The following is a 144,179-nucleotide window of genomic DNA, read 5'->3' on the forward strand; positions in this document are numbered from 1 at the left end:
ATTACAATCGTTGACCAACAAACTTTTCTCCCCAACAGTTCGCAAGTTACGGGAAGCATTCCAATGATACATGGAAGGAATCATTCGCTCCAAAATATCGGAGTAGGTCTCCTAAAAGACCCTGCCTTAATGGGTACTTTTGCCCTACCGCCTCTGAGTAATCTGGCGGAAGTAGCCACAGTGGAATATGAAACCTTCTACATCTAATGGATTTAGACGCCGAGGACGGTTCTTATCTCGTGTCAACCTCGTTAAAAAATGAAACAAGGAATCATGAGGATAGTTCTTTTACTATGTCAACCTCATTAAAAAAATGAAACAAATCCCCTTTCCAAATTTCAAAGGGAAACCTTCATTCCAACCATCGAGTTGAATGCAATGAAGCTTGGGGGGCATGCACCTCGATTTGCGTTATCATGCCGGGGGCATGCAACCTTATCATCGAGCAGTTTTAGCATAAAGTTCATGCTCGTTAAAAAATAAACGCAAGATTCGAGCAGTTTTAGCATAAAGTTCATGCTCGTTAAAAAATAAACGCAAGATCCGAGCAGTTTTAACGCGGTCTTCATGCTCGTTAAAAAATAAATAAAAGCAGTGAGCAATGTTTCCCCCAGAGTTTAAGCTCATTTTTAAATAAAAAATGAACCTATTCCGGTAAATAACCTCTGTGATCGTAAATTTATCAGCCATAAAAACCTTGGTCGTGTTTGCACCTGCCACCTCCACCGTCATTTGGCCGATCGTTCACCTCCATATGATTGTTTACCTATTTTTAGGAACAGCTGCGAAGAGTGATTTCACCTAGCCATCCTTGTGACACTGCCGTGATTGGAAAATTCCAACCTGTACCTGGAATCTGCTGCTATCCCTGTTTATCACTCGTTCCTCAAAAGACGAGTCTTCTTTAAGCTCTTTTCAACTGACTCGTAAAATATGAAAAGTTTGCCGAGTTTTGGCCTTCCAGCTCGTTAAAAGGACCGGAAGAGCTATCCCTCCTCTAGATTTTAATCTTTTTGGACCTGAGGGATTATTGCACAAAAAGGTCGAGCGCTTGTTTTATTCGGCTCGTTAAAGTTATCGAAAACTCATCCCTTCTGTATTGTTTTATACTTTTTTGGACTTAAGGGATTAGATGACGAAAAAGGAATTTTGGAGTTAACTTTCTGTACCTTTTCAGACTCTCTAAAAATGAAAAGGACCGAGTTTTCCTTGTCGTTAGACTCGTTAAAATGATTAAATAGCGACAAACTTGTCTTTAGACGAGAACGAGTTTCCCTATCGCTAGGCTCATTAAAACATAGCGATGGGCTTGCCCGAAGGGCAGGTTATAGAACAAGCATATGTTATCCTCCTCAAGCTTGAAAAAAATAAAGAGGTACTGGTCAGAAATGACTAGGGAAAAATTGGGAGAACCTCAAAGCTTTAATGGTAGCAAGTCGCTCTTGAACATGACACTTTTCCTCCGTACCACATCGGGTTGGGTTGTTTCATTCACCGGTCTCATCACCATGGTCTCGCCAAACCATCCACATTTGGGGTAATGCTACCGATCCATCGCATCAGTGTCGTTATATGTTCAAGAGATGTCGTTCAGAAAGAGTCAACCGTGTCCCATCCACTGCCATACATTATCCTTCATCCATTCATGGCCGCCACCCTGAATCATATGTCACAGATTGTTTTCATCTCCATTAAAATCATTAGCTCCGTTTCGTGTCACTGATGTGGGATTCATTAAGGCCCTCCTGTGACGGATCGCTTCTTGTCGACTTCAGCTCATTATCCAAGAAGTTGATCTAGGAACACCCCCCTCAGTACTTTGAAGCTTGCATGCCTCAATGGCAAGTTTCTCACTTTTGGCGACAGGTATACATCAATGACCTTCGACCAGAAGATTTTGCGTGGTGTTCGACGCCAAGTCCTTTATTCACACCACGTGAATTGTACTGCAGTACCTTGAGGGTCATTATCATTATCGGTGATTCCTCTCGCGCTTGTTAACGGTGTACATCATTGACCGGGAATCAAGTGATGTCTTTCCATGTTCGACTTCAGCGCAATTCTCACATGGATCGACTTGTACTTAGAGTGAAGATCGAACGAGTTTGAAGACCCCGGATCTAGTTTCATCCATCCGAGCTGCAATATATATTCAGGAAATATAAAGACATTTGACATGTACATCATTGCAGTAGATGATCATCCTACTCAAAGGATGATAATTTCAGCAGAGAATTATCAGTCTACCATCAGACGATCGTCTATTCTATGTACCAAAATGAATTTATAAAGCTGAGCATGGGAATGCCCGCCTCAGCTAGATCATGAAAACAGAATGAATCATAATGTATTGTATTGTATTTTATTACAGGTCACCTCTCAGCGATTGAATGAACTTCGGATCCTCCTGATAAAGCATTTCACCCGATAAACGACCTCATACTTTAGGGGGCAACTGTTATAGACATTTTTGTGCCTTACAGCATGAAGCATGAAATGTCCATAATCTAAGGGATCCAAAGTCCCTAAACATGTTGTTCCTACCCCTAGAGGAACAAGGTCAGCAAACCACAACACTGAATAAAAGTTCTCCACCTGAAAACACTCAAAAACAAGGCAATTCTGGATCATGTCAACTGCTCCACTGAGCATCTGCGCTGAATGTCAACTACTCCACTGTCTACCTGCGTTGAATGTCAACTGCAAAGAAGGCTACCTGCACTGGGCGAGTTTGGACATGTGGCACAGTCATTCCTCAAGGTGTCAATGCCCAGGAAGCTTCCAAAATGACACTTGGATCAGGGAATTCGACTGGTGATGAGTAAGAGGGTCTAGATCTCCAAGTGGAAGAAAGAACCTCCAAGTGGACTCAAGAACTGAAGAATAACTGAAGTGAGAGAGGACACTAGTCAGCTCTCAAGCTGACTCATCCTTTCTCCAAAACCCTATATATAGATCTCTCTCATGAGGTCTAGGGAGGCTGGAATCTTGTGAATGTAAGGAAGTGCTGTTGGTTTGAGTTTAGAACTATTGGGTGATTTGCTTTGAAGGAGGTGAAGAGGAGATTTCTTTCTGCTGGGAAGGTGATGCTGGATTGGGCCTCTTATGGTTGTATCACTTCCTGAACTTTACTTCTTCCATTAATAAAGCATTTGAGGTTCTTCTATATGCATGTGTCTCAATGATGTATTGTTATACTTGTGTATTTGATTTATTCTAATCCTTGAATCAATTATGAATGTATGCTTCTTGTAGTTTCCCTCTCTTGCCATTTTGCAGGATCTTGGTGTAGCTGGGCCAGTGAAAGAACAAGGAGCTGGGAGCAAGCAGCAAGGAGAGAAGATTGGATCAACCATTAGCGAAAGACATCAGTTAGTGGATCTCTTTCTCCCCTATTTTACTTTCATAAAGAAGAAATCTTAGATAGCTTTGCTTCGATTGTTGCTGAGGTACTATCACCCTTAGAGTGGGATAGGGTCATTCCGTATTGGATACCTTTCCCAACAATAGTTGGTGGGTTCCATTTTCTCAACCTAAGATCAGCATAGGAAAGGGTGATGATTATTTCGTTTAAAATAAATTTTAGACGCTTTGACACAACTTGTTTTTTCAATTTTTAAGAGTCGAGAAAAAACAAAAGATGACTCTAGTCACCTTCGATTTTTAATGAGCCTGAAGTGAAAAGTGCTCAGATGGACCTTTTCCGTTAAGGAGTCTGAAAAGGAACGAAAGGGACTGCTCTGGAAATCTAGGTAGAGGGATTACCAAACCAATTGCAAAACTGCAGAATACCTTTTATGGTACGACAGTCAATCTTCCCGAATGCTATGTTCAGTGCATTGCGATCGATAGGGCAGTAGACACGGCTTCCTATGGATAAAGGATTAAGCCTATTGTGGTCTCCCAAAATATACTTGACGGTACGTGGGAGCACAAGTCCGTACTGACACTTATCGTCTCAAAGTCGAGGAATCACCCAACCATCAGTGAGAATAACAGTTACCAGGTTTTACGACGTCGGAATACGTCTCTAGCCTAGACTTCTAAATGTTGTGCGTTAGGTTCCAAAGCGTTGTTAGATTCATTGAATTTATTTTATAGTTGATCTCGTTTATGAAGTTTTCCTTTCAGGTTCACCACGAGATGTAGATGTGTAATTCCTAAAATGCAATCTAAGATGATAAACAGTCTTTTATCTTCTTTGTGCAATGAAAATCCTAGCTACTAAGGAAAGAGAGACAATATTCTTTCACAAAGAGCAAAGAGCACACTCTAAATGCACTTTCCTAAATCAAACAGTCTAAATGAAAATGCACATGCATGTATTTGTTTTCATATTTCTTAGTATGTGAATGGAGAAAAAAAAGCTAATGCACAAATCTGAATTACTTTTTCAAGCGACAACTAGCAACAAGTTTCTTTTCGGAATAAAAAATGGAGGCAATCACAACATTTTACGATTTAGAAATGAATACTTGCTTTCGACACTAGAAAAATCACAAATTCAGACCAAATACAATAGTAACAGGATAATCGACTATCTACAGCAAGCAAACTCTTTCCTATGACTGAAAACGACACTTGCGACGCTTTCAAATCAAAGGACGACAGTACGATTACGTTACTTTTGCAAAGGAGAACTGAAAATGACTCAACAAATACACAAAAACATTTACAGTTCTTTCGTACAAAGGAGGCGGAATAACAGCAAGGAAAAGGGGTTTCAAACAGAGATATACTGATCACAGGCAGCAAAATTCATGAATAGAACTGGAAAGAATGAATCACAGGAACCAAAACTGGACAATGCCTAGTCTGATCAGCGCACCTGTAACACAGGGAATTTGAAATGCAGCGCACCTACTACACTCGGGAAGTGCGCTGAATTTCAGATTCACAAAATAGTACCTGCGCTGGGCCAGAGACGAGACTTTGCTTGGGTTTCGGGCCACAGTTTGCAGTTCAGTTCATGGGTTTTGGCCATTCAAATGGTAATCAGTAATGCAACAATCAGGGGTATATCTAAGGAGGATCTAAGAGCTATCACAAGGGCAATCAGAGAGTTTGTAAATCAGTTGTTTAACTTATAAACAAATCCCGGAGATTGACTGAAGCAACATTTATCTATTTTGCATTTGCATAGCAAATGCAGTTTGAAAGCTACCTGGCTCGAGTTCAGGCTCCATATGTAAGTTTATAAAATAGACAACAAGGAAGATAAACAAACAAACTAATTCGTCCCCAGCGGAGTCGCCATTTTGTTACAGGGAAAAGTGTCTACACAGAACTGCTTATCCCATTAAGGTGTGATAGCTACCTTAGAAACAAACAAGGTAAATCTACTTTCATTTTTCCTTTATGAAGTATAGATGAGAGAAGAAGAAAGAAGACCAACCTCTGTCTTGCGCTAGTCTCCTAGTTCGATTCCTCTCTCTCTTGATAGTCTTTCACTACTTGTTCCCTTGCATGCCCAGCTTCACAGAGTACCTGTAAGATCACAGTAGCATAGCACTATATAAGAACATGGATCTATAATCATAAACAATCTGGGGTCAGATGTAAATTGACCATACAAATGCAGCAAACATAAATGACACAAGAGTATGGAGGAAAACTTGAATAGCTTTTATTGATAAACAAGAAAGAGCCAAGGGAGTTACAACCAGTTGCTCTAACCCAACATCATCCCCTCAGCAAGGAAGCCCCTCTTCACCTCATACAAAGCTTAGATCACCCAACAATCTGATGTTGTCTCAAGAAATCAACAACAATTCCTTACAATATGCAAAATTCCAGCCCCTGGATCTCTGGGATGAGGGATCCATATATAGATATCTGTAAGGGAGATGAGTCAGCTTGTGATTTGATTAGTGTCTTCCCTCTGATAGTTCTTGCTTCCACTTGGAGATTTATGATCTCTTACTCATCCTTGGTCGAATTCAGAGAGGCAAGTGTCACAGGAGAAGTTTCCATGCTTCTCCACCTTGCGGAATGACACTGCCATTTGTCACTTCTCGCCCATCGCACCCCATAGAATGGATTATTGAAATGCAACGCACCCACACAGTGTGTTTAGGTGAGATGCAACGCACTTTGCCTATGGAGCAGCTGAAATGATCCTGTTTTGACCAGCTCTGAGCAGTTTTTCATGGAGAACTTCTGGGAGAAGCTATAATCAGTTGACCTTGTTCCTTTAGGGGCTAGAACAACACTTTTAGGGACTTAGGAGCCCTTGGTTTATGGACATTTCATGCTTGGGGTTGTAGTGCCCAAAAATGTCTATAACAAGTATGACAGTGTGCACGGAACGACGCAGACATTTATCCTGACCCAGTGGTTGGTAAAGCTACAACATGCGAAGGCGTTGAAGGAATAGGTGGATTTCATGCAATAGAAAGAGGCAATACTTAAAGCACGCGTCCGGCCTTGGATTGACGAGGCCTTCTACATCAATGCCAATATAAAAGGAAAGCTCGTACAAATGAAGATGATGCATGCCTTAAGACAGGGATTTGCCCTTGAAAGTGACCATTCGGTAGAAAGAGTAGAGTAGATCCAGCAGACAACAGAGCAGTGCGTTGCAGACCTTCGTGCAACACAAGCACAGTTGGAGGGGCTCTGTGCCAAGATTGCCTCACCAGCAGAGTGACTCGGGACAAGTCACAATGATTGTGTTGGGGGCCTGTTGGGCATGGGATCCCCCACAATAGGTTTTGGGGATTAAAGTTCAAGTTTTGGTCAAAGATGGTGTAGAACTCCGCGAAGTATGGGCACGAAGCACGAATTTTATAATCAAGTCATAGGGTTTTCCACCCTAAGAATTGTAATTTAATATAAAGATGTGTCGGCCTACCCATGGTCCGCGGACCATGTGATTGTATAAATAGAGCAAGGCTCTAAGTGTATAGTGAAGCTTGGCGAATGATAGATAGGATAGCGAAGGCATGGTTAGAGCTTAGAGTGGAATTTGAAGTGTACAGGGTCGTAGTATAGGAAGAGGCTCTACAGCTGAGTGCGCAGAGGCCTAGTAGAGTCCACAACTGAGTGCGCGGACCCCTGCAGTTGAGTGCGCAGGGCGGAGTCGGGTCTGTACTTGGGATTGAAAGATAATAAAGAGAAGTTTATTCTGTGCATCTATTTTGGAATCTTTATGTTGATGTTATTCATTACTTTTACTCTGTTTATTTACTGCGCGCACTTGATGAATACTTGTATGAATGCTTATATGTGAATTTAATCTAAGTAATCAGCTAACAGAGACTAATTAAGGAAGACTTGGGTAAATAACATGGGTCGCGCTGCGGCTAGAACTGCGCGAAGACAGTATCATAGGGTGCGGGGTACCCGCAGGTACGCGTAGCGCAGTAAGTGCGAAGGTTGGACCGTGTACAAATCACCACATTCAGACATCCCCAGGGTGTGGAAACCTAGTTCTAGCATCCTCCCATACTACTTCAGGTGAGACCTCAGTCTGCACTCTGCGGACTGTTGTCGAAAGGGCCAACAGTACCGGGATTTGCTTAGCTAAATCACTTTCGAACCTAGGTCAGGCCCCACTAAGCCAACACCCCCCTGATAGGATTTTGGTTCTATTACTTGTCTTGTTTTGATGCTACGACTGTATCCTTGGTGTTCCACCTTGCATTCCAAAGTTGTGAAAACCCTTTTGGGAAAATTCCCGTTTACATACATAGCAAACATTTCATGTATTTCGATTATAAATTAAAAATACCTGAGAATTGGGACACAAATTCCAAATTTTGAGGAAGGAGATTGCTTGGAATTTGAAGGAAGCTTGATTGTTTCATGACAACCATTGAAGGCTGGTAGGTGTGTTATTAAATGGATTGGTTATTGCATTAATCCAGCTGAGGATGAAAAACAAGGAGCATGCTTACCTTGGATAAATTCACAAGGCATAAAGGACAAAATGTAAATGGAGAATGGGTTGCATTGGTAGTAAGGATAGTTGAAGTCAACCATGTAGGATAGAACCACATTAGCCAAGAATGAATGGAGGACATCAAGGTCTACCCACACAACCAAAAATGGTTACACCCACATAATGGAGGAGATCATTTTGCTTCACTCACGTAAATGAAGGGAACATTCATGAAGAAATAATTCTTATGTATGGAGGAGAGATTGTCTCTCATACTATAGAGAACAACATAGAACGTAGAGGAGAATTGTTGAGAAATAATAAGAAGAAATAGGAGGCAAAGCTATTAGGAAGAGGATGGCAGAAATATGATTGTGCTATAGAGAAGAGAAAGGATAGTGTGGGAGGAGGGAGAAGAAATCTCTATGTGGCTACCATAAGGCAACGAGGAGGGTAATCATTCGATTGAGCATTGGGAGGTGGTAAGCATATCTCTCAGGTGGGGACAGTAGTCTCTGGATTCCCTATAAGACTAGAGGGCAAAGATGGGTTTATCTAGATTACCTTGACAACTTGGTTGGAGTCTTGTTCCTTGGATTCATGGTGAGGAGAGTGTTCCTTAGCCCCCCTCTACTTGTTTTTGGTTTACAGTGGGTTATGGATTCCTGGGATTGGGAAGAACCATTGTGTTAAATAAATTTTGAGGGTGGAGGTGATAAGCCTCTAGATTCCATCATTTAGTTTGGGTGTAGGTAAGCCTTTGGGTTTCTCTACTTTAGCTTATAATTGTAGAGCCACAATTCTTATTTAAATAGTTGAAGGGTGTAGGTGGTGGACCTATAGATTCCCTTATGAGATATTGGTCATGAAGTAGTTGAAGGGTGGGGGTGGTGGACCTCTGGAATCCCTTGTGAGATATTGTCAAGAAGAAGCTAGTGGGTGGAGATGGATGGTCCTATGGAGTCCTTGTTTCAGTTGGCAGAATTGGTTAATCCCTTAAGCACTCATCCTCAAGCTTTGGAATCTGGCTTGGGGATCATTACAATAAGAAAGGCTTGGTTGCAGTGTGTCTATGGTTGGGTGGAGAGTGTGTTATCGTTATATGATTTTGAAGATAGGCAAGACAAAAGTCACAAAAGATACATCAAACCACTTTTGAGTCCAAGACCTAGCCTTCCTAGGCTCAGAGAGGGCTCTCCTTGTATGTTTATGATTTAACTTTAATTTCAGTGTTTTAATGTATTAGGCTAGATATAGAAATAAAGAGATTTGTAACTTGGTTGCTTGGTTGGGACAGGTCATTATAGAATATTTTCCATTGGGCTATGGAGTCAAAGCTGGGTCGTAACATCATTTTTCTAGAGCATTTGCAAGGCAAGCTAACTATCTTTACTGGATCTAAAAGTAGAGTGAGAAATGAAATGATAGAAAAGTGATATTAGTCAGGATTAAAAAGCAGTTAAGTATTTTTTAATCATACTTCAGAGGAAAACATTTAGATTGTAAACACAGATAGTAGTAAGGTGCTCCAACAGCATATCTTAAACTATAATTTCTGCTTTACAATAAGAATCAAAGATGCATGAATTGATAAACAGAGATACATTTAACATAGAAAGAAAGACATCACCAGGTCAAAACAGGTCAAGTATCTTGCAAACGGTCTTTTTATTGATGCTCCAGCTCGAAATTACAATGCTCCAAAGAAAAGATAGTTCAAAATAACTAGGGTCCAACCCCTAATACTCCCAATACATGGAGTATTTAAATAAAAACTACAATGATTTTCCTTGTACACTTGGCAATCTATTATTTATTACAATGAAAGGAAAAATGACTAATGTAACCACAAAGTGGCCACGCTGAGAAAACTGGGACAGGTGGTCCTCTTTTTCAGGGATGTTGTTGCTTGAAACATTAATTTGACTGTAGTGGTTCTGCTGATGTGGATGGTGCTGACTCAGGTCTATGTTGTCACTCTAGTCATCCTTGTCTCATTCCTCCTGATAGTCACATAGCTTACTCCATGCATCATCAACTAAAACTTTGATTTTAGTTTATCTTATGTATATTTCATCAGCCTCAGTGTACTTAGCAAATGTTGGCTTTACCAGAAATACATGCCTAAGTTCATGCTCAATGTAAATTAAAATGTTGATAGCTTCCAACAATTCCTTTCTTGTTATGTTGCCTTTGATGTTGGACAGATTTCCAGCATCTGTGGCTATGCCCTGGAGTCTCTTGGCATAATCTCCTCTGTCCATGAGTTTGTAATTTATAACAAACAGAGAGGGGAGACCTTTTTGATGTAAAGGTTTCATTCTTTTAAAGAATATATTGACTGTTAGCTCCAGAACTTGACATTTTTCTTCTAATTGCACATTTAGGCTCTTCTTGGTCAGCACCTTCTTGACTTGTAGTATAGTCTCTGTTCTATCTGCCACTCCCAAATCTTCTAGCTCATACTTGTTTCTTGCATTCAAAAACTTGATTATCCTGTTATTTGTTGCTGGCATGTCTCCCAACTCTACATTAGTAGCTGAAATGGCTTCTTTAGCCTTCTCCACTAATTCTTTCTGCTCAAAGATAATTTGGACACTAGGCCAAATTTCATTCATACCATCAATTATATTGTGCCAAATAATTTCCTTAACTCTCCCTAGAGTGTTTCCAATAGATGATTATTTCTTTGATTTCTGTAGTGCCTCAATTAATTCCTTTTCCCTTTGCATTTCCACCAAGTGATTGCTTTCAACTCTTTTGATTTGGTCTTGCAACACACTGACTTGGGTTTCTAGTATTTTTATCTCCTCAGTTTGCAGATTCATGCCTTCCATTGATCTAGCCAACTATTCTGTACTACTTCCTGCTCCTATGACTGTACTTGAGGGAGTAGTTATGGGAAGGGCTGTTATGGGAAGGGCCTCCATTGTTGTGCTGGTCATCTATGTTGACCTTTCTTTCTATTGCACCATATTCTCCATCTATGTTTCCATTTTTTTGATCTGGATAGACTGCTCCACTATTAATTTCATCATATCAGCCTTCAAGTTCTCTGTTTCCTCTATTTCCTTGGTCAGTGGGTCATGTGTAGCAGGCATCTTGAGTTGCCTCTTCAGGGCTGCAATATCTAACTCTTTTTTCTTTATTACTTCTTCAACTACTTTTATATCTGAGGGATCATACCCAATCTTCACTACTAAGTCTTCCAAAGACTTGATTTTATTGTCCTTTGACTGTGATGAAATCCTTTCCATATTCAACTTGGATTGAGCATTTGATAGTGCCACCTGCATTTTAAACAAATTCATAGAAGTGCTTGTTAGAGTAGATGAAATCATTTCCCCTATTTGTTTGTGCATTTCTAGCTGATCTATTGGATGGACATTTCTGGCATCAAACTCAAAAGAAGTTTGCTTGTAGTCTGCTGGAGTTTTAGGCTCTGCTGTCTGTGCCTCCAAAAATGCCATATGCATTTTTCCCTTTTCTGAATCAAAGGCAGAAAGAAGTCTGCCTTGTGCAGTTGCACTCTGCTTCCAAAACTGAGCATAGGTGTTCTTTTTCAGTATTTCATTTCTTATTTTGATCTCTCTGAATGTATCAAAGACTGTCTCTTCTTTTTCTTCAGTCACCTTTGAAGATGAGGACACTTGAAGTGACTGTTGTCTTTCTGAAATTGGAGTGGTAGGAAAAGATTGCCCTCCAACTGGGGATGAATCTGGAATATCAATTATGTTGATTGTTGTTTGCTGTGGTGATCCTTTGTCTATGTCCATGTGCTTTCTGGACTTTTTCCTGTATTTCAACTTGAATCCCCTTATAGAAGTATTAGTTTCTAGAGACTGATCTTCTTTGTTCCTTTTCCTTGTTATTCCCTACTCTTGTTCTTATGTTGTCTACTTTTCTTGATGGCTTGGAGTTTGTATGCTGGAAGAAGAGATCAATTGTTCCTTGGCCTCCTGCAATGTATCAAGCATCCACTCAATCTGGTTCATGTATTTTTCAATCTCAGGCCTTTGAGTGTGGATATAGGCTGTTGACTTGTTTTCTACCCTCTTTTTGGAAATGATACCCCATGGATCATAAGACCATGTGAAGCTGTGGGTAAAGTTCATTTCTTTCAATCTTTTATCTGCCTCCTCCCCTGCTGCTCTACTGTTACAAATGAAGGGACCAATCTGAGATTTGATCCTGAATTGGGACTTTTTCTTAGCTGATACAAAATGCAGTTCATCTGCATTAATCATTTGTCTAATGTATTCCAGTGCAAATATCCTCATGGGGAGGAACTTTGGCAGCTTGTATGGGGCCAACTCATAGCCATACACTCTTATTTCAGTGTAATTTTGGTACAAGTACCAATCACCTATTCTGGCTTGGTCTGACAGCTGCATAATTCTCCTTATTTCTTCATTGATCCTAGGTTCTACAATCCCACTGAGGAGGCTCATTGCTGGGTGAACAAACATCTCCACAAATGTCTTGTAGCTGAAATGTTTTGGTTCTTTCATCACCAATGTTGTCCAGAATATCACTGATTGGGGTTCACCTTCTTCATTCATTTTTCTCACTGAAAACTGAAACCTGTCTGCCTGAAAATACACAAACATATATACCAACATTGAGGAATAATGAAACACTTCATCTGTGAAGAAATTGACAAGCTGCTCATGGATGGCATCTGCTAAAAATTGGTTGAAGTTAAAAAGGATAGAGGGCTTGGATTTTGTTGAGAGGATAGACATGAAAGCTATGATAGCTTCATCCATCCATTGATCTGAATAATAGCCAAGTAAATAGGAAAGAACAGTGACAATGTGTCTAGTTCTGTCAGGGAAAATAGAGGAGGAATAAGGGGGATTCTTGCTTGGCAGAGGTGTGTTCTCAGTCATGAAAAGTTCTAATGTTCTGGATCTCTTAGAAAAATCAAGCTTTTGATACATTTCAGTGAGGACCTCATGAGAAAAGGGAGTAGTTCCTTCAATAATCGGGGCCTGCATCATCTACATGATGGACTTGGCATCAATTGTAAACAAAATATGTCCTGTTGGAGCCATCACTACCCTTTGATGTGGGTTGTAACATGAATGACATTCCCTGATCAGTTCTGGGAAACTGTTTGTTTTAGGAAAAATATAAAAGGGCAGATTAGTGTCCTAGAGGCCTATGTCATCAATTTTCTCTACAAATGTGTCATGCCACTAGCTATATATGTCAAACAAATCAAATTCTGATAGTGTTTCATGTATTTTAAAACCCCTGTCAGCCAATGGTAGGTGATATAAATCCAATGGTGGGTGTACCTTTGGATTAAAGACATCTTGTTCCTTCTTCTTCGGTGCCATGATTGTCTTCTCTGAAATTGATCTTTGTAAGCGGTCCTATTTTGAATTTGAAACAGAAAGGGGATGAGAAGAAAAGGGAATTCAGTGAGGGGGAATGAAAAATGGATTAATCAGAAGTGGGATTCAAGAATGGGAAATTGTGATTATTGCAGGAAAATAAGTTATCCTGCACAGTACTACTGTTCTTTATATGCACTGCACGCTCTTTGTGTATGGTTGAATAGGAAGATGCCTGCAAGTGAAGATAGCAATTAAAATTTGAAATTGCCAAGGATTGGTGGTTTTATGACCTTGGAATGATTCCATTGGGTTGGTTTGAATTTTCGTGGGCCCATTGACTAATGGTCCAAACCATTGATTTCTCAACGGTGGGAACAAAGGTGATTGGGCGGATGGGACGGGTTGGCACCGTGAGGTGGCGAAAGTATCCAACGGTCATATTAGTGAGCGGTTTGAGTAGTTGGTGTAAAGAGCTTTTCGAGGGGCCTTGGGAGCGGTAGGTGGTATGAGAGTGGGGGTGCAAACTTGTGAGGGAGCAACACGTAAGAGGGTGGAAACTGCTCATTTCAGACCCCCCCTGGGATTTACTTTCGGAGGGTGGGGGGGGGGGCTGGAAAGGGACGAGGGTATGGGGTAAGGTTTAGAGAAAGAATATTGGAAAGTAACATAAGACCTTTCCTTTTATTTTGACTTTTTTTCCCTACCTTAGGACAACATTAGAATATGTCTTTCAACCTTTATAAAAAGGTTTTTCTCATGTCTTTTCTCTTTCCTTGAATTTTCTTCAATCTACCTACCCTTATTCTCTAATCTAGCATTTTCTTTCTCATTTTCTTGTGCAGGGTGTACTTGGACTAGAAAACCCTTTCCTTTTAATCTCTTTTTATTTCTTCTAAATTCTAACCTACTATATCACTTATTTCTCCATTGGTCCAGATTAAATAGTTGAACCAATTTTATTTCTACCTAGCTACTAATTTTCCAAGATTAAATTGTTTGAAAGATTTTTATTTTCTATCCTATCAGCATAAATTGAAATTTGTTCAATCATGCTTAGACTGTATGATTTGAACAACAATTTGGGGTTTTATTTTTCTTCTTTTTGTTTTCTTTTGTTGTTTTTCTTCTTCTTTCATATACACTCCTTTCAATTTTTTATTTTTTGTTTTTTGTGAAATCAATTGAATATTGAAATCTATGAACAACTTGAAACCTACAAACTGTGAAATGCTCAATCACCTTGAGATCCTATAAATCATAGGACCCTAACAGTGGCTCCAGCTGGGGATGACACTTCTCAGCTTGAAGTGTCAAGAACACATGACGAGTAGCCTTGAGTTCTTCAAATCTGCATTGTCTTCAATCTGATATCTTTTTTGTCTAATGAACTAACCAACTAAAAATATAAAAACTATGATATTTACAATGGAATGAATGAATTTTTGTGCTCACGAAAAGTAATGTTTCAACTTCATGCCATTGGCAGGAACTCTTAACAATTATGTTCCATCTAACTCCTTGAGAAACAATGTATTATTTCCTCTAAAAGCAGAAATGATATATGGGCCTTTCCAAAGATTTTCAAATTTACCATGTTTCTCTTTATCTTCTCTTCTTGAGTCCCATTTTAACACTTTGTCTCCCATGTTGAAATCATCAGCTTTGGTTCTTTTCTCAAAACTCTTCTTTATATTTTCCTGGACAACTTGAGTTCTATTGTATACTTCTTCTCTAGATTGCTGCGATTGGATTGTGTGATATATCCTTCTTTAAATATCATTTGGTTCACTTTGTACCTCCTGAATGATCTTCATAACTGGCACTCCCATGGAAGAAGGGAAAACTGCATCTATTCCATAAACCAGTTGAAATGGGGACATGCCAATGGATTTCTTTGTAGTCAATCTATCAACCCATAATGCATAGATCAATTTGTTATGCCATGATTTCTTATTGTCCTCCAATATCTTCTTAATGATTTTTACCAAACTTTTGTTGGAGGATTTAGCCAACCCATTACCTTGAGGATAATAAGCTGTTGAATGACCCAAAGAAATATGGTACTTATGATAGAAATCGACCATCTTTTTTGATTTGAAAGCTGCAGCGTTATTAGTGATCAATTTCTTAGGACAACGAAATCTGGAAAGAATATTGGTTTCAAGGAATTTTATTATAACAAAATCAGTGGCAGCTCTTGAAGGAGTGACTTCTATCCGTTTGGTAAAGTAATCTGTGGCAGTTAGGATCCATTTGTGCTAGGCAGAGGATGAAGGATGAATTTCACCAATGAAATCCAATCCCCATTGTTGGAAAGGACTCTCAACAAACATTGGGTTTCAGGGGGAAAGGTAATAATTTTCTCTTCCCTTCAAAGATTTTGCACTTGTGGCAAGTAGTTACCATCTTATGGATGTCTAGGAATAATGTAGGCCAATAATAACTAGCTCTAAGGATTTTATTAGCAGTTGTTTTCCAATAAAGATGGCCTCCACAGTCACCTTCATGGAATTCCAACATAACATTGTCAGCATCATCCTTTAACAAACATCTGAGTAAGACACCTCCAACATCTTTCCAATATAATATACCATCAACAATACAAAATTTGACTGCTTTCAATTTAAGAAATCTGGCTTTTGTTTTGGATAATCCAGGAGAATAATTTAAATTGAAAAGAACATATAAAAGGTCTGCATACTAGGGAGAATTTAGATATGTCTAATCGATTGGTGGAGTCACTATTTCTTCAAGATCATCCAAATCAAACACCATTTTGACGTCTAATGCATTGAAATTTGATTCAGCCATCAATTTGGCTAATCCCCGTCCTTTAATCAACTTGGTGGGCTTGATTTCTATATCATATTCCAATATCACAGTTATCCATTTGCCTCTCTTCCCATTTGGTCCATTTTGAGTGAGAATATATTTGACCACTATATTAGGCACATAAGCAATGATATGAGAATGTTCCATTTGATTTCTGTGTCTTTCTTGAGCATATTTGCTATATTCCTGAGTAGTTCAACAATATTTGGTATGAATCTTCTTAAAAAATTGATCTTTCCAATAAAATATTGAAGTTCTTTCATGTTTCTGGGATGACTGATTTTCAGGATGCCTTCAATCCTGCTTGGGTTAATTCTAATTCCATATTTGGAGATGATATGCCCTAACAACTTTCCTTCTTCAATACCAAACAATGATTTCTTAGGATTGAGTGAAATACCAAACTTTCTGCATTTTTCAAATACTTTTCTCAGATGTGCTAAGTGTTCTTCATCAGTTTTTTAAAATACAGTGATGTCATCAAGGTAAATCACAATGAAATGTCAATCTCTTTTGAAAAAGCAATGTCCATTGCTCTCTGAAAAGTAGCACCTGCATTCATTAATCTAAAAGGAATTTTAACATACATGAAATTTCTCCAAGGAGTAGTAAAAGTAGTTTTGTGTTGATCATGAGGGTGCACCAAAACTTGATTGTAGCCTAAAAAACCATCTAGAAAAGAAATCCTACTAGAACCCACTATCCTTTGTAATATGTGATCCATCTTTGGTAAAGGATAGTTGTCCTTAAGGGAAACCTTGTTCAAATTCCTAAAGTCAATGCACAATCTTATCTCATCACTTTTCTTTCTTGTAGGCACAATATTGGATGCCCATTTAGAATATCTAATAGGAACTATGATCTTAGCCTCATACATTTTCTTGATTTCCTTTTCCACCAAAGGCATTAGGACAAGATTTATCCTGTGCAATTTCTGTTTGAATAGTTTTTTATCTTCTCTGATTGGAATTTTGTATTGTATAATGCTAGTATCATAGGATTTTAAATCCTCATAGCTCCAGGAAAATACATCTATGAATTCTTTGAATAGAGCTATATACTTTCTTTTAGCCATGAGAGGTAGTGATTTTGACAAATTTATAATTTTGGGGTTTTGCTCACTGCCTATGTTGCATTCCTCAATATTAGTTCCTGTTGGTTCCATTTTTTGCTTTCTAGCAACATCATTAAAGTCAAACAACTCTTCCAAAGGGGTAAGCCCTGTAGGCAAAACATTATCTTTGAGTTGTAGTATTTTGAATTCTTCTTTTTCTAGATCTTTATGTATTTCAGTTTTATGTACAGTCTTATTTACAAAAAAAAAATCATCAGAAACAGGAGGTTGCTCTGTATCCACATGTACTTCAGTTTGAAGGTCTAGTTCATTCTCCAGATCTATGCTACTATCCTCAAATTCATCCTTTGATTGCAAAAAAATCTTAATCTGTTTATCACTTCCAAAAACTTGCCAATATCTCATGTTATCAGGCACTGTAGGACGGTGTTTCACTTCAATTGTGTATTTTTTATTTGGATGAGGTAATTTGCAAGTGCTGGCTGAAAAAGCTAATCCATTTGCCAGGGCATTCTGGAGCCTGGGGATCATAGCAAGGTCATACTCTTCAAAGGTTTTAAGAAAATCAATCACAACATTCCGGTATTCTCTCAATCTAGGGTGTTTTACAGAATATTGTCCTTTGATTTGTTTGATGATGAGTTTAGAGTCTCCCTGGATAGAAATTCTTTTAGCACCTACTTTTTTAAGCAACTTCAAGCCTAATAATAATGCCTCATATTCTGCTATGTTGTTTGTACACAGAAAGTTCAGTTTATAAGAATAACCTTGAGCCTGATTAGTCATTGGATTATATAACCAGACTCCTGCTCCTGATCCTATTTTACCACATGAGCCATCAAAAGTCATATTCCAAAGAGGTTTTGTTTCAGGGTTTTGCTACTTAATGGGTATTTGTGTGTCCTGTTCTTCATCAAGTTCATTTTCTGCCTGCTTGACCTGTGTATCTATGTCTCCATCATTGTCATTATACAGTATGAAGGAATCAAGATCAGTATGGACTGAGTAGAGGGGGTAGTTGTCAGGATTTTCTTGACTACTCACCATATACTTCATTAAGGTTTCTCTATACAACCTTCTTGCTTGACCAAATACTGGTATTGTGGCATATGTCATATCCATTTGAAGTGTCCCTTGTAACTTAGCTCCCCAAGATCTTGATAATAACATACCATACTTAGGAGGGATATTTGCTACTACAATATCCATCACTAGACTTTTTGCTAGTCTCTGGGCTAGCGTGACACAAAGGTCTTTAATAAGACCTAGACATCTAACTTTGCTGGAATCAAATGAATATAGATCTTTGTATGGTCTAGTGATTTCAAGTCCAAGTTTTTGCATAACAATTTTTGGCATGAGATTATGTGATGCACCTAAATCTAACATAGCATTATGAAGGATCTTGTCATGAATATTAAGGCTGACATAAAATGGAGGAACACCCCCTTCTTGAGGTTTGCCATCAACTTCTGGCCCAAACAACAGTTCAGGCTGGTCATCATTCAAATTCACTGTATCAGTGTTTTCCCCTACATTGAGTGCTTTTAGAACCTGGGACCTATACACATTTTTGTTTACCAATTTAATAAGAGGAATAGATATCTTGAGTTTAGCAATTTCATTCTCAATGCTGAAGGGTGCTTGGTTTTTAAGCAAATTTGAGAAATTAGTCTTTTCAACTATGGTCTTTGTTATGAACTCTGTTTGTTTACCTATAGTAGGCGCTTCAGTTTGGACAACTTTTGTTGAGACATCAATGGTCTTCTTAGCAACACTTTTTGTATTCTTCCTTTCTTGATTGTTGTCATTTCTTTTAGAGATTTCTGTTGTTTTCTTAGGATCAGGCTCTAAAGTTTTCTTGGCAGAATTATTTGAATCCTTTTTGCTTAAGTTATCATTGTTTTTCTTGCTCCTGAGATTATATTTTTTGTGGAATTCTAAGATGGCATTCTCAAACCCATGTTTATAGTCATCAGATTCTTCAGATTCCAGTTCTGTTTGAGTTAATAAAAACAATTCTTGTTCCTCTTGTGTAAGAAAAACATAACTATCTTCATTGGTTCCCATTAAGTTAATATGATTTTCCTCAACTTTTTCAACTACACTCACACCTTCATCTGCATAATTTTCTTGAAACGGTGGCCTAATTTGTTGATCTGGGCCTCTGTGATCTCTTTGTTTGATTTGTGGAGTGTTTCTCCTAGGGTTTGGATTTCAGTTCTGTTGGACAGGTGGATTTTCCTTAGGAACATTCCTATCATTTATATTTATTCTTTCCATTATTCTTTCCATAGTCCTTACTAAGGAATCAATTTTGGCTTTTGCTGCTGAAGTTGAAGCTTCTTCCTTAAAAGTCAATTGTCTTTTAGTTCTCATCTTGGCTCTTTTAGCTTGTAAATTGGCCTCTACACTCACAACATCTCTTTGCATTGCTTATGGTGTTGGAGAATTTCTTTCCGTAAGCTGGTAAGACATATCTACATCAAAACCATCTGGGAAATTTATCAAGGCTAAATCCTGGGGTGGTTTAAGATTTACAGGTATTGCATTAGAGGTATTGTTGAATCTAGCACAATAATCCTGTACACTTTCACCTATCTCCCTTTTAATATTTTCATATTCTGATAGAATTTGTAAAGGGTTCTTCTTGACTTCCTATCTATTAAGGAACGTTTGGTGGAATGCAGGGAGATCATTTATACTATTTGCAGGCAAACACTTAAAACATTTTCTAACTTCTCCTCCCAAACTTTGAGCGAACATTCTGAGCTTAATACTTTCGTCATCTACCTCTTGTAGGTCAAAACAATCATTCATTTTATCTACATGCTGTTAAGTTGTTAAAGGACTTGTCCCATCAAATAGTATGATTTTGGACTGATAGTCTTGTCGCATATTAGCCAAGGGGGCTGGTAACACCAAAGGAGCATACCTGGCAGCCATGATTGGTGGTGGTGGTGGAGGACCACTTGAAGGAAGTTGAACAGTGGATGAAGTAAGTTGGACAATGGATGAAGTTGGACTAGTGCTAGGTGGGAATGAGATTAAAGGAATTTGAGTAACCTTATGTTGAAGAATGAAGGAAGGGGTGGGAATTATGGAGGCAGTAGGACTTGGTGACTGAATATATGCAGGTTGAGATGTGAAGGAGGAAGCTGCAAGGTTTAAAGCAGTTAATTCTACTGACTGTTGAAGGTAAGCATCATCAATTTCTGAGGTGAGATCTGTCACTAGATCTTGCAGTGTATCAAAATGTTGTAAGAGCTAAAGATCTGATTCAGTATGTGAGGAAAGTTCTCTTACTGGGCTTTTTGGGAAGATTGATGGATCAAAGATAATATGATATTTCCAATTCTCTGATTTAGTGCTGAATAATCCTTGTTCAGAGTGTAAATCAAATTGGATATCTTGGAAGGTAAGAAAGTTTTCAGGCAGTGAGTTAGCTCTATGAAGAAATCTACTGCTTGTCTCACTCTCAGTTCTAGGAGTTTTCCTTAAGATCTTTTCAGGATTGCCTACTATGGCAGGAGGATTGGGATTTGAATGGGATCTAGTAGAGATTCTTTTAGGAGCTAGTGTTCAGATCTAAACACAGGCCAACTGGATATAGTAAAATAGAAAAGGAACCAATCTTAGAAATAAACTTATCATACAAATCTATTTAGCTGGGTATTCTGAATTCAAATGAAACATAATTTTTTCAATGTTCCCCAGTATGGTCGCCACTATGTTATCGTTCTGTGATTTTGAAGATCGGCAAGACAAAAGTCACAAAAGATACATCAAACCACTTATGAGTCCAGGACCTAGCCTTCCTAGGCTCAGAGAGGGCTCTCTCTGTATATTTATGATTTAACTTTAATTTCAATGTTTTAATGTGTTAGGCTAGATATAAAAATAAAGAGATTTGTAACTTGGTTGCTTGGTTGTTTGTTTGTTTGGTTGGGGCAGGTCATTATAGAATATTTTCCATTGGGCTATGGAGTCAAAGTTGGGTGGTAACATCAATTTTCTAGAGCATTTGCAAGGCAAGCTAACTGTCTTTACTGGATCTAAAAGCAGAGTGAGAAATGAAATGATAGAAAAGTGATATCAATCAGGATTAAAAAGCAGTTAAGTATTTTTTAATCATACTTCAAAGGAAAACATTTATATTGTAAACACAGATAGTAGTAAGGTGCTCCAACATCATATCTTAAACTATACTTTCTGCTTTACAATAAGAATAAAAGATGCATGAATTGATAAACAAAGATACATTTAACATAAAAAGAAAGACATCACCAAGTCAAAATAGGTCAAGTATCTTGCAAATGGTCTTTTTATCGATGCTCCAACTCGAAATTACAATGCTCCATAGAAAATATAGTTCAAAATAACTAGGGTCCAACCCCTAATAATCGCAATACATGGAGTATTTAAACAAAAAATACAACGATTTGCCTTGTATACTTGGAAACCTATTATTTAGTACAATGAAAGGAAAAATGGCTAATGTAAGCACAAAGTGGCCACATTGAGAAAACTGGGACAGGTGGTCCTCTTTTTCAGGGATGTTGTTGCTTGAAACATTAATTTGACTGTAGTGGTTTTGTTGATGTGGCTGATGATGACTCAGGTTTGTGTTGTCACTCTAGTTGTCCTTGTCTCGTTCCTCCTGATAGTCACATAGATCACTCCATGCTTCATCATCTGGAACTTTGATTTTAGTTAATCTTCTATAGCCTCAGTATACTTAGCAAATGTTGGCTTTACTAGAAATACATGCTTAAGTTCATGTTCAATGTAAATTAAATTGCTGATAGCTTCCAGCAATGCCTTTCCTATTATGTTGCCTTTGATGTTGGACAAATTTGCAGCATCTGTGGCTATGCCCTAGAGTCTCTTGGCATAATCTCCTTTGTCCATGAGTTTTTCATTTATAAAAAGCAAAGAGGGGAGACCGTTATGATGAAAAAGGTTGCATTCTTTTAAAGAACCTATTGACTGTTAGCTCCAGATCTTGACATTTTTCTTCTAGCTACACATTTAGGCTCTTCTTGGTCAACACCTTCTTGACTTGTAGTATAGTCTTTATTCTATCTTCCACTCCCAACTCTTCCAGCTCATACTTGTTTCTTGCATTCAAAAACTTGATTATCTTGTTAGCTGTTGTTGGCATGTCTCCCAACTCTACATTAGTAGCTAAAATGGCTTCTTTAGCCTTCTCCACTAATTCTTTCTGCTCAAAGATAATTTGGACGCTAGGCCAAATTTCATTCATACCATCGATTATATTGTGCCAAATAATTTCCTTAACTCTCCCTAGAGTGTTTCCAATAGATGATTCTTTCTCTGATTTTTGTAGTGCCTCAATTAATGCCTTTTCCCTTTGCATTTCCACCAAGTGATTGCTTTCAACTCTTTTGATTTGGTCTTGCAGCACACTGACTTGGGTTTCTAGTCTTTTTATCTCCTCAGTTTGCAGATTCATGCCTTCCATTGATCTAGCCAACTATTCTGTACTGCTTCCTGCTCCTGTGACTGTACTTGAGGGAGTAGTTATGGGAAGGGCCTCCATTGTTGTGTTGGCCATCTGTGTTGCCTTTTCTTTCTCTTGCACCATCTTCTCCATCTTTATTTCCATTTGTTTTATCTAGATAGACTACTCCACTATTAATTTCATCATATCAGCCTTCAAGTTCTCTATTTCCTCTATTTCCTTGGTTAGTGGGTCATGTGTAGCAAGCATCTTGAGTTTCCTCTTCAGGGCTGCAATATCTAACTCTTTTTTCTTTATCACTTCTTCAACTACTTTTATGTATGAGGGATTATACCCAATATTCACTACTAAGTCTTCCAAAGAATTTATTTTATTGTCCTTTGACTGTGATGAAATCCTTTCCATCTTCAACTTGGATTGAGCATTTGATAGTGCCACCTGCATTTTAAACAAATTCATAGAAGTGCTTGTTAGAGTAGATGAAATCATTTCCCCTATTTGTTTGTGCATTTCTAGCTGATCTATTGGATGGACATTTCTGGCATCAAACTCAAAAGAAGTTTGTTGTAGTCTGCTGGAGTTTTAGGCTCTGTTGTCTGTGCCTCCAAAAATTCCATATGCATTTTTCCCTTTTCTGAATCAAAGGTAGAAAGAAGTCTGCCTTGTGCAGTTGCACTCTTCTTCCAAAACTAAGCATAGGTGTTCTTTTTCAGTATTTCATTTCTTATTTTGATCTCTCTGAATGTATCAAAGATTGTCTCTTCTTTTTCTTCAGTCACCTTTGAAGATGAGGACACTTGAAGTGACTACTGCCTTTCTGAAATTGGAGTGGTAGGAAAAGATTTCCCTCCAGCTGGGGATGAATCTGGAATATCAATTATGTTGATTGTTGTTTGCTGTGGTGATCTTTTGTCTATGTCCATGTGCTTTCTGGACTTTTTCCTGTATTTCAACTTGAATCCCCTTATAGAAGTATCAGTTTCTGGAGACTGATCTTCTTTGTTCCTTTTCCCTATTATTCCTTGCACTTGTTCTTTTGTTGTCTGCTTTTCCTACTATCTTGGAGTTTGTATGTTGGAAGAACAGATCACTTGTTCCTCGGCCTCTTGCAATGTATCAGGCATCCACGCAATCTGGTTCATGTATTTTTCAATCTCAGGCCTTTGAGTGTGGATATAGGCTATTGACTTATTTTCTACCCTCTTTTTGGAAATGATACCCCATGGATCATAAGACTATGTGAAGTTGTGGGTAAAGTTCATTTATTTCAATCTTTTATCTACCTCCTCCCTTGCTTCTCTAATGTTACAAATGAAGGGACCAATCTGAGATTTGATCCTAAATTGGGACTTTTTCTTAGCTGATAGAAAATGAAGTTCATTTGCATTAATCATTTGTCTAATGTATTCTAGTGCAAATATCCTCATGGGTAGGAACTTTGGCAGCATCTATGGGGCCAACTTACAGCCATACACTCTTATTTCAATGTAATTTTGGTACAAATACGAATCACATGTTCTGGCTTGGTCTAACAGCTGCATAATTCTCCTTATTTCTTCGCTGATCCTAGGCTATGTAGTCCCACTGAGGAGGTGTTGTTGGGAAAAGTATCCAATACGGAATGACCCTATCCCACTCTAAGGGTGATAGTACCTCAGCAACAATCGAAGCAAAGCTATCTAAGATTTCTTCTTTATGAAAGTAAAATAGGGGAGAAAGAGATCCACTAACCGATGTCTTTCACTAATGGTTGATCCAACCTCCTCTCCTTGCTGCTTGCTCCCAACTCCTTGCTCTTTCACTGGCCCAGCTACACCAAGATCCTGCAAAATGGCAAGAGAGGGAAACTACAAGAAGCATACATTCATAATTGATTCAAGGATTAGAATAAATCAAATACACAAGTATAACAATGCACCATTGAGACACATGCATATAAAAGAACCTCAAATGCTTTATTAATGGAAGAAGTAAAGTTCAAGAAGTGATACAACCATAAAAGGCCCAATCCAGCATCACCTCCCAGCAGAAAGAAATCTCCTCTTCACCTCCTTCAAAGCAAATCACCCAATAGTTATAAACTCAAACCAACAGCACTTCCTTACATTCACAAGATTCCAGCCTCCTTAGACCTCATGAGAGAGCTCTATATATAGGAGTTTTGGAGAAAGGATGAGTCAGCTTGAAGCTGGCATGAAGCTGACTAGTGTCCTCTCCCACTTGAGTTATTCTTCAGTTATTGAATCCACTTGGAGGTTCTTGCTTCCACTTGGAGATCTAGACCCTCTTACTCATCACCAGTCGAATTCCTTGATCCAAGTGTCATTTTGGAAGCTTCCTGGACATTGACACCTTGAGGAATGACTGTGCCACATGTCCCAACTCGCCCAACGCAGGTAGCCTTCTTTGCAGTTGACATTCAGCACAGGTAGACAGTGGAGTAGTTGACATTCAGCGCAGATGCTCAGTGGAGCAGTTGACATGATCCAAAATTAGCTTGTTTTTGCGTGTTTTCAGGTGGAGAACTGCTATTCAGTGCTGTGGTTTGCTGACCTTGTTCCTCTAGGGGTAGGAACAACATGTTTAGGGACTTTGGATCCCTTAGATTATGGACATTTCATGCTTCATGCTGTAAGGCACAAAAATGTCTATAACAGTTGCCCCCTAAAGTATGAGGTCATTTATCAGGTGAAATGCTTTATCAGGAGGATCCGAAGTTCATTCAATCGCTGAGAGGTGACCTGTAATAAAATACAATACAATACATTATTTTTCATTCTGCTTTCATGATCTAGCTGAGGCGGGCATTCCCATGCTCAGCTTTATAAATTCATTTTGGTACATAGAACAGACAATCGTCTGATGGTAGACTGATAATTCTCTACTGAAATTATCATCCTTTGAGTAGGATGATCATCTGCTGCAATGATGTACATATCAAATGTCTTTATATTTCCTGAATATATATCGCAGCCCGGATAGATGAAACTAGATCAGGGGTCTTCAAACTCGTTCGATCTTCACTCTAAGTACAAGTCGATCCATGTGAGAATTGCGCTGAAGTCGAACATGGAAAGACATCGCTTGATTACCGGTCAATGATGTAAACCGTTAACAAGCGCGAGAGGAATCACCGATAATGATAATGACCCTCAAGGTACTGCAGTACAATTCACGTGGTGTGAATATAGGACTTGGCGTCAAACACCACGCAAAATCTTCTGGTCGAAGGTCATTGATGTATACCTGACGCCGGAAGTGAGAAACTTGCCATTGAGGCATGCAAGCTTCAAAGTACTGAGGGGGGTGTTCCTAGATCAACTTCTTGGATAATGAGCTGAAGTCGACAAGAAGCGATCCGTCAAAGGAGGGCCTTAATGAATCCCACATCAGTGACACGGAACGGAGCTAATGATTTTAATGGAGGTGAAAACAATCTGTGACATATGATTTAGGGTGGCGATCATGGATGGATGAAGGATAATGTATGGCAGTGGATGGGACACGGTTGACTCTTTCTGAACAACATCTCTTGAACATATAACGACACTGATGCGATGGATCGGTAGCATTACCCCAACTGTGGATGGTTTGGCGAGACCATGGTGATGAGACCGGTGAATGAAACAACCCAACCCGATGTGGCACAGAGGAAAAGTGTCATGTTCAAGAGTGACTTGCTACCATTAAAGCTTTGAGGTTCTCCCAATTTTTCCCCAGTCATTTCTGACCAGTACCTCTTTATTTTTGTCAAGATTGAGGAGGATAACATATGCTTGTTCTATAACTTGCCCTTCGGGCAAGCCCATCGCTATGTTTTAACGAGCCTAGCGATAGGGAAACTCGTTCTCGTCTAAAGACAAGTTTGTTGCTATTTAATCATTTTAACGAGTCTAACGACAAGGAAAACTCGGTCCTTTTCATTTTTAGAGAGTCTGAAAAGGTACAGAAAGTTAACTCCAAAATTCCTTTTTCGTCATCTAATCCCTTAAGTCCGAAAAAGTATAAAACAATACAGAAGGGATGAGTTTTCGATAACTTTAACGAGCCGAATAAAACAAGCGCTCGACCTTTTTGTGCAATAATCCCTCAGGTCCAAAAAGATTAAAATCTAGAGGAGGGATAGCTCTTCCGGTCCTTTTAACGAGCTGGAAGGCCAAAACTCGGCAAACTTTTCATATTTTACGAGTCAGTTGAAAAGAGCTCAAAGAAGACTCGTCTTTTGAGGAACGAGTGATAAACAGGGATAGCAGCAGATTCCAGGTACAGGTTGGAATTTTCCAATCACGGCAGTGTCACAAGGATGGCTAGGTGAAATCACTCTTCGCAGTTGTTCCTCAAAATGGGTAAACAATCATATGGAGGTGAACGATCGGCCAAATGACGGTGGAGGTGGCAGGTGCAAACACGACCAAGGCTTTTATGGCTGATAAATTTACGATCACAGTGGTTATTTACCGGGATAGGTTCATTTTTTAACGAGCTTGAATGCGCCAAAACACTGCTCAATCTTATGTTTATTTTTTAACGAGCATGAACTATGTGCTAAAACTGCTCGGATCTCGCTTTTCTATTTTTTAACGAGCATAAATTCTGCGGTAAAACTGCTCGAATCTTATGTTTATTTTTTAACGAGCATGAACTATGTGCTAAAACTGCTCGATTTACCAGTCATAAGATAAGAAATGTCTCCTGTGAGATCTCTATTTTTTAAGGAGTTTCATCTCACTGAGCTTTACTCCATATCCTTTCTTTATGCAAGTTCGGAAACGACTAATCCAAAAAACAGATAAATAACCGCTCTTTGCTTGCACTCCAAAAGGTTTGCATGCCCCCAGGTATAAAATACAATTTCAAGGCTGCCCCTACTTATCCATCAAAACATTTGTTTTAAAGGGTGAGGCTTACCTCTTTCTGGTTACCCAAAGATTGTTTCGTTAGTAGTTTAAACAAAACACTTCCTTGGCAATGTCTACCGGAATAGACAAAGGTGGGTGAAAAATAGTTTATTTCACTCACATAACTTTGACAAAAGAATCTTGTTCCAGAACAACCCCTCTTCCTCTATGGACGGGGTACGGACTAGTCATATTCTCTCGCGGAAATTCTATCTTATACCCAAGGTTTTCTCTGCCCAAAGTAGACCAGGATGCATGCCCCCTGGGTTCCAGTCCCATCTTTCCGAATCACTCGCACTCATCGGGAAGGAGGACTGGGGGTGGAGACATTTCTTGATTGAATAGACCATTCAGGGTTGGTATGTGACTATGTGCGATGCGTGATCCCGGAAATGAAAGTTGGTCTACGAGCTTGACCATTCTTCCTTCGTGTGGAAAACACATTACTCTAAAGAGTGAGGAGACTATTGCTCCCATGCAATATATATAGTCTCGTCCAAGGAGTAGGTTATAATCCAAGGGTCCTTGAACGACCATCACGTTCATTTGAACGGCCTTCCCTTTCAATGTAATAGGCACATTGGGGAGGATCCCTAATGGTCGACTGGTTCCTTTATCGAAACCCGAGAGATTTCTTATCTCAGGCAAAAGCGCCGGGGAACCCAGTGCTTTCCAAGCAATAGAGGAAAGGATACTCACAGATGCCCCCTCATCAATGATAGTTATAGCCATTACCATTCTGTATATTTGGACCATGATTCTGAATGGTATATTGGCTGGTAACCGGGGTCTGCCTAGTTGGTTCCAATCAAAGGACACAACCAGGTTGCTTGGTGGTGGGACCGAATATACGGCCGGATATGACCCTGACGATGTTCCTTCCTGCGATAAAGGAATGGGCGCATTGCCCTGATGCTCATCAGAGTCTGTGTTGATGAAAAGAATCTGGATGGTTTCATCCTTATTCTCTTCGGTGAGGGTGTCATTTGAAGATGAATCTTCAGTGACGGTGTCATTTGACGATGAAACTTCTGAAGGAAGAACCGGGTCAACTGCCGTTTCGACCTTTGGACTTTCGTCCGGTCTGGATTCAGTAGGTTCATTTTCAATGACTGACGCTTCAGCTGACCACTTTAGCGGGCCAGCTGTATTCTCAACCAACGAAGGACTTGGCACGAGTTTTTTGTATCCAGGAGGAAGTCTCAACGGTGAAACCGAACGATCTTCCAAAACTCTCTTCGCTTCGTCTAAGAAGGGACAACGGTGGATGGCGTGATCGCCTTCACACAGTCTGCAGGGGGATCTTGCTCCCCCTCTTTGTCTTGAATCTTCACTTTCGCTGGTTGACGGTAAGCATTCAACATGGCTATCAGAGGTTGATGCTCCCGAATTGTGCAAACGAGGGGACCAGTCCCTTAGTATCCAGGGAATACAGGGACAGTCTCTATGGAAGTGGTCTCTTCTACATATGACACATGGCGATTTAGGCCCGGTCTGTGCTGTGTGTGGATTTTTGTCAGATGTCTTTTGCTTGCCCCCAGTCGCCTTAGGCTCCTTCTTCTTCTTCTCTCTCTTCTTCTTCTCCTTCTTCTCCATGGGAGCTTGGCTTTTGCCGGCTCTACCTTGCGAAGACAAGGGATTGGAGGAAGAGTTATAGGAAGTATAAGGCTGGTGGGTAGCTCTAGACTGATCTAACTGTTGACTCAACTGTTCAGGAACTATGGTGTTCTGAACTACATTGGTTGAGAATAGCCAAATTGGCAGGCCAATTGTCAGTCCTGGAAGTGACAATGTGGCCATGTGGGGCGCACCAACTTCTCCCCAAGAGGAGAAAGGACTAGGATTTCCATCATGAGGAATTCCTTGGTTGGGGCGTTCCATGCTCTCAACCTACAGATCAACGCAGGAATAGGAGGTGATTATGTTCCGTTTAAAATAAATTTTATAACGACGCTTTAGACACAACTTGCTTTTTCACTTTTTAAGAGTCGAGAAAAAGCTAAAGATGACTCTAGTCTCCTTCGATGTTTTAACGAGCCCGAAGTGACAAATGCTCGGATGGACTTTTTCAGTTATAGATTTTGAAAAAGGCCAAAAGAAACTGCTCTGGAGATCTAGGCAGAGGGTGTGCCAAACTTTTCGCAAAACCACAGAATACGTTTTACGGTACGAGTGGTCGATCTTCGTGAATGCTGTGTTCACTGCATTGCGATCAGTAGGGCGGCCGACACGGCTTCCTATGGATAAAGGCTTTGTTCCTATAGGGGTCTCCCAATATATATGCGACGGTACGTGGGAGCACAAGTCCATATTGATACTTATCGCTTCACCGTGGAGGAATCACCCAACCACTCAACGCTAAGATATCACGTTTAACGACGCCGGAACACGTCTCTAGCTTAGACCTCTATGTGTTTGCGTTATGTTTCAATGCATTGTTATGTAAATTCAATTCATTTTAAGTTGATCTTGTTTAGCAGTTTGCCTTTATGGATCACCACGAGATGTATAATACAACTTCCTAAATGCAGTCTAAGATGATAAGCAAGCTTTTCAATCTTTCAACTTTGAAAATCTTAACTACTGAGGGAAAAGAAAGACATCATCTTTTCACACAGATCATAGAGCACACACTAATGCACTTTTTCCTAAATCAACATGCAAACTTATCAAATGCAAAATGCACAATGCAGGTATTTCTTTTCTCTTTCTTAATGTTGATGTATTACAAAAAGAAAGCTGTTGTATAATTTTGAATTCAATTTCAAGTGAAAGCAAACAAGCTTTGTCCAAAATCAAAAGACACCTTAAGATTTACTTGTTTCAACACTAGAAATGTATAAATTCAAACCATATGATGAAAGCAAAAGCTCAATCAGCTATGAACAACAAACAAACTAACTCTTAAGATCAAAACAACACTTATCACAGGTCTAGAACTAAGAGGCCACAACAAGACTAGTTCAATTTTCGTTATGGGAAACTGCAAATGATATAAGAAATAAACAAAGAACAAATACAGTTTCTTTATACAATCGAGGCAGAATAGTGGCAAGGAAAGGTGGTTTTAGATAGGTACATTGATTGATAACAGGCTGCAAAAACAGGGATGAAAACAGGGCAACAAACAGCAGGGAACCCCAGTAGCACAAGGCAAAACTGGTTCAGCGCAGGTAGTACACTGGCAGTTTGACCTTCAGCGCAGGTAGCTCCTTCGGGACCTGCGATGAAATGCAGACTGCCTTCACAGTGCCTGCAATGAAGAGGTAAACTTTCATTTTTCTCAGTTTCCGGGTTACAGATTGCTCAAAAATTCACAGTTTTTGGCCAAATCAAAAGCTATCAATCAAGTACACACTAAAGGGTAATTAGGAGGATGAAAAGCTATCACTAAGAGCTGTTCAGAGTCCTTGTGGATCAGCTCTTCAAATCATAAACATGCCCAGAAACTGAGCTAGAGTAGCTGCCCTCTACTTTGCATTTGAAAGATTCAAAATGCAGTTCGATTCGGTACTCCCTGTGTTTAGGAAATGAATAGCAAAAACACAAACAACCAACAAGATACGATCCCCAGCGGAGTCGCCAATTTGTTGTTGGAAAAAGTATCCAATACGGAATGACCCTATCCCACTCTAAGGGTGATAGTACCTCAGCAACAATCGAAGCAAAGCTATCTAAGATTCTTCTTTATGAAAGTAAAATAGGGGAGAAAGAGATCCACTAACCGATGTCTTTCGCTAATGGTTGATCCAACCTCCTCTCCTTGCTGCTTGCTCTCAACTCCTTGCTCTTTCACTGGCCCAGCTACACCAAGATCCTGCAAAATGGCAAGAGAGGGAAACTACAAGAAGCATACATTCATAATTGATTCAAGGATTAGAATAAATCAAATACACAAGTATAACAATACACCATTGAGACACATGCATATAGAAGAACCTCAAATTCTTTATTAATGGAAGAAGTAAAGTTCAGGAAGTGATACAACCATAAAAGGCCCAATCCAGCATCACCTCCCAGCAGAAAGAAATCTCCTCTTCACCTCCTTCAAAGCAAATCACCCAATAGTTCTAAACTCAAACCAACAGCACTTCCTTACATTCACAAGATTCCAACCTCCTTAGACCTCATGAGAGAGCTCTATATATAGGAGTTTTGGAGAAAGGATGAGTCAGCTTGAAGCTGGCATGAAGCTGACTAGTGTCCTCTCCCACTTCAGTTATTCTTCAGTTCTTGAATCCACTTGGAGGTTCTTGCTTCCACTTGGAGATCTAGACCCTCTTACTCATCACCAGTCGAATTCCTTGATCCAAGTGTCATTTTGGAAGCTTCCTGGGCATTGACACCTTGAGGAATGACTGTGCCACATGTCCCAACTTGCCCAGCGTAGGTAGCCTTCTTTGCAGTTGACATTCAGCGCAGGTAGATAGTGGAGCAGTTGACATTCAGCGCAGATGCTCAGTGGAGCAGTTGACATGATCCAGAATTAGCTTGTTTTTGAGTGTTTTCAGGTGGAGAACTGCTATTCAGTGCTGTGGTTTGCTGACCTTGTTCCTCTAGGGGTAGGAACAACATGTTTAGGGACTTTGGATCCCTTAGATTATGGACATTTCATGCTTCATGCTGTAAGGCACAAAAATGTCTATAACAGGAGGCTCATTGCTGGGTGAACACACATCTCCACAAATGTCTTGTAGATAAATTATTTTGGTTCTTTCATCACCAATGTTGTCCAGAATATCACTGATTCGGGTTCACCTTCTTCATTCATTTTTCTCACTGAAAATTGAAACCTGTTTACCTGAAAATACACAAACATATATACCAACACCGAGGAATAATGAAACACTTCATTTGTGAAGAAATTGACAAGCTGTTCAGGGATGGCATCTGCTAAAAAATTGTTGAAGTTAAAAAGGACAGAGGGCTTGGATTTTGTTGAGAGGATAGACAGGAAAGCTATGGTAACTTCATCTAGCCATTGATCTGAATAATAGCCAAGTAAATAGGAAAGAATAGTGACAATGTGTCTAGTTATGTCAGGGAAAACAGAGGAGGAATAAGGGGGATTCTTGCTTGGCAAAGGTGTGTTCTCAGTAATGAAAAGTTATCATGTTTTGGCTCTCTTAGAAAATCAAGCTTTCGATACATTTTAGTGTGGACCTCAGGAGAAAAGGGAGTAGTTCCTTCAATAACCGGGGTCTGCATCATCTGCATGATGGACTTGGCATCAATAGTAAACAAGATATGTCCTCTTGGGGCCATCATTGCCCTTTTTGGTGGTTTGTAACATGAATGCCATTTCTTGATCAGTTCTGGTAAACTTTGTGTTTTAGGAAAAATATAAAAGGGCAGATTAGTGTCCCAGAGGCTTATGTCATCAATTTCCTCTACAAATTTGTCATGCCACCAGCTATATATGTCAAACAAATCAAATTCTAATAGTGTTTCATGTATTTTAAAATCTCAGTTAGCCAATGGTAGGTGATATAAATCCAATGGTGAGTGCACCATTAGATTAAAGAGTTCTTGTTCTGTCTTCTTCGGTGCCATGACTGTCTTCTTTGAAATTGATCTGTGTAAGTGGTCCTGTCTTGAATTTGAAACAGAAAGGGGATGAGAAGAAAAGGGAATTCCGTGAGGGGGAAAGGAAAAGGGATTAATCAGAAGTGGGATTCAAGAATGGGAAATTGTGATTATTGCAGGAAAATAAGTTATCCTGCACAATACTACTGTTCTTTATCTACACTGCGCACTCTCTGTGTATGGCTGAATAGGAAGACGCCTGCAAGTGAAGATAGCAATTAAAATTTGAAATTGGCGTGAACTGGTGGTTTTATGACTTTGGAATGATGCTGTTGGGTTGGTTTGAATTGGCACGGGCCCATTGGCTAATGGTCCAACCCATTGATTGCTCAACGACATGAACAAAGGTGATTGGGCGGATGTGATAGGTTGGCATCGTGAGGTGGTAAAAGTATCCAACGGTCATATTGTTGAGCAGTTTGAGTAGTTGGCATAAACAAATTTTTGAGGGGCCTGGACAGAGGTAGGTGGTATGAGGGGGGGGGGGTACGAACTCATGAGGGAGTGACATGTAAGAGGGTGGAAACTGCTCACTTCAGACCCCCCCCCCTAGAGATTAACTTCCGAAGGGTGAGGGTGGGCCAGAAAGGGACAAGGGTATGGTGTAAGGTTTGGAGAAATAATATTGGAAAGTAAGATAAGATCTTTCCTTTCCTTTTTTATTTTTTCTCCCTACCTTAGGACAACATTAGAATATGTCTTTCAACCTTTTTAAAAAAAAATTCACGTGTATTTTCTCTTCCCTTGAATTTTCTTCAATCTACCTACCCTTATTCTCTAATCTAGCATTTTATTTCTCATTTTCTTGTGTAGGGTATACTTGGACTAGCAAACCCTTTCCTTTTTACCTCTTTTTCTTTCTTCTAGATTCTAACCTAATCTATCACTTCTTTCTCCCTTGGTCTAGATTAAATAGTTGAACCAATTTTATTTCTGCCTAGCTACTGATTTTCCAAGATTAAATTGTTTGGCAGATCTTTATTTTCTTATCTATCAACAAAAATTGCAATTTGTTCAATCATGATTAGATTGTATGATTTGAACAACTTTTTGGGGTTTTCTTTTGTTCTTTTTATTCTTTTTTCATATACCCTCTTTTCATATATATATATATATATATCTAGATTGTGAAATCAATTGAATATTGAAATCTATGAACAACTTGAAACCTGTAAATTGTGAAATGCTCAATCACCTTGAGATCCTATAAATTATAGGACCCTAACAAAGTGGAAGTCCCAATCTTAGTTGTCGGGTTCAAAGTATCAAACACTACTCCTACTCCTAAACTAAATAGTGCATGGGCCTCTTCACGTAAAGTGATATTTCCAATGTAGCGATCGACGCATTGGTTGGCCCATGTTGGCGAAGGTGTGGTTTACGAGAAAGATAAGTGTGTAAACTACCAAACGAGAAAAATATATCAGTGAAGACCAAAATCCTTTGAGTTTAAAAATATCCATAGAAAAATAAAAATAAAAGTGCAAGACAAGAATTATGCAGATGTATCATGGTTATGCATCACACTGTGCGCAGATGACAAACATACACACTCTTCTGACTATGAAAAATGAGCAAACATGAGAAAGAAAGACAACTTACGTTTATCAAGAGTTCTTGTTGTGTATGATTCCTCCAGTGCATGAGCTATGGGATCGTATGATTCAAGTGGAGGTAGTGAATTCTGTGAACTAGATTGATCTTGAATGTGAACATGAGAGTGATGAGGAGCCTTTGGTGTTTCAACATATTTGTGATTTGAAGTGGAATTGACCTCAAGATAACGAGGGCCTAACATAACCATCAACTTGGGTTGAAGTGCCGCGACAACTTGTGGGGTTTCCACTTCATCAACATATAGATCATCGAAGATGGGTGGTTTAGAAAGATCAACAACGATTGAATAAACATCATGATCAAATTAAGGAGAAAAGAGATCACGACAACCACGATAAAATAATTCAAAAAATTCATCAGCACCCTCATGATCTGATTAATCATACAAAGGGGTTGATGAGAAACAAGAATGTTCACCCTCTATGTTTCTAGAAATGACAGATGAAATATTGAGTGGATTTGCAAACATAGATGTGTCCTCTCAACTATGAAATGATAGACTGACATCTGGTGTATTCTGTGAATGACCAGAAGTAGATGCATCTGGGAATGAATTTGTAGATCGAAAATTAACAATAGTAGAATCACCAAAGATGTCAGGGAAAAACAGATGATGTTCGGACAGAAGGAGGTCATCCTTCACCATGAGTTCTTCTTCAGATTCCCACACATACTCATCATAAATGATAACGCAGGTTGGCTGCTCAACACGAACTCCATTAACAACTTGATCCTCGTGAACAACAAGCGTGGAGTCTAGAACAGGAGAACACAATATAGTACAATCCAGAGGAGCAACAGAACATGGGGACGGAGGTTGAGGAAACAGGTCCACGTGACAACCAATGGTCTTGCAAGACAAATCTATGTAGAAATCAAGAGCAAGTGGGGTGGGGGGATGTGACGGTTCAATAGATATATGCACATCTTTTCCTACCTCAAACTGTGGGGCTAAAGCTATTTGATGAGATGAGGATGGATAGTCACTTGTGACAATAACCATGTCCACCTTGAATTTGAAAGCTCTAAGACCGAGGTACGTTGGGATCAGTTTGAATGATTCCAACACTTGTGGATTTTCAGATATATGAAGAAGGTATTGAAATCTTTCACGAAGAAATTTCCATTCAATTTCATCCTTTGGGAATTGAAATGCAAGATTACAAAAGCGATCCCAGAATTTCACTAAAAATTCATCAGGGGCTTTTTGTAATTCGAGAATTTTTTTGTTAAGTTCTTTACGGTTAAAGTGATGAAAAACATTGGCTAACTCTCTAACAAAATGACCAAATGAGTGAATATATTTTTCCAATAGTCTGACAAGCCATTGCAATGGGTGCCAAAAAAGTGTGAATGCAGACATGCAGATTACATAATCCTCATGGGTTTTTAGGTTGTCACATAGATTGGCAAAGACAAGATTATGCCTTTGCCAAGTTGTTGCACCTTCACCTTCATATGTGTTATGTGACAAGAGATTCCAGAACTCCTCTGAGATGTCAAAGTCATTTCCATAAGACATCCATCTCGGAGGATGAAGTGTAACATAAGTCATGATAAATGTGAGAAGATTCAAAACAAACTTTGAGGACTCAGCTTGTCATATGGCCCTCCTTCTAGCATCAGAAATGCTGACGGTGATGGAGCCGCCAACATGTCAGGGGATCTCCCTGATAAGAAGTCCCAACTAGACCTCAAACCGTTTGGAGTAGGAGTCCTAACAATGGGTAGTAAAGCTATGCCTTGACTATGATAGCACATAGAGGTAAGCAAGATATCCTTGTCGGAAGTAAGTGTGTGACCTTGCAGTGAGTCAACAAAGATGCATGGGGAGGTTCTAACACACGGAAGGGGAAAGAAGTGTGTCCCTTAGAAGCCTGTAATTGTATGCAATTTGAAAGGAACACACGAGCTGAAAGACATCACGAACTGGAAAGAAGAATAATTGACGATCCAAAGTGATGAGCTAAACCAACAATACACTTCAATTAGTTTCATACAATCACATATAGAATAGTCCATACATCAATGTGTAAGTTAAAACTACATAAATTGCTAAAGTAACCAGAATAATCAAACTAAAATAACAACAAATGCATAGAACGCGTTGGCTCTGTTATATTATAGAAAGTGAAAGTTCTATCCATACATACAACCATGATAGCCACTAGCCTCAATAGTGGAATTTTACAGTCAACACCTCCTGCTCCTCCAAAGAGACGTACTCGTTCTGCGCTGTGGTGAAGCCAAGGCTCGTCACAATACTCTCCAAGCCCTCTCTAAGAAATGCCTTGAAAAAGCTTAGCTCCCAAAATCCCTGTTCTATGAGTTATGAGGTTCTATTTATAGCAAAGGGTGGGGTGATCCTTAACATTCCCCTTTGTGACTCTTGGACTACTCTCATGATTCTTCAACTTCATTACATAAATCTTTATATTACATATGACTATTTTAATTCCACTAATGACACTTGGAATTTAACTTTACATCATGTTTACAAAAATGATACATTTTCCACATATACTCATGTGGGACAAAAATGGCTTGAGTCAGCCAGACAAGACCACACTAAGACTCGGATGGCTGTGGAAAGACCAAATCATTAACCTCCTCTCCATGATCCTCGGTGATGAACTGATGCTATGCTTCATAGTGCGTAATGGTGTCTGCGTACTCTTTGATGATGTCCTTATGGAAACGAACCCTTGCCTCCATTGCTTCTGGGTATACTAATTTGGAACCTCTGTCCAACTTGTCCTGTAACATGTGCAACTTAGTCTTGAGCAAGGTCGGATCGACGATGTACATATGAACGCTGTCTGTGCTGACATGTAGATCTGTGCTGGTGGCTATGAGCATCAATTACTCAAAGTACCAATTGACGAGGTGCCATACTTTCTTACCATGACATCCAAACTCCTGTACAACTATGCATACGAAGCCTTAACACTGGTGATGAGCGGCGGGAGTTCCTCATAGTTCAAAATCAGATTATAGATGCGTGCATTAGGGGATTTTTGAGGTCTAAAATGGGCCTCCTAAGAAAAATGTACAACCAAATTAAACTTTGTAAGCACCAATATGATTCAAGATGATGATGTGAACCATGGGGGATGATTCACATTTTTGGAGTAAAAAAGTACAAAGATTAAAAAATAATAAAATAATAAAACTACTTTTTCAATTCATATTTCAACTTATCTTCCTAAATTTTTACTCAAATTTCGAGTCAGAGTAATTATTGGATGCAAAATTTAATTCCTCATCCAAGGAGTGCCCATGTTGCACACTTTCGATGGACCCTACTACATGAAAAAATGTGATTGCAGTCACAATTTTCATGTATTTCTCATTTTTCATGTAGAAAGGTTCATCGAAAGTATGCAACATGGGTACTCCTTGGATGAGGAATCACATTATGCATCCAACGAGTGTTTCCGCTCGAAATTTGAGTAGACACAAACGAAGATAAGTTGAAAATACGAGTTGAAAAAATAGTTTTGTATTTTTTCCCTCTAAAATTTGATGATGTAATCTAATCTTATATTATTATTTCCACTATTATTTTATAAGTTCCTTAGGAGGCCCATTTTAGATCTCAAAAATCCCCTAATGCTTTTTCCAACTCTACCTGTGGCTTCATCATCTTAGGCAAGTGAAGTGGGGCTCCCTCGTACCTCATTATCCATGTCTATACGTGATCAACTGCGGCATGTGTATCTGTGAGTGTTCGAGCTATCTTGATGTAGCACTGTTGATGACCATGTAGATGGAAAAATTCCTTGTACATGGTGAAGAACCTATCATACAGTCTTTGTGTGACTGTCTCAAGAGTTGATACTTCAGTGAGTATTGCTTTATTCATCTCTGCTATCTAGGATCTTGTTGGCTATTCCTCTCTCTACCTGATTTCTTGCAAATCCTTAGCCATGTGCTCATTTTCTTCTATCAAGAAATTCACACTCGAGCTCATGGCTTTGGCATAAGACTTTGTAGCATCAACCAAGGCGACTAGATGTCTTCGTACATCTGATACAGTCACTCGATCTTCAAAGTGCACATGTGATGAATGCTCATATGGGGCATGTGCTCTACATGCTTGTACAAATCTGTGTTGTGCCTCATCAAAGTCTATGTTGTACATCTCTATTCCTAGATTATCCTCAACTAGAATGGTATCTCCTTGTTCACTTGGGACATTTTCTACTGTTGGAGCTAGTGAAGCTTGTGGAGTGACCTCGATTGCTTTTGGCATGAGGTCGGTGTCCTGATCCTGTTCTGTTGCTCCATCTCCATGTCCATCTCTTCACTATCAGGTTATCCTGTGGAGCAATTTACTATTCCTACGACTACTCACCCTATTCCTCATCTGCTGCTGGTTCAGAGTCTTCACCCTGTATCGGTGCAGTTTACACTGTCTGTGCACCTTGCACTTCCTCCCATTCTTGTTTCTGTTCATGTTCATGTTGTGCTTCCTTCTCTCTTCTGCGCAACTCTTGTTCTTCTTTGAGATTCTGTTGTAATTCTGCAACTTCCTCTCTACATCTTCCAGACTTTGCTTTTGTCTTTTTCTTTGCACTATCCTCATGTCGTGATGTCGCCTCTTTGCATCTATCTCTAAAGCTACTTTCTCCACCAGTGGGTCTTCCTTAAAATTGTAGCTTTGCTCCATCTATGTGCTTTCGGTAATCTTCCTATTGCCTTTGTCTTGCACAGGTTTGCTGCTTGGTGCTATTGTTGCTAATCCCTGTGGTGCTGTTGCCTTGAGTGTTGCTAGCCATTCTACTACCATGCTGACCGGTTCATTGAGCCCAAAGGAGTTATAACAATATCTCCATGGGTTTTCCTCTAGCCAATGACATGCCCCGTGGATCCAAGAATAGTACACTCTCACATAGTGGTCCCTACATAAACCATGTGGATCGTAGGGATTGAAACTCTTGGTTCCGAACTTAAACTTCTTCAGGTCTTCGACCTAGGCATTTTCTTATTTCAAACTCATGATCGCGTACAACCCATTTCACACAGGAAGTGTAGGCCATGGTGCCTTCTTCTTCCTATGCAATCCAACTGATAACCCTATCGAGATGTGGTATGCAACCTCTTGCATGACCAACTTGTTCGTGGAAAAAATCAGCAACACATGTAGAGCTTTCTCTGCGTAGTACATCCTGATGAAGTTGCATCGGGTGAGGCATACCAATCTACAATGTTCAACAATGCCTCCATTGTGGCCTGGGACATGCAGGGTAGATTTTGTTCAAAGATCATTGTGTATAAAGGGGCGATGAAAAGGTCAATTATTCTAGCCATTACTCCTCAGTAGTTGTAGTCTAAGATCAACTTGCAATATACGTTCACAACACTCTCTAAAGGTGTCCATGCCCAACTCATGCTAGGAAACTATTGACGGGCACAAATTGCATCAAGCAGGTAAGAAGACATGAAGAATCTTGCTTGCTAATCCTTGGGTGGACTTCGGGCATTGGATACATGCAATTTCAATTGGAGAGCCAACATGTCAGACCAGTTGAAAGGTTGGCCTTCACTTTCCAACTAATCCAACATAACGACCCAACTTTGTGGGAATGTATTTGTACTCCCTTGGCCATACAAGCTACATGCAAAGATGACCAAGAATTGGTAAGCCTTCATGAGTGTCTTTGTACTATATATCTGGTTAGGTGTCGTCTTGAACTTTGTTGGCTCCCTTACCCAACACTTTAAGATGTCTCTTGTATTCATACTGCTGTTAGGAGTGTAGAATGGTGCATCCATCCTACTCATCAAAAGTAGAAAATGATACATATGTTGATAATCTTCCATCCTGAAGAAGCAAGCTTTGCTCCACTGACATTGCTCAGTATTATCATATTAGGATCAGTTGGTGAGACAATCTAGTGGATCACATTTGTGCATGGGAACACGGGAAACCTACATGCAACCTTGTATAATCCTGACTTATGAATATTGACATAGACATGCTAATCCTCTAGATTCTCCTCAAAGCTACTTGAGAAAATAGTTTTGATATATTTCCATGTGATCTTGATGTCTTTATCAATGAACAAGTGTGTGTCTATGTACACGGGAAAGCTCATAGACCCTATTACAGGAATAAGTACCCTACGGCTTTGGGTTAGAACCCCAATAGAGCAAGAGCAAACTACAGTAAGAAACACTCATACAACTTAGGAAAAATTCTTAAATAAACAAACTATGTGAGAGCGACCATACCCGGATGTCCTTCGTTCAGGTAGATCCCGCAGGGTTCAGACCCTTTGCAACACCTGATGTTCTCCAAACCTGAAAATTATTCAATTTGAACATACATAGCAGTATATAGATGAAGCATTTAAATTAAACTAACTTTATGTCATATAAGAAAATAATTAGTTATACATCAAAATAACATTCATATATGAATTACAACAATATCTGATGCATAAACACAGTTAATCTCGGAAACAAGACAACACTTCTTTTTATTGTAGAAAGCTATAACTAACACGAAGAGAATTCACCTGAGTCTTCTTCTTCCGGATCCAAGGGGAACCGTCCTCTAGATCTGTCCATTCCCAGTCTTCAACAACCTCCTTCCATAACCAATACCATGATATCTCAAGCAAGAGGGAGAATATCAACAATCAAGGAAACAAGGGTTTCCTGAAACTTGGGGAAGTGCTTGAAGCACATGGATACTTCAGACTCAGTCAGGGATAATCTCAGTATAATAACTCTATCTCTTTTCTTCCTTAAGGCCTTCCCATAGAAGTCTATTTATACTCCTCCCAATTAGTTTTTTAGTTGGGAAACAGTTGGGCTACGGGCAGTAGGAGGTAATCAACAGGTTAAAATCTTGAACTCCACTCATAATTAAGGAAATTTATTTTTTAAAGTGTTTTAACACATATACGCGGGTTGGGTATTGACTAACCGCGTGTACACACTTTTATCTCAGGGAAAAGTAGTGTACAGAGAATAAAATACTGTTTTTAAAATATTTGGACCAAGTCTGGAAGGAGGGGTTGCCCTAGGCCATAAACCAGGCATCAAAAATACCAAGGGTGGTAAATGGTGCTATAATAGATGCCCCCTAATATATGAGGTCAGAAGGGGTACGTGATGGCCAAAATGTATTAAGTATATGGAAATAATCCTACCGAGACTGAGAAGGACTTCACCAGAATTCAGCTTGCCAAACCATCAAAAAGAGATCAGAAAGAAATTGCTGTCTGAGGTGGGCATACCCATGCTCAGAGAAAGTAAAGCATGTCCGCATATCAAGTACAAGCGGATCCACTATGTATACAAGTATAAAGAACTGAAAGTAAATAATGGATCATCTGATCGTGATCGAAAAAGTACATGTCTGAATATCACATATAAGAAGATGATCAATGAAGCTGAAAGATGAAGTTGATCATTGATGTCAAAAACTGATCCCAATAGTACCAAATGAACGTGATGGAATAAAATGATACTACATCGCAACTTGGATGCTAGCATATAAGATGTCGCATTGAAAAACTACAACATATACGGTGGATGGTGTCAACTAGCAGTAACAGGAGCAACTGACAAGTGAACCAAAACATGCTGATGCAACCCGAGGTCTTCACCAACCACCGTGGTACATTTCAACACAATGGGAATAAATGATCTGAGGTCAACCATGTGAGAAATAGTTTGATTACCGGTCATTGATGTATACCATTAACAAACGCAAGACTACTCATCGATAATGATAATGAGAGTCAAGGTACCCAGTACAATCTAAAAAGTGCGAATGAATGAGCTGAAGCCGAACACCTGGAAGAATCTATCAATCAGGGGACAATGATGGTTTCCCACTGTCGATAGCGAAGGAATTTGCCACTGATGACTGAAAACCCCAAGGTAGTGCCAAATGGACTCTAGATCTTTGTCCTAGAGCAATGAGCCGTAGTCGATAGGAAAAGATCCACTAGAAGGAAGGCATTAAGGCATCCTTCATCAATCTAGCGTGAGTGTAACCTGTAGGCCAGTAATGTGGAAGGAATCGGAAGAAAAGGATGTAGTAACCCAACCGAAGCACATTTCCAGTGTACACAAGATGTAGCTAGCACATGATAGAAACCCTCTGAACCAACCAATAATGAAAGCTGACACAAAGGCGAGGAATCCACCAATAGGGTCAAATGGAAACCAAGGCACTGCATGAATCCCAATGTGCGATAATGAAAGCTGATGTTGGGTCCCTATAATACTAGTGATTACCCCATTACTATTGTAGTTATACCCCTTATTAATATTGTTGTGCCCCTATTGCCCCCATATTGTTATTACTATGCCCCATAGAATCCCTCTATTGTTATTTTTGTGGCTTTATATTATTATGGTTAGATCGACTGGGTTATATTCTGACTCCTTAGACTCCTATATATAGAAAGGAGGTTTTGTCATTTGAATCATCCAAGAATTGTTCATTTATGTAATGTAAAGGAGGTTTCCCCCTCGAAGAGGCTGAATTCTAAGGCGTTGATCTATCTTTTCTATCTTTTCTTGAGCTGGTTTCATAACATTTGGTATCAGAGCTTTGGATTCTAGGGTTTCGCTACTCCAAATAGGTCATTGTGGCATTTTCGCTATAACTTTTTTTTCTGCGATGTTTTATAAGCTGAAAGAAAAGCCCATTTGAGAAGACATTGCGCAGAACCTTGGGTCTGAACTTCAGAGCTTTTCACGCTATATTTGCAGAGATATGATCTGAGGAAGTTGGTCTTTTTGCAGATTCTTGAATTGCATTCCAAACAGGTGACCTGGGGAAAATCGTCATAACTTTCTCTCTGATCATTGGATTGAAATTTCGTAACAGTGACTCGTGGCACGTCGTACAAGTTTGCTCTACTGAACTAGTCTATAATCAGGTCACTGTGGGAGATTTCACATAACTCTTCCTCGGAGAATCCAAATTGGATCAGACTGGTGGAATTGGAAAGAGGACATAGAGGGCTACCACAGGTTGCAATTTTAGAACTAGATGATCTAAAAATACAGAGATACATCAGATGCAATATCAAGCTCCTACAAAGTGAAAAAGAGGTGTGTAGATTCTTTTAAATTTTTTGCTTAAGAGTGGTTTGAAAATTTATTTTGAAGGAATTCAAAGGGCTAGTAGAGCATTATTATCAATAATTGATGCCTCGAGGAAAGAAAATGCAAACACCTAGTAAGGAACCAGAAAGCTCTAGCATGACTCATGAAGAAGAAGAAGAAATGCTATATGATATATCAAAATTACAAGAACAAGTGCAACAAGTGTCGCTTGCACAAAAAGCAACAGAATCTAAGATGGATGGTTTAAGGAAAGATGTAGAAGCTAAGATGGATGGTTTAAAGAAAGGTATAGAAGCTAAGATGGATTGTTTAAAGAAAGGCGTAGGAGCTAAGAAGGATGGCATGGAAGCTAAGGTGAATGGCATGGACGCTAAAATTGATGGCATGGATGATAAGATGGAAGAATTAAAGATAAATATGAATAAGTTGCTACAAGAAATGGTCACTAATGGTGAAAGGGTACTAAAGGAAACTCATGATGAGAACAAAAGAAATGTTAATCATGATTCCATAGACTCTAATGTTGGATCGAAGACTCACCATATTCCAAAAATCGATATGAGGAGTTTGATGGCAAGGATCCCACCACATGGATAATACAGATGGAGCAATTCTTTGATCTCAATAATGTGCAAAACACACAAAAGGTACGTATGGCAACTTTATATTTGGAACCAAATCAGTTTGTATGGTATCAACCACTTTTCTCTCGTAAACAATTTATCACTTGGGCAATTTTTACGGAAGAATTGATAGCACATTATGAGGATACAAAACGCAACACTTTTTTTAGCCAATCGATAAGTCTCAAACAAAAGGGTTCAATAATGGAGCACATTGAGGAGTTCCAAAAATTGAACATAAGGGTAAAAGATATTCCAAAGGAGCATAGGATTGATGTGTACATAGGGTCTTTAAAGGATAATATCCAACATGATGTTCGCCTTTGGGAACCTGATTCATTAGAGGAGGCATTCAGGTTAGCAAGAAAAATGGAAAGCAAAATTATGGCAACCAGGAAACATACCACTCACAACTATAAATACGGAAGTGTTGTTGCCCCTAGTCTTCCACAACCTATAAGGTTGACACCACAACAATTGGAAGAAAAAAGAGCAAAAGGGTTTTGTTACAGTTGTGATAGCAAATACAGTAAAGGTCATAAGTGTGTTGAGAAGAAATTATTCTACATAGATTGTGAAGAGGAAGAAGAAAAGGAGCAAGAAAGGTAAAAAGAAGAGGATATACACCAGGAACAAAGCCTAGATGAGGAACAAATAAATCTGACCATATCTTGTAATGCATTGGCGGGAATTACCACTCCTCAAACCATCAAGATAGAAAGACAAATCAAGAAGAAAAAGGTAATAGTGTTGATTGATTCAGGAAGCACCCACAATTTTATTCATTGTAAGGTAGGAAAATAATTGAATTGCTTCCTATATCCAGCACCAGAGTGTCAAGTGATGATTGCAAATGGAGGAATAATAAATTTCTCTGGAAAGTGCCATAATATCAAGCTATCCATGGGAGAATATGTATTGACTAGCCCAATGCTTTCCATTCCAATGGGAGGTGCTGATGTTGTACTAGGAGTCCAATGGCTACAATCCTTGGGTACAATAGCTTTTAATTTTCAAGAACTTTTCATCATATTATCTACGGAAGGAAAGGAAGTTGAATTAAGGGGTATTGCAGGGAAACCAGGAAAGATAATCAGCTCTAATGGTATGACAAAGCTTCTAAAAAAGGAGCAAAGAGGTGTAATTGCACAATTATGTTCGCTAGATGTTTCCACATCGGAATCATCTATTTCTCCAGATCTCTAAAAAGTCCTGGACAATCATTCCAAGGTATTTGAGACTCCCAAAGGTCTCCCACCTATGCGTGATCATGATCATGCTATTCATCTGATTCCAGGAAGTGTTCCTCCAAACATCAGGCCGTACAGATATCCCTATGTCCGAAAGAGTGAAATTGAACGTATGGTTGCAGAAATGCTAGAGGCTAGTATAATTCAACCGAGTCAAAGTTCTTTCTCTGCTCCAGTAGTATTGGTGCATAAGAAGGATGGATCATGGCACATGTGTCCGGATTGAAGGGAGCTCAACAAGCTCACTATTAAAGATAAGTTCCCCATTCCTGTCATTGATGAATTACTGGATGAATTGCATGGATCAATTTACTTCACCAAGTTGGATCTTCGTTCAGGGTATCATCAAATCAGAATGAAGACTGAAGACATTCCGAAAACAACATTTAGAACTCATGAGGGTCATTATGAATTTTTGGTCATGCCTTTTGGCCTTACCAATGCACCTTCAACATTTCAAGGTTTGATGAATTCAATTTTGAAACCATTCCTTAGAAAATTTGTGTTAGTATTTTTTGATGATATACTAATCTACAGCAAGTCTTGGAAGGATCATGTTGAACATGTTGACAGGGTGCTACAACTATTGGAGGAGAAACAATTATATGCAAAAAGATCCAAATGTTTCTTTGGAGTCCAGGAGGTGGAATATCTAGGTCATATTGTATCTCATGAAGGAGTTAAGGTAGACCCTAGCAAAATTAAATCCATTAAGGAATGGAAAATCCCCACATCCATAAAGCCTCTGCGAGGATTTCTCGGGTTGACAGGGTATTATCGCAAGTTTGTTAAGAATTATGGGAGAATAGCAGCACCTCTAACAACATTATTGAAGAAAGATGCATTTTCATGGACTCCGGAAGCAGCAAAGGCCTTTGAACATCTTAAAGAGGCAATGTGCCAAGCACCAGTCTTAGCTACACCGGACTTCCCAAAAACCTTTATTGTGGAATGTGATGCTTCAGGAAATGGAATTGGTGCTGTTCTAATGCAAGATGAAAGACCCATTGCTTTTGAAAGTCGTCCAATCAAGGGAAAGTTTTTAAGCAAAGCTATTTATGAGAAGGAAATGTTGGCAATACTCCATGCACTTAAGGAATGGTGACCCTACCTAATGGGAAGACACTTCAAGGTAAAAATGGATCATGATAGCCTTAAATACTTTTTAGAACAAAGATTATACTCTGAAGAGCAACAAAAGTGGGTCACAAAGATGTTGGGTTATGACTTTGAAATCATCTACAAAAAAGCGAAGCAAAATGTGGTGGCAAATGCACTCTCAAGAAAGGATGAGGATGTGGAAGCATTGTTGTGCGCCATTTCTATTATCCAACCAGATTGGATAAACGAAGCAAGGGAGGAATGGAAGAATGACGAAGAAGTGTGGGCACTTATTCGAAAGTTACAACAAGATTCCAGTACGTCAGATACGTTTAGCTGGCAAAATGATTCGTTATGGTACAAAGATCGCTTATACCTCTGTAAGAATTCCCAGCTAAAACAAAAGATTCTTATGGAATTGCACACTTCTCCCTTAGGAGGGCACTCAGGATTTTTAAAAACTTACCACAGGGTTAAGAAGGAATTTTTTTGGGATGGCCTTAAATCAGATATTCAAAAGTTTGTGGCGGAATGTTTGGTTTGCCAACAAAATAAAGTTGAAACAATTAAGACACCGGGTCTATTACAACCTTTATCCATTCCAAGCCAACATTGGGAGGAGGTTTCAATGGATTTTATCACAGGTTTACCCAAGTCTGAGGAAAGAGTGTCATCATGGTGGTAGTTGACAGACTTACCAAGTATGCACACTTTTGTGCATTATCACATCCATTTAAAGCCAATACAGTTTCTACTGCATTTATGGAAACAATTCAAAAGCTACATGGAAACCCAAAGATTATTGTAAGTGACAGAGATCCCATTTTCACTGGAAATTTTTGGACAGAATTATTTTCTTGTCTTGGTACTCAGTTAGCTCATAGCTCATCTTATCATCCTCAATCTGATGGGCAAACTGAGATAGTAAACAAATGTTTGGAAGGATATCTTCGTTGCTTTGTATCTGATAAACAGACACAATGGGTCAAATGGTTGCCTTTGGCTGAATGATGGTATAAAACTTCCTTCCATACAGCAACAAAAATGACCCCATTTATGGCACTTTATGGGTATCAACCACCATCCATCACATCATATTTAAGAGAGAATTCTAAGGTTCAGGCAGTGGAACATCACATCGAACATCAACAACAAGTCCTCCAACTCTTAAAGGATAACCTTGTGTTGGCACAGAATAGAATGAAACAACAGGCAGATCAACATCGCAGTGAAAGAAGTTTTGATGTAGGTGATTGGGTATTCCTACGGCTACAACCATATAAGAAAATGTCCCTCAAGCAAGCTAAGAAGGATAATAAATTATCACCAAAGTATTATGGTTCGTACAAGGTGTTGCAAAAGATTGGTACTATGGCATACAAATTGGAGCTTCCTACAACTTCTCGATTGCACCCAGTTTTCCATGTTTCATGTTTAAAGAAGGTTATAGGCGACAAGCTCCCAGTTCAAACAATATTGCCAGAAATTGACGAGGAAGGAAAAATTATATTGGAACCGGAAGCAGTCATAGAAACTAGAACTTGACAACTACGAAATCGATCAATTTCGGAGTATCTTATCAAGTGGAAGAACTTATCCGCTGAAGATTCCACATGGGAGGATGATAATTTTATGTCGAAGTATCCAGAACTACTCAAGCGTTGAGGACAACACTTTTTTGAAGGAGAGGGGCATGTTGGGTCCCTATAATACTAGTGATTACCCCATTACTATTGTAGTTATACCCCTTACTAATATTGTTGTGCCCCTATTGCGCCCATATTGTTATTACTATGCCCCATAGAATCCCTCTATTGTTATTTTTGTGGCTTTATATTATTATGGTTAGGTCGACTGGGTTATATTGTGACTCCTTAGACTCCTATATATAGAAAGGAGGTTTTGTCATTTGAATCATCCAAGAATTGTTCATTTATGTAATGTAAAGGAGGTTTCCCCCTCGAAGAGGCTAAATTCTAAGGCGTTGATCTATCTTTTCTATCTTTTCTTGAGCTGGTTTCATAACAGCTGATGTCAAACACAAGGGAAACCACTTAGTCAAAGACCCATGATACTGATCGATGCTGAGCAAAAGGTGACCTATCAATAATGAAAATAGGGCCAGGGTGCGGCTCTAGGCCTGCCCTTAGAGCAATATGTCGATGTTGATAAGGAAAAGACCCACCAGCAAGAAGTTAATGGGGACCTTCTCAAACCGGCACGAGAAAAGGACCAATATAACTGATGTGATGAAAAACACGACATTGACAACTAGGGATGGCCGACTGAAAAATAGGTTAAGGGACACCATAGAGAGGTCGAATTAGGCTTACTTCCCTTGAACAAAAAGCATGACTCAATGATGACTATATGGCAGGATATGATAACTCTGTATAAGTTCATCATGCAGAAGGCATGAGCGAACTCTCCATATTATTGGAAGAGGTAACCAATTAGAGGAGAACTGACTCAATAACAAGGTTAAGGCGTACCTAAGTTAAACTAAATCCCGCCCAAAATGAAGGAGAGACTTCCTTTTGAGTACTTTGTTCAAGGGCGACATGACTGACTTTAGCTGCCAAAAATATATGGAAATTTTGTCCTGTTCCTACTCTTTTTGGAATATATATATTTTTTTGTATTTTTCTTTAAGCTGGGAAAAGAATAAAAGAATGCTATAGTATAGTGGAAAGAACGAGTGTCAGAGAAACATATGATCTAGTTCTTGGGATGGGAACAATCCTATGATCAATGCAGGGAGACAAAACTGGTCAAGGACACTCAAAGGATGTTCCTTCCATGGGTCAAAGGATGTGTCAAGTAGCAAAAGATAAGTGATTGCATGGTTGATTTTGCAGAAGACATGGTCAAATAAGTGGCTTAAACACGAGTCCAAGTGAAGTTGGCTCAAGGCCAAAAGGTGCAAATAGTCAAAATGCAATGCAATAGTACAACTCAAAATAAAGGAACCTCTAGGGAATAAGGCCAGAAATAAGCGTAGAAGCAAGGAGAATGTGTCTTCAATGCGCAAGTCATGGGGGGACTAAAGAGGACTACCGAGCCTACTTAGTATAATAGTATGGGCAACCAATGTCAGTGAGGTTCTAACTAAGATTCCCATGTAAAGGATGGCTCTACCATCGTACCATGATGTAAAAATTGGTGGGTGAACATGGTTTGCTAACCAAGACACGATGGGGTCGACCCTATGGCTAATGTATTGCTGAACGGAGGCTAGTATGCAAGATGCAAAGGGAAAAATGGTTTTCCCTAACCTATATGCTAGTCGGTAAACGATACCTGCCATGATAGGTCATTGGTCACGGGACCTAAAAATCATGTCGAAGAAGTCTCCAAAATATCCTGAAAAATAACCCATTCTCGACAATCCAAGCCCACAAGTCAAAAAATTCATGAGACAAAAAATCAAATTTTGAAAAAATATTTTTCAATTTCAAAGCTATATAATGACTTTTCGACTCATAATTTTTTAATTTCTGTTTGGAGAAAAGAGCTGTGGATCAAAAAGGAGCAAACTTGCCTCTGAAGAATTGGACCATTCAAATCGCATCAAAGTTATCAGGTAATTCTTAAATCATGCTTGCAATGTTTTGTGATAGTTTTTAGAAGTTTTCATTAATATTTGACCGTGGGAATTCATGCCAAAAAATCCAACTCTATGTACACATGGGTTGGATGTGATCAACCTGCGTATACGATGGCCCTACACGCGACTGTGTGTAAAGGGAACCCCCATGTACGCGAGTTGAATATTAAACACAAAATCTAACGGTTGAAACTCAATTTTTTTATTTTATTTTCTTTTCTTTTTTCGGGATGACCATCACATGGAGAGAGAGAGCATAACACAATTGAAAATGAGGTAATGAATGACCAAAATGCACTAGATTCACTGAGAGGGTGCGGCTTATTGGAATTATTCAAAATGCCGAACATGAAAGCCAACACACGCCTGCTCGAATTGCTGATTCACTACTGGAGTGTAGAGGATGATGCCTTCATGACAGATCAGATGCCTCTACGGATTGAGGTTGAAGGCATCTACTTTATTATAGGCCTCTGCTAAAGAGGGGAGGTTGTGCATTCGATTGGCAGGACAAGAAGTAGTCTTTCAATAGAATACTATGTACATATATATTATCCTGGGCACCCAGAAAAGATTGGAAGTCAAATTCCAATAAAAAAAGTGGATAATTTATCTTTGAGGATTCTGCTATTTACCATTACGAGGGTGAATGGATCAGCTTCACTGCATCAGGCTTCACGAGTGTCCATGAGCCTGGCAGTGGAATGCCTTACCACGGTTTTCGACTGGTGCACACCTCTCTTGACCAACATGAAGAGCTAGCTGACCTCTATTCAGAAGGGTCAGACAAAGAACTTTGGATATGGGACTATCTTATGCTCCTTCTTCAAGAAGGTACCTGGGCTACGTCCCAAAGTATCTGTCTCCATCAGCAGCCCGCGAGATCCTCGGATGGGTAGATGGGCTAACTTGATGAAACACCTTGGAGGTGGGGACGTGCCTAGGACGAATTTAGATGATGAGTTTTTCACTTGGTGGGACCAACATATCATCGTAGTCGATGACTATCCATATGCTGGTATGGATTTCCGAGGAGATCCAGACTTGGTGTTGCCACCAAACGCAGCATGGGGAGACATAGGTAACAATTTTTAAGTTTTTGTAAATTTTTAATATTTTTTTTCTTTTTTAAATATGAAATGAATTTAGAAATATTTTTGACGGGACAAAATACTGACAAAATGACCATGTTCCAGATGTGGTTCTAGTGAGACCAGATGGATTTCCGAGACACAAGCGCTCGTGGAAGAGGTGCCGAAGAGGCAACAACTGAGACAAAGAGAGTCCTATATGCAGTTCAGAGAAACTTGGTGAGATTGACTCACTAGGTACCGATGATAGCCATAGAGGATCTACCTGAGGAGATGCAGCGCTGCGTGGTAGGGGTACCACGGGACTGGGTCCGCATACTTCGGCGTGTAGCCAATTCAGTGGTTAACTTTTTAGCCGCTCATCCTGAGCCGGGTCGATAGATAGGCTGGGCATGATTATGGGCATTTCGTCCCAATTTTGTATATTATTTTTTAAACACTTTATCTATACACAGGAAATTTTACGATATATATACAGATCCAAATTTTGATGTTTGTTTAATTTGATGAATGATTGATATGCCAATCTAATGCTTGATTAGCAATAGAGTCTGCTAATGAATTCTCATATCGTAGAATGTGAACATGTGTAATATAAACAAATGATCGTTGCAACACTCTCACTCTAAAAAATTGGTGATATAAATAAGGATCATGAACCTGATAAATGTTATTTAATTGTGACACTACCAGCTATGAGTCAAGATAAACTACCAATGAATCAATCCCATAAGAAATCACTTCGGATGGTAAATTAATAATGACAGTATATTTGGCAATGTTATTTGAAGCAGGGCCACTACATACTCCCCTCGACACCATCAACTGGCTAGATGGATAATAAATCACCCAAGCTATGGAAGCACGATTCTGAGTGTGCCGACTAGCACCATTGGAAAATCTAAAATATATTAGATCATCCATCAACACTTGCCAAAGCAGATAAAAAAATGTCCATATCACAAAAATTCTCGACAAATATGTGCAAAAATATAATATATACAAACAATCAATTGCTTGGCTGGAACCTAGGAGAAATACTTCTTAAGGCAGAGCCCGTTTCGAGGCTCCGCAAGCTTGTTCCCTTCAAAATCAACTAATTCATAAGCCCATTTTCTCAAAACTTGTTTTACTATAAAGGGACCATACCACATAGACTTGAATTTGCCTGCCCCCAAGGCATCTTTATCTTTTTCTTATGGGCCTTGTTTATTATGGTGTCATCTCAACGCTGCTCATCGAGATGTTCCAAATGAACGAGGCGTTCTTTGAGACTAGACGTCTTTGGAAGAAGTTCTACAACTAGCTTAAGGGATCGAATTTCACATTCGATAGGAAAAATAGATTCTAGCCCGTAAACTAATTGAAAAGGAGTAAAACCGGTGGTAGTCTTCATCAAGGTTCGGTATGCCCAGAGAGCTGGGTACAACATGATGTGCCAATTGGAGCGATTTTTGTCAATTATCCTTTGCAGGATAGTCTTGAGGGACTTATTCATAGCTTCGACTTGCCCATTGGCCTGAGGATAATAGGGAGATGAATGCTCCTACCGGAATCCCAACTTGAGACCCAATTCGGTCATCAGTTGATTCTGGAAGTGACTTCCATGGTCAGCGACAATCTCTCGGGATACCAAAACGTGAAATAATTTGATTGAAGAGAAACAAGGCTGTTGTTTCACTATCATTTTTGTAAGTAGGCATGGCCTCAGCCCACTTCGTAAAGTAGTCTACGACCACTATGATATACTTGTGATTCACCACCGAAGGCAGATTACAAGTAGTAAAGTCAATGCCCCACTTCGTAAATGGACCAACAATGATAACATGAAAAAGTGGAGCTGGATGCACGCGCATTTTCCAAGTATATATTTGACAAGAGTGGCAACGTTTGATTGCTTCAATACAACCTTTGAAAATTGAAGGCCAACAATAGCGGGCACGCAAAATTTTCTGGGTTGTTGCAAGACCTGATAGATGACTGCCACAAGCTCCACTGTGGCAATCATTGAGTACAGATTCTGCTTCCTCCAAAGTTAAGCAATGCCTAAGGATTGAATCAACCCCTCTACGATATAATGTATCACCAATGATAACATAGTTTTTGGCAAGGTGACATAACTTTCGACGCTCATCCTTGGAGGAAGCAGGCAGGAACTTCGAAGTCTGGAGATATATGATGATATCTCCATACCAGGGATCTTGTGAAGAAATGAGGAATAAATGTTCATCGGGGAAATTTTCCTCATAAACAATGTCTTCCTCAAAAGGCAGCTCAGAAATTAATTCCACAAAAACCAATGACTTCTTAGACTTGGTTGACAAGAACCTGAGATCAAATTCTTGCAAAATAATAATCCATCGATTGTATTTGCCCCAAATCACTCGCCTATTGAGGAAAAACTAAAAAGGATTGATAGCTGCTAAGACGAATGTTTTGCGTAGAAGAATATAATGATGAAGCCACTAGATAGCATGGATAACTGCCAAGGCCAATTTCTCGATAGGAGAATAGCGTAGTTCAGGACCTACTAAGCCTCGACTCAAGTAGTAGATTACATGCTCAGTGAGAGCATCATCCTCCTGAACTAGAACCATACCTATGGTTGATTCTACCACCGCGAGATACAAAAGGAAGTCTCTACCATAATCTGGTGGACTCAACAATGAGGCATAGATTAATGCCTGCTTCGAGGCATCAAAATATCGTTATGCAATTTTTTCCCATAAAAATGGAACTCCTTTCTTAAGCAAACGCATAAATATTTTGGTGATCTCAGCGTAATTTGCTATAAATATTCTCAAGAAATTTTCCTTTCCTTGGAGACTTTGAAGTTGATGGATGGAAGACAGGGGAGGCAACTGAATTATTGCCTCAACCTTGAAAGGATCTACTTGAATCCCTTCAGTCGATACAATGAACCCTAACAACCGACCAGATGTGATCATAAAAACACACTTATTTGGATTCAACCGGATTTAAATAAAATCGACATATCTCAAAAACTAACCGAAGGTGGCTGGGATGATCGATTCTCTTTCGAGAACGAGCAGCTAAATCATCCAAGTATGCTTTGATGACATGTTTGATGTCGTGGAAAGCATAAAACATGGCCTGCTAAAACGTAGCTCCAACATTTTTAAGACCAAAAGGTATCTTTTTGTATGCAAACGTGCCCAGGGACAAATAAAAGATGTCTTATGCTGGTCCAATAGACAAATAGAAATTTGATTATAACCAAAGAATCAGTCCAAGAATGAAAAAAATTCATTACCCGCACATTCATCAAATATTTGATCAATAAAAGGTGTGGGGTAATTGTCCTTTGGACAATCTTTATTCAAATCCCTAAAGTCGATGCATACTCAGATCATTCCTTGCTTTTTATCTAACGGGACTGGATTGGAAACCCACTCCGTTAGAGGAACGGGGTATATGAAACCCACCTTAAGCAGCTTTTCAACTTCAGCTTTAATAGCTGTTGCTTTTCGAGGATTGATCGGTCAAAGCTTCTAACGAATAGGCTTGGTGTTTTCGTATGTCTTGATCTCATGCTAGACTATAGATGGATCAATGCCAGGCATTTCCTCATAAGACCAAGCGAACACATCTCGAAACTCTTTAAAGAGGTCGGTGTAAATTTTAATCTCTTCAGGGGAACAATCGGCTCCGATGAAGACATTTTCTATAATGTCAGGATTCCTAGAGATGTTTATAGGTATAGTTTTTGAGATAATCGACATATTACCTTCGGCAAATGATTGTGTTGGAGCCAAAGGGTTTGAAACTGTACAAACATCACTAGTAAGCAGATTGGAGAACCTAGATTTGACTTCATGCAATGGAGGAATAAATATGAACGATGATGTAAATCTTCCCATGGTCAATCTACACCCATCATTTCTTCTAAAATTGCTTCCTTAGATGGTAAAACTGTATCTAAGCAATCCAGAGCAAAAGTAGAGTCAAGGGTCCAAGCTGGAGCCACATCATGATCTAACTCATCCTCTGAAAAAGGAGTGGGATGGTTTTTTGTAGAGTTAATGATAGATTGATGGCTAAGTTCTACCGCAAACATGGGAAATGCCATTTGACCAACCTACCCTCCATCTAATGTGGTCGTAGATGAAGGTAAGGTCCAAGGGTCTGAAAATAATGAGTTCGAAAGAACTCTTTCCGTGAAGGCTCCTTGGAGGATGAAATTGCATTGATTCTAGCTGTAGGAGGGGGAAGGTCAAATATACTCATTAAGGAAGAGTACATCCCAACTCTTAAATTCTCAATAGGTTGACAGGGATTATCCACCAATGGAATGGTAGAATCTGAAGTTTCACGGGAGTCACTTGGAGAATAATCTAATTGATCAATTTTAACAATTCTCCCCTCATGGGGAAAACAGAGGATGTAGAATAAAGATGAAACTATGGCATCCATCTTGTATATCCAATTCATTCCTACGAGGAGGTTGTAATCCAGGTTGGCAACAACGATTTCTACTTCAATATTAACGACCTTTCCTCCAACACATATAGGAAAGGTCGGGATAATTCTGTGTGGCCTATGAGAATGTCCATCAAATGCTGTTAAGAGAGTTGGTGAAGGAACAATTGAAGGTGATCCAATGGCCTTCCAACATGACATAGACATTACGCATGTGGAAGCTCCTTCATCTATAACTGTCCAAAAAATATTGGTTTTTCGGTAAGTGGACTTTATTTGGAAAGCCATATGGCGAGGAAGTCTCTTTTTGAAATTCAGCATATCAAAAGTGAGCACTAAAGAATTCTTTGGATCCAATGCCTCGATTGCAGAAAGCAAAGCACTTCTCTGAGTAGGGCACGACTGGATTACCTCCAATGTAGACATAACACAAGGACTTTGAGCCAGATCTTCTACAATCGAGTAGTTCTGGGCTGCCTAGCATTAGGGTTAATAGTTGAGCACTTTGCGGAACCTTTCGGTATCCGAGGTATAGACTCAACAGAGGGTCGCTCAATATGAAGTGGGTTTATGGTTTCGGGAACAGATTTAGCCTTAGATGTTTCCGTTTCACCATAATTGCGTGCTCGTGTGGTGACGTCGACATGAGAGTTCATCATATAAACATTTGAGGAATTTTCCCCTTCTTGGTTGCCCCCTGTGGAGGTACCAACGTTCGAGTTCGTGCTAGCAAGTAATTGCTACCCTTGGGAAAAGGGTTAGTCAGGATAGCTTGGGAGCTAGAGGACCCTTGCTATATTAACAAGCGGTGAGCATCTTGAATCTTAGGGTAGAGCTGAGTCAAATGATCTCCATTGCATAATTTGCATGGAAATTTAACCTTTTTCTTGGACTCTTTTCTACCCTCACTGACACCATTGCCGGGTTTGTTCGCATTACCCTTCCCTTCCTAGTTCTTCTTCTTACCTCATCCCTTCTTCTTCCCATCGGATTGTTGATTTCCTTTGGGGGTTAGAAGCCTGGATGAAATTTATAGAGGTAGGTTGGGAAGGCGAAAGTGTAGACGGTGCTGCCTGATTAGAAGAAGCAGTTTGTAAGTTTGTAGATACAATTGCTGGAATTGGTTCAAAAAGTTCATTGTATTTGAATCAATTGATCCAAATATACCATCGGCCTGAGGGCTCGGCTTCGATTTGGCTAAATCAACCTTAGATCTAGGATCGTCAAGTAGGATTTTCTGAAGAGTCCCAGACTGAGAATATATTATTTCTAATTGCTGGGCTCGAAAAATAGTTTGCACTTCTGAATAAACACCAGAAAGAGAAACATCCTTTGAGATCTCAGGTTGTAATGATTTGAGAAACCATTCGAGACAGAACTTTAGTGGAATTTCGACTTTGATAAGCCTTTTTCTCTGTCTCCATTCCTGGATATGATCCGAAATGTGAGTTGTCGTGTCTTGATGAAAGTTGGCCAGAAGCTTGGTTTCGGCTTCATAGCAGATAGGCAACTAAAAATGGTTCAAGAAAATATTAGCCAAATCAGCGAAAGAAGTATAGGTGCCCCCTGGCAACTCTATATACCATTTGGCCACATTCCCAGTTAGGGTGCGCTAAAATAACCTCAACCTGATCGAATCATCTATCAGGGAGTTGGATGAGCACCATAAGTGAAATGTTGTCACATGGTCTCCCGGGTCTTCACCACTCTTCCCTTCGAACATTGGAATGTCTGATGGAAGTTTAGTTGGGACTAGAGGCCAAGTCAGATTGTACCTCGTTCGGGTAGATCCCGTAGGATTTAGACCCTTTGAAACTCCTGATGTTCTCCAAACCTGAAGATTATTCAATTCGAACATACATAGCAGTATATAGATGAAGCATTTAAATGAAATTAACTTTATATCATATAAGCAAATGACTAGTTATACATCAAAATAACATTCATATATGAATTACAACAGTGTCTGATGCATAAACATAGGTAAGCTTGGAAACAAGACAATGCTTATTTTTATTGTAGAAAGCTATAACTAACACGGAGAGCATTCACCTGAGTCTTCTTCTTCCGGCTCCAAGTGGAACCATCCTCCAGATCAGTCCAGTCCCAGTCTTCAACAACCTCCTTCCATAACCAATACAATGATATCTCAAGTAAGAGGGAGAATATAAACAATCAAGGAAACAAGGGTTTCCTAAAACTTGGGGAAGTGCTTGAAGCATAGGGATAATTCAGACTCAGTCAGGGATAATCTCAGTATAATAACTCTATCTCTTCTCTTCCTTAAGGCCTTCCCATAGAAGTCTATATATACTCCTCCCAATTAGTTTTTTAGTTGGGAAACAGTTGGGCCACGGGAAATAGGAGGTAATCAATAGGTAAAAACCGTGAATTCCACCCATAATTAAGGAAATTTAATTTTTTAAAGTGTTTTAACACATATACATGGGTTGGGTATTGACTAACCCGCGTGTACACACCTTTATCTCAAGGCAAAGTTGCGCACATGGAATAAAACATTGTTTTTAAAATATTTGGACCAAGTCTGGAAGGAGGGGTTGCCCTAGGCCATAAACCAGGCATCACAAATACCAAGGGTGGTAAATGGTTCTATAACAAACCCTTGCTCAACCACATCCATAGTACTACTTTTAATTGTGTCTTTTGATCCATCTCTCTTGGAGGCCAGAATACTTGTACTGCTAAGAAGCTGCTCAAAACCTGTGGTACCTGGAGACAGAGAAGACACTCACGACAAGACAATGTCAGCTAAAAAACATCAAGCAACTTGAGAATCAATCATGCAACAAACTGGTGACTGCTGGGAAAGATTGCGCAACATTGACTCCGGGAAGCTGGGAGACTGTCGGCTGGAACTGCGCATTGCGCAGTCTCAGTTGCCAGTGAGGTTGACTGCTAACTATAACTGTGCAATGCGTAGTCCAGTGAGGCTGACTTCTGACTGAAAATGCGTAATGCGCAAAACAGTTAGGCTAGGTTGCTAGCTATAATTGTGCATTACGTAGTTCCAGTGGGAAGGAATGGGCATTGACTCCCAGGATTGCATAGAGCACAACTGGGAGCTAGTGTGGGCAACCTATGTGCAATTCGTGGAGGCAATGCAGAGCCTTGGCTGCTAGGAATGCACAGAGCATGCTGGGAGAGACAAGATCTGGGCCAAGACAGCCCGGATCTACCCAATGGAAACATGAAAACATGAAGGACTAAGTGTGTGTGCAAAGCTAGTGCAAATATGACTGAATAGACATGCATGCAATTCAGGTAGGTGTAGGTTAGATGAAAAAACCAAGAAGCTCATGAAGATAGCCGCTGCAACGACAACCGTCATTAGAAACAATGCTATGCATGTGACACTAAGGAAAGGTAATGCAAAACTTGAAAAACACTTCTACAAGCTAAAATACATTGAAACACCAGGGGTCTTTCAATAAAACAAAGGAAACAACACTCATACAAGGTGAAAAATAAAAAGTGACATAAAAGGTGACAAAAGGCATGAAAAGCAAAACTTACCCGAAAAAGTTGCACCGAATATGTCGAAGGTTCCTAGATGCCTCGGGAATGCCAGAGCTCCAAGATCAAATGTGAAGAATGAGATCTAAGGCATCGTTTAAATAGATTTTGCAAAATTAGGGTTTATGATGCGCATGCCACAAATCTAGGAAAAAGCAACACTTAGCGGGGAGTTACTCAAAACGTCTTTGCATGTAACTCCTGCTGCTAAAAATAAATCCCTAAAATCTAGGGACACTTTTTCACTTTTTTCTTTTTGCTTTTTTTCGAGAAAATCTTCCTAACATGAAAGGAAGGATTGTGCAGTTCTGGAGGGAACTGGGCAACCTACCGGCACATGCGATGAACAACCACTACGGGAAAATTTTTGCGTTGTTTCTGGCTGAGTGGCCTTGGTTGGCTGGAAAACTCTGGAAATTTTCTAGAGCAGTGATGTTGGTCTGCTCTGCACATTTATGGAGAGCAGCGAAGCTGCTGGGCTGCTCTGCAAAATTCCTAAGGGGAAGACAAATTGCCTTCCAAGTTTGCGCAGTTTTTCTGACAGCCGGTTGATCGGATGTGAACCAAGGGCTAGATGTGCTTGTGGTTGACCGGTTAGACAAGTGAGTGAATACAAGTTGTTAAATGATAGATGAAAAAAAATAAACACAAGTACATGATCAATGTAGGATATCTGTGATTATTTCAAGGGAGGCTCCAAAACGTGTCGAATTTTGTAGAATTTTTCCTACAAATCATCTAGCTTTGATACCATGTAGAACTTTTTCTACAAATCAACCAGTTCTGATACCATGTAGAAATTTCCCACCTGTAGATCAACCTGGTAATGCAATGTACCAAAGAAAAACACATGATCTACTTCTACAAACAATTTAGCGGAAGCTTAATTAACCATGAGCAACATCAATAAGAACACATATAACTGATATGGAGAAATCAATCACACATAACACAGAAGAATTTACCCAGGGAAAGAACCTGCCTAAAACCCATATTTGTATTATCATACAAGTGGAAATATAGTCTGGATTACACAAATCCTTGGCTCGGAAGCTATCCAACTCTCAGTACAATCCCTCTGCTCCTCATAGACAGTCAAAGGCTTCCCACAAACCTTCTCCTCCGCCCTCCAAGCCTCCTATTTCCTTGTGTAGTTTCCTTGTGGTCTAGTGCTGCCACCTGTGTGAATTGGCCTCTGTTGGGTGTGGAGCATGATTATTTAGAGGTCTTTGTTTCAGCTGGATGTATACGCCAGGAAGTTTGTACGCCCCTCCACGCGGGGGGCTGCGGGGGGGACTTGTCCCCCCCGTGGGGGTTTGGGGGGGACTTGTTCCCCCCGTGGGTATTCGGGGGGGCCAATCCCCCTGACTAGGGGGTCTGGGGGCCAGCGCCCCCAAAGCTAAAAACAAATGTAAAATTGCCTTGTAAAAGTATAGTAATTTCTAGTCAATTTGGGTTGTTCATTAGGTGGATGATTTGACGGTAGAACTTATGTTTAGTTTAGGGATTTTTTCCCTAGAAGGCAACCCCTCTCTTTGTATGAGGGCATTGTATTGAGGCTGTGTAATAGATGTGTATTCTCCGAGTGAGAAACAGAGAGGTGAGATTGTGAGAGAAAACAGAGGATATTATAACGGATCTGCTGTAGGTTGTGTCTCTTCATTTTGCTGGATAATAAAAAGGAAGGACTGGCTGTTCGGGGTGGACGTAGCCCAAACTGGGTGAACCACGTATATCTCTGTCTCTCTAGTTTTATGCTTTTTTTTGTTTATATTTCTGCTATATTCTATGTGTTCCATTGCTCTGTAATATATAATTTTCTAACAACTGGTATCAGAGCCGAAGGTCTATTTGGTTGACAAACTTGTAGGAGAGAAGGGTTCCTGGTTCGAGTGCGAGCAATGGCAGAAGATGGTAAGTTTAGGGTCGAGAAATTTAAGGACCAAAACTTCTCACTGTGGAAGATGCAGATGGAAGATTATCTGTATCAGAAAGATTTGTACCTACCATTGAGCGAAGAAACAAAGAATTCAACGGCTATGACAGATGAAGAAAGGAACCTTCTCGATAGAAAGGCACTCGGAACAATATGGTTGTTCCTCGCAGTGTCTGTTGCCTTCAACATTTCGAAGGAAACAACGACAGAGGGTTTGATTCAGGCATTGGTGAAACTATATGAAAAACCCTCGGCCTCAAACAAGGTATTTCTTATGAAACAGTTCTTTAATATGAAGATGTTGGAAGGTGGATTTGTTGCAGACCATTTAAATTATTTTAATACAGTTACAAGTTAGTTAAGTTCTGTAGGGGTAAACTTTGAAGATGAAGTTAGAGCTTTGTTATTCTTGTGCTCATTGCTAGAAAGTTGGAATGGTTTAGTAATGGCCATTAGTAACTCTGTTTCTAGATCCAGTACTTTAAAGTTTGATGATGTTGTCGGTGCTATCCTTAGCGAGGAAATGTGACAGAAAAGATTTGGTGATACATCGGGTAATGCTTTGAGTGTAGAGTCTAGGGGAAGAAAAATGGAAAGAGGAAAGAGCTCAAAATATCACAGTAAATCAAGGAAAGATATATCCAAGTCAAAATCGGGGATAATGTGCTGGAAATGCGGAAAGAAAGGACACCTAAAGAAAGACTGTAGATCTTGGAAAGGAAAAGAAGGAGATGCACAACAAGAAAACAATCATGAAGCAAATGTGACAGGTGAGGTGTTACAAGATGCTTTGATTCTTTCTTTCAAAAATATTACTGATTCCTGGGTGGTAGATTCAGGGGCCTCATTCCACACCACACCTGATAAGAAATATTTTCATGACTATGTTCAAGGAGATTTTGGACAAGTCTGTTTGGGTGATGATAAACCCTGTAAAATTGTTGGAATGGGTAAGGTTCTTGTAAAATAGCAGAATGGAAACCAATGGCTACTAAAGGAGGTAAGGCATGTTCCAGATCTAAAGAAAAATTTGATTTCAACAGGGCAGTTAGGCGGTGCAGGTTGTGTGACAACTTTCACAGATAAAGCTTGGAAGGTCACCAAAGGAGCACTGGTAATAGAAAAAGTTGAAAAGGTTGGTACATTGTATTTATGCAATGGTATTTCTAACTCTGTTAATGCACTAACTTCCAAAGGGGCAGATTCAACATTATGGCATCATAGGCTCGGACACGAGTGAGAAGGGGATGAAGATTCTTCACTCAAGGAATTTGTTGCTGGGTTTGAAGAATGTTGATTTGAACTTCTGTGAGAATTGAATTTATGGAAAACAGAAGAGAATCAGATTTCTTAGAGTTGGGAAAGAAAAGAAGAGCGAAAAATTAGAGCTTATGCATACAGAGGTATGGGGACTTGCTCAGGTATCATCTCTCGCTGGCTCTCATTAATATGTTACTTTTATTGATGATGCAACTAGAAAAACTTGGATTTACTGTATTAAGAATAAATCTGATGTATTTGATACTTTCAAGAAATGAAAAGCTTTGGTTGAGATTGAGACAAGAAAGAAATTGAAGTGTCTCATATCAGACATTGGAGGTGAATATTGCAGCAAAGAGTTTGATAGGTACTATTCAGAGCATGGAATTCATAGAGAGAAGGCAGTTCCAAGAACACCACAACAAAATGGTGTGTCAAAAAGGATGAATAGAACAATCATGGAGCATGCAAGGTGCATGAGATTGCATGTAGGATTGCCTTTACAATTTTGGGTAGATGCTGTAGATACTGTTGTTTGCCTAATAAACAGAGGGCCTTCAAGTTCCTTGGATGGTGGTGTTCCAGAGGAAGCATGGACAGGTAAAAAGATAAACTACTCTTTTTTAAAGCCTTTTGGTTGTGAGGCCTTTGTCCATATTAATAAAGAAAATAGAACAAAGCTTGAGGAAAAATCAAAGAAATGTACCTTTATTGGATATGGTGTTAATGATTTTGGTTATCGCTTATATGCTTATGAAAATCACAAAATCGTTAGGAGAAGAGATGTAATATTCAATGAAAATGTCTTGTATAAGAATCAGTTGTAGGAAAAGAAACAGGAAAAAGAAAACAAGGAACACACAGTTCTTGATGAGATCACTGAAAAAGTAAATGTGACTGAAAATAATAATAATAAACAACCACAACAACAACAACCACCACAACAGCAACAGGCACCCCAAACACCTGAAAGTGGTGTTAGAAGATCTACCAGGATAAGTACAACCCTAAACGAAACTCTCCTTCATTATATTATTTATTGTTGACTGATTCTGGTGAAGTCGAATGTTATGAAGAAGCAATGCAGGTTGAAATTAGGAAGAAGTGGGAGCTGGCCATGGAAGAAGAGATGGACTCCTTAATGCATAACCAGACTTGGGACTTAGTCAGGTTGCCTGCAGGTAAAACTGCATTGCAGAATAAATGGGTTTACAGGCTAAAGGAAGAAGATGGAGGAGAACAGAGGTACAAAGCTAGACTTGTGGTGAAGAGGTTTGCACAGAAGAAAGGTATTGATTTTGATGAAATATTTTCTCCTGTTGTTAAAATGACTTCAATCATAACTATTTTAAGTCTAGTAGTAGTTGAATATTTGCATCTTGAGAAGTTAGATGTAAAGATAGCCTTTCTCCATGGGGATTTGGAGGAAGAGATATATATGCAGCAGCCACAAGGATATGAGGTGAAAGAGAAGGAGCAACTAGTGTGCAGGTTGAAGAAGAGTTTGTATGGCTTAAAACAGGCTACAAGGTAGTGGTATCTAAAATTTGACAATTTTATGTCTGAACAAGGTTATACTAAATGTCACTCTGATCATTGTGTTTATCTGAAAAAGAAAAATGATGGCAGCTATATTATATTGTTATTGTATGTAGATGACATGCTTGTTGCAGGGTCTAACATGCAGGAAATAAATGTGCTCAAAAGAAAATTGGAAAATTCATTTGCAATGAAGGATTTGGGAGCTGTAAAACAAATCCTTTGTATGAGAATAACTAGAGACAAGAAAAATCACAAATTGACATTGTCTCATAATGAGTACATACAAAAGGTGTTGAAAAGATTTAATATGCACAATGCAAAACCAGTTAGTACACCTTTTGCTAGCTATTTCAAACTTAGTAAGGAAATGTGCCCAAAGACCCAAGAAGACATGGATTATATGTCTAAAGTTCCATAGGCATCAACAGTTGGAAGCTTAATGTATGTAATGGTCTGCACAAGGCCTGATATTGCACATGCAATGAGAGTTGTAAGTAGGTACATGAACAATCTAGGAAAGGAACATTGGATGGCAGTGAAATGGATTCTCAGATATTTGAAAGGTACCACAAATCAAGCATTATGCTTTGGTGGTTCAAACATTTCTCTACAGGGATATGTTGATGCAGATATGGCAGGTGACAGAGATAACAGGAAAAGCACTACAGGATATGTATTTACTGTAGGTGGAACAACTGTCAGTTGGGTTTCAAAAATCCAAAGTGTTGTTGCACTTTCAACAACTGAAGTAGAGTATGTTGCTGCTATAGAGGCTAGTAAAGAAATGATTTGGTTACAAAGGTTTATGGGTGAATTGGGTAAGAAGCATGATATGGGCACATTATACAGTGATAGCCAAAGTGCCATTCATCTTGCAAAGAACTCAACATTTAATTCCAGGACTAAACACATACAGCTCAAGTACCATTTCATACGATCAGTGTTGGAAGATGGAGAGTTGAAGCTGGAAAATATACACACTAGAGAGAATCCTGCAGATATGCTAACAAAAGTTGTAACTAGGGAGAAACTGAGAATATGCTCAGTTTCAATTAGTCTTCAAGGATGACGATGAAGATGAGAAACAGCCAGGTCCAAAGAGGAGTCATTTTCCAACAAATGAAGCAACAGTGGAGTTGTAAGGGCAGAAGTGTCCTCAGACCGATAATTTTATTAATTAGAAAAAAATAATTACATAATTTGATTTTGCAAGAGTTTACACCCGAACATCCAAACACTCTTGCAATTAGCTATTTATAAGCTCAATGTCCTAACTACCTCTAATTATGGATCACTTATTAAATAACAAGTGTCCATTTACAATAAATGCTATTCAAACCATCTAGCTAACAAATCTCCTAAAGTAGAGCTTAAGATATGACCTTTTGGAGAGCCATATCTTGTTACAACAATACACTAATTCTAAATGTCTTCATTAAATAATTAAACATTCTAGAATAATAATTATTAATTTAATATCTTAAATTAATAATTATTTTATTCCAATTTTGTAACCTATGATAATATTGTATTTTTGGATCATCTAACATTCCCCCCTATGATCCAAAGATACACTACAACAAATACCAAGTTCATCCTTGAACACAGTAAATTTTATTGTACCAAGTGGTTTTGTGAAAATGTCGGAGATCTGATCTTCAGAAGGACAATAAACTGGCTTGAGGACATCTTTGGCAATGAGAGATCTGATATGATGATACTTGGTGTCCACATGCTTTGTCTTTGAATGAAAAATTGGGTTCTTAGAAAGTTTGATGGCTGATTGGTTGTCAATGAATAATGATGTAGCTTCTGCCTGAGAAATGCCCAAGTCCTGCAAAATTCTGCTTAACCAAACAATTTCACATGATGCTTCCCATGCTGAAATGTACTCTGCTTCTGCTGAAGAAGTGGCCACTGTAGCTTGCTTCTTACAACTAAAAGATACTGCTGCTGACCCCATGTTCATTAAATAACCTAATGTTGATGCTCGATCATCAATACTTCCAGCAAAGTCGACATCAGAATATCGACCAAGTACAAAATTTTTAGTCTTTGTGTAAAGAAGACCAAAATCTTTTGTTCCTTGGATATATCGAAGAACTCTTTTGGCTGCATTCCATTGGCTGTATCGTGGTTCCTGCATAAAACGTGAAAGAATACTGACTACATAAGATAGATCAGGACGAGTATTTGTCAAATAAATCAAGCTGCCAATCAATTGTCTGTAAGTTGTACTATCCACCTTCCCCCCCTTCGAATTTTGAAAGTTTCAAGTTTTGCTCCATGGGGGTGAGAATAGGCTTGCAATCCTGCATGCCAAATCGCTGAAGAACCTCTGTGGCATACTTACTCTGAGAAATGAAAATATGATGTGGACGTTGGAAGACTTGAACTCCAAGATAGTAGTGAAGTAATCCCAAATCTGTCATCTTAAAACCTGCATGTAACTCCTTTTCCACCTGTGCAATATGATCATCATGGTTTCCAGTAATAGTCAAATCATCTACATACATAACAATAATTACCATATATTTTCCCTGTTGTCGCACATACAAAGTATCATCAGATTCACTTCATTGAAAACCAACTTTCTTAAGGTATTCATCCATCTTTGCATACCAAGCTCAGGGAGCCTGTTTTAATCCATATAAAGCCTTGATCAATTTGCAGACTTTATGTTCTTGTCCTTCAATTTCAAAACCTGGCGGTTGGGTCATATACACTTCCTCTGGTAAATCCTTGTTGATAAAAGCACTTTTCACATCCATTTGATGAACTTTCCATCCTTTCTGAGCTGCCAATGCAAGTGTTAATTGGATGGTGTTCCATTTAGCTATAGGAGCAAAAGTTTCCTCATAATCAATGCCTTCCTACTACGCAAAACCTTTTGTGACAAGTCGTGCTTTATACTTTTCAAGTTCTCCCTTTTGGTTGTACTTAATTCTGTAAACCCATTTGCATCCTATGGGTTTAACATTTGATGGACAATCAACAAGTTTCCAAGTGTTGTTAACAATTACTACTTGATATTCTTCAACCATAGCCTGTTGCCATTCTTTATGTTTTACTAATTCTTTGTATGTGGAAGGTTCAGTAAAATCATTTGCTATGAAGGCAAAATTGTCTTCACTTCTATGTGCCCTTCTGGTGCCTGTTTTATTCTGCTCACCAGGCTTTACATCTTTCAAAAGTTGAACTACCCATTTTGGTAGTTGGTGCTCACTTGTTTGTGCTTCTGTAAAATCTCCATCATTGTAAAGAGGATTAATATAAATTGATGTTCTTCATTCAGGGGAAGAGTCTAGAGAATCACTGTCAGAAGAACTGTTGCTGCTTAGAGATGTGGATGAACTGCTAGAAGACCCAGATGATGTTGTTGATGTAGATGCACTGGATGAATCATCTTCAGAGGAAGGAAAATCAAGTTCATACCAATTTGGTGAAGTTGGTTGACTTTGCATTTTTCCATTTCTTTTACTTCGCTTAGTTTCTAACTTGTGAAGAAGATTTTTGATTTCTTGAGCGCTCTTACTCTCAGTTTCATCAAAAATGACATCCCTGCTCACAATGAATTTTCCATTGGTCAAAAGACGATACCCTTTCTTCTCATCAGAATAGCCAATCATTGTGCATTTTAAACTTCTTGAGTCAAGCTTAGTTCGTTTTTCTTTTGGAACTAAGGCATAACATACTGATCCAAAAACTCTAAGATGTTTAACTCGAGGTTTGAAACCAAACCAAGCTTCATAAGGTGTGATTCCATCTAAAGAAGTAGTTGGAGATATGTTTCTTAAGTAGACAACTGTATGTATTTCTTCTACCCAATATGTTGGACTTAACCTCTTGAAAGTTAACATGGATCTCGCCATTCCTAACAAGGTGCGATTCATTCTTTCGACTACTTCATTTTGCTGTGGAGTGTAAACATTAGTAAGATGTCATATTATGCCATTTTCACTGCAATAAGTTTTTAATTCATTTGAAGTGAATTCTCCCCCATTATTCTTCTTAAGAGTACCTATCTTTTCTTTGACTTCATTTTCAATAAGTTGGCGAAAAATTTTAAACTTCTCAAATTCTTCTGACTTGTTCTTCAAAAAGTAAACCCAAGTCATTCTACTGAAATCATCAATGAATAGTAAGAAATATTTGCAACCACCAAATGAAGTTTGTAGTGGTCCACAAACATCACTGTGAACTAGTTGTAGCCGCCTGTTTGCATGCCATGAACTTGTTGGAAAACTTTCTCGACTTTGTTTGCCATAAATGCAAGCTTCACATTTTGCATTTTCCCTTTTGAAAGTGGGAAGTCCTTTAACCATTCCTTGTTTCTGCAATTGAGAAAGACTCTCAAAATATAAATTTCCATACCTTACATGCCATGGTCTTATAGGTGAAATACCTGTAGTCAATGCCCCTGCAAAATCAGAATGCCTTGGAATAACTGTCCCTTTCATCCGTAACAATTTTCCATCTTCATAACCTGTCATGAAAGTTTCCATGTTCTATTTGACAGAATTAATCTTGACTAAACCATCTTCCATAATCATCTGATGTCCTGCTTGTCAAATCGTGACTAAAGAGAGCCATTTTTTCTTAAAAGTTGGTACATACCATATATTGGAAATCATTTTTTCTCCAATGCCAAGGAGAAAAACTTTAACTGCTCCTTTTCCATAAGGAGTATGTTTTGTATCATCGGCAATAAAAATGGAGTTAAGTTGGCAATCTTGAAAATTCCAAAAAAATCACGTTGACAAGTCATGTGCTGAGTTGCCCCGGAATCCAAGATCCAGGCATCTTCATAATCACTTCTAAGATGGGATGAAAGTTGTGATGCTGGTGAGGAAGTAAAAACATACTTTGAGTTATCATCATCTTGATCATTTGCAAATTGAGCTGAGTGTTGCTGAAACTTGGAAATTTTACTAAGAGATGTTCGACAATCTTCAACATAATGGCCAACTTTGTTACATCTTTGACACACAATTTGACTTAAGTCTCTTCCTCTTCCTGAAGATTGTCCTCTTCCTTTGCTTTGACTTCTATGTTGAGATTGTCCTCTACCTTGATTATTATTTCCTTGTCCTTGAAAATTGCCTCTTCCTTGGTTGTTTCCTCTACCTTGAAAATTAATTCTTCCTGAACTTTTGCCTCTATTAAAGTTGTTTCCTTTGCTTTGGCTTCGACCTCGACTTTGTGCTACTTGATTCTGATTGCCTCTGCCTCTGCCTCGAGAACTATCTGTTGATGATTTACTAGTGTTGGCCTCTGTGAGAAAAACATCTTCACCAACTTTCTTCTTCTTCCCAAAGGTTTTATCATGTTGAGTCAACATTTCACAGAGCTCATCCAACTTTAGTTTCTCTAATTTCCCAGTTAATTGTAGAGTCTCCAAAAAATGCGTGTAGGAAGAAGGAAGTCCAACAATTACAATTGTTACCACAAAACTATCATCTATTGCTGGAAAACCAACATTAATCATTTCCTGCCTAATACTCTTAAGTCTTGAGATATATTCAAGAACATCACCTCCTTCAGTGAATTTTTGTTGCAACAATTTTAATTGTAGATCAACTTTCTTTGATTCAGGCTAAGTATCAAAGAGGGATTTAAAAGATTTCAATGAAGACCATGCATTTGTAGAATTTTCTATATGGACATACATTTCATCATTCACAGAAGATTTAATAAGAGGTAAGGCTTTGGCATTCTTAACTTCCCATTTTTCTAGTGCAGCGACATCTATGGGTTTATTTGGCTTAATATCTCCATCACATATACCCTGCCATAATTCATTGTAAATGAGAGTGCTTTCGATGAGACAATGCCATGTTTTATAAGATTTTGTGCCTTCAAGTTTTTTGGAATCATAAAACAAATTAATCAACTTAGACACTGTAGCGTTGAAGCTTCGCACCAAGAATTAGAATAGAAATGACAAGATGGACAACACAACACACCATGCAAAAAAACATGATCTATTGGGTCTTGGCCTTGACCATCGTATAGTCGTTGAAGCAGGAGAAAAATGACCGAGCTTTGCACTTGGCTATAGTCAATTTCTCAAAAATTACAAGGTAACTTTGAAAATTTGACTTTTACAATGATGCTCTTGCAAAAACTGGTAAAAAAATATGTTACCCCCCTCAAAGTAAAATTACTTTGAGTTACAATGCCACATTTATCTCTCCAAAAACAAATTACAAATAAAATCTCCTTATTACTCCAAAAAAATTTACTGCCCTAAACATTTACAAATAACCCCTCACACCTTATTTCTCAAAAAATATTATTTTACAAATAATAGAAAAATCCTTATCTCTCCAAATTACAAATTACAAACTATATATAACAAAAACCTTATCTCTCCAAATTACAACCTATAAAATCCTTATTTCTCCACATTACAAACTATAAGAAAAACTTTATGATTCACCTTATTTCCCCATTACAAAAAAACCTTATCCATTAACATTACTCTCTTTTCTTTTAAAAACTCCCATTCAAAAAAAGGTGAATTTTACGTGAACTTTAAAAATTTGAATAAATCTACTTTTAAAGCATACATCATGCTTTTAAAAAAACACATCCTTTGACCATTTAAACTAACTCACGGTGCATGCTTTTAGAAATCCACACTGGTTTGCTCACGCTGGCTCTTTGCAGTAAATTATGAATGCTCACGTTTTTGTCAAAAATCCTTGGGACGCTTGGGGTTTTGAAAGGCCTTAAAGTTGTTGTTGTTGCTTAAACTTCTCCATGCTGATCAGGTCACAAAATTCTTTCTCTCCTGCTGATCTACCCCAATTCGCAGCATACTATCCCGTCCTGATGAAAAACTCTTCTGCGAACTACACCAAAAAGAAAAGCATGGTTTTGAAAATCAGAAGTGGTCAGTATATATTTGCATAACAACGATTCTCCATCTTTTGGGAATAATCCAATTGGCCAATTTCAACGACAATTTTTACATTACGCGGGGCAATGAAAACATCAGATTTTCAGAGGGTGCATCTCATCTTTACCAACAACTCAAGTGTTGGATTTGGGTCGAAACACAATTGTTTGTTTGGCAGCATCAACTAGAATAATAATTATTAATTTAATATCTTAAATTAATAATTATTTTATTCCAATAACCTATGATAATATTGTATTTTTGGATCATCTAACAAGTTGCTACAATCAATGTCCAACTGGGAGATTGTTGGGTGTGGAGCATGATTATTTAGAGGTCTTTGTTTTAGTCGGATGTATACCCTAGGAAGTTTGTGCACCCCTCCACGCGGGGGGCGGGGGTTCGCGGGGGGCGGGGGGTGATCCTCCCCCCGGCTGGGGGGTCCGAGCGCCAGCGGTCCCCCGATGGGGTTTTTGGGGGCAGTGCCCCCAAAGCTAAAAACATATGTAAAATTGCCTCGTAAAAGTATAGTAATTTCTAGTTAATCTGGGCCGTTCATTAGGTGGATCATCTGACGGTAGAAATTATGTTTAGTTTAGGGCTTTTTGCCCTAGAAGGGAAACCCTCTCTTTGTATGAGGACATTGTATTGAGGCTGTGTAATAGATGTGTATTCTCTGAGCGAGAAATAGAGAGGCGAGACTATGAGAGAAAACAAAGGATATTACAACGGATCTGCTGTAGGTTGTGTCTCTTCATTTTGCTGGATAATAAAAAGGAAGGACTGGCTGTTCGGGGTGGACGTAGCCCAAACTAGGTGAACCACATATATCCGTGCCTCTCTGGTTTTATGCATTTTCTGTGTTTATATTTATGCTATATTCTATGTGTTCCATTGCTCTGTAATATATAATTTTCTAACAACCTCTTCACACACTCACTAACCTTTGATCTAACTGCACAAACTTGAAGGAGATAAATCCTCATCATGGATGAGCTTCCTTTATAGGAAAAATATTCATCCAACTGATAGTACACTGTCCCTTCTCTGATCTCAACTGGGTCTCTGTCTGAACTGCCATGCATCAGTTATCGATGAGAGAATACTCAATTATCTGAAAATAACAGTTGTCACATGCATGTAAGCATTAACAAACTGTATCTCATTAATTTAACAACTTTTTAAATTAATCTAACTGAACTTGACTAAGTTAAACTAAGTCAACTGATCCTCTCAATATAGAACCCATCCTTAATTCCTCAATTAGTGGAGCAAATCAAGGACATATTCCCCAATCAGTGGAGAAATTATTGCATGTTCTCACAAAGACTTCAAGTTTGATTTTCCTTAACTAATTAACTCAAACTGAATTAATTAATTAATATTCAAACTGCTAGTAAGACCAAATTCAAAATTTACTTCCTATTTTAGACTAGGGACTGTCTAAAAATAGGAATCCACACTGCACTGCTAAAAATAGAACTTCTATTTTTAGCACTTCCATTTTTCATTCCCTGTTGCCCAATCCAGCAATGATGCCCAAACTGCTATTTTTAGCAATTTCTTGTTGCCAATTTTCAACACTCCCTCTCAACAAGAAAGGCTTCCTCTCGAACCCGATCCTATCCCTCTGGAATGTTCTGCGTACAACAAATCTACCAAGTGTGGTTGCTCCATCAACTCTCAAAACAAAAAAACTCCCAACTGACCTCTCTATTGGGCTAGAAACATACTCTGATGCTGAAGCTCTACCTGCTGCTGACAAGTGATCCCTATCTGACCTTTATGCTACTGCAACATCTTCATGCATCTCGCACCGTTGCACCCTTCTTTGTGCTACCTTGCATTATGCAACACACTTGTGCCTCTCACATTGCTGCAGCTTGCATGCTCTGCGCTGTCCTGGGATTCCCTGCACTGTAGCTCTCTTTGCTGCTCCATCCGCATCTGTCTCTACCCAATTAATCAGTTCTGCTACTCCTCATCGAGGTTCTTGTATAAAATTCGAATCAAAGAGGTTGGGTACCTCAAGGATCCTGCCTCTCCTCCTTGGGACGATCACTCTATATCGCCCCACCTCCTACCTGGAGGTATGGATGCATGTGATCCTTCTGCCCACCTGGCTCGAAGTTTCCCCCCAGTGGAGGTCTCTGCATGAGTAGTTGTCTCTACTCAGTCTCCACTCAGCTTCCCCTGTTGTGGTTGCTCCACAAACTCCTGAAGCTGCTGCACCAATCGTGGCTCCTCCACAATTGTCTGAGACTTCTTCTGGCTCTGCATGTTGAGAGGTAATTTACTCTCCCTCTCAACCACTAAGTATCTAACCTTTTCCTTTATCCTCAAGGCTTGCATGCATCTTGTACCTCAAGTGCATATAGATTCTTGGCTAGCACACCAATCTATTTCCACTTTCCTGCCGTCACAAAATTTTCTAGAAAAAGAGCTGATTTTAAATCAGCGATATCTCCCTCATTCGAACTCCAATTCAGCCGATTTTTTCTTCGAATTTGGGTATTTTTCTGCAAGGAATCCAAATCTTCTATTTATTTCTAAAAATTTTGTACAAAACTTTTCATATCTGCTCTGCAAACTCTCGACCCAAAACTCAAAACTTTAAAATCTCCTCTCAGTATATCGTTCTCTCCTTGATCACCTGTGCTCTGATACCATGTATAATTTTTCCTAACAATCAGCTAGCTTTGATACTATGTAGAACTTTTTCTACAAATCAGCTAGCTCTGATACCATGTATAAATTTCCCACTTGTAGATCAACCTGGTAATGCAATGTACTAAAGCAAAACACTTGATCTACTTCTACAAACAATTTAGCGGAAGCTTAATCAACCATGAGCAACATCAAGCATGAACACATATAACTGACAAGAAGGAATCAATCACACATAACACAGAAGAATTTACCCAGGGAAAGCACCTGCCTAAAACCCCATCTCTGTATTATCATACAAGTGGAAATATAGTTCGGATTACACAAAGTCTTAGCTCAAAATCTATCCAGCTCTCAGTACAATCCCTCCACTACTCATAGATAGTCAAAGGCTTCTCAAAGACCTTCTCCTCTACCCTCCAAGCTTCCTATTTCATTGTGTAGTTTCCTTGGGGTCTAGTGCTGCCACCTATGTGAATTGGCCTCTTCACACACTCACTAACCTCTGATCTAACTGCACAAACTTGAAGGAGATAAATCCTCATCATGGGGGAGCTTCCTTTATAGGAAAATATTCATCCAACTGATAGTACACTGTCCCTTCTTTGATCTCAAATGGGTCTATGTCTGAACTGCCATGCATCAACTATCCATGAGAGAATACTCAATTATCTGAAAATAACAGTTGTCACATGTATGCAAGCATTAACAAACTGTATCTCATTAATTTAATAACTTGTTAAATTAATCTAACTGAACTTGACTAAGTTAAACTAAATCAACTGATCCTCTCAATATAGAACTCATACTTAATTCCTCAATTAGTGGAGCAAATCAAGGATACATTCCCCAATTAGTGGAGAAATTATTGCATGTTCTCACAAATACTTCAAGTTTGATTTTCCTTAACTAATTAACTCAAAATTAATTAATTAATTTATATTCAAACTGTTGGTAAGACCAAATTCGAATTTTAATTCCTATTTTAGACTAGGGACTGTCTAAAAATAGGAATCCACACTGCATTGCTAAAAATAGTACTTCTATTTTTAGCACTTCCATTTTTCATTCCCTGTTGCCCAATTTAGCACTGATGCCCAAAATGCTATTTTTAGTAGTGCAATTTTTAGCACTTCTATTTTTAGCAATTTCTTGTTGTCAATTTTCAACAAAACGAAGTGAAGGCAAAATTTTGGAGGGAATGTTGTAGCCGCTACAACAGAAATCCAATGAAGGTTTTCAAAAGAATCATCATCTATGAAACATTTGATTGTTTCTTGTGTTGATAATTCAAATGTTCTAGTTCCCTTTAAATAATTAATTAATAACCCTTCTTACAAAAAAGATCTTGGAGAAGCATTACTTAAGGAGTATCCAATTCCATGTATAGATGAAGGAGAGGACATCCCCATTATTTTATAGACATCAATTAGTCGAAATGGATCACATCTGTCACATCATCCTTTCTACATTTTGTTGATAGTCACTGATTGGATTTTAGATAATTGTATGTTAGATTCAGGAGTGTCGACAAATATCACGATCTTCAAATTTATGAAGAGGATGGGGTTAAGAATATCCTAGGACATACATAAGTATATTTGTGTTATATTCTCGTGAAGTATCGGTTATTGGGTTGATCGAGGATTTGCAAGTTCACCTTTCAACATTCTTAAATAAATGGATTTATTCATAATTCATGCTCCTCCCACTTGGGCATGTTCCTTTCCAAAAAATGGGCTTCACAATTAGGTGGGAGTATACAATTGGATTTAACTTATGCCACCATTCACATCGATAAAAGTGAGTACATGACACTTCATAGGGAAGTTTTTTGAAAAGAACACGTTGAATATCCAAGGAAGAAGATAACATTCTCTATTGAAGATGTTAATGATGATGGATTTGGTTCTTTCACTATCATGGCCATTTGTGAGCCACGTCAAGAAGACATCGACGACATATGGACTATGAGATTTGATAGTTACTCATCAAAGATAGTTAATGGTGCAGGTATTTTTTTTCCCTTGGAAAAAAGTCATAATTTCCATTAATAATAAGAAATTACATTTTGTAGATGCCATAGCATATGCATATTGTGGCTGATAGCCTGTCAGACGAGTGATACAAAAATGGTACAAAAAACATGGTCTCCTCGCAGGGAGCACTGTAAAACATCCCAAAAAATAGTGATTGTCTCTTCACAGAGAGAATGATAACTATAAACATCCAAAAATGGTAACTGTCTCTTCACAGAGAGATCGATAATCTGTACTATATGTTCAAGTGTATCATAAAAAGAAAGCAGACATAAATATATACAAATGTTCAAAAACTATGATGGGCTTATAGCCCCTGATGTGCATGCAGATCGATGAAGGGTCTATGATAATGCTGGTAGAAAACTCCATCGATTTCTTCCTGAATTAACCAATCATCATCCTGCCTGAGCGCTGCCTCCTTGGATAGGAAGTTTACCCTTGAGTTGCGCTCCCTGTAAATGTGGTGACGACAAATGAATCAAAATATGATATAAGTTTGTGAGCCTCAACCAAAATGTGCCTCAATGAATATGCAAAGCAATGTGATGTTTTATTTAACCAATTGCATACTATTTTGTAGTCCCCAAAAAGTTGAAGATGACAACAATGTTTCTCTAGTGCAATTTGTATGAGATATTTTGCAACACATAGTTCAGCAAAGTTATTAGTGTCCCTCCCCAATATCATTTGGATTTTGAAGCAGTGAGATTCATTGATATATAAAATCCCCCCCCACATCCCCCTCCCTGAGCAGATCCATCAAAGTATGCCCATGGGATGGATTTATCAATGGTTTCAGGTTGTATAATTCTAGGGGGAGGGTTAGAGTCTTCTTCAGGAAGGAGGTCAAAGTCAGCAATGACCCTGGTCATTATGGAAGGCCAATGAGGGGCCTTAAGGTTGAATATTGATTGATTTCTAGCAATCCAAATAGTCCAGCACATAATTAATGGCATGTTCCTGTCCTTGCCACTGTGTCCACTACACCAATTGTTCCAAGCTTCAGTAATGTTCCTGCCCTGCCATGATTTGAGAGAAGGGTAGTGAGCTGTGATGAGATTCCATTGTTCAGTAGTGATAGGGCATTCAAGAAAAATATGCTCAGTACTCTCATCATCCCTTCTGCAGAGGTGGCACCAAAAAGGTCCATAATATGATCTCTTCATCAAGTTGAGTCTGGTCGGGATCTTGTTGAACAATATAGTCCACATGAGCATGCGTGACCTAGGAGCTGCCTTAAGTTTCCAGAGAGCTTTCCATGAGTGCTCAATTTGCTGTGGTTTAACAGGTTCCATTAGCTTCAAATATCCATCCTTAGGCGAATATTTCCCATGTTTAGCGAAGGCCCATATAATCTCGTCCTCACCATCAGTAATCCGAATATGGGCTTGTGTAAGAGCATCTGTGTAATCTTGCCATTCCTGATGCCACTGAGCGGGGAGATTAATCTCAAGGGCAGTTTTCCAATCTTGTCTGAATAATGTAGTGTTGTTATGATCTACAATATGGATGATATGAGAAATTCCCTGACTGTATAGATATCGTATCAGATCTACAGATAGTCTATGAGCATTTTCACATCCAATCCAAGGATCTGATCCAATATGAACTGCATTACCATCTTGAATTCTCCAAGTTAAACACCACCTTCTAAATAATAGAAATGTTGTTGTTGTTCCTTTGATTCTGCCGGACCCAGTCCATGATATTAGCAAGGCTGATATATTTTGCATAGGCTACCTTGGTCCATAGACTGTGAGATGAAATGAGCTGCCAGCCCAGCTTTGTTGCCAGGGCTCTGGAAAAAATGTCCAATCTCTTTATACCCCAACCTCCTCAATGCTTAGGTCTTGCAATGGTATCCCATTTAACCCATGCAAATAGTCTCCCCTGCTGATTGCCTTTCCACAAAAATCTGCAACATATGTTTTGCAGTCTAGCTAGTATTCCCCTGGGAATCCATGCCAAGGTCATCCAGTACACTGGTGTTGCTTCCAGGACAGCTTTGATAAGGACAAGCCTTCCTGCTCTTGAGAGGTACCGATGGTACCAGATATTAAGACGTTTTTCAACCTTTGAGATTAGCCAGATCCAATCTGCAATTTTGTATCCTTGAGGTTTCAGCCTGTATCCAAGATATCTCAATCCATCTTCTATATTATGGAGAGTAAATGGAAAACGTCTTGTAGCAAATTGGATTTCATGCTGAGAGCATCCGGGAGCAGTCAAAGTAGATTTGCTGACATTGATAGCCATACCTGTAGCCTGCTGAAAAAGGCCAAAGGCATTCTAAAGTGCAGATATATCTCCTATGCCCCCATTCAAGAATATAAGGACATCATCCACAAAAAGAAGGTGAGTGAGGGTGCAATTATCTGTGATTTTGATGCCAACAATACGACCCCTTCTGTGTTCAACACTTATGATTCTGCTTAGACCTTCCATGATGAGAAGGAACAGTAGAGGGGATAGAGGGCACCCCTGCCTAAGACCTCTCTCCGCAAGGAAAAAGGGAGTAGTAGCACCATTAAGAAGTACACTGAATGTGACATTAGTAATGCAGCACATAATCCATTTAATATAAATAAAGGGAAATCCCAGATGTGTTAAAAGCATTCTAATGTATAGCCAATTTACCCTGTCAAAAGCCTTTGATAAGTCGACCTTTAAAATCATGCCTTTCAGTTTTCTCAACTGAACCGAGTGAAGTAGTTCTTGGGCTATACCAATGGCTTCATGAATCTATCTATGTTGGAGAAATGCAAACTTCTCAGGGGATATATGAGCCGAAAGGACAGGTTTGAGTCTATTGGCAATGATCTTGGCGATGATCTTATATAAACAATTGCATAATGATATAGGGAAAAAGTCATTGAAAGATGAGGGATTGTCTGATTTTGGGATGAGAGCTATAAATGTTGATTTAATAGCCAAGGACATCCTACCATTCCTTTTGCATTCCTCCACCACTTTAAGTAGATCATTACCCAGGATGTCAAAAAATGCAATATAAAATTCGATGGTCCAACCATCCAGACCCGGACTCTTATCCTTCTTGAACCATTTAATAGTGGCCTCAAGTTCCCCCTTTGTCACTTCCTTAGTGAGCTCATCAGCTTCCTCCTGTTCAACAAAACATGGGAAAAGCTCTGCTATACGCATAACTTCCAGTATATTGTCTCCCAGGGGGGCCTTGTATATATCTTTAAAATGAGAAGTGGCTAAGTTAGCCAAGTCTCTGGAGGTGTTAACAATGAGTCCTTGTTCATTCTGAAGCTCCCAAATAGTATTGATGGCCTTTCAACCATTGGCAAACTTGTGATAAAACTTGGTATTGTCATCTCCTTCTTTTAACCAAATCGCCCTACTTCTAAGTCTCCAACTTTCCTCTCTGTCTTTCAAAATTTGAGTTCTTTGCTTGATGAGGGAGGAGATATGATCTTTTTGTTCCTGAGAGGTATATGTGCCATCAGTGTTTGCTTCAAGGTGTGTGATGGCTTGCTCCGCATCTCTCAGTATGTTGTCTTCTTGCTTCCTTTTCTTGTGCGCCCATGCTTTGGAAATGCCCTTTAAATCCTTAAGTTTGCAAACAAAGCCATCAACAGTGTCCTCATCATCCCTAATCGGATGAGTTTGCCAATATTCAGTCACCAGCTGTATATATGAGGGATCTCGAAGCCATGAGGAGTTGAATTTGAATGGAGCTCTGATTCTGTGTATACTATCATCCAGCTCTAGATATATTGGTCGGTGATCTGATATTCCTCCTGAGCCAACCCATTGTCTGATACGGGGGTGTTTAGAGAGAAATTCTTCCTTGATGAGGAATCGATCCAATCTCCTGGCCAGACTGTGTTCACCAATGCGATTGTTTTTCCAAGTATACTGAATCTTAGCTGATGGGATGTCAATCCAGTGATGATCCTCCAACAAGTTTGTGATAACATCAGTTAATCCATCCACTTGTGCCAGGTGTCCCCATGATTCCATGAAACCCAAAGAGAAATTAAGGTCTCCTCCAAGAATGATGTTATCAACCTGCATGAATGAGGTACTGAATAACTGTCTCCAAAATACAACCCTCTCTTGACAAGGACCATATACGTTGATTACTCTAATTTCAGTCTCTAGGGTTGCAGAGTATATGTCTACCCCTAAAAAACCACCACCACCCCAGATACTCCTTAAATCAATAGTCCGGTTCTGAAAACCAATTGCAATACCTCTAGATCGCCCAGATGCATCCAAAGCATGGAATGTCCAACCCGGCATCCATGATTCTAGCAAAGGTGTGATCGTACTAAACATACTTAGGGTTTCTTGTAAGAAAATGATGTCAACAGAAACAGATGAAAAGAGTCGTCTCAGAGCTAGTTTTTTGGCAGGGCTAGCTAACCCTCGACAATTAAAGGAAAAGATCTTCATGGAGGGGGAGGGGAGAGGGAATTCCTTGCTCTAAGAACCCTATCAATGGTTTTCTGTTTCCCAAGGGCCACCTCCTCCCCGACCTGAAATTTAGCTCTGGTAAGAGATGAGGGGCAACCCTTGGTAGGCTTATGAGGAGCAGGAGAAGCCTCAATGTCCAAGCCAACTGCATCCAGCCCTCTATCTTTGGCTTTGGAGCACAGAGGGTATCTTGAGGAGGAGGATACAGATGGGGAAGGTGGAGGATGAATGGGGAGCGGATAAGTGGAGGGATGATAGGAGGTGTAAGTCAGAGGTGGCAGAGGCAGGGTGCAGGACAGATAGGAAGACAGAGCCTATCCTGTAGGATGAAGGATCAAATGATCCATCAAGGCAGAGATGGAAGACAAGGGGGAGTGTGCAGGGGGAACCAATGCATGATTATATAAATGAGATGAATGAGATGCAACATTACAAGATACAGGTGAGTGAGAAAAATTGGACATACCCGATGAGAAAACTTCACCTTGGGCTGCCCTGGATCGCGTCATTGGAGGAGAGGAAGGCTGGATAGGAGCCTTTCCACGCTTTTTCTTCACACCATCAGCAAATGCCTCAACTGTATCACCAGAGGTCTTTAACTGTTCCTCTGTATGATCCACTACAACAGGCTATTGAGGCTGATCAACTGGGGGTTCCATATCCATTTCCTGAGCAATCTTTTTGTCCTTTCGATTGAGTGGACAATCCCTGAAGAGATGTCCAACCTTATGGCATCTTCTACATCGATATGGAATACCTTCATAATCTAACAGCTGTTTGCGTGAGGAAGATCTCCACTGAATCGTGATATGCTCCTGCAGTCCACCTCTGGTATCCAAATGAACTAATATCCTCGTGAATGCCATCATGCCCATAGTCTGAAAGGATTTATCATACTCCATGTAGGTACCTAGCGAGTTTCCAATCCTTCTGAAAATGTCCTCAGACCAATACTGTAAAGGCAGTCCAGGTAGCCTAATCCATATAGGGCCAACACCAATTTGCTTTGTCTCTGGGTCAAATAGTGGCGTCCAATGCTTTAATAACACAGGGGCATGTTCAAAGTGCCAATAGGAGGAAAGGACCCAGTTCGTATGATCTGCTCTAGCAAATCTCAGCGCGAACCATCCCCTCACAAATGTTTGAACAAATGGAATGTCTACCAGGTGATGACCCCAAATCTCTGATGCCTAAGTCTTCAAACGAGCTGCCGAGTAGTTTCGGCCTCTGATTCTGCCGACCAAAACCCTATCAGCGTAGTCCATAGTATCACCCCACTGTATGTCCTCCTCAAGTTTTAGTATCACGTCATCAGCCTTAGTCTTGAAGCATTTATGCTTCTTTAGGGGTCTAGGCGCAGAGGTATGTGGATGCTTAGAAACCCTTTTCTAAATCCGGGTCCTTGGTCGAAGGGTTAGGGTTTGTAGGAATTGTAGGGATGGCATCCGAGAGCGGTGGTACAGTGGTAAAACAACCCGAGGGGGGAGTAGAAATGGAGGAGGGATTAGGGTCGATGTGCGGGGGCTCAGCAGAGGGTACGACAGCGGATTGTTCGGCCAGGTGAGATGGCGGGTCCGAATTAGGGGCTTCCAATTCCGGGGAAGGGTTTATACAACCTGTAATAAACCCTAATGAAGTCGGGGACGGTGGAGGCAATGAGAAGGCCGGCCAAGAGGGAGGCTCGTCCGGTAGAACAATAGCAGAATTGGAAGGTCCAGAGAACTGAGGGAAAACATCAAAGTTGCCAGTAAAACCTGCACTGTAATTTAACATACCTTCAGAGGTGGCATACGTGGACTGCCAGATGGAACCCTCCTCCAACGGTTCATTCGAGTAATCCACAACATCAAGGTCCATAACGACAATTGCACCGAGAAATGTAACTACCTCGAAAAAGCTGGCTGATGGGATACGACACCAACAGATGTGTAACGGAAACGGAAACACAGTGAAAATGACGGGGAGTAGTAAGCTAGCACAGAGGTAAATGGTAATAGGTAAACGCTCAGGTAAGTCACAGGTATTAGTGGAGGAACCCACAAGCATAAGACGAGCGAGGTGAAGACCAAAACGCTCAAGCGTAAAATGTAAAATAAGAATTTTTAGGAGCTAGGTGAATGTCGAGGTAACCTAGGGTAGCTCCAGGATAGGTCACGGTCTGCAGCAGTACCCGTACCGCTAGCAGAAATCCTTGAACTTTTTCCGTCGTTGTCACTCCATCACCATGGTGTAGGTATTGTATTCACGTTGCCAACTTATATTCATTTTGTTTAGAATTTGATGCCACTAACAATATCATGGAATATGAAGCTTTATTAATTTGTTTTAAGTTTGACTAAAGAAAAGAGTATCAAGTTATTAAAGATTATTAATGACATTGACCTCATTATATGTCAAGTCAAAGGGAAGTTTGTCTATAAGAATGATGGGTTTAATATATATATATCTATATATATATATATATATATATATATATATATATATATATATATATATATATATATATATATATATATATATATATATATATATATATATATATATATATATATATATATATATATATATATATATATATATATATATATATAGACAAGTTGTGGTTGATGCTATCGAAGGGTTTCATGCTTTGTCCATAAAAGCAGTGTTAAGGGAAAGTAGTCAAAAAACATATTCTTTAGTTGTTAAAGAGCGAGTCCATACATGCTGGTAGAATTTTTAAAATTTTGTGGAAAAAACCTGTGAACTGTTGAGAAACCAATGTTATTGTTGCATCCACGAAGCAACCATGTGATAAATTGGAAGATAGGTAGTCAGAAGTGATATGTAGGCCTTCCATTCCAGATAATTATATACATTGGAAGGTATTCCAAGATGATGAACAAATCTTTGATTCATGAGTAATATCCAAGAATGGATAGAAAAATCCTAGTTGGTCTTGCTCCATTGAAAGACCTATTAAAGAGTAATTACTCATATAAAGTGAAGAAGAAAAACACCAAGCCAAAATAATTTGATGAAGTTAATATTGGATCATCTGAAATACAAAAGTCATAAAGGTTGGTAAAACTACGATTGAAGAAGAAAGAAAGGCCATCAAAGAATTGGTATAAGATTTTGGAGATTTTTTTATATGGCCTTATCATGGCTTGAAGGCTTACCACGAAGATGTGATCCAACATGTTATAAATTTAAAGGAAGGAAGTAAGTCTTTTCATTAAAAGATAAGGAAAATCAACCCCAAGTTGTTGCCACTAGTACAAAGGGAATTGAAAAGTTATTCAACGTAGTAGTATTGTTCTTGTGAGATATTCCACATGGCTATCCAACTTGATGGTGGTAAGAAAGAAGTTAGGTGAGTTTAGGTTATGTGTCTACTTTAGAAATTTTAACATGTCACCTATTAAGGATAATTACCCTCTCCCAAATATGGAACTTTTTTTGCAAAGAATCATTGAGGTTGAAATGATGTCATTCCTTGATGGATTCTCTAGTTACAACCAAGTTATAGTAAAAAGTAATGATAAGCACAAGACATATTTTGTTACACCTTGGGATACTTATGAGTATAAAAGAATGCCCTTTGAATTAATTAATGTAGGTGCTACATTCCAAAGAACAATGTATTATACTTTCTGAGACACAACGATGAAATTATTGAAATTTATTAGAGATGATTTGACAGTGTACTCCAAACAAATGGAAATTCACATATCTCATATTAAAAGGTTTTTGAGATATGTAGTCAATATCATATCTCACTCAACCTAATGAAGACAAATTTGCGGGCCACCAAGGGAAAGTTGCTTGATCACATTGTTTCAAAATAAGGTGTAAGGGTGGATCTTGAGAGAATAAAATGGATTAAAACAATTGCTCCACCAAGGCACCAGAAATATATCCAATAATTCTTTGGGAAGATTATTTTTATTAGGTGGTTCATTCTCAACTTTGTAGAAATTACCAAACCATTGATCAGATTACTAAAGAAAGAATCCCCTTTTACATGGAATGAAGATTCCAAATCAACATTCAACAACATCAAAGAAGCTAAAATAAGGTTATCGATGTTGGTAAGTCTTGAATATTCTAGATATTTCATTCTATTTTATTTTGATTCTAATGAAATTATTGCAAGTATCCTTCTCCAAAAGAATGAACAAGCTTAAGAACAACCTATAAACTTCCCGAGCAAGATGTTTATAGACTCAAAACTTAATTATGTTATTATGGAAAAACAAGTGTATGCCTTGGTCAAATCACTTAAGAATTTGAAAACATATATTGGATACAATAAAGTGTTTTTCTATGTTCCACATTGAAGAATCAATAATATTTTCTCTCAGTAGGATTGTTTGGGAACCCAAGGCAAGTGGGTATCAAAGATACAAAAGTATGATTTGGAAATCAAACCCACTAAGCTCATAAAGGGCCATGGGTTAGCTCAACTTATGACAGAAGGAAATGAAGAAGAATTGGGCATGAGGAATAATGATTATGCCTTAGTATGTGCCACTACCAATGAATTAGAAGGACGTGATTGGTGCAACGACATCATCTTCTATGTCAAGAACCTTACATCACCATGACATATTCCTCTAAATAAGAAAAGGTCACTGAGATTGAGGGCAGTAAAGTATTGTTTGATTGAGTAGGGACTTGGTTAGAAGAATCCCAATGGATTGGTCCTTAAATGTGTAAGATCAAATGAAGTCGCCAATATGACAAAAGAAATGCATCACAAATTGTGGAGAGGATATTATTTGGCAAATAACACCATGCACAAAATTCTTAGAGTAGGTTATTATTGGCCTACAATATTTACAAATGTGCATAAGTTTGTGAAAGAGTTTCACCCATGTCATTTTTCATTGGAAACAATAAGTGAGCAACATTCCCTCTTCAACTAGTTGTAGTGGAATCTCCTTACCAACAATGGGGCCTGAACTTCACTAGGGAATTCAAGAATAAATAAGTAATGATTATCGATGGATATTAACTGCTACAATTATTTCACTAGGTGGGTAGAAGTGATCCCCACAGAAAGAAATTGCTTCATTAGTGATGGATTTCCTAGAAGAAAAGATATTCACAAGATTTGGGGTGCCGAGTAAGATTACTACTGACAAAGTAAGAGAATTTATCTTAGCATCAACATACTACATTCTCTTTTGATTATGGCATTGTTTAATATCATTCTTCCATCTATTATTCACAAGGTAATGGGTCAGCAGAGTCGAGAAACAAGAATTTCATGAGAATCATCAAAAGGATATTCGGTAATAATAAGAAGATTTGGGATAGGACTATTAAATATGGTCTATGGGCTAATAAAATTACAAACAAAGACTCCACTAGTAAAAGCCCATTTGAGCTAGTATATGGAATGGATGTGTTAGGTCCCTATACTACTAGTTAACCCCTTATTGTTATTACTGCAACTCCCTTATTATATTTTTGTGCCCATGTAGTCCCCATATTGTTATTATTGTGCCCCATATAAGCCCACTGTTGTTATTGTTGTGCCCTTACATTATTATTGTTATGTCGGCTCTGATTACATTATGCCCCTTAGACTCCTATATATAGAAAGGAGGCCTTGTCATTTGTATAATCTAAGAATTGTTCATTTATGTAATATAAAGGAGGTTGCCCCCTCGAAGAGGCTGATTTCTAAGGTGTTGATATATCTTTTCTATATTTTTGTGAGCTGGTTTCATAACATTTGGTATCAAAGCTTTGGATTCTAGGCTTTTGCTACTCCAAACAAGTCTCCGTGGAATTTTCGCTATAACATTTTTTCTGTGACGTTTCAGAAGATAAAAAAAACCGCTTGAGATGAAATCATTCTGAACCTCAGGTCCGAATTTCAAATCTTTTTTCACTATATTTTCGGAGATATGATCTGAGGACGTTAGGGTTTTTTCAAGCTCCAAAATTCAATCTCAAACAGGTCATCGTGGAATTTTTGCTATAATTTGTTTTCTATGAAGACTTAAACTCTGAAATTAAAACCCATTTGAGCCGAAATCATGGTGAAGCTCAGGCCTGCATTTTAGATCTTGTTACGCTATATTTTTGGAAAAACAGTCCAAGAAACTTAGGGTTTCTGCAGGCTCTCGAATTACATCCCAAACATGTGACCTTGGGAAAATCATCATAACTTTCTCTCTGACCATCAGATTGAAATTTCGTAAGAAGTTACAAAAAGAAGATGGACTATAGTTTTTTTTATATTGGTTTTAGGTCCTAAGGTCGAAACAGTAACACACAACACTTCATACAAGTTCGCTCTACTGAAAAAGTATATAAGAAGGTCATCTTGGGAGATGGAGCATAACTATTTCTTGGAGAATCCAATTTTGATCAAACTGGTGGCATTGGAAATAGGACGCATAGGGCTATTGCAGGTAGTAATTTCAAACCTTGGAGATTAGAAATTACATAGTTACAGTCGTTTCAAGATCGAGCTCTTACAATCAAGAAAAGATGATATGAGGAAGTTTGATGGCAAGGATCCAGTAAATTGGATACTATAGATGGAACAATATTTTGATCTACATGATGTACAACTGTTACAAAAGGTACATATTGCATCTTTATCCGAAGGTTGGTTCTGTAGAGAGTAAGCGATGTAAAGAGCTAAGTAGAGAGGGAGAAATATAGTTGTTAGCTAGGGGGAGAGAGTAAGTCGAAAGAGAGAGTGAGGTTTTTCAAGATTTCGATGTCGGTTTGGTGGTCGAGCGTTCATTGCCTCACCCTCCTATTATAGAATTTTTAGGATAGAATCAAATCAATTTTTATGGTATAAAGGGTTTTTTTCTCGTAAACCACTTGTCACTTGGTCAATTTTCACAAAGGAAATGATAACACATTATGAGGATACAAAGAGTAACACCTTCCTTAGCCAATTGATAAATTGCAAACAAAAGGATTCAATGGAAGAGCACATTGAGGACTTCCAAAAATTGAATATAAGGGTAAATGATATTCTATAGAAGCAAAGTATTGATGTCTTCATAGAGACTTTAAAGGATAACATTCAACATGAGGTTCGTATTTGGCAACCGGATTCATTGGAGAAGGTATTCAGGATGGCAAGAAAAATTGAAAGCGAAATTATGGAAACAAGGAATACTACCACTCACAACTACAAATATGGAAGTGTTTTTGTTCCTAGCCTTCCACAACCTACAAGGTTTACATGACAACAATTGGAAGAAAAGAGAGAAAAAGGACTTTGTTATAGTTGTGATAGAAAATACACTAAAGTTCATAAGTGTGCTGAGAAGAAATTATATTACATAGATTGTGAAGAGGAGGAAGAAAAGGATCAAGAAACATCAAAAGAAGAGGATATACACTAGGAACCAACCCCGGAGAAAGAAGAATTGAATCTGACCATATCTTGCAAAGCATTGACAAGAATTACCACTCCTCAACCTCTCAATATAGAAGGACATATCAAGAAGAAAAAGGTTCAAGAAGTGAAAGATCACATCGAGCATCAAAAAATGAATATGACCATATATTGTAATGCATTGGTAGGAATTACCACTCCTCAAACTATCAAGATAGAAGGACATATCAAGAAGAAAAAGGTAATAGTGTTGATTGATTCGGGTAGTACCCATAATTTTATTCATTGTAAGATAGCGAAGGAATTGAATTGCTTCCTATATCCAACACCAAAGTGTCAAGTGATGGTTGCAAATGGAAGAACCATAAATTTCTCTGGAAAGTGCCATAATATCAAGCTATCCATAGGAGAATATGTTTTGAATAGTCCAATGCTTTCCATTCCAATGGGTGGTGCTGATGTTGTACTAGGAGTCCAATGGCTACAATCTTTGGGTACAATAACTTTTAATTTTCAAGAACACTTCTTGATTTTTTTATTTTTATTTATTTTATATTTTTATATATTTATATTTTTTTATTTTTCATAAGGAAAGGAAGTTAAATTAAGGGGTATTGCAGGGAAAAGGAAAGATAATCAGCTCTAACGTCATGACAAAGCTTCTAAAGGAAGAAAAACATGGCGTAATTTCCCAATTATGTTCGCTAGAGGTTCCCACGTCGAAATCATCTATGTCTCCAGATCTCCAAAAATTCTTGGACAATCATTCCAAGGTATTTGAGATTCCCAAAGGCCTCCCACCTATTTGTGATCATGATCATGCTATTCATTTTCCAAGAGTGTTCCTCCAAACATCAGGCTTTACATATATCCCTTTGCACAAAAGAATGAAATTGAAGGTATGGTTGCAGAAATGTTAGAGGCTGGTATATTTCAACCTAGTCAAAGTTCTTTCTCTGCTCCAGCAGTATTGGTGCACAAGAAGGATGGATCATGGTGCATGTGTTTGGGTTATAGAGAGATCAACAAACTCACTATTAAATATAAATATCCCATTCCTCTCATTGATGAATTATTGGGTGAATTGTAAGGAGAAATTTACTTCAGCAAGTTGGAACTTCGTGCAAGATATCATCAAAGCAGAATGAAGACTGACGACGTTCTCAAAACAACATTTAGAACTCATGAGGGTCATTATGAATTTTTGGTCATGAATTTTGGCCTTACCAATGCACCTTCTACATTCCAAGGTTTGCTGAATTCCATTTTCAAACCCTTCCTTAGAAAATTTGTGTTAGTATTTTTTGATGATATACTAATCTACAACAAGTCTTGGAAGGATCATGTTCTTCAACATGTTGATAGAGTCCTTAGACTATTGGACGAGAAATAATTATATGCAAAAACTTCCAAATGTTTCTTTGGGGTACAAGAGGTGGAATACTTGGGTCATATTGTACCTCATGAAGGTGTTAAGGTAGACCCTCAAAAAAAAGAAGTTCTCCAACTCTTAAAGGATAACCTCACTTTGACACATAATCGAATGAAATTGCAGGAAGATCAACATCGCAACGAAAGAAGTTTTGATATAGGTGACTCAGTATTTTTACGAATACAACCATACAAACAAATGTCCCTCAAGCAAGCTAAGAAGGATAATAAAGTATTACCAAAGTACTATGGTCCTTATAAGGTGCTGCAAAATATTGCTACTATGGAATACAAATTGGACCTTCCTGCATCTTCTCGAGTGCTCCTAGTTTTCCATGTTTCATGCTTAAAGAAGGTTATAGGTGACAAGTTCCCAGTGCAAACGATATTGTAAGAACTTGATGAGGAAAGAAAAATCATATTGGAACTTGAAGCAGTTGTTAGGGTCCTATAATAATAGGATTCATAATTTTGAATTGGCTACATTATGGTTAGTCTTGTAATATTGTACATACTTTTGCTTTCTGCAAAACGTTTTCCCATATTAAAAATAAAAAAAGGAAAGAGGGTAAGTCCTAAAAGAATAATCAAAGGACTGAAAGAAAGAAAAAGATAAAAAATGTATAAGATATGAATCCCACAAAAAGAGATCAAAATAGATTCTGAAAGTGTGCAAATTCAAATGCCACTCCTTTTTACTTTACTTTGAAAAATAATATTGTGTGCAGCTTGTCAAAAATGCCACAAATCCATGATGGTCAAAGTAGTTTAAACTTGATTCATTCATGCTTTAAATTTCATGTTAATAGATAGAGAATAAAGATCTAGCCAAACAGTTTAATCTTGGCAGATCAATAGTTAGGTAGATAATAATAATGAGCTCATCAGTTTAATCTGAGCCATTGGAAGTTATAAGGTTAGAATTAGATAGTTTGTTTATATAAGAAAAAAAGAAATTAAGGGTCAACAAGCTCAAATGCACCCAATGAATGAAGAGAAAATGCTAGGGTAAATAAAGAGTAGGTAGAAGAAGTTTTGGAAATGCACAAGGTTGCTAGCTCAAATGCACCTTCATCATACTTGATCCTATGTTTTATGTGCAGGAGGAATTATTAAAGGCAAAGGTCAATTCACTAAAGCTTATTCACTAATTTCCCCTCATTTCACTAAACCCCTTTATTAATTTCCCTTCATTTTCCCCTTCATTATTTTTCATTTTCAAAAGAGGTATTTTCCCTTGTAAAAATATCCCCTCCCCTTCATTCCACTTTCCCCCTTATTTCATTCCATTTCCCCTTCCCAAAACCCCTTTCCCTAGTGTGAAACCCATTCCCATCACAAATAATACCCCCCCCCTCTTTATTAATTTCCCTTTTTCCCTTAAAAACCCACTAAAACCCCTTTATCCTAAGTTTGAAAGGTTAAATGTGTTGGGCCCCATTAAAAACCCTCCCCGATACCCTTTAAACTTAACCCCTATGTTATTTTCTAACCCATAGTCTTGCTATATATATTTAACCCCACATTTTTATAATTCCCTGATACCCTATTAACCCATCTCATATATTAGAATCCCCTAATTACTTTCTAATTAATTACATTTCATTGTAATTAAACCCGACCCCACTCCCCAACACCGCCCTCGCAACTCCGCCACATGGTAGCCCTCTAATCTCCCACCTCCAGATATGACGGCCCATATCCTTATCGTGCGCTCCCATCATTTGACACTTAAAATCACAAAAGCACGCGGGATTCGCGGTTTTGGTCGATCACTGTTTCGCTATGTGGTAGCACCACGTTGTATCGCGTGCTCTCGAAAAATAACACCCTCCACCCAAAAGTGGTGCGATATGGCATAAAACCGCCTCCCCGTGTAAAAGCAAACCGCCCACTGTTCATTCGTTAATCCTGCGCCAAAATTTAATCATTGTTAGTTAAAAGCCGAAAAAGACCCCTTTTCACTCTTTTCACTGATTTTTCATTGCAAATGCCTTTGTCAACCAATTCCAACACCCAGAAACCTTGTTCAACCATTTTCAACCCATTTAAAACTTGAAGACCTTGCAAACTCCAAATTGAAGCAGCACACAGACAATTCAAGCTTCAGAAACCTCTACTGCTACCATACAACCTTGATTCCACACCAAATCTCCATTTTCCAAGTATTCTTGAAAGAACTATAATGATCCTCTGTTTAAAGCTCTATACAGTAATTAATGAAAGGTTTATTGATTAAATTAATTAAAAGACACTGCCAAACTAGAATAAACCCAGTGTGCATCCAAAGGCCCTTTTTCTAGAGATTATATTCACCCTTCCTATTGTTCCAGAGCCCCTAAGCTTACTCCTAAGCCACAGAAAGAATAATTCAATAGAATAAACCAAATTATGTCTTCCCAAAGCATTATGAGTGAAAACCCCTTGCAAACCCTCACCTGGACATTGACCACCTCCCATTGGCAGACAAAGATTTCCAAATTAAAGGCACATCTACCTCTAGCCACATATTAAAGCTCCATTGCTAGAGTAAAGATAAATTCCTGAACCAGAATGATGACATTCATATATGGGAATCAAATTTTCCCAAATACTTGTTCCCACAGGTATACTTGTTCCTAGAAATCATCCACTTCTGCCAAGCTTGCTATATCCCAAGTCAAAGAGCCATAGTCTCTCCTGACCAACATATTTTATTTACAATCACTGTTGAGTCCATAAATCAAATGCTGCAAATCCAGCCAAGCCCAAATGAGACCCCATTTTCCATTGAAGCCTTACTTGAAATTTACATAGTGTTGGACCTTACCAAGAGGGCTCAAATCTTTTAGAATTTCATCCTAGAAGAGTCTCATACTCCTATAGACAATCCTTCATACTCTACCACAATTTTGTCTGAAAAAGCCAGAAAAATTATAACAATGATGTCTTGTATCCTTGGGTATACTACCGATGAATTTGTAGATGAACCTGTACTTAATTTCCTTTCTATTTTTTTCCCAAGCAAGCCTCCAGCAACAGTCTTCAATTTTACCCAGTTCTGGGCAGACATAATCCATGATTAATTGATTAGGTTTATAAATGAAAGAGTATTTAAATACTCTTTAGTGTTGTTCCACATGTTTTTATATTTTCTGTCAGATATGTTTCCAGTCAATATCTAGAATTTGGATACTAAGGGACATCCTTGATTAGTCATCTTTTGGACACCCTTAATCCAAAAGTATTTCACCATTTTCAGTTACAAAGAGTTCATTGATTCCTTTGTGCATCTAGTTGTAAATATGCTAACCAGTAGCAATCAACCCATGATCAATGATGAGATAAAAAGAGTTCAACAACTATCTAAGAACAGTAGAGCAGGAGACTTGTATCTATACCAGGACCACACAGAAATCTGGATATATGGATGCCAAATCACTCCCTACAAGCTGCCTAAATATCTCCCCATGAGAATATTTGCATTAGAATATTTTAGGTAGATCATAAACTCAGATGATGTCAATTTTCTGTTAGCTAGGAAGAAAACACAGTTTAAGATAAAAAACCAGCTGGGCCCTTTTATTTGTAATAATATGGAAGTTGGACAAGAAAAAGATAAAATTTTACAGCAAATGGAGTTCAGCAACAGTTTTATGTGGCAGTATGACCCTAATGGAGTCATAAACAAGTTAATAATCAAGTTCAAATTAAGCCATTTTATGCATGCGTCTAGGCCAGACATTGAAAGATATGCCAAAAAGTCAGAGTGATTGGAAAATACCTTAATAGATGTGGAAAATACCTTATTAGATGTGGAAAAGCAGATACATACTAGTTCGTTTTTGCAGGTTCCAAACCTACAGGAATAGATGGGTATTAGTCCCATTCTACATACTCCATCCATGCAGGACAGAAATGTGAAAAGAACCAGGGAAGAAGGTTCCAACTCTAAAATGGATACTACATATGATAGGTATGAAGTCAGTTACAGGAAGAAGCCCAAGCCTAATCCTGAAACCGAGCAAGAAGACACCATTGAGACAGTTGAAATCATTGATACTAACACAATGGTTGAAAAGAGTAAAGCTCCAACAGTTTCAGAAGAAACTCATCAACCTTCCACCTCAAGTACTCAAATTATTGAAAAACAACTTAGTATTGAAGTCTCTTGATCCAGCAAGCTAGTGGATAAAGAGAAATATATAAAAGAGAAGTATAACGAAATCAAGTTGAGAAATGAGGCATTGAAGGTTGAAACATATCCCCAATACTTCAAACAGACTCCTAGCAATAAAAAGAGGTTGATGTCGGCTTTTGAAATTAAAATTGGTAAAATGCAAATGACCTTTTTGCAGCCTACATTCTAGCAGCCTAAAACATCAACAGATTATAGGAAGATAGACTTTGAAGTTTTGGCGAGGGATGTTCACCCTATTGATCAAATTGAATTTAATAAGAAAGCAGGTGAAATGATTTACTTGACAATGACTAACAAAGTGATAACTGTGCAGAAACTTCAAAGTTCTATGGATAACATCACAACACAGTTTAAGCTAGAAAAGGCATCCTCACAGGCCAAGGATAAAAAAAATCAAGTCACTGGAGGACTTGGTGATTGATATTGGATATAATCCAAATGACATCCAGGCAGTAGAAAAGCACATAAAGAAGAAAAATGAAGACATTACTTCTTTGAAGAAACAACTAAAGTTGCCTCCTTTTGAACATCCATAGACCAAGGAGGTCCAGAGAGCCAAACCCAACAGGATGAAATGATGGATCTCATTCTTCAACTCAATGTCAATTGAAAGAAATGGAGAATGAATTGGAAAATTTAATCCAACTGAAACAGGCCAAATTGAGACAGCTACTACTACTACTATCCATACAGTCACTACAATAGTTCCTTCAACTTTGGCAACTTCATTGGCCCTAGCAGCTCCACTAACTACAACATTGCCCCTTTGTTATAGCTCCAAATATCACCCTTGGTATTTGTGATGCTTGGTTTATGGCCTAGGGAAACCCCTCCTTCCAGACTTGGTCCAAATATTTTAAAAACAATGTTTTACTCCCTGTACGCTACTTTTCCCTGTGATAAAAGCGTGTACATGTGGGTTAGTCAATACCCAACCTATGTATATGTGTTAAAACACATAAAAAAATTAAATTTCCTTGACTATGGATGGAGTTCATGGGTTTTACCTGTTCATTACCTCCTAGGGCCTGTGGCCCAATTGTTTCCCAACTAAAAAACTAATTGGGAGAAGTATAAATAGACTTCTATGGGAAGGCCTTAAGGAGGAGAAGAGATGGATTTATTATACTGAGATTATCCCCTGACTGAGTCTGAAGTATCCCTGTGCTTCAAGCACTTCCCCAAGTTTCAGGAAACCCTTGTTTCCTTGAGTGTTGATATTCTCCCACTTGATTGAGATATAATGGTATTGGTTATGGAAGGAGGCTATTGAAGGCTGGGACTGGACAGACATGGAGGACGGTTCCACTTGGAGCCGGAAGAAGAAGACTCAGGTGAATTCTCTCCATGTTTATTATAGTTTTCTATAATAAAAAGAAACGCTATCTTTTTCCTTTGATTGACCTTGTTTATGCATCAGATGTTGTTGTAACTCTCGTAAGAATGTCATTTGGATGTATAACTAATCATCTTACTTATATGATATAAAGTTGACTTCATTAAAATGATTTATCTATATGCTACTATGTACGTTCGGATTGGTTGATTTGCAGATTCGAAGATCATTAGGAGTTGTAGAGGGTCTGAACCCTGCTAGAACTACCCAAATGAAGGACATCCAAGTATGTTCACCCTTACATAGTTTGTTTATTTAAGCATGTTGCTTGAGTTGTATGTGTGTTTCTTGCTGTAGATTACTCTTGCTCTATTGGGGTTCTAACCCAAAGCCCTAGGGTACTTATTCCCGTAACAGAATTGGCATCTCTGTTGGGGATAACAATCTTGTTATTCCTAGTTTGGGTTGTTCAGTGTCAATCAGGGCTCAGTTCTTCGTTTACTTGTTGTGATAGTATTTCCTGCTCCTATAGGAACACAAACCTTAAGTCTGATCTTTTTTACCAGGCCTTGTTTTTTATTTTTCTTGCGAAAATTAGTATACATACCTTTGTCTGTTTACAGTAGCGTACACATGCTTGTTTCTGTGAAGTGAAACCGCGTATACAAGAGTTTATTTTGTCTGAGTGGGCAGTTTCTGTCTTTAGAATTTAATTATTCAGTGAGCTTACTGTTTTGAATTCTCTTATGTTTTGAGAAGTTTTGGCCTAGGTTTTGTTTTGGGTGAGTTTTATGATTTGTGTTTCAACACACAAGACTTCTTATAGATGTTCTTGATTGTTCTGGTCTTCCAGAACAACATATTTTTTTCAATCTTTGTGTCAAACTTGATTATTGGTCTACTCGCTTTGCTTTCTATCATTTCGTGGCCTTACACCTTTTCTAGATTTTTGAAAGTTTCTTTTTGATGAATTTCAAAGTTTTTCTTTCCTGACTTCTTGGTCAGTTTCTCAAAGCTCTCATGCTGCTTTTGGATCGTTTAGTGCAAGTGAAGCCCTTTTTGTTCAAGTTTTCATTCGTGTTGAATTGGTAACTTACAAAGTTTCCTTGTGCTTTGCTTTCGGTCTTTGAGTCTTTGGTGGCATTTTGAGTGATTTTAAAAAGTTGTTTTCATTCTTTCTTGAAAAAGAAAAGTCCTTAAAAAACATTATTTTTTGTTTCTTTTGCCGAGTTTTATTTTGGTTTCTTTGGGTTTTTGAAAGTGAATTGTGATTTTTCTAGATTTTCCATTCTTATTTGGAGGAAATTTTGTATTTGAAACTTGCATTCTTTCCAAACACTTAAGTTGGCTTATTAAAAGTTATAAACAATTGATTTCATCTCTTTTTAGAGTAATCTAGAATCTTTCATTATCATGTACACCTTTCATTAGGGTAGTTTGGCATTATTAAAGCATCAATAGTTTTTTAGTTTTTGTGAGTGTGAAGTTTTCTATAAGAAAAGAAAAGGAAAAATAACTTTTTTTTTGCTTTATAGAAGTTTCTTAGAACCCAAGTAGAAATTGCTTTTTGTCCAAGAACAAACAATTGTATTTCTATAAGTTAGTTTTTCATTAGTTTCTTTTGCACCATACAAATACCATCGGTTTCATTTCCATATTGTCCCTTTGAATTAAAACAACAACCACTTAAAATCAAGCGCTTAATAAAATAAACTAGAACTTTTTGTATTGCCATCAGAATGCACCAACAAGTGTTAGGTTTATTTAGGGCCTTGGATTAGGGGAGAGGAGAGTAAACTCTCCAAGGCCACTCTTAATTGTAAAACATAGAAGTTTGACTAAAGAGTGAAATCCAATAGCATTAGGGAGACCGGGAAAGCTCCGTGACTGGGAATTAAGCAAGAGGGTTCATGAAGATAAGGACGAGAGATACCCCCTCTCTTACTTGTCAGATCTTACCTCACGACTGTTCCACCTGGCTTCTGATACGAGTTGGTGTCTTTAGTTGCCTATCCTAGGGATCCACAAAGGTGGCTACAAAGGGGAATCCCGTGGCACCTAAGGTTAATGTTGCTCACGTTTAGTAGTACTTCTGCAGGGCACCCTTGTGAAACTTGGGGGCTTACATCGGCAAAGGCTATTGTCTGGAGGTTAGCGTAACTACCTTTGATACCTTCGCTAGTAGACCTGGGGCATAATTACCCTAGTCTATTTTTGGAAGGCCCTTATTATTAGCATTCTTGTATTTTTGTGTTCGGTCCTAATCACCTAGAGCAGAAATACTTGGAAGTTGTTTGATTCCTGATCTCTTTAGGGACATTTTTAGTGTGTGCTTTGTGCTCCCAGTTAGCCTATATTTTAATTTTCTTGAGTCTTTAAGTAGATCTTATAAAAAGAATTCAAAGTTGCTGACCGACCATCTCGACGGTTTCAGAGACTTTATGGGATTTCACCTACGAGTCTAGAGCCTTCTCCTAGAAGGCGTAGGAGCGATTCTACCAGTGGTTTTCAACCAGTGGCAGCAGGCGCATCGGAGATTGATCCTCTGCTTGGGGGCATTAGTTCACAAGATAGACCTGGTACTACCACAAAGTTAGAGAGGAACACACTAGTTCTTTCTCGAGTACTCTTCCAGTCAGAAGATAGTATTGAAGTAGAAGAGCTTTCAGAGTCGGTTGCAGCTCTGAATTCTCCTCTCCCTCCTGATCATCCAGATGTATTGCTATATGTTGGAACTCTGAATCACAGGCCTTCAAGCCCAGGTCCACACACATCTATCCCTTCGATGACCACTTTTGTAAGCATGGCATCCACTACGAGTGTTGCGAGCATGCAGACTTCCATATCTGTGCAAGGGGGAGGAAATATTCCCATCCCTTCTAACACTCCCAACACATCCTTATTTGGGTCTACTTCCATTTTGTCAACGAGTGGAAGTTCTCAAGCTAATGCATCCAGTTTTGGATTTTTCCCTTTTTAGATGCCCTCTCAAGGTATTCCTTTAGTTTCGTTGAATATACCATCAACCGCCTCAACATCTATTATGAGTGGATTGTCTTCTTTTCAGGGTTTCCCATTTGGAAGTGGTCTTATACCACATTCCAATCTGACAGTAGGGTCTATGCCTTTTCTTTTCACAAGTCAAGGTAGTAACCCCTTTAAGAGTTGGAAAAACCCTGCGGTTAGTGGGATAGGGGCTGGGAATTAGTTTTTCGGCCAACAAGGGAATGTGCCGTATTCCTCAGTTAATTCATTTCAAAGTTTTCCACCCTTAGCTAACACTTGGAACCCTTACCAGGGGCTGTCAGCTCCTAACAATACTTCGTTAGGGGGAAAATTTACTGTTACAGAGGATTTTCAGTTGGAGTTGGTCAAACTTTGAATTTTACTGGACCACAAGGGTCACCTTTTGGTCCAATAGGTTCTACCAGTTACTTCGGGAAACCTGGTGCTTTTCAAAATCTAGGTCATTCTTTTCAGTCTTTTGGGAACCCCACCCAATCTGTGTGGAAACCCTAACATCCTCCACGACTTCCTTTTCTGGCCATGCTTAATCTGCCAAAATTAACTAAGTTGACAAATGATCCAATTAGATACAATCTGTCTTGGCCTCCGGTCCCAACCAAACTTCCATCAGATATTCCAAAATTCGAAGGGAAGAATGGTGAAGACCTAGGCGACCATGTAACCATGTTCCATTTATGGTGCTCATCCAACTCCCTGATCGATGATTCGACCAGGTTGAGGTTATTTCAGTGCACCTTAACAGGGAATGCGGCTAAGTGGTAGATAGAGTTACCAGGGGGCACCTTTAATTATTTCGCTAATTTGGCTAACATTTTCGTAAACCATTTTCAGTTGCTTGTCCGTTATGAAGCTAGAATTGAGCTTCTGGCCAATTTTCATCAGGACATAGCTACTCACATTTCGGATCATATCTAGGAATGGAGACAGAGAAAAAGGCTTATCAAAGCTGAAATTCCACCAGAATTCCATCTTGAATGGTTTCTAAAATCATTACAACCCGAGATCTCCAAGGATGTTTCTCTTTCTGGTGTTTATTCGGAAGAGCAAGCTATCTTTCGTGCCCAGCAGTTAGAACTGATATATTCTCAGTCTGGGACTCTTCAGAAAATCTTACCTAATGCTCCTATATCCATGATTGATGTAGCCAAATAGAAGCCAAGCCCTCACGTTGATGGTATAGTTGGATTAGTTGATGCAAATACGGTGAACCTTTTGAACCAATTGTGGCAATTGTCTCTACAAACTGCTTCTTCTAACCAGGCTGCACCATCTACTCCTTCGCCTTCCCAACCTTCTTCCATAAACACCATTCAGGCCTCTGACTCCAAAGGAAATCAAAAATCTGATGGGAAGAAGAAGGGACGAAGTAAAATAAGAATCAGGAAGGAAAGGGTAATGCAAACAAACCCGACAACGGTGCTAGTGAGGGTAGAAAAGAGTCTAAGAAAAAGGTTAAATTTCCATGCAAGTTATGCAGTGGAGATCATTTGACTCATCTTTGCCCGAAAATTGAAGATGCTCAGTGCTTGTTAGTGCAACGAGGGTCTTCTAGCTCCCATGCTGTCTTAACTAACTATAGAGCTATAAAAAGGGTCTCTTTCACCTCTAATTACCTCACATTAATATTTCAATCCAGGAGCATTTTGTTATTTCAAAGTGTCTCAGTCTGAGGCTATCATTTGTCAGAGTAATGCTAGTAGTACAATGTTCAGAAATGCAAGAGTAAACAGATGCTTGTCTACAACTTAACTACTTCAAAAGAGGAAATCACACATTCGAAAGACTAAGAAACTTTATCAGTCAAGGGTTCAGTAGCGGTAACCCATCCCTTTGGAAACTGATGGAAAAGGAAATCAGAGAACAGATCATGAATTTGGGAGCCAGACAGTAAATTCCAAGGCTCACTACAGCCTTAGATTGTCTCTCACACCAAAATAACAAATGCTTGTAAATGGAACGACAGATAAGAAAATGGAACAACGAATAAGAAATCGAACAACAAGTTTGCAATGGAACAACAAATCCGAAATGGAACAACAATTCTTAAATGGAACAACAACTAAGAGGTAGAACATCAACTAAGTCTCACAAGCAGTAACAAACTTAATCTATCAAATCAAATGCATTAATCATAATCGAACAACAATCTTTCACTCTTAAGGCAGATCGAACAACACACCCTAATGGAACCACACTGATTACTGATAAGTTATGGAACAATGCTTGAAAACCATATATATACACAACACTCTTAAATAGTAATCTGATCTAAGCATCAATCTCAGTTAGAAGGAATACGACTGCGTTTCAAAATAGAACAACATTTTTCATCAATTTAACAATCGTGAAGAACATAACTCCAAAGATGAATTCCGTGACATAAATGTATAGCAAAAAAGCTCTGAAATGGAATGGTAACAGTATTCTATCAAGACCAGTGATATTAGATCAACTCTGAAGAGAAAAATCATATGATGTTGAGTCAATACAATAGTTCTATCTGTGGAAACCTTAATGAATTAAACATAACAGAGCATGTGAGGTAAACTTATAAAACACATCAGATTGCCAATTAACGACGATAAGCAAACCACACAGAAGGCAAACGTAATAATACAGGAGCAAGTGTCCTCTAGGGTCGAGTCCTTAGCCTCTAGGGGTACACTGCTTGAGGTTAATCCAGACTCAGAGATGAAGTAATCACCAAGTTTGTATTAATGCATGAAGCGAAATTACAATAAACCAGTTCTTATCGAGACTCGATGATCAAAGTTTTGATCTTAACAGAAATTACATAAAAACATAATCATGTCTAACTCTCTCTTGAGCTAACAGTGCTGTCCCTTTTATGAGGGTGACGGCGGAGATGTCTAAGTACAAAAATAGATAAAACAACGATCCCTCAGGATCAAGGATCTTGAGGGATTCAATGAATCGTTAATCATTTATTTTCTCTCCTGCGTCGAGCTGGTATCTCCACCTCCTTTTCTGGGCCGATTCGCTTTAATTTTCTTTGCCTTGTTTGCATTCGGTCTCCCGTCAAAGGGACAATGTTATCTCGTCCTTGTCCTTTCCTTTGGAATGATAACTTCTCACTCCTTCCTGCATGAGGAAATGACAATTGTCAACATTTTAGTCTTGCATATTAATCTGACATGTTTTGTTCTAATTCTTTATCATTTTCCAAGTTCATGATGCAAAAAGGTTTGCAAGTTCTGCTAAAAAGATACTGAAATGATCATCAAAAAAATAAATCGTTTAGTACTCCACACTAACCCTTTCCCCCAAGGGAAGTAGTTACTTGCTGGCACGAACTCAAACCCTGGTACCTTTGCAGGGAGCAACAACGACGGGGACAATTCCTTAAATGTTTTCATGATGAGTTCTCTTGTCAATGTGGCTATGCGAGCATGTGATTATGGTGAAGCAGAAACATCTAAGGATAAATTTGTTCCCGGAACTATGGACCCACTTCATATTGAGCGACCCTCTGTCGAGTCTATACCTCGGATACCGAAAGGTTCCACCAGGCACGCGACTATTAACCCTAATGCTAGGGCAACCTAGAACCACTCGATTGTGGAAGATCTTGCTCAAAGCCCTTGCGCTATGTCTACTTTAGAGGTACTCCAGTCATGTCCTACTCAACGAAGTGCTTTTCTTTCAGCGATCGGGGTAATAGATCCAAAAAATTATTTAGTGCTCATTTTTTTATGCTCAATGTCAAAAAGAGACTTCCTCACCATATGGCTTTTCAAATAAATTCTACTTACCAGAAAACTAATATTTTTTGAACAATTATAGATGCGGGAGCTTCCACATGCGTTATGTCTATGTCATGTTGGAAGGCCATTGGATCACCTTTAGCTGTTCCTTCACCCACTCTCTTGACAACGTTTGAAGGAAATTCTCATAGGCCACATGGGATTATCCTGTCCTTTCCTATATGTGTTAGAGGAAAGGTCGTTAATATCGAAGTAGAAATCATTGATGCCAACCTGGATTACAATCTCCTCTTAGGAAGGAATTGGATTTATGAAATGGATGCCATAGTGTCATCTTTATTCCGCATCCTCTATTTTCCTCATGAGGGGAGAATTGTTAAAGTTGATCAATTGGATTATCCTCCAGGTGACCCTCACACAACTTTGGATTCTACGGTTCCATTGGTCGATAAACCCCGTCAACCTATTGAGAATTTAGGAGTTGGGATGTACTCTTCATTGATGGGTATATTTGATCTTCCCACTCTTATAGATAGAATCAATGGCATTTCGTCCTCCAAGGAGTCTTCACGAGAAGAGCTCTTTTGAACTCATTATTTTTTAGACCCTTGGACCTTACCTTCACCTACAACCACATTAGATGAAGGGAAGTATAGCGAAATGGCATTCCCTATGTTTGCAGTAGAGCTTAGATATCAATCGATCATTAACTCTGCAGACAACCATCCTTCTCCTTTATCAGAGGAGGAGTTAGATGGTGATGTGGCTCTAGCTTGGACGCTTGACTCTACTTCTGCTATGGATTGCTTAGATACGGTTTACCATCTGAGGAAGAAATTTTAGAAGCAATGTTGGGTGTAGATCGACCATGGGAAGATTTACATCATCGTTCATATTTTCTTCTTCCATTGCAGGAAGTCAAATCTAGGTTCTCCAATCTGCTTACTAGCGATGTTTGTACGATTTCAAACCCTTTGGCTCCAACACACATAGTGCCAAAAGTAATATGTCGGTTATTTAAAAAACCATCAATAAACATCTCTAGGAAACCTAACGTGATAGAAAATGTCTTCATCGGAGCTGATTGTTCCCCTGAAGAGATTCAAATTTACACCAACCTCTTTAAAGAGTTTCGGGATGTATTCGCTTGGTCTTATGAGGAAATGCTTGGTATTGATCCATCCATCGTTCAACATGAGATCAAGACGTATGAAAATGCCAAGCCGATTCATTAGAAGCTTCAGCTGGTGAATCATAGGAAAGCAACAACTATTCAAGTTGAAGTAGAAAAGCTGCTCAAGGTGGGTTTCATATACCTCGTTCCTCTAACGGAGTGGGTTTCTAATCTAGTCCCAGTTGATAAAAAACAAGGAATGATCCGAGTGTGCATTGACTTTAGGGATTTGAACAAAGCTTGTTTGAAAGATAATTACCCCACACCATTTATCGATTAGATAGTTGATGAATGTGTGGGTAATGAAATTTTCTCGTTCATGGATGGATTATTTGGTTATAATCAAATATCTATCCGTCCAGAAGACCAACATAAGACAACTTTCATTTGTCCCTGGGGTACCTTTGCATACAAAAAGATGCCTTTTGGTCTTAAAAATGCTGGAGCTACGTTTCAGCAGGCCATGTCTTACGCTTTCCACGACATCAAGCATGTCATCAAAGCATACTTGGATGATTTAGCTGCTCGTTCTCGAAAGAGAATCAATCATCCCAGTCACCTTCGGTTAGTTTTTGAGAGATGTCGATTTTAAAAGATCCGGTTGAATCCGAATAAGTGTGTTTTTGTGGTTACATCTAGTCGGTTGTTAAGGTTCATTGTATCAACTAAAGAAATTCGAGTTGATCCCTTCAAGGTTGAGGCAATAATTTAGTTTCGTCCCCCATCTTCCATCTGACAACTTCAAAGTCTCCAAGGAAAGGCAAATTTCTTGAGACGGTTTATAGCAAACTATGCTGAGATAACTAAAGGATTTATGCGTTTGCTGAAGAAAGGAGTTCCATTTTTATGGGATGAATTTGTGCAATGATCTTTTGATGCCTTGAAGCAGGCGTTAATCTCTGCCCCACTTTTGAGTCCACTGGATTATGGTAGAGATTTCCTTTTATATCTTGCAGTGACAGAATCAACCATAGGTATGGTTCTGGTTCAGGAAGATGATGCTCTCACGGAGCATGTGATTTACTACTTGAGTCAAGGCTTGGTAGGCCCTGAACTACGCTATTATCCAGTTGAGAAATTGGCCTTGGCAGCTCTTCATGCTATCCAACAACTTTGTCATTATATTCTGCCATGCAAAACATTCGTCTTAGCAGCGGTCAATCCTTTCCAATTTTTCCTCAGTAGGCGAGTGATTGTGGGCAAATACAATTGATGGATTGTTATTTTACAAGAATTCAATCTCGAGTTCTTGTTAGCCAAGTCTAAGAAGTCATTGATTTTTGTGGAATTAATTTCCGAGCTACCTTGTGAAGAAGATATTATTTATGAGGAAAGTTTCCTAGATGAACATATATTGCTCATTTCTTCGCAAGATCCCTGGTATGGAGATATCATCATCTATCTCTAGACTTCGAAGTTCCCTCCTACTTCCTCCAAGGATGAATGTAAAAAAATATGTCACCTTGCTAAGAACTATGTTATCGTTGGTGATACATTATATCGCCGAGGGATTGATTCAATCCTTAGGCGTTGTTTAACTTTGGAAGAAGCAGAGTCTGTACTCAATGATTGCTACAGTGAGCTTGTGGTGTTCATCTATTAGGCTTGTAACAACCCAGGAAATCTTGGGTGCTGGCTACTTTTGGCCTTCAATTTTCAAAGATTGTATTAAGGCGGTCAAACGTTGCCACCCTTGTCAAGTCTATACTCGGAAGATGTGCGCGCATCCAACTCTTCTTTTCCCTATTATCACTATCGATCCTTTTACAAAGTGGGGCATTGAATTTACCACTTGTAATCCACCTTCAGCGGTGAATCACAAGTATATTATAGTGGTCGTGGACTACTTTACGAAGTGGGCTAAGGCCATGCCGACTTATAAAAACGATAGTGAAACAACAACATTGTTCCTCTTCAATCAGATTATTTCACATTTCAGTATCTTGAGAGAGATTGTCACTGAACATGGCAGTCATTTCTAGAATCAACTAATGACCGAGTTGGCTCTTAACTTGGGCTTCCAGCAGGAGCATTCATCTCCATGTTATCCTTAGGCCAATGGGCAAGTTGAAGCTGTGAATAAGTCCCTCAAGACGATCCTGCAAAGGACAATCGATAGAAATCGCTCCAATTGGCACACCATGTTGTACGCGGTTTTCTGGGCATACTGAACCTTGGTAAAGATTGCCATTAGTTTTACACCTTTTTAGTTAGTTTACGGGCTGGAATCTATTTTTCATATTGAATGCAAAATTGCATCCCTTAAGCTAGCTGTTGAGCTTCTTCCAGAGACCTCTAGTCTCGAAGAGTGCCTTGTATATTTTGAACGTCTCGATGAGAAGCGTCGAGATGTTTCCATAATAAATGAGGCCCGTAAGAAAAGGGTTAAAACATAGTATGATAAAGCTATCCGTCCTCGTGTCTTTTCTGAAGGTGACATTGCCTTGGTCTATGACCAAGATAAAGATGCTTTGGGGGCAGGCAAATTCAAGTCTATGTGGTATGGTCCCTTTATAGTAAAATGAGTTTTAGAAAAAGGGGCTTATGAATTAGTCGATTTTGAAGGGAACAAGTTAGCGGAGCCCTGAAATGGGCTCTACCTCAAGAAGTATTTTGCTTAGGTTATGGCCAAGTAATGCCTTCTTTGTATATTTTGTATTTTTGTACATATTTTGTTGGGAATTTTTGTGATATCGACATTTTTTTCATCTACTTTGGCAGGTGTTGATGGATGACTTGGTCTATTTTGGATTCGCTGATGGTGCTAGTCGGCACACTTGGAATCTCGCTTCCACAGCTTGGGTGATTTATTATCCATCTGGTCTGTTGATGGTGTTAAGGGGAGTATGTATTGGTTATGCTTCAAATAATATTGCCGAATATACTGCCATTATTAATTTACTATCCAAAGCTATTTCTTATGGAATTGATTCGTTGGTAGTGTATCTTGACTCACAACTGGTAGTGTCACAATTAAATAACATTTATCAGGTTTGGGATCCTTATTTATATCGCCAATTTTTGAGAGTGAGGGTGTTGGAACGATAATTTGTTTATATTACTTATTTTCACATTCCACATTCTGAAAATTCATTAGCAGATTCTATTGCTAATCAAGCATTAGATTGGCATATCAATCATTCATCAAGTTAAAAACAAACATAAAAAAATTGGAACTGTATATATATATATATATATATATATATATATATATATATATATATATATATCATAAAACTGCCCGTGTGTACATAAAGTGTTCAAAAATAATATACAAAATTGGACTAAATTCCCATAATCATGTCCAGTCTATCTATTGACCCAGCTTAGGATGAGCGGCTAAGAAGGTAACTACTGCATTGGCCACACACCGAAGTATGCGGACCTAGTCCTGTGGTACTCCTACCACATGGTGCTGCATCTCCTCAGGTAGGTCCTCTATGGCTACCATTGGTACCTGGTGAGTCAATCTCACCAAGTTTCTTTGGACTGCATATAAGACCCTCTCTGTCTCAGCAGCCGCCTCTTCGGCACCTCTTCTGCGACGCCTGTGCCGTGGGAATCCATCTGGTCTTACCGGACCCACATCTAGAACATGATCTTTATGTTAGTATTTTAATCCCATAAAAATATTTCTAAGTTCATTTTCATATTTAAAAAACATAAAAAAATCTTAAAAATTGATAAAAACTTAAAAAATTGTTACCTATGTCTCCCCACGCTGCGTTTGGTGGCAGCACCAAGTCTGGATCTCCTCGGAAATCCATACCAGCGTAGGGGTAGTCATCAACTGTGATGATTTGTTGTTCCCACCAGGCGAAGAACTCATCATCAAAAGTAGTCCTCGGCACGTCCTCGCCTCCAAGGCGTTTCATCAAATCGACCCACCTACCCATCGGAGGATCTCGGGGGCTACTGATAGAGACAGATACCTTGGGACATAGCCCAAGCACCTTCTCAAAGAAGAAGGAGCATAAAATAGTCCCATATCCGAAATTTTTGGTCTGACCTTTCTGAATAGAGGACAACTAGCTCTTCATATTGGTAAGAAGAGATGTACACCAGTCAAAAATAGTGGTGAGGCACTCCACTGCCAAGCTCATGGAAACTTGTGAAACTTGGTGCAATGAAGCTGATCTGTTTATCCTCGCTATTGTAAATAATAGAATCCTCAGGGATAAGCTCTTCACATGTTTTATTGGAATCTGACTTCAAATTTTTTCCAGATGCCCACGACAGTATATGTGTACGTAGACTTCTACTGAAAGACTACCTCATGTCTGGCCCATCAAATGCACAACTTCTCCTCTCCGATAGAGACCAGTGATAAAGTAAATATCCTCCACCTCTATCCATAAAGGCATCTGATCAATCATAAATGCATCATCCTCGACACTCCAATAGTGGATTAGCATTTCAAGCAGATGAGTGTTGGCTTTCATGTTGGGCATTTTGAAAAATTTCAACAAGCCACATCCCCTCAATGCATCTAATTCCTATTGATCATTCATAACTTCATTATCAATTGTGGTATGTTCCCTCTCTCTCCATGTGATTTTCATCCTGAAAAAAATTGAGTTTCAATCGTTAGATTTTTGTATTTAAATTTCAAACCGCGTATATGCGGGTTAGTTTTACACGTAGTTGCGTGTAAGGCCGTCGTATATGTAGGTTGATAACATCAACCTGCATGTACGCCGAGTTGAAATTTTTAACATAAATTCCTACAGTTAAACCTTAAATAAAAATTTCTAAAAACAATCACAAAGTAATACAAGCTTGAATTGAGGGTTACCTGATGATTTTGGTACAATTTGAATTGTCCAATTCTCTTGGGGGCAAGTTTGCTCTTTTTTCTCCACATCTTTTTCTCTCAATGCAAATGACAAAAATGGTGAGAAAAAAGTCATTTTATAGCTTTGAAATTGTCAAAAAAATTTCAAAACTTGATTTTTTGTCTCATGAAATTTTTGACTTGTGGGCTTGAATTGTCGAGAATGAGTTATTGTTTCAGGATATTTTGGATGCTTCTTCAAGATTTCATATCGGTTCTGTTATCACTAAACAAATTTCAAAGAGAAGGGGTAAGGTTAGGAAGAATTGGTCTTGGTCACTTTCGTGTTCCTTTCATGCATAAGAAGCACTTGGCAAGCTCAGGGTCAACATAAATTTGAGTTCTCCATTTCAATTCAAGCAAGGCAGTTGGCACTCAAGAAGAAGAATGTAGCTTTGAGGAAGTCAAAAAGGAAATTGATGTCTACCGACCTTGAGATTGCCCAATTCAAGGAAAGGGCAAGGAAACATGCAATTGAAAAGGCAAATTGACGATCTAAAGACACAACTAAGCCAACATGAAGGACATTCTTAACTAAGAAAAATCACATAGCAAGTATGGTTAAGTCCTAAATTTTGATAGATTTCCTTTTGAAGTTTACTTTAAAAGAATGGTGTCTATGTTTTCAGTTTTGGACAACTTCATGGCAGATGGAAAAGCCATTACAAGGAAAAGAAAGATCAAAAGAGTTAAATTTTTGGCTTCAAACTGTGTTTTTAAAATTACATAGCAGTTTCGTAGCGCGCTACGAAACTGCTGTAAATGATGCCTAATGCACAACAGTTTCGTAGCACGCTACGAAACTGCTGTGGTTGCATATTATGTTTTGGTAGACCAATTTTGGGATACAAAAGGAAATATTTTTGAAGAGGAATGTCTGAAAGGGGAGCATTTACAAGGTGTAAGTATCCAGCAAAGGCAAATCAAGTGAAGGAAGGATATCTATGAACTCTTAGCTATATAAGAGGTCATCATTTCATAGCTAGTATTTTTCATGAGACATCAGGCAGCATTAAAGGGTTTTTGTCTTTACATGTATATATGGACAAGGTATGAAGTGTATGTAAAACATGATAATCCATGCAATTTTATGAAAAACAATAGGGATAATTTATTTCGAAGATCCTTGGGGAGACCAAAAGCAAAAAGGGAGGAACTTTGTCTCCTTGTTTTTACCAGTCAACTTCTAGAAGAGTTTCTGAGCAGTTAAAAACTCATCTCTAAAACATTAAAGAGGTTTTCATTCCTAAGGTACTAAAGTAAAAAAAAATCTTCCACTTTCTTCAAATCCATTATGATCTGGGAGAAATGAAGGACCAAACTTGCGCTACGAAACTGTTGTAGGTGCAATTTTTCACAAGCATATTTCTCTGTTTTACACCTATTTTTCAAAGACACATTATGGGCGGTAGGAAATGTGTTTTAAAAAAAAAGAGAGGTTTTTTTTCATTACGGATTTTTTCACAAAAGCCTCCTTCATTTTTTCCAAATACATTTTTTATGAGAAGATATGATCTCTGTCCAAAGACGTATTTTTCAGCCAGAACAGAGCAAGGAACAGTCTCCTAGTTTCTAGGAAAAGTAAAAGGATGAGTCATCAAGGGCTAGCTTGTTATAGAAATTTTTGGGCACTTCAACCACAAGATTAAATGTCCATAAACCAAGGGATCCTAAGTCCCTAAAGGTGTTTTTCCAACCCTAAAAGAACAAGGTCAACTGATTACAGCATCTCCCAGAAGTTCTCCATGAAAAACTACTCAGAACTGGTCAAAACTGGACCATTTCACCTGCTCCATAGGCAAAGTGCGTTGCATCCCACCTAAATAGATACAATAGGTGCATTGAATTTCAAAAAGCCCTTCTATGGGGTGTGATGGGCGAGAAGGGACAAATGGCAAGGCCAATCCGCAAGGTGGAGAAGCATGGAATCTTCCAGAAACTTCTCCTGTGACTCTTGCCTCTCTGAATTCGACTAGGGATGAGTAAGAGACCATCAATATCCAAGTGGAAACAAGAACTATCAGAGGGAAGACACTAATCAAATCTCAAGCTGACTCACCTCCCTTGTAGACATCTATATATGGATCCCTCATCCCAAAGATCCAGAGGCTGGAATTTTGTATGTTGTAAGGAAGTGTTGCTGGTTTCTTTGTGCAACATCATAATGTTGGGTGATCTAAGCTTTTCATGAGGTGAAGAAGGGATTCTTGCTGAGAGGATGATGCTGGGTCAGAATAATTGGTTGTAATTCTCTTGGCTTTTTCTTGATTATCAATAAAGCTATTCAAGTTTTCCTCCATACACTTGTGTGACTGATGTTTTATGCATTTGTGTGGTTAATATACATCTGATCCTATATTGCTTATGATAATAGATCTATGTTATTGTATATTGTTATGCTTCTTTGATTCTACAGGTACTCTGTGAAGCTGGGTACATAAGAAAGCAAGTAGCAAAGGACTATTAGAAGAGAGAGGAATCGAGCAAGGAACCAAGCACAAGACAGAGGTTGGTCTCCTTTATTCTTCTCTCTTCTATATCTCATAAAGGAAAATGAAAGTAGTTTTAGTTTGTTTGTTTCTAAGGTAGCTACCAGCCTTAGTGGGATTAGCAGCTCTGCATAGACAGTATTCCCGGTAACAAAATGGCGACTCCGCTGGGGAGCGAGTAGATTGTTTGTTCATCTACATTTTTTTACTTTATAAACTTACAGACGGAGCCTGAAGTCAAGCCAGCTAGCCTTCGAATTGCATTTTCTATGCAAGTTCAAAGTAGATCAACGCTGCTTCAGTCAATCTCTGGGTTTTGTTTATGAATTAAAAAATTGATTTACAAAGTCTGTAATTGCCCTTGTGGTGGCTTTAGTAACCTCCTTAGATCTACCCCTGTGATTGATTTACTGATTGCCACTTGCTTGGCCTAAATCCCTGAACTGAACTGCAAACTGTGACCTGAAACCCAATCAAAGTCTCATCCTTGGTGTAGCACACTATCTGTTCTGTGAACTTCAAATGCAGTGCACTTCCCGAGTGTAGAAGGTGCGTTGCATTTCAGTTTCACTGTGTTACAAGTGCGTTGATCAAACGAGGCCTTGTTCCTAAACTTTGGTTTCTGTATTCACTCTTTTCAGATCTATTCAGGAGTTTTGCTGCCCATAGTCAGTACACCTTTGTTTGAAACCCCTTTCCTTGCTGTTATCGCACCTCCATTGTGCAAAGAACTGTAAATGTTTTTATGTATTTTGTGAGTCATTTTCAGCTCTCCTTTACAAAGAGGTAGCGTAATTGTACTGTCGTTTCTTGATTTGAAAGTGTCGCAAGTGTCGTTTTTAGTCATAGAAGAGAATTTGATTGTTCTTGATAGTCGATTACACTGTTACTCTTGTATTTGATCTGAATTAGTAGTTTTTCCAGTGTCGAAAGCAAGTTTTCAATTCCAAATCGCAAAGTGTTGTCATTGTCCTCATTTTGTTTTGAAAAGAAACTTGTTAGTAATTGTCGCTTTGAAAAATAATTCAGATTTGCACTTAGCTTTCTTTTTATCATTTACACATTAAGAAGGCTGAAAACAAATACATGCATGTGCATTTGCATTTAGACTATTTGTTGGTTTGATTTAGGACAATGCATATAATGTGTGCTCTTTGCTCTTTTTTGAAAGAACACCATCTCTCTTTCCTTAGTAGCTAGGATTTTCATTTGTGAAAAGAAGATTAAACGACTATTTATCATCTTAGATTGCATTTTAGGAATTGTACATTTACATCACGTGGTGAACCTGAAAGGCAAATTTCTTAAGCAAGATCAACTATAAAATAAATTTAATGAATCTAAAAATGCTTTGGAACCTAACGCACAACATCTAGAAGTCTAGGCTAGAGACGTATTCTGGCGTCGTAAAGCCTGGTAACTGTTGTTTTCACTGTTGGTTGGGTGATTCCTCCACTTTGAGATGATAAGTGCCAGTACGGACTTGTGCTCCCATGTACCATTGAGTATATTTTGGGAGACCACAATAGGCTTTATCCTTTATCCATAGGAAGTCGTGTCTGCCGCCCTATCGATCGCAATGCACTGAACACAGCATTCGGGAAGATTGACTGCCTTACCGTAAAAAGTATTCTACAGTTTTACGATTGGTTTGGTAATCCCTCTGTCTAGATTTCCAGAGCAGTCCCTTTCGTTCCTTTTCAAACTCCTTAACAGAAAAGGTCCATTTGAGCACTTGTCACTTCAGGCTCATTAAAAATCGAAGGCGACTAGAGTCATCTTTTATTTTTTCTCGACTCTTAAAAATTGAAAAAACAAGTTGTGTCAAAGCGTCTAAAATTTATTTTAAACGAAATAATCATCACCTTTCCTACGTTGATCTTAGGTTGAAAAAAATGGAGTCCACCAACCAAGGAGTTCCCCTTGGAGGAAATCCTAGTCCCTTCTCCTCTTGGGGAGATGTTGGTGCACCCCATATGGCCACATTGTCTCTTCCAGGATTGACAATTGGCTTGCCCGTATGGCTCTTCTCGACTTCTGTCGTTCAGAACACCATAAATCCTGAACAATCAAGTCAGCAACTAAACGATATTAGAGTTACCCCCCAACCCTTTACTTCATCCAATTCTTCCTCTCCTCCTTCCTCTTCGCTTGATGAAGCTGGTAAAGCCCAAAATCAAGTAACTGAGAAGAAGAAGGAGAAGAAGAAGAAAGAGAAGAAGAATAAGGAGCCAAAGGTGAAGATGGGCAACCAAACGTCGTCTAGCAAAATCCACACACTGCACCGACTAGGTCTAAATCGACATGTGTCATTTGCAAAGGAGACCACTATCATCGAGATTTTCCTTGCATCCCTCAGATCTTAAGGGACTGGTCTCCTCGTTTGCACAATCCGGTGTCATCAACCTCTGACGACCATGTTGAGCATACACCGTCAACTAGTGAAAGTGAAGCCCCTAGACAAAAAGGAAGGTATAAATCTCCTTGTAAATTGTGTGAAGGCGATCATGCCGTCCACCGTTGTCCCTTCTTAGATGAGGCTAAAATAGTTTTGGACGATTGTCCGGTTTCACCGTTACGGCTCCCTCCTGGATATAAGAAACTCTTGCCGAGTCCGTCACTAGTTGAAAATCTGGCTGACACGCCCTTGCGGTCGGCTGAAGCATCTATCATTGAAGATAAACCATCTGAATCCATACTGGACGAAAGTCAAAAGGTCGAGGCGGCAGTTGACCCGGTCATGCCTTTAGAGGATCAATCTTTAGATGATACAGTCACAGAAGAGAACAAGAACGACACCGTTCAAATTCTCTTCGTAAACACGGACTCCGATGAACATGGGGGCAGTCTACCCGTTCCTTTATTGCAGGAAGGAAGTTCGTCAGAGTCATACCCGGCCATCTATTCGGTCCCACCTCCAAGCAACCTGGTTGTTTCCTTTGACTGGAATCTACTAGGCAGACCCCGTTTACCGGCTAGTATACCATTCCGAATCATTGTTCAAGTATATAGAATGGTTATGGCCGGTACCATCATAGATGAGGGGGCTTCTGTGAGTATCCTTTCCTCAACTACTTGGAAAGCGCTTGGTTTTCCATCACTTTTGCCTGAAATGAGAAATCTAACAGGCTTTGACAAAGGAACCAGTGGACCGTTAGGGATCCTTCCCAATGTGCCCATAACATTGAGAGGGAAAACCATTCACATGAACATAATGGTAGTCTAAGGACCCCTGGATTATAATCTACTCCTTGGATGAGACTATATTTATTGCATGGGAGCCATTGTCTCCTCACTCTTTAGAGTAATGTGTTTTTCGCACGAAGGAAGAGTGGTCAAGCTCGTAGACCAGCTTTCATTCCCCTGTTCACGCATAGCAAATAGTCATATACCATCCCTGAATGGTCTTTTCATGCAATGAATGTCTCATCAATCCCCAGTCCGTCCTCCTGATGAGCGCGAGTGATTCGGAGGGCATGACTGAAACCCAGGGGGCATGCACCCTGGCCTATTTCGACAGGAAAACTTCAGGTATAGGGTAGGTTTCCACGAAGGATATCTGACTAGTCTGACACTCCCGTCCGTTTAGGAAAAGGGGATTAGACTAGAATAGGATTCCCTTGTCAAAGTTATGTGAGTGGAGGCGTCTGTGCCACTCATCTTTGTCTATTTCGGTAGACATCGCCCGAGAAGTGTTTCGTTTGTGACACAGATAGAACAATCTTTTGTAACCTGAAAGAGGTAGGCCTTTCACGATAAAGAAATGTTTTGTCTGCAAATTGAGGAGTAGCCTGAAAAGGTAGGCCTTTCCCAATAAAACAAATGTTTTTTCTGCAAATTGAGGGGTAACCTTGAAACTCTATTTCACTATACCTGGGGGCATGCAAACCTTTCAGCATACCAGTGAAAAGCGACCAACGTAATGCTAACTTCATACATTCACTAAATATAACTGCTTAAGTTAGGTGAGTGGTCGGACCGACCATTCATTTTGCAGGGGGCCTTTTGTTCCAAAAGGCGTCGGCAAAGAAAAGGAGAGAGTTTCCTACCTAACCTTAGTGGTTAGCTAACCCCATAAATAGTATTTGCTTGCCCCTAGCTGGCATGTGAAAGGCAGTGGGGCAAAGCTTTGAAAAAATGCCGTTTTTAGATGAGACATTCTTATTTTATGATTGGATCGAGCAGTTTTATCGTGGAATTTAAGCTCGTTAAAAAATAAACATAAGCAATGAGCAAGTGTTTTCCCCAGCGTTTAAGCTCATTAAAAAATGAACCAATTTCCAGTAAATAACCATCGTGAATGTATTACTTCAGCCTTTGAAGCCTTGGTCGTGTTCTCATCATCACCTCCACTCTGTATTGGTCGATCATTCACCTCCACTTGATTGTTTACCCCTTTTGAGGAACAACTGCGAAGAGTGATCTTGTTAGCCATCCTTGTGACACTGTCGTGGTTGGAAAATTCCAAACCTTACCTGGAATCAACTTCTACACAAATCTATCACTCGTTCCTCAAAAAAACGAGTCTCCTTTAAGCTCTTTTCAACTGACTCAAAAATATGAAAATATTGCCGAGCTATTGGCCTCTCCAGCTCATTAAAGCGACCAGAAGTGTTATCCCTCCTTTAGATTTTAATCTTTTTTGGACTTGAGGGATTATTACACAAAAAGATTGAGCGCTTGTCTTGTTTGGCTCATTAAAATTACCAAAAATTCATCCGTTTCGTATTATTTTATACTTTTTCGGACTTAAGGGATTAGATGACGAAAAAGGATTTTGGAGTTTCCTTTACATTCCTTTTCAAATTCTCTAAAATTGAAAAGGACTGAGTTATCTTTGTCGTTAAACTCGTTAAAATATAATAGCGACAAACTTGTCCATAGCAGACAAGAATGAGTTTCACTATCGCTAGGCTCGTTAAAACATAGCGATGGGTTTGCCCAAAGGGAAAATTATAGAACAAGCATATGTTATCATCCTCAAGCTTGACAAAAATAAAGAGGTACTGGTCAGCAATGACTGGGGAAAAATTGGGAAGAAAACTTGAAGAAACTTTGTTGGTAGCAAGTCGCTCTTGAACATGACACTTTCACTCCGCATCCGAGTCAGGTTGGGTTGTTCCATTCATTGGTCACATCACCATGGTTCCATCACACCATCCACATTTGGGGTTAATGCTACCAATCCATCATGTCAGTGTCGCCGATATGTTCAAGAGAAGTCACTCATAGAATTCACCTATGTCTCACCCACTATAATACATTTTCGCTCCATTCTTTCATGACTGCCACCCTGAACCGTATATCACGAGATTGTTTTCACCTCCATTAAAATCATTTACTCCGTTCCGTGTCATTGATGTGGGATTCACTAAGGCCCTCCTATGACAAATCCCTTCTTGTTGACATCAGCTCATTATCCAAGAAGTCGATCTAGGAACAAACCTTTCAGTACTTTGAAGCTTGCATGCCTCAATGGCAAGTTTCTCACTTTCGGCGACAGGTTTACATCAATGGCCTTCGACCGAAAGATTTTACGTGGTGTTCGACGCCAAGTCCCTTATTCACACCACGTGAATTGTACTGCAGTACCTTGAGGATCATTATCATTATCGGTGATTCCCCTCGTGCCTGTCAACAACTTACATCATTGGTTGGTAATCAGGTGATGTCTTTCCATGTTCGACTCCAAGACATCTCTCGCATGGATCAACTTGTACTTTGAGTGAAGATCGAATGAGATTGAAGACCCCAAATCTAGTTTCATCCATCCGGGCTGCGATATATATCCAGGAAAATAAAGACATCAAATTTACATCATTACTGCACAGATAATCATCCAATCTAAGGGATGATGGATCTACCAGAATCATCAGTCTACACTCAGACAATTTTCTGTCCTATGTACATGAAAATGAATTTATAAAGCTGAGCATGGGAATGCCCACCTCATCTAGATCATGAAAATAAAATGAAGATAATGTATTGTATTGTATATTATTGCAGGTCTCCTTCCAGCTTGAAAAAACTCCGGATCCTCATGATAAAGCATTTCACTCGACATCAAAAGATCAACGACCTCATGCTTTAGGGGGCAACTGTTATAGGCATTTTTGGGCACTGCAACCCCAAGATTAAATTTACATAAACCAAGGGCTCCTAAGTCCCTAAAGGTGTTGTTCCAACCCCTAAAAGAACAAGATCAACTGATTACAACATCTCCCAGAAGTTCTCCATGAAAAACTACTCAGAACTGGTCAAAAATGGACCATTTCACCTGCTCCATAGGCAAAGTGCGTTGCATCCCACCTAAATACACACAGTAGGTGCATTGCATTTCAAAAAGCCCTTCTATGGGGTGCGATGGGCGAGAAGGGACAAATGGTAGGGTCAATCTGCAAGGTGGAGAAGCATGGAATCTTCCAAAAACTTCTCCTGTGACACTTGCCTCTCTGAATTCGACCAGGGATGAGTAAGAGATCATCAATCTACAAGTGGAATCAAGAACTATCAGAGGGAAGACACTAATCAAATCTCAAGCTGACTCACCTCCCTTGTAGACATCTATATATGGATCCCTCATCCCAGAGATCTAGAGGCTAGAATTTTGTATCTTGTAAGGAAGTGCTGTTGGTTTCTTGGTGCAACATCATAGTGTTGGGTGATCTAAGCTTTTCATGAGGTGAAGAAGGGCTTCTTGCTAAGAGGATGATGCTGGGTCAGAATAATTGGTTGTAATTCTCTTGGCTCTTTCTTGATTATCAATAAAGCTATTCAAGTTTTCCTCCATACACTTGTGTGATTGATGTTTTATGCATTTGTGTGGTTAATATACATTTGATCCTATATTGCTTATGATAATAGATCTATGTTCTCGTATAGTGTTATGCTGCTTTGATTCTACAGGTACTCTGTGAAGCTGGGTACACAAGAAAGCAAGTAGCAAAGGACTATCAGAAGAGAGAGGAATCGAGCAAGGAACCAAGCGCAAGACAGAGGTTGGTCTCCTTTATTCTTCTCTCATCTATCTCTCATAAAGGAAAATGAAAGTAGTTTTAGTTTGTTTGTTTCTAAGGTAGCTACCAGCCTTAGTGGGATTAGCAGCTCTGCATAGACACTATTCCCGGTAACACAGCTGGAGGATTATGAGCACTATCAAACTCAAATTCATGGAGTTATAGGTGTCATAAGGAGTGTTTAATTCCTAGATAAGGTTGTTTTAATCATAATGAGGAGTTACACTCCTAATTGTTTTAGGTTTGTAGGACTGTTAGTTAGCTGTCATTTGCATTTAATAGTTAGTTTTAAGTGTCAATAGCAGGTCAGGTAGATTTCGAATTTTCCTCATCCTAGAGGAGGAATCTAAGTCATGTAAAGAGATCTATATATAGGAGAAGAGCTGATGTATAAAGGGTTGGAAAATTATTCAGAAAAGCTCTGATATTGTGCTTTGTGTAAAGACTCTGTTTTTTAGTAATACAGTATTGGCTTTGCTTCTCAGGAGTCAGAAGGAATTCGATGTTATGAATGTATTGTGTTGTATTTTTCCTATTATATACAATGTTATGAATGCGTGATTACTTAGAAATCACTAACAGTGCTCTAATTTCCTTCATACATTTGTAAACTGTGTTGGCCCTCTATGTGTTTGGTGTGTTCTGCATATGTTGAATTCTGAACGCCCTGGCTTCTATGTAAAGCTAACCTTATTGTCACTACTAAAGCATATCTGACTCCATAAGCCCAATGGATACTTTTTAATTGTGTTTCAACCTCTTAATACTTGTTCATTTTGTTTCATAGAGTTAGCCATCTTATTCATTATCCAAATCTTTAATCTTGTGAGAGAGCCCTCTCAGGTTGGGGAGGCTAAGCCTCAACCTAAAGTAGGTTTGAAAGAGTTACTTAAAGTCTACCTGATTAGCAACCTATCAGGGTGTAGTTTTGAGATAACATTTTGGTGCGTCTGCCGGGAGTCTAAAGATTAATCATTCCCGAAATCAAGAAGCTGAACTTCTGAAGGTAGCAGGAGCTTAGAAATATTTTGAGGTTGCAAAACTACCTTGGCGACTCCATTGTTGAAGAATTTGAAATTCATAGATTCATGGTGATTCCACTGGAGTTATGAAGAACTCAGATGCTACCATTCTTATTTCAAGCTTTCTATGGCAGAACACAACGAGAGGGTGTTGCTTCCTTTCTCTTTCATGTTTGAGGAAGAATACACTATTATTGAAGATCAGTTTGCACAACCAGAGAGTTATGAGAATCATGAAGCTGATTATGTATTCTGGGATCCTATATCTAAATACATGGAAGAGTTTTACTCTCCAGTATTTCATTTTCGTTTGCATTATGAAGATCAGGTACATTATGAGTTGATTTGGTCATCTCACTATCATGGTTATTTTGAGGTTGAATGTAATCAAGAGCCTCCAATATCAAAAAAGACAATTGATTGGCTTTATTGGAAATATCATGTTGCTTGAGCTACAAGTGGAGATTGCAGCTGATAGGGTAGGTAGGTAGGAAAATGCAAATAAGCTCAAGGTTGACTGAGCATTTTTTCAGTAGATATAGACTTCTTTCTCCTACAGTGATCATCAAGCTTAAGCCTGAGGTGAAGGCCCAAGAAACTTAAAGGAGATGTTTGTCAAATAAATTTTTGTTTATCATAAGAGGATAAGGCACTGGAACTACAGGTTCTTAGTGTACCACAAGGGCACACTATCCCAAGTGGAGCCACTGTTATCACTAAACAAATTTCAAAGAAAAGGGGTAAGGTAAGGAAGAATTGGTCTTGGTCACTTTCGTGTTCCTTTCATGCATAAGAAGCACTTGGCAAGCTCAGGGTCAGCATACATTAGAGTTCTCCATTTCAATTCAAGCAAGGCAGTTAGCACTCAAGAAGAAGAATGTAGCTTTGAGGAAGTCAAAAAGGAAATTGATGTCTACCAACCTTGAGATTGCCTAATTCAAGGAAAGGGCAAGGAAACATGCAATTGAAAAGGAAAATTGAAGATCTGAAGACACAACTAAGCCAACATGAAGGACATTCCTAACTAAGAAAAATCACATAGCAAGTATGGTTAAGTCCTAAATTTTGATAAATTGCCTTTTGAAGTTTACTTTAAAAGAATGGTGTCTATGTTTTCAGTTTTGGACAACTTCATGGCAGATGGAAAAGCCATTACAAGGAAAAGAAAGATCAAAAGAGTTAAAGTTTTGGCCTCAAACTGTGTTTTTAAAATTACACAGCAGTTTCGTAGCGCGCTACGAAACTGTTGTGGTTGCATATTATGTTTTGGTAGACCAATTTTGGGATACAAAAGGAAATATTTTTGAAGAGGAATGTCTGAAAGGGGAGCATTTACAAGGTGTAAGTATCCAGCAAAGGCAAATCAAGTGAAGGAAGGATATCTATGAACTCTTAGCTATATAAGAGGTCATCATTTCATAGCTAGTATTTTTCATGAGACATCAGGCAGCATTAAAGGGTTTTTGTCTTCACATGTATATATGGACAAGGTCTGAAGTGTATGTAAAACATGATAATCCATGCAATTTTATGAAAAACAATAGGGATAATTGATTTCGAAGATCCTTGTGGAGACCAAAATCAAAAAGGGAGGAACTTTGTCTCCTTGTTTTTACCAGTCAACTTCTAGAAGAGTTTCTGAGCAGTTAAAAACTCATCTCTAAAAAGTGAAAGAGGTTTTCATTCCTACGGTACTGAAGTACAAAAAAATCTTCCAATTTCTTCAAATCCATTATGATCTGGGAGAAATGAAGGACCAAACTTGCGCTACGAAACTGCTGTAGGTGCAGTTTTTCACAAGCATATTTCTCTGTTTTACACCTGTTTTCAAAGACACATTATGGGCCATAGGAAATGTGTTTCAAAATACTAAGAGAGGTTTTCGTTTAGTACGGATTGGTTCACAAAAGCCTCCTTCAGTTTTTCCAAATACATTTTTTTTTGAGAAGATATGATCTCTGTCCAAAGACCTATTTTTCAGCCAGAACAGAGCAAGGAATAATGTCCTAGTTTTTAGGAACAGTAAAAGGATGAGTCATCAAGGGCCAACTGGAGGGTTATGAGCACTATCAAACTCAAATTAATGGAGTTATAGGTGTCATAAGGAGTGTTTAATTCCTAGATAAGGTTGTTTTAATCATAATGAGGAGTTACACTCCTAATTGTTTTAGGTCTCTGGGACTGCTAGTTAGTTGTCATTTGCATTTAATAGTTAGTTTTAAGTGTCAATAGGTGTCAGGTCAGGTAGAATTCGAATTTTCCTCATCCTAGAGGAGGAATCTAAGTCATGTAAAGAGCTCTATATATAGGAGAAGAGCTGATGTACAAAGGGTTGGAAAATTATTCAGAAAAGCTCTGATATTGTGCTTTGTGTAAAGACTCTGTTTTTTAGTAATACAGTATTGGCTTTGCTTCTCAGGAATCAGAAGGAATTCGATGTTATGAATGTCTTGTGTTGTCTTTTTCCTATTATCTACAGTGTTATGAATGTGTGATTACTTAGAAATCACTAACAGTGCTCTAATTTCCTTCATACATTTGTAAACTGTGTTGGCCCTCTATGTGTTTGGTGTGTTCTACATATGTTGAATTCTGAATGCCCTGACTTCTATGTAAAGCTAACCTTACTGTCACTACTGAAGCATATCTGACTCCATAAGCCCAATGGATACTTTTTAATTGTGTTTCAACCTCTTATACTTGTTCATTTTGTTTCATAGAGTTAGCCATCTTATTCATTATCCAAATCTTTAATCTTGTGAGAGAGCCCTCTCAGGTTGGGGAGGCTAAGCCTCAGCCTAAAGTAGGTTTGAAAGAGTTACTTAAAGTCAACCTGATTAGCAGCCTATAAGGGTCTAGTTTTGAGATAACAGGTTCCATGACCGCTGACCCATCATGGCAGGTATCGATTACTCACTGGCATATAGGTTGGGGAAACCATTTTTTCTGTTGCATCTTGCATATTAGCCTCCATTTGTCGATACACTTGCCATAGGGTTGATCCCATTGTGTCTTGGTTAGAAAACCATGTTCACTCGCCGATTTTTAATCATGATGCGATGGTAGAGCCATCCTTTACATGGGCATCGTAGTTAGTACCTCATTGACATTTGTTACCCATGATGTTATATTGAGTAGGCTTGGGAGTCCTCTTTAGTCCCGCCATGACTTGTGCATTGAAGACTCATTCTACTTGCTTCTTCGCTTAGTTCTGGCCTTATACCTTCGAGGCTCCTTTGTCTTGAGTTGTACTGTTGCATTTCATTTTGACTATTTGCACCTTTTGGCCTTGAGCCAACTTCAATTGGAATCGTGTTTAAGCCATTTATTTGACCATCTCAGCTGTAAACTCAAACTTGCAATCACTTAGCTTCTGCAACTTGATACACCCTTTGATCCATGGAAGGAACAACCCTTTGAGTGTCCTTGACCAGTTTCGCCTCCCTACATGAGCATAGGATTGTTCCCATCCCAGGAACTAGATCATGTGTTTCATTGACACTCATTATTTTCACTGTACTATAGAATTCTTTTATTCGTTTTCCAGCTTAAAGAAAAAGACAAAAAAAATTATATATTCCAAAAAGAGCAGGACCAGGACAACACTTCCATATATTGTTGGTAACGAGAGTCAATCGTGTCACCCTTGAACAAAGCACTCAAAAGAAAATCTCTCCTCCATTTTGGGCAGGATTTTGTTTGACTTAGGTACGCTTTAACCTTGTTATTGAGTTAGTTCTCCTCTGATTGGTTATCTCTTCCAATCATATGGAGAGTTCGCTCGTGCCTCCTGCATGACGAACTTATACAGAGTTATCATATGCTACCACATAGTCATCATTGAGTCGTGCTTTTGTTCAAGGGAAGTAAACCTGAGTCAGCCTCTCTGCGGTGTCTCTTGACCTATCTTTTAGTTAGCCATCCCTGGTTGTCAGTGTCATATTTGTCATCACATCAGTTATATTGTTCCTTTGCTCGTGCCGATTTGAGAACGTCTCCATTGGATTCTTGCTGGCGGGTGTTGTCCTTATCGACGATGACATAATGCTCTGAGGGCAGGCTTAGAGCCGCACCCTGGCCCTATTTTCATTATTGATAGGTCACCTTGTGCTTAGCATCGATCAATATCATGGGTCTTTGACTGAGTGGTTTCCCTTGTGTTTGGCATTAGCTTTCATTATCACACATTGGGTTTCATGCAGTGCCTTGGTTTCCATTTGAACTTATTGGTGGATTCCTCGCCTCTGTGTCAACTTTCATTATTGGTTGGTTCAGAGGGTTTCTATCGTTTGCTAGCTACATCTTGTGTACGTTGGAAACGTGCTTCAGTTGGGTTACTACATCTTTTTCGTCCGATTGCTTCCACATTATTGACCTACGGGTTACACTCGTGCTAGATTGATGAAGGATGCCTTAATGCCTTCCTTCTAGTGGATCTTTTCCTATCAACTATGGCTCATTGCTCTGGGACAAAGATCTAGAGTACATTTGGTAGTACCTTGGGGTTTGCAGTCATTAGTGGCAGATTCCTTCACTATTGACAGTGGGAAACCATCATTGTCCCCTGATTGATAGATTCTTCCAGGTGTTCGACTTCAGCTCATTTATTCACACTTGTTAGATTGTACTAGGTACCTTGACTCTCATTATCATTATCAGTGACTAGTCTCGCGTTTGTTAACAGTATACATCAATGATCGATAATCAAACGATTTCTCACATGGTCGACTTCAGATCATTTATTCCCATTGTGTAGAAATGTACCACGGCGGTCGGTGAAGACCTCAGGTTGCATCAACATTCTTTGGTTCACTTGTTAGTTGCTCCTGTTGCTGCTAGTCGACACCATTCCACATTATTTGTTGCAGTCCCTCACAACAACATCTTATATGCTAGCATCCGAGTTGCAATGCAGTATCATCTTATTCCATCATGTTCATTTGGTACTATTGGGATTAGTTTTTGACATCAGTGATCAACTTCATCTTTCAACTTCATTGATCATTTTCTTATATGTGATATTCAGACATGTACTGGTTCGATCACGATCAGATGATCAATTATGTACTTTCAGTTGTTTATACTTGTATACATAGTGGATCTGCTTGTACTTGATATGCAAACATGCTTTACTTTCTCTGAGCATGGGTATTCTTGCGTTAGACAGCTGTTTCTTTCTGATCTTCTTTTGACGGCTTGGTAGGCTGAAATTTGGTGAAGTCCTTCTCAGCTTCGACAGGTTTCCTTTCCATATACTTAATACATTTCGGCCATCATGTGCCCCTTCTGACCTCATATATTAGGGGGCATCTGTTATAGCTCCAAATATCACCCTTGGTATTTGTGGTGCTTGGTTTATGGCCTAGGGTAACCCCTCCTTCCAGACTTGGTCCAAATATTTTAAAAACAGTATTTTACTCCCTGTACGCTACTTTTCCCTGTGATAAAAGAGTGTACACGTGGGTTAGTCAATACCCAACCCACATATATGTGTTAAAACACTTAAAAAAAATAAATTTCCTTAACTATGGGTGGAGTTCACGGGTTTTACCTGTTGATTATCTCCTAGTGCTCGTGGCCCAATTGTTTCCCAACTAAAAAACTAATTGGGAGAAGTATAAATAGAATTATATGGGAAGGCATTAAGGAGGAGAAGAGATAGAGTTATTATACTAAGATATTCTCCTGACTGAGTTTGAAGTATCCTTGTGCTTCAAGCACTTCTCCAAGTTTCAAGAAACCCTTGTCTCCTTGAGTGTTGATATTCTCCCACTTGCTTGAAATATCATTGTATTGGTTATGGAAGGAGGCTTTTGAAGGTTGGGAGTGGACGGACTTGGAGGACGGTTTCGCTTGGAGTCGAAAGAAGAAGACTCAGGTGAATTCTCTCCATGTTTATTATAGTTTTCTACAATAAAAAGAAACGTTGCCTTGTTCCTGAGATTGACCTTTTTTATGCATCAGATGTTGTTGTAACTCATGTATGAATGTCATTTGGATGTATGAATGTCATTTGGATGTCTGAACCCTGCTGGAACTACCCAAACGAAGGACATACGGGTATGCTCATCCTTACATAGTTTGTTTATTTAAGCATGTTTCCTAAGTTGTATGCGTGTTTCTTGTTGTAGATTGCTCTTGCTCTGTTGGGGTTCTAACCCAACGCCCTAGGGTACTTATTCCCATAACACCCTTGCATTAACAAATACATCAGCAACAGGTTCAACAATAGCACCAGCTCATCCAAGTGATGAAGCAAGTAAATTGGTCAAAACCATGGAGGACATGTCCATTCAGATCACTGAAAAAAACAGACTTAAAGAACAGTTAAAAATTCTAGAGGATGAGAAGAAACTGGCTCTATGCATAAAAATGAAGTATAGAAGTCAAACAGGTTGACTGAGAGGATAAAGAACTTAGAAAAGGAATTAACATTGAAGGAGCCACTTGCCCAAGCAAAAGAGAAACTATGGGCCAATATCATTGCCTCTGTCAATGATATTTGGCCATCTATACAAGTTATCTTTGAACAAAATGATTTAATCAAAGAGGCTGGTGAAGGAATTTAAAGGGTTAAGGCCAAACTTGGAAATATGCCAAAATAAGCTTCAAGAATAATCCAATTCCTTAACTCAAAGAATAAATATGATTTGCAGGAACTTGGCATAGCTGACAGAATTGGCACTATACTAGAGGTGAAGAAGGTAATCACCAAGAGGAACTTGATGACATTACTTGAGGACAAATGCAAAACCATGGAGCTAGCTATAGGTAGGTTTATGGTCAAATTTGATGCTTTGAGGCTGATAGGTCTGCCTAATCCATTGGTAATAAATGAAAGGTTAATGTCACATGAAGACTATGACAAGAGAATAAGAGAAGTGGCAAAGGAGCAAGCGAATAATTCCTCTATGAAAGGGATGCCTACAGGAAAGGTTCTTTACCAGACTTTTGAGAACCTCTTTTACCTACCGCATGAGGTAAAACATGGTTTTGTAAACAGGCCCACCTTTTCAAAATACACAGAAGCTGATGAAGTAAATATTAAATTACCAGATACAGAGACTTGGGAAAAATTAAATGATTTACTGTGAAAATGCAAGGTAAACAATGGATACACAGTAGTGAAAGAAAAGAAACAGATCAACTAAGTGAAAGAGTATCAGTCAAAAGGCAAAGTAAAAGAATAGCCAACATAGAGCAACAACAAAGGAGAAAAAATAGCAAAATATCAAAGCATAAGACAACAGAGTCATGTAAACAGGGAAAACTTGCAGCAGTTACATAGCTATCTCTATCTTCTTGCATGAAGATATTTCTTTTTCCTTGAGTAAATCCTAAAAAAGAGTTTAGGATATTTTGTAACTATTTTTGTATATATACTTCATAATTCGAAGTATAGAGGTGGATAAACATTCCTATAGTTGTATTGATCTGAAACCTAAGGGTTCATTGTACCATTTTTCAAGTCAGCAGACTGGATTGAGTAATAAAGGCATTGCATTACAGGATTCATGTGTTGGGCCACTTCAGTGAAGTATTTTCTATTTGATAAATTGTTATTTTCTTAAATGTTTCACATACTTGCATGTCATCTAAATTGAATGAAATAACTGGAATGTTATTATAGAATTTGTTTAAGTACACTTTGTCTTGAGTAGTTATTCATTTTAATGTTTTATTTTGATATCCAGAGTAGGGAATCCTTCATTTCTCCCTAGTTTCGATTGATCTCTATCATTTCCCTCATTATTTGGTTTGAGGAATCCTTAACTGCTCCTTGACACCACTTGAAAACCACTTCACCATCCAGCCTAAAATATCTGAATTTACTCAACTACCTTGCCCTATGAACACTATTTTTAGAAATTGATTCAGTCCTATTTTCTTAACACCTGACCCCATAGCCCAATGGTAAAGGACATCCCTCTATCCATCTAAGTCAGTGATTCCACCACCAAATCAAAATCAAAATCCAATCAAGCTTAATAACTAGCCTAAATAACTCAACAAAGTTAAATCATAAAGAGAGAGTCCTCTCTGAGGATTAGGAATGCTAGATCCTGATCTGAAAAGTAGGTTTGTGGTTACCTCTAATATTTATTTGACACAAGATAACAACCCTAGGGAAATTTTAGAGTGATAACATAGTGGCGACCATATTGGGGAAGTCCTTAGTTTAATAAACCTTAAAGGAAATCTTAAATCTCATCTCTGCACCTTAAGGTTATTTTAGGGTTGTTAAAAAGTTATGCTTAAAAAATTAAGATTCTTGCTTCCAAATGGACACATTATACTAGGGCACATCCAAATCCAACCCTGCGATAATTGTTGATGATCCTGACAGAATTTTAAGAAAACCAAAAGAGGTAGAAACTCAAGGAAGTAGTAGTCAGTTAATCAAAGCAAATTCACTTCCTAAAGAGTTATCAAGTTTAGAGGATATTCAATTTGATTTACCATTTGAGCTTTCTTTGTTTCGTACCAAATATGACAATTCAATTCATCATATTGTAATAGACCCCAATTTTATTCATTTATTGAATCAAAAAGGGTTCCTATACATCTTGATTTAGATCAACATGTTTTGGATACTTTTGACAAACTAGAATCTTTAACCCCAACTTTGATAAGGCATACATATGAAGTCTATCTTCAACAATTAGTTGAATTAGTTTCCTTAACTGCTGCTACCCATGAAATTTCTATGGAGTCTTCAAAAACTGTAAATACAACTTCATTTATTACCACCTCACCTATAATATCCACCACAATTCATTCCCCAAAACCATTCCTACGTCAATTTCCTCTCCAACCGAACATCTCAAGTTCATCTATAGCCATTTCAAGTTCTTCTTCAAGCACTACCGCTTTACCTCCTAGCCAAGCTAGAATCTCAGCCATGATGGATAGATATGCACCTTTGGTCTTACCAGCTCAACTACATGCCATGCCCCAAGACTACAAGAGTAAAATATTTCTTTTTGATGCTACTGGTCAGTATACTGCCCAACAACATGTAAATAAAATGACTGATTTTTTTGAGTTACATGAGATTGATGAATCTGATGTGAAAATGAGATTATTTTCCCAAACATTAGTAGGAGATGTCAAAAAATGGTTTAAAGGTTTACCTGCTAATCATATTGCTGATTTACCCGCTTTTCATAGATTATTTATCAATAGATGGGAAAGAAAGAAAAATCATTTACAAATATTGTCTGAATATGAAAACATTAAAAGAGATCCCAATGAATCTGTTCATGACTATTGTACTAGGTTTAACAATATTTATAATGTAATCCCTGCAAATAGCAAGCCTCCACCAGACTTGGCACTAATCAAATTTCCCGATGGTTTTGACACTGAGATGTCTTACCAATTAAGAGAAAGAAATCCTTAAACATTGGAGCAGATGCAAAGTAATGTTGTTAGTGTAGAATCCAACCTATTAGCTAAAAAAGCTAGGATGAGAAATGAAAAAAGAGTAACCATTAAGGAAGAACCATCCACATCAGATAGAAAAATAGATACTTTGGAAAAAACCATGGAAACAATGATGGATAGATTAGAAATTATGGAAAGAAAACCACAATGGGATAATCAACAACAAGGTCCTCAAATAAGAAATCCAAACTTTAGGAAGAATCCCAACACTGGTAAATCAAGAGAAGGGCAACCTGATCAACATATTAGACCACCTTTCCAAGAAAACTATGCTGACAGTTCTCACCCTAATGAAGAAGAGGAAGACACTCAAAGTAACTTAATAGGAACAAATGATGGTAATACTATTTTTCTCACCCAAGAAGAACAAGAATTATGCATGTTACAACAATTACAGTTAGAATCTAGAATCCTTTGATTATAGACAAGGTTATGAATTTTCCATTAATGAAGTTCACAAGCAATATAACCTTGGGAGTAAGAAAAATATAGAATCCCCTACTAAAAAAATTGTCCAAACTTAGACCAATAAAATAGTAGGAGCTCCTGCAACCAAAGTGCCAAAGTGTTGCAATTTCTCTCTAGAGAATCCCACAAAACTTCCATTCCAAACATTGCAGCTAGTCCGAAAATTGTGGAAATTACAGATACTGCTGTAAAAACATCAACTGATCCTAAAACCTTTTCTGCTGTGAAAACTTCAAACGATGTCCCAAAACCAACTAATACTCAAGCTTCAAATGCTGTTAAAGTTTCAACTGCTTCCCAAACTATTCCAAATAAGAAAATTAAAAATAATAAAACAGTTGAGACCCAAACATAAACTAAATCACCAATTGAAGATAAGAAAGAAAAGGCCACACAAACTCCAATTTCTAAAGAGGAAAACATTCAGTTAGGAAAAACACAGACTCCTTTTAATATCCAAACTGAAATTTCCAAATTGAAAATATCAAATCCTTTAACATAATTGATAAAAAATGATTCCTACAAATCCCAAATCATTGAAACAATGAATATAGATGAAGGAGAAGACTCTGTTAATATAAATGATGACCAAATAGAGTTTATATTTGGTCTTGAGGTAAATGACAAACATGAAAAAAGTGGTGTTCCTCCATTCTACATTAGCTTGACTATTCATGATCAAATATTGCACAATTCTATGTTAGACTCAAGAGTGTCTCACAATTTAATGCCTAAAGCCATCATGGAAACATTGGATTTCGATATAACCAAACCTTACAAAGATCTTTTCTCTTTTGATTCTAGTAAAGTTAAATGCTTGGGCCTAATAAAGGACTTGTGTGTTACTCTAGTTCAATACCCAGGTAAGAGTATTGTCATGGATATTGTAGTTGTTGATATCCCTCCAAAATATGGAATGCTATTATCTCGCTCATGGGGAGAAAAATTGCAGGGATCTCTACAGTTAGACATGTCATATGCCACAATTTTAGTATTTGGTTAGCCCAAAAAGATTTATAGAGAAACTTTAATGAAGTACGTGGTAAGTAGTTTAGAAAAACCATAGAATTACCCTATATACTCCATGCATTATGATATGGACTCATTTATCTTGTATAATTCAAACAATGGCAAAAATGAAATCACAGTTGTAGAAGAAAAATACAAAGCACCTGATAGTGAAAACATAACACATGAGTCTCTATGGCACTTAGATTTTGATGGCTTTGTAAATAGATTAGGAGCAGGTGGAGGAATTTGGATTCATAACATGGAAAATAATCATTCTGAAGGTCATGCCTTTAGATTAAACTTTAAATGCACAAACAACATGGAAGAGTAAGAAGCTTTAATCTTAGGACTGCAAATTGTAATAAAACTTGGATCCAAGAGAGTTTCTATCATGGGAGACTCGGAATTGATCATAAAACAAATTAAGGGAGAGTATTTTGTGAATAATCCTAGACTTAGCCAATACATAGAAACTATTATAGACCTAATTAAGGAACTTATTTAAACTAATTTTGCTGCTATTCCTAGGAAGCAAAACATGCAATCTCACAGTTTGGCTACTTTTTCTAGCACCTGCAGATTACCTTTTCATCCCAATCACTAGTACACTGCAGAAGGAAGACACAGATCTCTTATACCTGATAATTTGAAATATTGGCAGATTTTTTCAGAAGATTCTCAAATCTATGATTTCATGAATGCTGAGGGATAATTCCAAAACTGTAACATAGATACTGATTGTACAGTAGATAACATCATAAATAATGAGATAGATATAAATGATTTAGATGTAAATAAACCCACTAAATTCACTAAAGTAGAAATAGATAACTTAGAAAAAGTAGAAATAGAAGAAATAATCAATGATGATTCTGAGATTTTAAACCTTAAAAATAACTTTTTTCCTAAAGGATTAGTCCCATTAGAAGATTTGTTTGATTCAAATGATGTAGCTAGAAAACCAAAAATGGAGCCTTTAAGATCAGACATAGAAGAATGTAACATAGGAACAGAAGAAAAACCTAAGCTTATTAAAATATCCAAAGCATTACCTCTAGCTGAAAAGCTGAAATACATAAGTCTGTTTAAAGAATTTCAAGATGTCTTTGCCTGGAGTTATGAAGACCTCAAATCTTATGACACCAACATTATCCAACATAAAATACCTATCAAAGAAGATCAGAAACCCTTCAAACAAAATCTTAGGAGAATTAATCCAGTTCTTATGCCATTAATTGAAAAAGAAGTAAAAAGGATGTATGATGCACAAATCATAGCACCAATTATATATTTAGATTGGGTCTCTAATTTAGTCACCACAAGAAATAAAACAGGGGAAATCAGACTCTGTGTTGATTTCAGAAACTTGAACAAAGTATCACTAAAGGATAATTATCCCCTCCCTAAAATGGACCATATTCTATAGAGGGTGGTAGGATCATCTAGAATCTCATTACTCGAAGGGTTTTCTAATACAAACAAATTCTAGTTCAAGCAGAGGATCAAGAAAAGAATACATTTACCACTTCCTGGGGAACTTTCATGTATTTGAAAATGCATTTTGGATTGATGAATGCCGGGGCTACCTTTCAAAGATCTATGGACATAGCTTTTGCAAAAGAAATCCATGACTTTTTAGTTGTTTACCAAGATGATATCGCAATGTTTTCCAAATCAGATAATGAACATCTAGATCATTTGAGAAGAGTTCTTATTAAATATAGAAAATTTGGCATATCCTTAAATCCTAAAAAATCACTCTTTGGACTAGAAGAAGGTAAACTCTTAGGACACATAATATCAAAATATGGAATTAGAATAGATCCAACTAGAATAGAGGCAATCCTAAACATAAGTCATCCTAGAAACATTAAAGAATTGCAATCATTCTTAAGTAAAATAAATTTTCTTGGAAGATTCATTTCTAAATTGGCAGAATTAATCAAAGAATTAAATAACATGTTAAAGAAATATTCAATGCTTAAGTTGAGAGTAGAGACTAAACAGTCTATTGAGGCAATCAAAGAAGCCCGTACTAAAACACTAGTCCTCATAAGTCTGATTTCAAAAAAGATTTTATAATTTTTTCTTTTGCTTCAAAACATACTATTGCAGTAGTCTTGTTGCAAAAAAATGATCAAGGTTATGAGCAACCTATTGCATTTTTCAGCAAATCTTTGAGAGATACTACACTAAAGTACAACATAATGGAAAAACAAGCACTTGCTTTAGTGAAAACTATTAAATATTTTAGAGTGTACATCTTATACTCACACATCATTGCATATGTTCCAAATTCAGTAGTAAAGGACATTTTAACACAGAATGGGCCTGAAGGAAAGAGAGGCAAACAGATTGCCACTATTTTGGAATATGACATTGAAATAAAACCTACAAAACTTATCAAAGGCCAAGATTTAGCTAAACTCATGGCTAAATCAAACTGTCAGGCCTTAGATATAAATTTTAGTGGTGCCCTAGATGATGAGGAAGAGATGGAGACTCCACATATTAGTGAAGCTTTCATAGATTCACCTCTGTATGCAGATATCATATTTGTTTTACTAAACCTACAAGCTCCTCCTGGTTCATCTAGAACTAAAGGTAGATTTTTGAAAATGAAATCAATGAAATATTGTATCATAGACAATGCTTTATTTTGGAAAGATAATGGTAGCATTTTGTTGAATTGTTTATTAAAATATGAAGCTAACAAAGTTATGCATGAATTTCATGCAGGAGATTGTGGAGGACACCTATACTAGAAAACAACTGTTGATAAGATTTTAAGTGCAGGTTTTTACTGGCCTACCCTTTTTGTAGATATCAAGAAATATGTGACCTCCTATCACAAGTGCCAAATATTTGAAGGCAAGAAGAAACTCTTGCCTTTACCCCTCAAACCCATCTTAACAGAAATCCCTTTTCAACAATGGGGTTTAGACTTCATTGGGGAAATTCACCCACCCTCCTCAACCCATCATAAATGGATTTTGACAACCACTGATTACTTTACTAAATGGATAAAAGACATCCCTTCTAGACAAGCCACAGTCTCTGTCATCATTTCATTGCTTGATAACAACATCCTTTCTAGGTTTGGGTACCCACAAAAAATCATTACTGATAATGCAGTTGCTTTCAAATCCAAGACAATGGTAGAATTTTGTAACAGATACATTACCCTTGGCCATTCCACTTCCTATTACCCTAAAGGTAACAAAATTGTAGAATCCCCAAACAAAAGCCTTGTTAATATCATGAAGAAACTATTAGAAGACAATAAGAAGACCTGGAACAGAAAGTTGCTTAATGCCTTATGGGCAGACAGACTAACTACCAAAAAGTCCATTGGTGCATCTCCTTATCAACTAGTATATGGAATGGATGTTGTTTTTCCATCCTCTTTAGGAGTACTAGTGATGAAAATGATTCAAGAATTGCAGGTAGAGTCCAATGATATCCAAAGGAGGATAAATTAGACAATACAATTGCAACAAACTAGAGAAGAAGTCTATGTCAAATCACAAGTGATTCAGGATAAAATCAAAAAGATTTTTGACAAGAAAACTAAAGCTGATGATTTTTACATAGGTGAAAAAGTACTCAAATGGGATTCTAGAAGAGAAGAAAAGGGTAAACATGGCAAATTTGATTTCCTATGGCAAGGTCCTTATATCATTTATGGTTACAGAGGTAACAATGCACTTTTCTTGAGACAGTTAAATGGAACAGATCTACCAGGTGAACCAGTCAATGGTAGAATGTTGAAGCATTACTTGTCCCCAGACTAACATTAGTTCATTGGTTTACTTTGCTTATTGTACATAACATTGCAAAGTTTAGATTATATTGGATGATAATCTTTTGAGGTTGAAGCTCGAAGAGAAGGCCCTGAGCTTTGAAAGGTGTACCATCATATATATGAATAAAGAAGATGACAGAGAAGCAGTTACAAGGCAACGATAGTCAAAGTTTCAAAAGGTTACTGATCTTAAAGTTCTTGACATTTCACTAGGAAATGCCATCCCCATGTGGAGCCACTGTTAGGGTCCTATAATAATAGGATTCATAATTTTGAATTGGCTATGGTTAGTCTTGTAATATTGTACATACTTTTTCTTTCTACAAAATGTTTTCCCATATTAAAAATAAAAAATGGAAAGGGGGTAAATCCTAAAAGAATAATCAAAGGACTAAAAGAAAGAAAAAGGTAAAAAAGTATAAGACATGAATCCCACAAAAAAAGATCAAAATAGATTCTGAAAGTGTGCAAATTCAAATGCCACTCCTTTTTACTTTACTTTGAAAAATAATATTGTGTGTAGCTTGTCAAAAACACCACACATCCATGATGGTCAAAGTAGTTTAAACTTGATTCGTTCATGCTTTAAATTTCATGTTAATATATAGAGAATAAAGATCTAACCAGACTATTTAATCTCGGCAGATCAGTAGTTAGGTAGAGAATAATAATGAGCTCATCAGTTTAATCTGAGCCAGTGGAAGTTATAAGGTTAGAATTAGATAGTTTGTTTATCAAAGAAAAAAAGAATTGAAGATTCAGTAAGCTCAAATGCACCCAATGGATAAAGAGAAAATGTTAGGGTAAATAAAAAGTAGGTAGAAGAAGTTTTGGAAATGCACAAGGTTTCTAGCTCAAATGCACCTTCATCATACTTGATCCTATGTTTCATGTGCAGGAGGAATTATTAAAGGCAAAGGTCAATTCACTAAAGCTTATTCACTAATTTCCCCTCATTCCACAAAACCCCTTTATTAATTTCCCTTCATTTTCTCTTCATTTTTTTTCATTTCCAAAAGAGGTATTTTCCCTTGTAAAAATATCCCCTCCCCTTCATTCCACTTTCCCCCTTATTTCATTCCATTTCCCCTTCCCAAAACCCCTTTCCCTAGTGTGAAACCCATTCCCATCACAAATAATACCCCCCCTTTATTAATTTCCCTTTTTCCCTTAAAAACCCACTAAAACCCCTTTATCCTAAGTTTGAAAGGTTAAATGTGTCGGGCCTCATTAAAAACCCTCCCCGATATCCTTTAAACTTAATGCCCATGTTATTTTCTAACCCATAGCTCCACTATATATATTTAACCCCCCATTTTTATAATTCCTCGGGACCCTATTAACCCATCTCATGTATCAAAATCCCCTAATTACTTTCTAATTAATTACATTTAATTGTAATTAAAATCATCCCCACTCCCCAAATCCGCCCTCGCAACTCCGTTGCACGATAGGCCTTCGATCTCCCACCTCTAGATCTGACGACCCATATCCATATCGCGTGCTCCCATCGTCTGATACTAAAAATCCCAAAAGCACACGAGAGATTCAAGGTTTTGGCCGATCACTGTTTCGCTACATGGCAGCACCATGTTGTATCGAGTGCTCTCGAAAAATACCACCCTCCAACCAAAAGTGGTGTGATATGGAATAAAACCACCTCCCCACGTAAAAGCAAACCGCTCACTATTCATTCGTTAATCCTGCGTGAAAATTTAACGTTTGTTAGTTAAAAGCCGAAAAAGCCCCCTTTTCACTCTTTTTCACTGATTTTTCATTGCAAACGCCTCTGTCAACCAAATCCAATGCCCGGAAACCCTGTTCAACCATTTTCAACCCATTTACAACCAGAAGACCCTGCAGATTCCAAATTGAGGCAGCACACAGACAATTCAAGCTTCACAAACCTCTGCTGCTACCATACAACCCTAATTCAACACCAAATCTCCGTTTTCCAAGTATTCTTGAAAGAACCAGAATGACCCTCTGTTTAAAGCTCTGCGTGGTGATTAATGAAAGGTTAATTGATTAAATTAATTAAACTACCCTATCAAACTAGAATAAACCCAGTGTGCACCCAAAGGCCCTTTTTCTACAGATTATATTCGCCCTTCCTACTATTCCAGAGCCCCTAAGCTTACTCCTGAGCCACAAAAAGAATAATTCAATAGAATAAACCAAATTATGAACCCATATTTCATTAAAATTGGAAAACATTTCTTACAAGAACTTCACTAGAATTGTGTTTTTTTGGTTATTTTTAAATTCTAGATCCACTATTTAATTTCAAATTTATTGAAATATGTGTTTATGGCTTCCCAAAGAATTTTGAGTGAAAAAACCCCTGCAAACCCCTCACTTGGACATTGACCACTTCCCATTAGCAGACAATGATTTGCAAATTAAAGACACATCTAGCTCTAGCCACCTGTTAAAGCTCCACTACTGGAATAAAGATAAATTGTTGAACCAAAATGATGACATTCATCTATAGGAATCAAATTTTCCCAAATACTTGTTCCCACATGTATACTTGTTCCTAGAAATCATCCACTTTTGCCAAGCTTGCTATATCCCAAGTCAAAGAGCCATAGTCTCTCCTGACCAACATATTTTATTTAGAATCACTACTGAGTCCATAAATCAAATGTTGCAGATCTAGCCAAGCCCAAATGAGACCCATTTTCCATTGAAGCCTCACTTGAACTTTACATCAATATGGACCTTCCAAGAGGTCTCAAATCTTTCAAACTTTCATCTTAGAAGAGTCTCATACTCCTACAGACAATCCTCCATACCCTGCCACCATTTTCTTTGAAAAAGCTAGACATATTATAACCATGCTATCTTGTATCCTTGGGTATACTACCGATGAATTTGTAGATGAACCTATACTTTCTTTCCTTTCTATTTTTTTCCTAGGCAGGCCTCCAACAACAGTCATCAATTTTTCCCAATTCTTGGCAGACAGAATCTATGATCAATTGATCAGGTTTCCAAATGAAAGAGTATTTAAATACTCTTCAGTGCTATTCCTCATATTTTTATATTTTCAATTAGATAAGTTTCCAGTCAATATCCATAAGTTGGATACTAAGGTCCATCCTAGATCAATCATCTTTTGGACACCCTTAATCCAAAAGTATTCCACTATTTTCAGTTTCAAAGAGTTAATTGATTCCTTTGTGCATCCAGTTTTAAATATGCTAACCAGTAGAAATCAACTAGGATTAGTGACGAGATAAAAATATTTTTGCAGTTATCTAAGAACAAAATACTGGTATCTATACTAGTACCACATAGAAATCATGATATATGGATGCAAGCTCACTCCCTACAAGATGCTTAGATATCTCCCATGAGAATATTTGCATTAGAATATTTCAGGCAGATCATAAATTTAGATGATTTCAATTTTATGTCAGTTAGGAAGAAAACACAGTTTAAGAAAAAAAACTAGCTGGGCCCTTTTATTTGTAATAATAGGGAAGCTGGACAAGAAGCAGATAAAGTTTTATAGCAAATGAAGTTCAACAACAGTTTTATGTGGCAGTATGACCCTGATGGATTCATAAACAAGTTACGACTGAAGTTCAAATTAAGCCCTTTATGCATGAGTCTAGGCCAAACATCGAAAGATATGCCAACCAGTCAGAGTGCTTGGAAAATACCTTAATAGATGTGGAAAATACCTTATTAGATGTGGAAAAGCAGATAGATACTAGTTCCTTTCTGTAGGTTCCAACCCTATATGAACAGATGGGTATTAGTCCCATTTTACAGACTCCAGCCATGCAGGACAGAAATGTAAAAAGAACCAGGGAAGAAGGTTCTAGCTCTAAAATGGATACTACAGATGACAGGTTTGAAATCAGTTACAGGAAGAAGCCCAAGCCTAATCCTGAAACTGAGCGAGAAGACACCATTGAGACAGTTGAAATCATTGATACTGACACAATGTTTGAAAAGAGTAAAGCTCCAACAGTTTCAGAGGAAACTCATCAACCTTCCACCTCAAATACTCAAATTATTGAAAAACAACTTAGTATTGAAGTCTCTTCATCCAGCAAACTAGTGGATAAAGAGAAAGATATAAAAGAGAAGTATAAGGAAATCAAGTTGAGAAATGAGGCATTGAAGGCTGAAACATATGCCCAGTACTTCAAACAGACTCCTAGCAATCAGAAGAGGTTGATGTCAACTTTTGACATTAAAACTGGTAAAATGAAAATGACCTTTTTGCAGCCGACAGTCCAGTAGCCTAAAACATCAACAAATTATAGGAAGACAGAGTTCGAAGTTTTAGCCAGGGATGTTCACCTTATTCATTAAATTGAATTTCATAAGCAAGTAGGGGAAATTATTTACTCGACAATGACTAACAAAGCGATAACTGTGCAGAAAATTCAAAGTTCTCTGGATAACATCACAACACAATTTAAGCTAGAAAAGGCATCCTCACAGGCCAAGGATAATAGAATCAAGTCACTGGAGGACTTGGTGATTGAGATTGGATATAATCCAAATGACATCCAGGTAGCAGAAAAGCTCATAAAGAAGAAAAATGAAGACATTGTTGCTTTGAAGAAACAACTAAAGTTGCCTCCTTCTGAACATCCACAAACCAAGGAGGTCCTAGAGAGCCAAACCCAACATGATGAAATGATGGATCTCATTCTTCAACTAAATGCTCAATTGAAAGAAATGGAGAATGAATTGGATAGTTTAATACATCTGAAACATGGCAACATTGAGATAGCTACTACCACTGCTATCCCTACAGTCACTACAACAGTTCCTTCAACTTTGGTAGCTTCATTGGCCCCAGTAGCTCCACTAGCTACAACACTACCCCTTGCATCAACAACTACATCAGCAACAGGTTCAACAATAGCAGCAACTCATCCAAGTGATGAAGCAAGTAAATTGGTCAAAGCCATGGAGGACATGTCCATTCAGACCACTGAAATAAATAGACTTAAAGAACAGATAAAAAGTCTAGAGGATGAGAAGAAACTGACTCAAATCGTGCATAAAATGTGAAGTACAGAAGTCAAACAGGTTAACTGAGAGGATAAAGAATTAGAAAAGGAATTAACATTGAAGGAGCCACTTTCCCAAGCAAAAGAGTAGCTATGGGCCAATATCATTGACTCTGTCAATGATATTTGGCCATCTATACAAGTTATCTTTGAACAAAATGATTTAGTCAAAGAGGCTAGTGAAGCAATTCAAAGGGTCAAGGCTGTACTTGGAATGATGTCAGAAGAAGCTTCAAGAATAATCCAATTCCTTAATTCAAAGAATAAATATGAATTATAGGAACTTGGCATAGCTAAATAAATTGGCACTATACTAGAGGTGAAGAAGGTAATCACCAAGAGGAACTTGATGACGCAACTTGAGGACAAATGCAAAACCATGGAGCTAGCTATAGGAAGGTTTATGGTCAGGTTTGATGCTTTGAGGCAGAAGGTTTGCCTAATCCATTGGTAATAAATGACAGGTTAATGCCACATGAAAGACTATGACAAGAGAATAAGAGAAGTGGCAAAGGAGCAAGCCAATAATTCCTCTATGAAAGGGATGCTTACAGGAAAGGTTCTTTACCAGAATTTTGAGAACGTCTTTTACCTACAGCATGAGGTAAAACATCTTTTTGTAAACAAGCCCACCTTTGCAAAATACACAAAAGCTGATGAAGTCTACAGAAGAATCGTAAATATTAAACTACCTGATACAGAGACTTGAGAAAAATTAAATTATTAACTATGAAAATGCAAGGTAAACAGTGGATACAAAGCAGTGAAAGAAAAGCAGCAGATCAACTAAGTCAAAGAGTATAAGATGAAAGAGTACCAGTCAAAAGGAAAATTAAAAGAACAACTAGCAACAACAAAGGAGAAAAAACAACAAAAGATCAAAGCATAAGACAACAGAGCCAAGTAAACAGGGACAACTTGTAGTAGTGTGATAAAGGAAAGTGTTCCCTCTACGGATAGAGGCAACCCCTATAGCCCTAGAGTGGGTCTAGTCACAACAAAGACAAAACAAAAATCAATTCCCTTAAATAGTCATTTTGGAGGCCTAACTTAAACCAGTGGTTGATGACATTTCGTTGCACTACTCCAGCTTCCTTTTCTTTCTCCTCAATGAGCAATCAACTTGGAACACCACAAGAAAACAACAGAGCATGTAACCGAGAAAAACAAGGATATATTTACTTTAAAGTCAAGAAATCATAAGCTATCAAGTAAATTGTACACAAGATATAGGAAATCATCATTGATTGTATTAAAATGAATCGAGAGCAAAGCTTACAACCAAGTCTTGATGTCACAAGCGTTCTTGGAGGGTCTAGCCAGTATGTTTCTTCAAGCATTCACTCTCAAGAATGGGTGTCCCAAATAGACAATATCTCTCTCTCACTCACAAGGTTCAATACAAGGTTAAGGCACTCCACAACTTCTTACCAAACTATTAACAATCCCACACTTGTCACACTCACACCAAAGCTATCTACTAAACTCAAAAGAACTAGCAGCACTGCCCCACTACAGAACTAGCAGATCATAGCAATGGTGAGTGATTTTATAGGGGAAGGAGTCTCCATGAAATGATGGAGAGGGAGCTTATCCTTAAGGGAGGTTGCACAAGAGGCGAATAACCATCCCAGAGGAGGAAAAGCAACCCAAAATGACCCAACAACCAGCTCTAGAAACACCCAAAAGGTCGACTGTTTGAACAAATTCGCTAATTCTGGATCATCGCAAGTCATGAACTAAGTCTCAGTGACAACATCGAAAGGAGGAAATGCATGTAGACCAATCGTCATGATAAATAGCTGGGAGCCTCGCACCGAGCCCTAAAATTCGACCGTCGTGGGAAACAGGTGTACACTTGCGATGGTGTCGCGGAGGAGACTGTTCATGACACGAGATCATCGCGTATATTAATGGATTACTCGCGACGAGGTAGAAACTTAGGGAATAAGGGTCAACTTTCAACATTAGAGAGCATTTTCTTAATATTTCTACATGAGAGGGAAGATATGAACATGTTATTTGATGTATGACACAGCAGGGGGACAGAGATGAGGACAGTGTCAAATTGCTGTGTAACAGATGCCCCCTAAAGCATGAAGCTTGAGAGAGTGGGAGGGGTGAAATGCTTTACGAAACCATGACCAAACTGGAACACCACCTTGAAGAACCTTCAGGCGCAAGTACAACTGATATCTTTGATAGTGAAATACATGTAGTCTAGGCATGGGCATAGCCATCCAAATGTCATATGAAACTTGGTCTATGGTATGGACGTAGCCACCCAGTTGATAAGACCATATATAATGATAAAGGTATGGTCGCAACCATCCAATCAAAGAGTCATGTATGTAATCACGAACCATTCCACGTAGCCCAAACATATGTAAGCTTAGTTCGGGGTCTTGAAACCCTAATCGATCTTAGTACAAATTCTAGCATGCGAACAGATGTGCTAAAGTCGAGCATGATAGAAAGTCGCTTGATTACCGGTCAATAATGAAAACCGTTAACAAGCGCAAGAGAAAACACCAATAATGCCAATGGCTCTCAAGGTACTGCCAGTACAATCCACGAAGTGCGAAAAATGAGCTAAGGTCTAACACTCGTAGAATCACCCAATCGAAGACCAATCATGAAAGTCTGTCATCAGGCGTGAAGAACTTGCCATTGAGGCATGCAAGATCCAAGGTACCGAAGGGGATCTCTAGATCAATCTCCTGGATAATGAGCCGGTGTCGACAGGAGACAATTCATCACAAGAGGGCCATAATGTTTCCCCCATCAATGACGCGAGATGAGGAACAAACGGTAGATGGTGAAACAGAGTATCAGAGGAGGAGGTAAGGGTGTGAATTGCAGAAAGATTATACTCTTGAACATATCGGTGACGCGACTCCAGAATGTGGCAGAATTTTGGTACCAAGGGATCGAAGGTCTGACAAAGACAACATGGATCAAATGGAATGAGGAAAAATGGCAACCCAAACCCCGGAAGGCCAATGACGATGTGAGGATATCCTAACCTGACAAGAAGAAAAAGTGTCGATGTTCAAGAGTGACTAGCTGTCCTAGGTAACCAATGACGACTTCCAAATTTTACCCCACAATTGCTGGCAAGTACCCAAATTATTTTTTAAAAACAAGCTTGAAGGGGATAACATATGCTTGTAATATAAGTTCGACCTTCGGATGAATCCAACCTAGTAATAGTTTAACGAGCCCTAGGGAGGAGAAGCTTGAGTCTCATCATGGTGACGAGTCCAATGTTGTCAGGGTTTAACAAGTCTGACATAGGGAAAACTCGGAGTATTTTTCATGTTTAGAGAGTTTGAAAAATACACAAAAAAGAAAACTCCAGGGGGGTCCTTTTTCGTAAATTTTTGTCCCTCGAGCCCGAAAAAGTATAAAATAATACTCGAGAGATTCGCTTGACCATTACGATCAAGGAGTATTTTTCGTAATTAGTGGCCCCGATCTGAAAAAGAAAAAAATGATCGAAGACACATCATTTCATAACCAGTATCGAACTCGAAATGACAAAAGTTCAGCGACCTTTTCATGTTTAAACGGTCGGAAAAAAACTGAAAGCAGATCACCATTTTTATTCTCTTTAACAAGTCAAAAAGGGAAAATATCTCAGCAATCTTTTCATCTTTTACGAGTCAAAAAAGAGCTTAGAGGTGACTCGTCCTAGAGGAACGAGTGGTATAAAGGGTAGCAATTGGTTCCGGCAATGGTTGAACTGCTAAAAAAAATGTAATGGTCAAGAGGCTGGCTAATAAAACCACTCATCGTTGCAGTCCCTCAGGAAAGGAAAAACAACCAAGTGAAAGCATATGATCGGCCAAAGAGATGGCGATGATGAAACGAAAACAACCAAGGCTCATCTAGCGGAATTTAGCGGATAAAAAATAGCAATCACGAGGTGTAAATCGGGTATGGGTTCATGTTTACACAAGCTTGAACCATGGAGAACTCTGCTTGGATTCGGTTTCATGTTTACACAAGCTTGAAATGAAAAACTATGCTTGTTATAAGTTCGCATGCCCCCAGCATAATGACACAAATCGAGGTACATGCCCCCCAAGCTTCATTGCATTCAACGAGGTGGATGGAATGAAGGTTCACTTTCGAGATCTTGGAAAGACTCGACTCAGATTTTATGAGATCTTAATCAAAGACTTGATTTGGAAAAGGGAGTTGTTTCATTTTTTAATGAGGTTGACACGGTAAAAGAACTATCCTCATAACCCTTGTTTCATTTTTTAACGAGGTTGACACAAGATCAAGAACTTTCCTCAAGACTCCTTGTTTCATTTTTTAACGAGCTTGACACAAGACAAAGAACTATGCTCTATGATCCTTGTTTCATTTTTTAACGAGCTTGACACAAGACAAAGAACTATGCTCTATGATCCTTGTTTCATTTTTTAACGAGGTTGACACAATATCAAACTATCCTCGGGACCTTGCTTCATTTTTTAACAAGGTTGACACAAGATCAAAACTATCCTCGGGACTCCTGTTCAGGGCCATATGAGAACATGGCTCCCAAGTGGTCTTCGTGGGATGGAAGAAATGCATTCTGGGAGGAATGCATGTCATGAGGCACTAATGACAGATCTAGTTCCAATGCCCCAGTACATGATGTACGAGACCATCTGCATGATCATCAGCAGATGCGGAGACAGAATGGGTTAGTCACATAATTGACCTGCGGCTGGGAAGGTACTGCTTGCGTGTAAGAACCGATAGGGGATGGTGGCTGCACAGGAGGCACTGGGGGACTAAAGAACAATAATTGATCTATGTTCACCATTCTTCCATCATGCGGAAAATAGACCACACAGAAAAGCGAAGACACAGGAGACCCCATTGCATAAGTATAATCACGGCCAAGGAGAAGATGAAATCTAACGCACCTTGGACAACCATCATATCTATATAGATGTTTTTGCCTCCCAAAGTAATAGGGAACTTCAGAAGGATCCCTAAATGTTGACTGGTTCCTCCAGCAAATGCCAATAGATTCTGAGTGACTGGCACAAGCTGTGGGTAGCCAAAAGCTTGCCAAGTAGTGAAAGGCATCAGGCTAACCGATGCACCTTCATCCAAGACAGTGCCAGGTATTGCCTTATTATAAGCATGTACTGTAATTTGGAAAGGCACATAGGATGGAAGGCGGAAAGTAGTCAAGTGACTCCAGTCGAAGGAAACGATGGAACTACTTGGTGGGGGTATCATATGATTTCCCCCATGCTTTATAGGAACCAAAGAAGGATGCTCTTGATTAGTGGGGATAGGAGGGTCATTCTCGGACTCAGGAGAATCTGAAGAGACGAGAAGAACATGAGAAATATAATCATGATGCTCATCAAGGATAGAGTGGACCACTGGTGGTGAATCCAAGTCAACACTTTTCCAACCAATGGTTGGTCAAGAACGGGCTTAGCACAGCTAGGTTCAGGAAGAGAAGGGTGGAAAAGAGAAGAATCTAAGTTAATCTCTTTGTTAACTGAGAGAGGCTCTGAAGAGAGCTCTGTGATAACCAACTAGGAGTGGAGGCGAAGAAGCTGTAAGACTTTCCAAAACAGTTGAAGCTTTATCCATGAGCAGACAAAGGTGAAGGGGATGGTTGCCTTCACATAGCCTACAGGGGAATCGAATCTTCCCTTTCTTCTTACCACTGCCAATTGAGGATTGAACATCGACATGAGCTTCAGAGGACGATGAGGGACAAGCCAGATCATGAGACCATACTTCTAAGATCCTAGGAATGCCAGGACAATCACGAAGAAGATGGTCACCCTTGCACAATTTACAAGGAAACTTAACCTTCCGTGGAGGAGCAGAAGGTGTTCCAACCTAAGATGTACTTGGGGAAATAGTTGCATGGGTGGCCTTGGGCTTATCGTACTTCTTCTTCTTCTTCTTCATAGTCTCCTGGTTACTAGATGTGAAATTTTCGGTGAAGTAGTAGATGAAGACGAAGAAACAGGGGAAGAAGGCGCAGGCTCAACCTTGGAATCATCATGCCATGATTCAGATGAAGGAGACGGTGGCACAAGGGTCATGATGCTTGGGACCGCTGAGGTTGAAAACAACCACATGGGCAAAACGATGGTTAACCTAGGCAAGGACAATGTTGCCATATATGGAGCACCAGCATTTCCAAATGGAGGAAACGAACCAGGAGTTCCATCTAGGGGAATTCCTTGGCCAGTAGACTCGGGGAAAGTTGCCATCGGGAATGAGCCTAAAAAAAACTCATACTATAACCAGGAACTCGAACTGTTACCAAGAATATTTCGTGGGTAGTAAATTTTATGACACAGGAAAAAAAATGGACCTTTTCATGTTTCAAGGGTCGAGAAAAGGATGAAAAGGTGACTCTATCTCTTTCGAGGTTTAATGAGCCTGAAAGGAAAAGTGCTCAGATGATCCTTTCTTTTAAGGAGTTGAAAAATAATGAAAGTGACTACTCTAGAGAACTAGGCAAAAGGTTTACCAAACAACCCATAAAAACTGCATATACACCTTGGTGATA

The sequence above is a fragment of the Pinus tabuliformis genome, chromosome J (assembly GCF_031772625.1).
Source record: "Pinus tabuliformis cultivar Carrire ecotype Pingquan chromosome J, CPIR1, whole genome shotgun sequence".
In the NCBI taxonomy this organism is placed as follows: domain Eukaryota; kingdom Viridiplantae; phylum Streptophyta; class Pinopsida; order Pinales; family Pinaceae; genus Pinus; species Pinus tabuliformis.